We start from the raw sequence: 118,743 nt of genomic DNA, 5'->3' as shown, positions 1-118,743 counted from the left end.
TGTGAAGGAAGTTAATAATACTCCCTAGTCAAGTCTTTGATAGATATTTAGATGTTGAAAAATCCAGAAAACAAATAACTGTTCGGAACACAATATCTTTACTGTTCATAACAATGTTACATAGCTGGGCACCCCACAGCAGTTTAGCCAGTTTATATAAATCATATGTTTTATGACAATACTGAAAAGTTTAGCTAAAACTGATAACTTTTTAAACAAAGAGTATGCACGTGTCCATAATGTCACGTGTCAAGACAAATAGAGCTCTTAGCTCTTCATACACAAACGTTTTTGTCGCGATTGTGAAGTTATGTTTGTTTTAATAATTCTTTGTTTGTACGTTTTATTTTCTGAATGTAATCCGCCTCTATGAGCAGTTTCACGTGTAAAAAAGAATTACGTTGCTGTTACTCAAATATTATCATTGTCATTATCAAAGACTTACATTTTGACAGTGATTTTGACACATTGTTTGGGGGCACGGGTGGCCCAGTCGCCTTAACGCGCCGCGATTCACTGTGCAGCGTTGCATCCCTTGGGCACGCCAGAAACCTATGATTATGTTTCTAGGTTTGTCAGCACCATGCCGGTGCTCGTGGGCTTCATCGAAGTGGTAAACATCTGAGACCTGCATCACTTCGGACATTCCTACCACATTAAACTGACACGCCGTGTTAAAAGTGGCGTTAAACCCAACTCACTCACTCACTCACTGACACATTGTTTCTCTTGTATGTATATAAGCAGTATTGTTGCTGAAGGTTTCGTTTGCCTGGTGTTTTTCAGAGTTCTCTGCCAACTGACTTATTTCTCAGTCAACACTCCCATGATAAAGAGACCCTTAGAGACCCACTAATATTAGTTTAAAATCTAATGAAACAAACGGTGAAAGACACGTCGGACCAGTAGACACAATGGTTTAGACATATACGGCCATCGTATTGCTATTTTTCAATTCAGAGGAATCTGCTCCCAAGCACCCCAAATTTGACACACCAGTGTCGAAAATGATGTCCAATGCAATTCACTATTTTGACTTGTAACATATGTTCCTGTGGTTTGTGAGGTGAACAATTTAATTGCCTTTGCATGTGTTTGTGATGGGTGCCACTAGTGCTGCAGGATACGCTCACATTTTCTCTAACACCTGGTATCATCACTATTTGATAGTGATTAATAAGAGACATGCTCATGATGTAATCAGGATTTCTTATGAATATGGAAAGAATTTAGTCGCCTTTGTCTCGGTGAGGATCAGGTGGTCACAATGGACGGCCTGACTGGTCGTGAGTCATTGTTCCTCAACGAAGTGGATCGTTACTCAAGCATCACGTTATCGACTACTTCTACACTGCTGTGATACAGCCAGATGAAGACAATGCTCCGTTATTGAGACTCTCGTGAAGTTAACTAGTCCAGTTAGCAGCTGCCTTGTTGATAATCTCATTGATAATGCATTTGGAATTTTGAAAAGTGATACAGAAAGTGTTTAAATATGTTCAGGCTCATTTCTTGTGTTGCTTCTGTAAAAAAACACATCTGTAATATACACACGGACATACGGACTGTCACGTACATGTTCGGTCTTCGGGCATATTAATTAAGATTACTTACAGTTGGACATGGATGGGGCAGGGTGCTTAACACAACGAATACAGTATTAGTATTTCCCATATGCTGACATTGTAGTCTAAGGTACTGCAGTCGGCTACAGAGAGTGCAGTAGCTGCAGTCTGGAGCTGCTGATTGTGGGATGTATGGATAACGATCCTTCGTCTGCATGAATTCCAATATTGTGCTACTTTGGATTTTCCTTCAACATGAAGGGACATGCTGTAATACTACTTACACACATCATTAAGCCTGAACTCACTTACAGTATGGGCGATCAGTTAGCTTCTCCTTGATTGACCATGACTTTGGCCCATACAGATGCAGCCATGAGTTCTTTCATCACTCTGGCTGTATTTAAAGGGAATGAGTTTTGTTTAACTCGCCTTTGAATGTATTTCAGTTATGCCATGAGGTGTGAGCTTGATGTGGGAGGAAGCTGGAGGTGATGCAGGGTTTAGGCGTCTTCCACACTTTGGTACCAGGTGTGCGGAAGGTCCGGGGTTCGATCCACACCGCGTCATACCAAGAGACGTGAAAATATAGTACTTGTTGTTACCCTGCCTGGCGCACGGCATAAAGACGCTAAAACAACGACTGGTCGGCTCGGAGTCAGTATACTGTGTCTGAGTGGAGTATTCATGTTAATCTGCGGCATGGTATCTCAGTGAAATCTAGCACTATAAAATCAGCATTAGTTCTTGTTCAAGCAGCCACACACACGTGCATGGACCTGGTTATATAAGAACAATAATCCTGGATGCGACCCTTAACCCCATTTCACCTCACTTCTTCCACTTTGGTGAAAGACAGGAGCATGGGTATGGTGCAACCTAGAAACAGAATCAGGACGGCTCTAGGATTTACATCCATGATCATAGGTTTTTGTACGTCAAGGGGTGCAACTCTGCACAGCAAATATCGGCAACTGATCCCCCTCTTTTTCAAACTAGATTTAATGAGTGTACAGCATTGTATCAATGACATAAACACAGCATCCGTTTTTCAATGTTTATTTGCATAATGATGATGGTTAACTCACATCCTCTGTATATCACTACATTCTTACATTCAACTAATACAACTGGATTAGTATTGTACAATATCACCCATGACACTATCACAAGGTTTGTAAAGCTTGTATATTCTTTGGTCCATTTTGGTATCATTGTATCAGCAGGGAAGATGGAATGCCAGGGTTTCCATAGCAACACTTACTATTTTCACTCAGGCCAGACCAATAGCTTTTCTTGTTTTATGGATGAGTCTAAACTTTTGCAAAAGTCGAACTTAAGGTTGATATGCTCTACTGTGATTAAAAATATGTGTTTTTTTCGACATTTTGAACTTGCTTTTCTTTCATAGTCTTTATTTCAAAAGCTAAAACTGAAAATCCTGAAAAAGGAATTAATCTCAACATCAATTTTTTATTTCATTCTTCTTTTATGAATTATTGACTAAGACAAGAAAACGGGCTGGCCTTATTGAATAACATATACTAAGATATGTGTAATTGATGTCACAAATAGAACTTGTGACGTTATATGAGTTTGAATGGCCATTATATGATTCGCAATTTTGTACTTCATTTTGAAGTATTTGTTAAGGCAGAATAAATGCATTTTTCTTATATATGATTATATCATAATAACCTAAACAAATGTTGATTAAATATCAATGTGGCACAATATTACAAATTGTAGTTATTGATGTAGCTATTAACAATATTGGTCTCATTTGTTGTTTTTTAAATCACAATGTTAATATTTGACTTCGTGGGAAGGAAATATGTATCTTGCATCCGTGCATTCATGCATATCATTAAGGCACATGAGACATCTTGATTGTAAGTATCAAGCATACACAAAGCCATGTGTGAAAAATTGTTTCTTTTTCTTTGAAAGATTACTGTGGTCATCTTCTGCTCGAGAAATCGAACATGTCAAAATTACAAATTTGCTAATGAAATCTACAATTATATATCACAGATTTTATTGTGAAACCATTTTGTCTTGCATGACACTTGAAAATTTCTATAAAATAGCTTAGCACTCTTATCTATATGAAAACAAAGATATAAATACTTGTGAATGGGCTATCATCTCTACAAAGTACATCATATATATAACCATTGAGGCATATATATATGTCCTTGAAGTACTAAGTGGGTTTATACCACTCAAACTATAACCTACTGCAAATGAACAAGATATGTATAATTATGATATAACATACACATTCTCAAAGAACATTGCAAAGTTTATTAAAGTTTTCTATGCAAGCAAATGTGTAAGAAATATGTACAATACAGATCTTAAACTGCTATTTAGTTTTGAATAAAACTTCAACATAAAGCTGTATAGATAGCGTATACCGTATTCGACGTAATAAGCGCCCAGGGGGCTCTCAAAATTAGAAATAGGGGGCTCTTAATAGAATACTATTTTGGTGAAAAAAACAGAGTTGAAAGATACATTTCGTGGTTTAAGCTGACAGCCTGAAATGTTTATGTACGACAGATATATTTTTCCAGAATTTAATTGCCCATAATTAAGGGTGCATATAACACACAAGTGCGTATCATAAGCGAATAAATAAGTCTTGTGTACATTGATCAATCGGAAGGGGTGCTAATTGGGATTGTTCACTAGCCAATATTTTAGCAAAAGTCGCCCTGGACGCTTATTAGAGCGGGGCGCTTATTACGTTGAATACGGTATGTATAAAAGATATCACTCTAAAGAAAATTTACAGGAAAGCGTTAAACTATAAATTATCTACAATATATTAACGTAAAATTGTATAATCATGCACTAAGACTGTTAAATGGTCATATATACTGTGCGATCTCAAAATTTCAACCATTTGTTTGTTTGGTCAAAACAGAGTTTATTTTGTTGCAAGTCCTAGAAAAATGTAATTTTGACAGGTGGAAATATTTAAATTCAATATCTAGTTGACAATTATGGTGTTAATCAGTCTTGGACAGCAGTGACCACAACAACAACCTCTTGACCACAGCAGCAGTCTCTTGACCACAGCAGCAATCATTGTAGTAGCCCTGCTGACACTGGGTCATGGAATTACAGGAACTCCGTACATAAGTAATGAAATATTCAAAAAATAACATCATGTCTTAATGGCAGTGATAAACTTTTGTGGCATATTGGTGTCCATGCTTCTCAAACAGAACTTGATATCTGTTTGGGTCAATCTCGCTAAACTTGCTAGGTTAATGTCTGTTTGGTATTAAAGTACATCAGTGCTACCGGAAGGTCAAAACATAAAGAAGTAACAGATTATCTTTTTTTTTAAAACTAGTGTGGCAAAACAATTTTTATGTCTTATAAATCGTTAATATAATATTTTGGTGGCAGTCTTTTTCTTTCAAAATGGATTATTAAGTTGATCTAACAAATTCATAAATGTTCACATGCCCTGTAAGTCCCATGTTGTAGAATCTCACAGCACATGAATCTCAACATGTATTGAATAGGACTTCAACTGTACATTCTTGTCATTACTATCCTCTCTGTGCTGGGGCTTACATTCAATTTCTAGTCTATATTCTCCTTTTTCGCGTAACCTACGAGTAAAATGTAAAGAGCTAATTCCTTTCTTTTTATGCATGGAGAATATTCCCTCTTCATTTCCGTTAATAATGGTATATTCCACATTGTTCAGGAGAGCACGCATGGATGGCAGGACTTTGATGACACGTGCCTTTGGTCGAGTTTGTTTCCGCTTCAGATAAAGGACAAGAGGTCTGAACTCTGGGTTCTTGATGTCACTGGATGGGGCTGTCACATTGACAGCTTTGTGCTTGTGCTGAAACAGATTTGAATGAAAATGCTAATGAATGCTTCAATCTCTTATAGTTATCCTAGTGAGCAAAGTAGGTCCTTGGTGTCAGAACAGTCAGTTAAGCTAGGGGTCAGGTGTTGATGATACCATCATTGTAGCTTTAATATTATTAACTGAGAACAGAAATTGTATCACTTTTTGGTCATTCTACGCTTACTAATGAAAACTATATTTGTCCATTTCACAAAGCTGCAAGGTTGTTAATTTAAAAAAAAACATCATCATAATCCATGAGTGAGTGAGTAGGTATAGTTTTACGCCGCTTATAGCAATATTCCAGCAATATCACGGCGGGGGACACCAGAAATGGGCTTCACACATTGTACCCATGTCGGGAATCGAACCCGTGTCTTCGGCGTGACAAGCGAACGCTTTAACCACTGGGCTACCCGACTGCCCTCATAATCCATGAAGTCACTTGTCATCATATATATTTTTTTCTGGGGAAAACTTTAATAACAGAACTCACATGTCTGAGTTTTCTATGTTGTAAATAAATATCCCTCTTTTGCCTGCTTCTATATTTCTCCATTTCAGCCTCAGGATTCAGCTCAAACTTGTGTATGTGAGCATCCAAGTCCTCCTCCTCATCTTCAAAGTCGGGCAAACTTCTCTTGGCTCTCTTGGTCAGAGGAAGATCCCCAAATTCATGGTCACACTGGTAACACCCTTCCCCAGGAGGCAGCTTCCCACCAGTGGGGCCAGCCTCATGGGGCAGCTGCACCCCCTCAGGGTACACCCTCTCCTTTCTGCCACTGCCGCCCGGCGGGGTGATTGTTGAGATGCAGTGACTGAAACATGACGGTCATTGCTTACAGGCAGGCAGTAAGAAGCAGGGATTCTGTGTTTATTTTCATGCTGATTTTACTAAATTTTACTAAGTAGCAACTGCTACTTTATGTCATATAAGTATTTGTTTTGAGAACATTGTGTCTGTATTCCCTGTACATTCTTACCCTTGTCCTATTGGTTGGTATCCATTTGGACAGCCACAAGAGAAGCCCTGTGCAGTGGGAGAACAGCCAAACACACAGGGGTTGCCGCCACAGGCATTGGGGTCTGAAACATGGAGAGTAGTTCAGTAGTGTGTAGGTTCATAAAATATATCAGGCTAGAATATACATTTCTTTGTAGAAGTAATGGCATAAAAAAATAAAAAAGCAATGGTGCACCTTTGTCTTTCTGATTTCACCATTTATCAAGATACTTTCTTGTTAAAGAGTTGTGCGCACTGTAAGCAATGTCGAGTACAGATGGTTAATACCAAAGTTGATCATTTGCAATGAGCTGACCACTAGAGTGATTGCACAACAATTTCTTGTCTAGTTAAATTATCAATTTGCCTGTATAAAAAGATCCAGGAAAGGTTACATGTTTCCCTATTGTATGTACTCACACAATTCTGGTGTTCTGGTCTCAAATGATGATAGACATCAAATATAGAAGCTATTGACACGGGACCCAACACAAGGATCTACGTATCCACTTTTTACAGTTATCCAAGGGGTCTAGTCAACAAGTAGTTTGTGTGTATTGAGAAGCAGTCCTGTTTGATGATTGGTTATATGTATTACTCGTATATACAATTGGCTTATTTATTGTATAATATATATATTTTCTCCCATGACACATACCGACACAAGACGACATCTGCATGTCAAATGTCTGTCCACCGGAACACTGACAGTCGAAACTGCCAGGAATATTGATACAGATGGCGACACCACACAGGAACTGGTCCATACACTCATTCTCATCTACAGGGGAAACATCCACATTAATACAGCATTATTTCATGAAAACACATCATTTAATAGATTTCTTTTCATGACTGTTGTCCAAAATATAAGCATCATTCATTGCTGCACTTCTGTGTTAGACTGGTTCCTGTCTGTATTTGCGCTGCATTCATCATCTATGTGTTCATAGTCTATTTAAATGAATCGGAATAATGTTATTATCCATGGAAATCTGACCTGCACATTGAGGCAACAAGGTGCTTTGAGCATAATAAATGATCATGTTATACATACAGCAAAGCAGTTGCTGAGAATTGAATGACAGTGTGTCATAAGTTGTACTGACCATAGCACTGTCCACTGTAGTGTTGTGTGTATCCTGGTGGACACTCGCACCTGAAGCTGCCCGGAACGTTTTCGCACTCGCCCTCACACTGTCCATCCTCGCACTCATCCATGTCTGGACACAAGAAAACATGTGGTCATCACTTGTAAGGTCCATCATCAATACGACACAGTCTTGTACTCACTACATTCCTCAGGCCCGTCAACATAGATAATGTAGTATCATCAGCAATACTACATACAAGTATTTGTCAACTGATAATCTCTCTGTTAACACAGTTTACATGACCATATCCATTCAGAAATATTTCCAAGCATGGGGATGCTTTTTCATTTACTCATCACCTGAAGCTCAATTCCAATAAAATGTCTGATCATTTCTGGAAGGCAAATAGTACCAGAGCTGTAGATAAGCTTTTGGTTAATTGGTTATTTTACCAATGGGTTTGATTTTTACTGGGTATCCACAATTTTTAGTGGGTTTTCAATTTTTTAGCCACATGTTTGTTTACATTTGGGTATTTTGACTTGAAAACCTGTTTCATATATAGCAATCCCTGTAAATCATTTAAAACCAGATGAATTGTAGTACATGTATACACATGTTTTCCTGAATGTAACTGTCTGTAAATGAATTTCGCAATCTACTGATGCACAATCCTTTTATCAAACAGTTAATATATGCATATATTTCATTAGCATTTTTATAGTTTTTGTTGCGCATTTGATTTGTCTGTATATGTCAGTTTATGTAACATGTATTTAATGCACAGCTTAATATCTACAGCTCTGTAGTATCATAATTTCATCAGGAAGTATATCAAGTGTTAGGCGCAGATTTGATACACGGTAGGTCAAATGTTCTACTTGCAAACCCTTTTCTAATTTGTGTGATATCTTGTTTTGATAAGATACTGACCGATGCACTTGCTGCCATCCTTGCTGGTCTTGTAGCCACGTGGACATTCACAGCGGAAACTGCCTTGAGTGTTGCGACATGTTCCAACAGGCCCACACAGGTTGGGTGTGTCTGCACACTCGTCAATGTCTGCAAACAACAACATTGTTGCTACATTATTCACATGCTCTGTATTAGCAGGACATGTAAATCAATGACAGCCATTGATGCTGATATATTTTTATCTGCTCACACAGATGTGGACCACCAATTCTATCAATGGGTAATATTGCTGAACTAATCTTCTGTTGCTAGGTAATTTAGAACTGAATTTCACACATACTTTTTATTTTATTAGAATGTATCTATTTAAACATTTTTCCCATTGTTAGTTCTGTACAAAGACAATGTCCTAAAGCCTCAGCTGTAAGCAAAGACAGTATCCCTAAAGTCTCACCTAGAAGCAAAGACAATGTCCTTAAGCCTCACCTAGAAGCAAAGACAATGTCCTTAAGCCTCAGGTGGAAGCAAAGACAATGTCCTAAAGCCTTAGCTGGAAGCAAAGACATTGTCCTAAAGCTTCAGCTAGAAGCAAAGACAATGTCCTAAAGCCTTAGTTGGAAGCAAAGACGATGTCCTAAAGCCTCAGCTGGAAGCAAAGAGGATGTCCTAAAGCCTCAGCTAGAAGCAAAGACAATATCCTTAAGCCTCGCCTAGAAGCAAAGACAATGTCCCAAAGCCTCACCTAGAAGCAAAGACAATGTCCTAAAGCCTTAGCTGGAAGCAAAGAGGATGTCCTAAAGCTTCACCTAGAAAGAAAGACAATGTCCTAAAGCCTCAGCTGGAAGCCAAGACAATGTCCTTAAGCCTCAGCTGGAAGCAAAGACAATGTCCTTAAGCCTCAGCTGGAAGCAAACACTATCTGCACAATGTCCTACAGTTCCTGGAAGTAATGATGTTTTGCACAACGTCCTATAGTCTCAGCTGAAAGTAACGACACTGTACAATGATGCAGTCTTACCATCACATTGCCTCGTCCTCCCTTTCCTGTATCCCGGAGGACACTCACACTCGAAGCTGCCAGGAGTGTTGATACACCGATCTCGGCAGTTGTGCTGCATCATGGTGCACTCATCAAGATCTGCAATGTAAGTCAATATATAAAATAATGAACATACATGAATATTATACAAATAATTCCCGGTACTCTTGATGAGGTCAATATGCAAAAACAAGGACCCTGAGGTGGTCTGTCCGAGTCCGAGGGTGTTTGTTTTCCCATATTGACCACTTTAAAAGTAATCAATCGATTTGTTAAACCAAAATTCACTTTAAATTTGATTAATCCTTTGAGCCATCCTCTGTTTCATTCCTGTAACTTAGCAAATTTCATGAAATGTTAGTACTAGATGCCATATTGTTTTCTAGGATACGAGACAATATTAATCACTTGACAGGTCAATACTGATCATTTGACAAGTCAACATTTGAGGTCAGTCTCAGTCATATGATTTTGGGGTCAACATTCAAACATATTGCTTTGTCACATGGTACGGATTAACCAATAGAATTGCAAGATTCTCAAAATGACCATAAATGGGTACTACAACTTTCTGATCTGGATTTCAGTGAGTGAGTTGTGTTTACACCTCTTTGAATAGTATTTTAGTATTATCACAGCATGTCAACTTAAACTGGGAGGAGAGCCCCAAGTGCTGAAGTTAAAACCCATGGATCTTAACCAGCTTCAAGCACAATCATTAGATCCTGGCATGACTAAGGAACACAATTCTGAATTGTGGCACCCTAGGCCACTGCTCTCCTGTGCACAAAACCTGTTTTGCAATAAGAAATGAAAGGTATTGAAATATGTGTTTTTCTATGCACGAGTATACATGAAGATAGTTGTTGTGACTCTGTATTTGAACTTAGAAATAAAACAAAATAAATTCTGTTCTCTGACCTCTGCACGTCTTGCCATCAGCATTAAGAACATATCCACGAGGACAAGTACACAAGAAGCTCCCGTCTGTGTTCTGACATGTGAACTCACACGGCTTGGGGTCAAGCCGACACTCATCAATATCTGAAATCAAGGGAGATAACTTTGAAATTGTGTAAAACACTACACAATGATATCGTACATATTATATAAAATGGGTCAAAGAATAACCATTCCCAAGATTCCACAATTCAAATTTATCACTATTTCCATAATTCTCTAAGTAAAACTGACCAAACCTCTATTTCCTCCATGAAACTGTTTACTATATACCTACCCACACATCTCTTGCCGGAAGCATCAGTCTTGTAACCCTTGTTACAGACGCATCTGTAGGAGCCCATCGTGTTCAGACAACGGCCATTCGCACATGCGTCAGGCATATCTGCACACTCATCAATATCTGAAGTAAAGACGTGAGAATGCACAAAATAATAGTAATAGATTTTACACAAACTTCCTTGGCTATCGTGGAACATATGGCTTTGTGATCTGCCAATTTTAACAGAATTGATAGTCTTCAATGTGTATGTACAATGACAACACGATTTCAGCTAGGTAACATGGCAGCATGGTAACAGACTCCCTAAACCATCAACAGTACTCCACCACCCTGAATGGACCATGTGATATCTTCAGACTTATTCGCCGATGTAGAGCAAAATCGTACCTTGTCCATCTGGAGTGAAGCCAGGACCTTGTGGACACAGCTGCTTGTACTGGACTGGAAGCATGGAACATTTGGTACAAAAAGGGTATTGAGATACACAGATTTCAAATGATCATGCAAAGAGTCCCAAAGCAACAAAATTCAAACCCATCATCTTAAAATATTCATGGATTATCAGACTAACTTTGTTTATCACTAGGATCACATATTTGCATGGTTCAATCTTTCACAAAGCTGGGCAACATACATTTTACATACAACTGAACAGGTTGAACAAACAGAAAGGGACAATCAATATGGAGCTGAAGTGATTGTGTTTGTTTGTAATATCTTTTGTCCTTTTGATAGCGAGTTATTTTACACTTTTTCTTGGATTTATTTGTTTGTTTGTTTGTTTTTGTTGAACATCCCACTCAGCAATATTCCAGCTATATGATGGCGGTATGTAAATAATTGAGTCTGGAACAGACAATCCAGTGATTGACATCATTAGCATCGATCCACCCAAGTGGGATACAACAACATTCATCAACCAAGTCTGCCAGCCTGACCACCCAATCCCGTTAGTCACCTCTTACGACAAGCATAGTCGCTTTTTCGCATGGTTTGCTGAAGACCTATTCTACCCTGGATCTTCACGGGTCCTTTTTCTTGGAGCCGGTGTTAGTATGTCTATGATCCATGCCTTAAAGGTTTGCCTGACAGTACATTGATGACACCAGGTGTGCACACAGGTGTGAAGGTCAAAGTCTCTATGCATTCATAGTCACTAGAATTCCATCAACAGACATTATTGGTAGTATGCATGAACTATGTCGGTGTATGCCGAGGTCATGAAGTGATTCATTGACATCTTTACTGGCCCTCCCTGTAAACTGGGGGCCGTCAGGGAGCCTAGTGGTTAAAACGTTCGCTCGTCATGCCGAAGACGTTAGATTCCTGACATGGGTACAATGTGTGAAGCCCATTTCTGGTGTCCCCCGCCATGATATTGCTGGAATATTGCTAAAAGCGGCGTTAAGCCATACTCACTCACTCACTCACTCCTTGTAGAACTGCTGTGCACTAGGAAGCTGTATGCCCTGCACCCCAGCCATACCTTTACAACCATACAGTGCTGTAGCACTCTGGGAATCTGTTTGACTTACTTGTGTTGACAGGGGGGCACCTCTCACAGCCTGCACCCCAGCCATACCCTTACAACCATACAGTGCTGTAGCACTCTGGGAATCTGTTTGACTTACTTGTGTTGACAGGGGGGAACCTCTCACAGCCTGCACCCAAGCCATACCCTTACAACCATACAGTGCTGTAGCACACTGGGAATCTGTTTGACTTACTTGTGTTGACAGGGGGGCACCTCTCACAGCCTGCACCCCAGGCAGCTGCCATGGCACAGCAGCACTTAGCTTTGGTTGTCCGAGATACAGTTGGTGAACGCACACAGCGGCCAGCAGTCAAAGATGGGTAGCAAAAGTCTTGACGACGATCTGGTACAGAGGAATGTGTTTAATATTAAGTCCCAACTGAACATATGCCGTTTCATCTACTGTTAATGCTCAAAAATTTGTGTTGACTTTAGCAGAAATGTTCATTGGAACAACACAACATTTTTAGTCATATAAACTGTCACATTATCTTTTGATCCATAAATTGCTTGTATAGGAAGAAAACAAATGTTCTCACTCAACACAGATTTATAACTGTCTATAACATCTCACCAAGACAGGCTCTGCCATTGGCGCTAGGTTCGTATCCACGGTTACACATGCATCTGTATCCTCCCCTTGTGTTGATACAGCGACCATGCTGGCACAAACCACGCTGGGTGGCACACTCATTGATATCTGCAATACAATGTCATCAATTTATAGGTACATACATGTCACCATATGGCAGTTAAAGGGAAGCCTATTCTAACATAATGGAATACAGCAGCAGCATGTAACCAAAGTGCCTACAAAAGCTTGATTCAACTGAACAATTAGACATTCATCTTATCAATTAGATAGCCATCTCACCTACACACTGATTCATTAGATAACCATCTCACCTACACACTGATTCATCAGATAACCAGCTCACCTAAACACTGATTCATTAGATACCCAACTCGCCTTAACACTGATCCATTAGATACCCAACTCACCTAAACACTGATCCATTAGATAACCAACTCATCTAAACACTGATTCATTAGATAACCAACTTGCCTAAACACTGATTCATTAGATAACCATCTCGCCTTAACACTGATCCATTAGATACCCAACTCGCCTTAACACTGATCCATTAGATACCCAACTCACCTATACACTGATCCATTAGATAACCAACTCACCTAAACACTGATCCATTAGATAACCAACTCACCTAAACACTGATTCATTAGATACCCAACTCACCTAAGCACTGATCCATTAGATAACCAACTCACCTAAACACTGATCCATTAGATAACCATCTTATCTGAACATTGATACATTGGATAACCATTTTACATGAACACTGATCCATTAGATAACCAACTCACCTAAACACTGATACATTAAATAACCATCTCACCTGAGCATTGATCACCAAATCAGCTGTGCACTTATTAATCAAAACACCTGAACTAAGACTAGTCAGATAACCAACTCACCTTAACACAGATATGTCAGATAACCAACTCACCTTAACACAGATCTGTCAGATAACCAACTCACCTTAACACAGACTAGTCAGATAACCAACTCACCTTAACACAGATCTGTCAGATAACCAACTCACCTTAACACAGATCTGTCAGATAACCAACTCACCTTAACACAGACTAGTCAGATAACCAACTCACCTTAACACAAACCTGTCAGATAACCAACTCACCTGAACACAAACCTGTCAGATAACCAACTCACCTGAACACAAACCTGTCAGATAACCAACTCACCTTAACACAGACCTGTCAGATAACCAACTCACTTGAACACGGACCTGTCAGATAACCAACTCACCTTAACACAGATCTGTCAGATAACCAACTCACCTTAACACAGGTATGTCAGATAACCAACTCACCTTAACACAGATCTGTCAGATAACCAACTCACTTGAACACAGACCTGTCAGATAACCAACTCACCTGAGCACTGATCCATGCCGACCTGTTTGAATCCCTCAGGGCAGACACACAGGAATGAGCCGATGATGTTCTTACAGTCGTATTTACAGTTGTTGGCTGGGGTCACACACTCATCAACATCTGAAACAGCCATACTTCAACTCAGATACTTGTGTCAGTGCCTTTTTATAAAACATTTAAAAAGTAAAATGTAAAATGTTCCACTTATAATAGGACTTATCGTTTGTTTGTACACCTGTCCTTTCATGAAGAACTCTTCAAAGTTTGTAACTATCTCCTTCACTGAGCCTTGGTGGCCCACTCACCTTCACAATGGACCCCATCGTCAGCCACCCTGTATCCCATAGGACACACACAGCGGAAAGACCCAGGGATGTTCAAACAGCGGAAAGCACAGGCATTCATTGGGCTGTTACACTCATCCACATCTAGAAGTTGTAAAAATCATATTTTTAATTATACAGAAATTCTAAAAAGAAAAAAATATGTCTTAGATATTTAAATTAAAAATACATTTAGAATCACAGCCTGGTTTGACACAGTATGTATGACATTATATATTACAATAGTAGTTAATTCAAAACATGATTGTGCTACAGTATTGGTATCTTCTGAACATTTTGAAATTGTAAATGATATGGAAATGCTGAGGTACCTTCACATGTCTCATGGGGCCCAGGAGCAAAGCCCTGTCTACAGGAACACTGGAAGCTGCCCTCGGTGTTGGTGCAGGTACCGTTACCACACATGAACGCATCCTGACATTCGTTAGCATCTGTGGGAACAAAGCATTACCCGGTAACAAGGAACCACTTGGAATATTCTAGTTACTCAAAGATAATACGTCCATGGTATGTCCTTTCTATGAAGTGCTGTGATACTCACCGACACAATTGTGTCCTGTGTTGTCCAGAGTGTACCCAGCACGACACTCGCACCGGAATGAACCATCCGTGTTCACACAGATACCATTAACACATATACCTGGGAACTTCAAACACTCGTTCATATCTGAAAAGAAGAACATGTCTCTTTCACTTCGATTCCATGTCTGTTTATCAAACATTTTCTGTCAATGACTGTAGGAGGTTTCCAGGTACAATAGGAACAAAAGAAGTTGTTTTCTTAAACTTATTTCTTCTAAAAGTTCAACTTCAGCCTTTCATTATTCATTTTAGCCAAACTTGAGTTCTCGATTTTAATTTTGTCAATTCTAAAATCCACCAGTTTAAGGAACTTAGATTAAGGCATGATGAAATGGTTTAGCTAGTTATGATTAAGTGAAGGAAGGATTTACATTCTAGATGTTACAGATATCACCCACATTGTGTACAAAAGGTTTGATTCTGGGCCATCATTATGTTTCTCAGAAGTTTAGTCTCTGGATCCACCATTCCTGATAAACATCACTACTCACCTGTCATGAATTTCCCCGGAGTAATAACATAACCTTGACCTTGAGGACATAGGAATTTGTACCCAGCTGAAAGAAACATAGATGAAAGAAAACATTAGATACAGAATCTTACTTACAAATATGTTAGTTAATCATACTTCATATATATGTGAGGAACACAGGAGGTTCATCTCCCCCTCCGCATCCTCCTCATGTTACATAAGGTTCAATGGTAAATACTACAGATTACCTTCCCCTGTGCGAGGACAGACCTCACAGTCAGAGTACGCTCCCCATGCCTGGCCCATGGAACAGCAGCAGTCAGCCTTCGTCATATTGAGTGGCTTTGGAGCCAGACAACGACCATTGTCAAACCGAGAGAAACAGAGTCCACTTCTCACATCTGAAAAACCAATGTTTGGGAATGGTAAGACTGTTTCATAGTCCCTGGACCCTATGATTTTCCCTACCGCCCAGCCCTTACTGTGATATTGTAGCACCATAAGCAAGCCTAGACTGTCAACAGGTTCTGAATCTCCCAATGCACAGTTGCTCCTTTTCAATTTAAATTTGGTTGTTTGTTTCTATCAAAATTATATATTTTCAGAGACAAAGCATTAGTCTAGGGAACTGTTACTAGTTCTGAAATGCAAAAACTTGGTGTGAACAACAAAAAACAGATGCAAAGTAAGTACTATGTGGGGCAATCATTTGCCAACCAATAAATATTTGTTTTTTCTTCAAGTTTCAGAAGCCTGATTCTTAAAGTAGATGTCATGATTAAATCTACAACAATTGCCCTGCTGTTCATCCTACCAAAATATATGCTCCCTGAGATCTGTGGTTTCTAAGAAGATAATGCTTAAACGTTTTCAAATATTTGACTAATGTATGTTTTTTTCAAGTTCCATATCATAAAAAAAAAATAATGAACAAATTCATATTGTCCTAGATTTACATTTTTGTGGTTCTGAAATGAATATCCTCAATGATTATTTTTACAAATATCAGTTTTAGAAACCCACTAAAAGAGAAAGAGTTGAAAGTTATCATGTGAATGGATTAAAGACAGACGGATGGAGAAAAAAAGAGAGGACAATGTACCATACTATAAGCTCCCCTAGGCCCTTGGTTCCAGATACACTACTAAAATGAACATTTCCATGATAAATGATGGCTGGTTTATTTGTAAGGTTTAGGTTTCAAGCTTCATCCTACCTTGTACATATACAAAAATATCAATTCAAGTTTGAATTAATAATCAAAGGCTAGATCCAACCGGACACTATATGATTGTATTAAGTTTCACTTGTGCAATGTGATACGAAACACTTCGGGTTTAAAATTCTGTCTATGCACTAGATGACCTTACACAATCAGGTAGAACGTGTTTGTGTCCTCACCTCTGCACTTCTGTCCATCCTGGCTGAGGACAAAACCTTGAGGACAGGTACAGACGAAGCCACCAACGGTGTTGCGACAATTCCCATTGTAACAGATGTTGGGGATAGTGCGGCACTCATTCTTGTCTGGAACGGAGGGGAAAAACAATGAAGCCACCAATGGCACTATCAGATTCCCTACCATCTGTACTCACCAACACATTCACCCCACCCCCTGTACTCACCACCACATTCACCCCACCATCTGTACTCACCAACACATTCACCCCACCCCCTGTACTCACCACCACATTCACCACACCCCCTGTACTCACCACCACATTCACCACACCCCCTGTACTCACCACCACATTCACCCCACCCCCTGTACTCACCACCACATTCACCCCACCATCTGTACTCACCAACACATTCACCCCACCCCCTGTACTCACCACCACATTCACCCCACCATCTGTACTCACCACCACATTCACCCCACCCCCTGTACTCACCAACACATTCACCCCACCCCCTGTACTCACCACCACATTCACCCCACCCCCTGTACTCACCAACACATTCACCCCACCCCCTGTACTCACCACCACATTCACCCCACCCCCTGTACTCACCAACACATTCACCCCACCCCCTGTACTCACCACCACATTCACCCCACCCCCTGTACTCACCACCACATTCACCCCACCCTCTGTACTCACCAACACATTCACCCCACCCCCTGTACTCACCACCACATTCACCCCACCATCTGTACTCACCACCACATTCACCCCACCATCTGTACTCACCACCACATTCACCCCACCCCCTGTACTCACCACCACATTCACCCCACCCCCTGTACTCACCACCACATTCACCCCACCCCCTGTACTCACCAACACATTCACCCCACCCCCTGTACTCACCACCACATTCACCCCACCATCTGTACTCACCACCACATTCACCCCACCCCCTGTACTCACCACCACATTCACCCCACCATCTGTACTCACCAACACATTCACCCCACCCCCTGTACTCACCACCACATTCATCCCACCCCCTGTACTCACCACCACATTCACCCCACCATCTGTACTCACCAACACATTCACCCCACCCCCTGTACTCACCACCACATTCACCCCACCATCTGTACTCACCACCACATTCACCCCACCCCCTGTACTCACCACCACATTCACCCCACCATCTGTACTCACCAACACATTCACCCCACCCCCTGTACTCACCAACACATTCACCCCACCCCCTGTACTCACCAACACATTCACCCCCGCCCCCTGTACTCACCAACACATTCACCCCACCCCCTGTACTCACCAACACATTCACCCCACCCCCTGTACTCACCACCACATTCACCCCACCATCTGTACTCACCACCACATTCACCCCACCATCTGTACTCACCAACACATTCACCCCACCCCCTGTACTCACCACCACATTCACCCCACCCCCTGTACTCACCACCACATTCACCCCACCCCCTGTACTCACCACCACATTCACCCCACCATCTGTACTCACCAACACATTCACCCCACCCCCTGTACTCACCACCACATTCACCCCACCCCCTGTACTCACCACCACATTCACCCCACCATCTGTACTCACCACCACATTCACCCCACCCCCTGTACTCACCACCACATTCACCCCACCATCTGTACTCACCAACACATTCACCCCACCCCCTGTACTCACCACCACATTCACCCCACCCCCTGTACTCACCACCACATTCACCCCACCATCTGTACTCACCAACACATTCACCCCACCCCCTGTACTCACCAACACATTCACCCCCGCCCCCTGTACTCACCAACACATTCACCCCACCCCCTGTACTCACCACCACATTCACCCCACCCCCTGTACTCACCACCACATTCACCCCACCCCCTGTACTCACCACCACATTCACCCCACCATCTGTACTCACCACCACATTCACCCCACCCCCTGTACTCACCACCACATTCACCCCACCCCCTGTACTCACCACCACATTCACCCCACCATCTGTACTCACCAACACATTCACCCCACCCCCTGTACTCACCACCACATTCACCCCACCATCTGTACTCACCAACACATTCACCCCACCCCCTGTACTCACCAACACATTCACCCCTGTCCTGTACTCACCAACACATTCACCCCCGCCCCCTAGCTGTACTCACCAACACATTCATCCCCACTCCCTGTACTCATCAACACATTCACCCCTCCCCCTGTAATCACCAACACATTCACCCCCGTCCTGTACTCACCAACACATTCACCCCCGCCCCCCAGGTGTACTCACCAACACATTCACCCACCCCCTGTACTCATCAACACATTCACCCCACCCCCTGTACTCACCACCACATTCACCCCACCCCCTGTACTCACCACCACATTCACCCCACCATCTGTACTCACCAACACATTCACCCCACCCCCTGTACTCACCACCACATTCACCCCACCATCTGTACTCACCAACACATTCACCCCACCCCCTGTACTCACCACCACATTCACCCCACCCCCTGTACTCACCACCACATTCACCCCACCATCTGTACTCACCACCACATTCACCCCACCATCTGTACTCACCAACACATTCACCCACCCCCTGTACTCACCAACACATTCACCCACCCCCTGTACTCACCAACACATTCACCCCCGCCCCCTGTACTCACCAACACATTCACCCACCCCCTGTACTCACCAACACATTCACCCACCCCCTGTACTCACCAACACATTCACCCCCGCCCCCTAGCTGTACTCACCAACACATTCATCCCCCCTGCGGGACTTCTGGAAGCCTTCCAAACACTGACAGATGTAGGAGCCCTCAGTGTTCTGACAGGTGCCCCGCCTGCAGGTCCCACTGATCTCTGCACACTCATCAACATCTGAAGTGTACAGGCAGAGGAGCATTGATTTCTTAACTGACACATGGCAAATACATGCAGCTTGAATGATTCATGTATCATATTGTTTGTTTGTTGTTTAATGCCGCTCTCAGCAATATTTCAGCTATATGACGACAATCAGCATGTTAATCTTGATACAGTATCTTTGGCTAAAAGTTTCACCAGAACAAAACATTGCTTTCTTGAAGGCATGTGAATATTTTTCTAGAATTATTGCTTTGTAGAAGACAGATGAGAACTTAAATCTTCATTAACATAAAACAAAACGTATATGTGAATCACATTTGGTACAGTTTTTACATCTATGCAAGCAATATCTGGCCTACCTCTGCAGTTCTGTCTGTCTGATGACTCTGTGTAGCCTGTTTGACATTGACATCGGAAGCTGCCCAGTGTGTTCTGGCAGCGGCCATTTTGACAGATCCCCATCAGCATGCGACACTCATCCATATCTGGGGGGAGAAATTATGAGGTGATGTTATGTCATTAGGGTTGGTTTGAGGTAATGTTATGTAATTAGGGTTGGTTTGAGATGATGTTATCTAATTAGGGTTGGTTTGAGGTAATGTTATGTAATTAGGGTTGGTTTGAGGTAATGTTATGTAATTAGGGTTGGTTTGAGGTGATGTTATGTAATTAGGGTTGGTTTGAGGTGATGTTATGTAATTAGGGTTGGTTTGAGGTAATGTTATGTAATTAGGGTTGGTTTGAGGTGATGTTATGTAATTAGGGTTGGTTTGAGGTAATGTTATGTAATTAGGGTTGGTTTGAGGTAATGTTATGTAATTAAGGTTGGTTTGAGGTGGTGTTATGTAATTAGGGTTGGTTTGAGGTAATGTTATGTAATTAGGTTTGGTTTGAGGTAATGTTATGTAATTAGGGTTGGTTTGAGGTAATGTTATGTAATTAAGGTTGGTTTGAGGTAATGTTATGTAATTAGGGTTGGTTTGAGGTAATGTTATGTAATTAGGGTTGGTTTGAGGTAATGTTATGTAATTAGGGTTGGTTTGAGGTAATGTTATGTAATTAGGGTTGGTTTGAGGTAATGTTATCTAATTAGGGTTGGTTTGAAGTAATGTTATGTAATTCGGGTTGGTTTGAGGTAATGTTATGTAATTAGGGTTGGTTTGAAGTAATGTTATGTAATTAGGGTTGGTTTGAGGTAATATTATGTAATTAGGGTTGGTTTGAAGTAATGTTATGTAATTAGGGTTGGTTTGAGGTAATGTTATGTAATTAGGGTTGAATTGGTTTGAGGTAATGTTATGTAATTAGGGTTGGTTTGAGGTAATGGTATATAATTAGGGTTGGTTTGCAGTAACTGAATAAAAAATGAAAAGAAAGAACACACAAAATGATCTTAGCATGTTTTCAATAAAACAGCATTTCATTTATCTTACTTTTTCAAAATAAGGACAGGCTGATACTGACTGGTAAAACAAGATAATGGCCGGACCTGATGTTAAAAGTGTCAAACATATAAAAATCTGATTTCCAGTTATTTAAAACTGGATGGTACATTGTATGTTGTGAAATATTCATATATATTACCAACGCAATCTCCATTCTCTGTGAGCTGGAATCCACCATTGCAGCTGCACCTGAAGCTGCCGATTGTGTTTTGACAAGTTCCGTTCCTACAGCGGCCCGGCCAGGACTGGCACTCATCAATATCTGGAAGAAACAACATGGAGGTGAAGTTTGATACAGAAGAGAGGCAGTTGGGTTTCATGAACTACTGATGACAAAACTAACTGTTGGAATTAAGTGAATAAGACATTTCCGGATTATCATACAAGAAAACCACACATGACAATATTGATGACAGCATTTCAGTAATGCCTACTGTAATGGAAAATACCTCCAAAACTTGTTTTTGAATCTGTTTGTGCAAACCTTTTAGTTTTGCCAATGTCTGAACTAAATATATTGTAGATTTCTGACATCATCATGTATGGTTTTAATAATTTCCTCCCTTTGTCCTTTTTCTCAGTGCCCAGGGCATTTATTACACCAAATATGGTATCCTTGTGTTGTGGGTATTCGGACACATAAGAAACAGTTGTAGTTTTCTCGCTAATCACATGAACAACTGTGAAACATCTCACTCACTTATAAAAGTCACTTCTGTGTGATGCCACAGCCCTTGTTACAGCGTGAGTAATCACGATTAACATTTCTGCCCGAAAACATATGATGATCCGATGAAATATCAATATTACAGATGAATATTACCCCAATTAACAGAATATCTAACAGAATATCTAATGATGTCTGAATGTAAGCATTAGAAACAATACATGAAGTGTGTGACCAGCAGAGTTTGAAACCTGCCCGTTGTGGCCAAAACACTGTTGTTGGACCAGTAGCCCAACAGGCCAATCTTCATTGGTTAACTTCACCTGTTTTGTGGCCAGTATGCTATGCACAGGACCATATGCCACCAAGAGACAGTTGTTGTTAACAGGTGAATTGAACAGGACTTAGGGAATACATGATGTGTCAGTTGATAGAGAACTATTAACTATTTCCCACCAGATATGTGGCTGTGTATATTGTGTCTTATGAACTGCATAATGCTGACAACACATGAAAACCTTCACTTCGATGTGGCTGTGTACTTGAGGACCTACCAGAGCAGGAGTCTCTGCGTGCAGACAGTCGGAAGCCGTCGTGGCAGATGCAGCTGAAGCTGCCAGCAGTGTTGACACAGTCGCCATTGCTACACACCTCCGGATCCTCCAAACATTCATTTATGTCTGTAATAGAGAAGGGCATTTGTAAGCAAGGATTATATCCTACCTAAATATTATCCTGGGGGAATTTTTACTCAAGAGTATAGTAGAGGATAGGATTAAACAGACTGGTATGGGTTCAAATTCACTAGGGAGAATCATCCTGACAATAGAGAATTTCATTCCCGGGATAAAAAATAGGGTAGGATAATATTCACTTACACATTTTCATCTTAACACCTAATTTAAACTGTTTTGAATTTCTTTTACCTCCCCAACCTTCTTTGAACACTCTTTGGGTATTTAATGGGTTTTTTCACATAAAAAACATGTTAGATATTCAGCATATTACATGGATCCCCCTACATGTTTAAGAGAGAAAATGCAACAAGATCAGACATGAATCAAACATTATCATTATCTATCCTGCTAGGTTATGTTGTAAACATGTCCCATGAAACATCTGGTCCTGACACTGGTCCTGTACAGTAGTATTACATGAGGGGAGATGTGTGGTACATACCCTGGCAGCTCCTCCGGTCTGGCTTGAGTATGTAGCCATCGGGGCAGGAACACTCATAACTGCCCTCCATGTTCACACACACTGCATTGCCCACACATGGAGACAGAGTTCCACGACACTCATCCTCATCTGTGGAACATGGCAGTGAGTGAATGAGTCCATCGGTCAGGGAGTGAGTTCAGTTTACAGTCTTACGATTTCATGCTGTCACGTTTATTGAGAGGAAAGTGCTCCAACCAACAGATCCTGGCAGACAGCTCTGAGGTGTGACACCTTGGTTCTTGGAAACCAATGCCCTCTCTTTCACATGACTGAATGACGTGGGCTAAAGGCTATAATGTGCCAGGTTAATGTGGTGGTGCAGGTTGCAGATGTTTACCACTTGGTGAAACTCACAAGTAAAGCTATAGTGCTGACAAACCAAGGATCATTATCAGGCATATCCGAGATTTGAACCCATGGTTACTGGATCCTCGGAAGCTATGGGATACAACTCTGCACAATGAACACTTGAAAACTGATACACTTACCAGTATATATCATGATAATTAAACTCCTATATTTGATGCAATTGATAAAGCTAATTGCCTGTACATCTTTTGTCGGGGTAAACAATGTCTTACCTTCACAAACATGAGTTGTACGGTCATACTTGTAGCCAGGATAGCACTGACATCTGAAACTGCCCTCCGTGTCAATACAGCGGCCGTTCTCACACAGACTGGGGAGGATCCTACACTCGTTGATCTCTGTGACACATGACATGGTTATATAAAAAAATCACAAACTTGTATGGGAGTTTAATGAAAGAGTGACCTCATGTGAAGTAAAGATTTATCCTTACTAACTTTTTCTTACTTGACATTGTTTTATGTAAAGTGAGGTGACATTTTGAGAATGGGACCCAACCAGAATGAGTAGGGGAATGCTGTCATGGAGAATCAGGCAGGCATAAAATTTAGTCGTTTAGCCCACTTCAAGAAATATTTTGCATGCAGTATATATTTTGAAAAATGAGGGGTTAAAGAAGGATTGATCTATGTACATACACTCTTTGACTGTATCATTCTCTTGTCAATATATTTTATGTAAGATCCTAACACATGTGCAAGACATGTACACATTGCATCATTTATGGAGTTTCCATGACAACACCGTAGACTTACTGTCCATTCCTCCCATGGGGCTATCCAGACAGAGTTGTCTGTACTCTCCTGTCAACAGAAACACATCACAATGTACAACCATGTGGGGTATTGAACCTGGGTCACTTTCAGGAATAATCATGCATATGTTGGGAATCAAGCCAGGTTCTTTGGCAAGACAAGCAGACACTTAACCACTTGGCTACCCCACTGATGTTATATAACTGTTTTGTGAAGCATTACCCCCTGTATATTGCTGATGCCTTTCACTGATACTCCACATGTAAATATGTTCTTCTCAATCAAGATGATAGTTCAGCAACATATCTTTACTTTCTGATAAGATCCATGCTTCTCTAAATCAACCCACATGTATCACTATTGACATGCACATTTCTATGCAGTACCACCTACAGGTGAGCAATTGCAATACATGGTAATACATTGTACACTCTTTCAGTTCAGGTTCCAAAACATCTTAGCATTGTCAAGTTATTCATGATTAGATATGATTGCGGAAAATATTGTAAAAATTAACATTACATTTTATTATTTGTCATTTAAACATTCTGTTTTGGCCTGTTTCAGGTGCTTCAGCTGCATCAATGACTGACTATACATGGGTATGTCTTGCATATATTGAAGAGAGGTGAATTTATTCATGCTTGAATTGTATTTAAAGGTCGTTCTGAACTAGACCTGACCACCTAAAACTTCTCATTATTTGGATTTTCCTGATCAGTATTCCAAGATGCAGGAACTGAAAGGAGGTTTATTCCCTTAAAAAATATATATATAAAAAATAATAATTTACAAACAAGTTAATAAAGGAAACTTTTCAATCCAAACAGAGCATGTTTTTATGTCCAGTTGGTCCCATCTTGTGCTTGCTATTTTTGCTATTCAAATGTATACTATTCCTAGAATCAGTAATGTAGTGAAGGCTACTACTAATATCACCACTTACTTGTGTTCCTCAGGGGGCAGGGCTCGCATGGACCGTTCCAGGCAGCACCAATGGTGCAGCAGCACTGTCTCTTGGTCAGCTGTTTGGACATGGGCTTCTCACAGATTACCTGATACGGCGGGCGTGTTGTGTTCAAGTACTCCATGTAGCAGTTGCCCTTCCTCATGTCTGGAACGGATAACACAACATCTTGTCAATATTATGTAGGTAGTGTATGTATACTTCCTCATGTCTGGAACCGATAACACAACATCTTGTCAATATTATGTAGGTAGTGTATGTATACTTCCTCATGTCTGGAATATATATACACATTAATTATCATCCAAAACTGCTTTCCGCAAGAGAGTTAGCTTGGGTGAAAGCAAGCAATCCCTCCAAAGAGATATTGCTACAATAAAATTGCATCTCATGCTTTGGAGACCTAATGTGTGACATCAGTTACCATGATGTCACAATCAAAAGATATCACTAAGATCTTTGCCACTGAAGCTGGTTAGTGGAACTTTTAAACTCAGACTCTGGTTATTACTGTTTACAAGTTGAAGGAGTTGGAAGAATGATGCTGGTATTAATTAATGATGATAAATAGAATCTCACTTGAGTGTCTTTTGATATGAAATGTTTCAACACTCATTGATAAAAGTTCAACACTCCTTGGCAAGTCTCGGAGTTTTATACTTTTAGCAACTCATGTTGATATATTTGGTATCATAAGACACTGGGGTGCAATGTTTGTGGATATTATATCGGCAGTACATACATATATTATTAATACTTCATGTCTGGTGACCCATGAAGATCTGGATTATAATTGGTCTTCAGCAACCCATGCTTGCTGTAAGAGACGACTTTGCTTGTTGTCAGAGGCGACTAACGGGATAGAGTGGTCAGACTTGCTGACTTGGTTGATGCATGTCATCGTATCCCAGTTGCAGATCCAGAGGGTGGGTTCTGGAAGATTTTCCCACCTGATGTCATTTTGTATGCACATTGCCTACCATGATAACATGTTGATTTGGATACCGGTACTGAATTCGCCCCACCTGGATTGTCAGGTCCAATCTTGATTATTTACAGACCACAGTCATATACGTGGAATATTGCAGAGTGCAGCATTAAACAACATACAAACCAACAAACAAATCATGTTGTTATTCAGCCTTGGGACCAACAATGTTTACAGGTCTTTACAGTGTTGTCACTACCCCTAGTGTACAGTATACTGTATACATACACCCTGTGAACTCAAAAGAACCTACTTATCCTATGGCAGATGACCAGTTGGTTGAAACATGAATACTAACATATGTAAGCAAAGATTATATGCTACCTAAATATTATCCCGGGGGAAGTTTTATTCTAGAGTATAGTATCCTACCTAGGTGCCACACTGGTATGGGTTCAAATTCACTAGGGAGAATCATCCTGACACTAGAGAATTTCATCCCCGGGATAAAATAGGGTAGGATAATATTCACTCTTAAACATACACCTGAAACACGAGTGTGAAAATGTGTGGTGTCACCCTGGGCACCCAGCAGGGAATGGGTTCCCGATATGTGAGGTGGATGTAAAAACCTTCTGGCATGCCTAGGCAGCATGGGTTGTATACTCCCCGGGCATTTGAGAATGATAACTGGAATGCACTGGTCGGGGAACAAATAAAAAACGCATTTGAGCAGATACTAGTACCTGGATAGCTGCAGCATATAAATGAATGATAATGATAATGATAATGATAATGATAATGATAATGATGGACTGAGGTGAGTCTCTCTATGCGGAGAAAGTATTTCAATTCTTACCGAGACAGTCACGGCCCCCATCCATGGGTTCGTATCCTGCAGGACAGATGCATGTGTAGTTGCCCGGGGTGTTGACACACTCACCCCTGCCACACTTCCTCTGCCCAGTCCGACACTCATCAACATCTGCAGCATAGCAGTATAGATATATAAGTAAACAAGCATTCCCCACACTTGAAAATCAAACCTACAGTGATATGCATGGTTTACTGCAGTACAAGTGGCAACAGCTGAAAGCTAAATTTGAACAGCGTCTGTACTGATTTCTGTGGTAACAGTACCAGGTGGGGCAGTGGGGTAGGCTAGTTGTTAAAGCATTCACTCGTCCAGAGTTCGATTCCCCACATGGGTACAATATGTGAAGCCCATTTCTGGTGTCCCTCAACGTGATATTGCTTGAGTATTGCTAAAAGCTGCATAAAACTATACTCACTCACTTAGTACCATGTTGTGTTACAACAGTAGCATCTGTTATGATAACAGTAGCATGTTGTGTTACAACAGTAGCATCTGTTATGATAACAGTAGCATGTTCTGTTGTAGCAGAAGCATATTCTGTATCAACTGTAGTGTGCTCTTCACTGTCTATTTCTTCATATATACATCAATGACAAACACAATTTGAAGTACATCAGCATTCACAGCTTTTTGTGTGTGGATAATGCACCATGCATTGACAAGTAACTCTTGTTAACAATTTCAAAAATATTTTTTAAGAATGTCAGGCAAGAAATATTGTATTAATTGCTTTACAGATTTTTGTGTGAAAAATGTTGGTAGGTGGGATAAAAATTAAATAAATATGACTTTTAAAAGTTGTTTCTTTTAGTCTTCAAAATCTTATTTGAATATGTTGCTATGAGACTATTTCGTTTTTCATTAGTCTTGCAGCATACCGGTTAGTAACATATCTGGAATTTGAGTAACAAAGAGAAGACAATGGACAACTGATCGTACCCACACATCGGTGCCTGGTGCTGTCCAGTTCTAAGCCCTCCGGACACACACACACATAGCTGCCAAATGTGTTCTGACATCGGCCTCCCTTGCAGACATCGTCCACTTCAGCACACTCGTCAATATCTGCATCATCAACAACCACAGTATACAAATAAACAGAAACACCTGCTCACATGTTCTAAGAATCAGTGGTCAATTTTCAATGGACACTTCATATCATTATTAATACATGATTGGAAATCAATTCAGAAAAAATAGCAATTTATATATTTATATTTTTAAATTCTGCACTCATAATTAATGTGTATCTCATTCTCAGTGAGGCCAGTTTTTGATGATGGAACAACAGATAAGGACTGCGATGTCACGAGCCAAGCACATACCTTCTACCACCAGTGTGATGGTGTTAGGCCTGAACCCTGGCCCCCCGGGACACAGAGCGTTGTATTCACCTGCAACACACACAGGGTGCACTGTCAACGAACATGTCTGGAGGCATGCAGTACTTTCTGCTATGTGCGTCTGGTGCACACTTGCATGCATTTAAACATTTGTCTTGTTTGTTTTGTGGGATATCCTTCCCATGTGCTTCCGGCTCTGGATCAATATACGGATGTCAAAATACGGAGATCAAACTCTGCTGGTGATAATAGTAATCGCTTTTAATTTTTTGTGAGAGGGAATTCTTCAGATTGAGAAAACATGTATAAATTGAAGTGTTGTTTATTTGATTAAAATGATATAATTGTTAATTATTCAGTCAATAGCCAGTAGATGAAACATCAAGGAATTATACAAGTGAAATTTAAAAAATAAGTAGGAAATTCAAAACACCCATACCAGTACAATAAAAAGTTTATGATATATGATATCCAGACAACTTACTTGTTCCGTTCCTTGGGCAAATCTCACACAGCCCAGGGACATCCCCCCAGCCTTTCCCCACAGTACAGCAGCAGGTGGCTCGGGATATATCCACAGCGATCGAATCTGTGCACACCACCATGCGACCTCCACGGGAAAACTGGGGGACATCCATATAGCAGGAGCCCAGTCTCTTGTCTGGAGATACAAGGACATAGTGCAATACTTGTATGGAGATACAAGGACATAGTGCAATACTTGTCTGGAGATACAAGGACATGGTGCAATACTTGTCTGGAGATACAAGGACATAGTGCAATACTTGTCTGGAGATACAAGGACATGGTGCAATACTTGTCTGGAGATACAAGGGCATAGTGCAATACTTGTCTGGAGATACAAGGACATAGTGCAATTCTTGTCTGGAGATACAAGGACATAGTGCAATACTTGTCTGAAGATACAAGGGCATAGTGCAATACTTGTCTGGAGATACAAGGACATAGTGCAATACTTGTCTGGAAATACAAGGACATAGTGCAATACTTGTCTGGAGATACAAGGGCATAGTGCAATACTTGTCTGGAGATACAAGGACATAGTGCAATACTTGTCTGAAGATACAAGGGCATAGTGCAATACTTGTCTGGAGATACAAGGACATAGTGCAATACTTGTCTGAAGATACAAGGACATAGTGCAAAAGTCCAAACAAAATCTGTTTCAAGTAACAATGTTTTCAAGCACACAATGTTATTCAGAATATGTTTCATTTTTGCAGAATTTAATTCTGATTAATCCATAATCCCTGCGTAGATATTTTGTGAACAAGTCTGGAACTAGATAGAAACCCCAAGTACAGCAGAGATCCTCACCCACACATCCTGTGCCCGTGGGGTTGAGTTCGTAATCTGGGGGGCACTGACACAGGTACCCTCCCTGGGTGTTGACACAGGTGCCGTACTGACAGTTGTCTATGTTCTGACACTCATCAATGTCTGAAATGTGCAACACAAGTAGTGGTATCAGATCTTAATCGCATGAAAACACCGAAATGTATCAAAAGCTATCAAATTTAATGTTATCAAAGTAAACGAGAACTGATGCAGACATACCTGTACAGTTTCCTCCTGAGTTATCAAGCTGATAACCTTGGTTACAGACACATCGGAACATTCCAAACACATTTTCACAGCGGCCATTGACACATAAGTTGTGGAACATGTCACATTCATTGATATCTGGAACACAGACGCCATGACTACTGCAGTATGGACATTTGCTTTTGCACAGAAAATATGAAGTTCTTATAATTTTCTGACACTAGTGATTCCCTCTGACAAACAGTTTTGGAAAATTATTATTTCATGGGTGTGGGTAATACCTTTTCATCTCTGAGGGTGAGTTGTGAAGAAAGATGAATCACATCAAATCTTATCAGAACAGATTGAATCTGACTTACCGACGCAGGCCCGTTCATCCTCAGTGGGGGCAAATCCCATGTCACATTCACACCGGAATCCTCCTGGATAGTTGTAGCACTGACCGTTCTCACACAGCGTCACATCCAAGCTGCACTCATCAGCATCTAAAGGATGGAATATGCCACTTATGATGGGTACACTTTAAACTCCCTGAACTTCCAAACTTCATTACGCCTTGGGCCCCCACAATGGAATGTTCAGCACACCCAAACTCCCCTACTTTGTTACACCCCAAACTCCTTTACATTAGTACATCCCTAACTCCCCTACTTTGTTACACCCCAAACTCCCCTACTTTGTTACACCCCAAACTCCCCTACTTTGTTACACCCCAAACTCTTTTACATTAGTACACCCCAAACTCCCCTACTTTGTTACACCCCAAACTCCCCTACTTTGTTACACCCCAAACTCCTTTACATTAGTACACCCCTAACTCCCCTACTTTGTTACACCCCAAACTCCTTTACATTAGTACACCCCAAACTCCCCTACTTTGTTACACCCCAAACTCCCCTACTTTGTTACACCCCAAACTCCTTTACATTAGTACACCCCAAACTCCCCTTCTTTGTTACACCCCAAACTGCTTTACATTAGTACATCCCTAACTCCCCTACTTTGTTACACCCCAAACTCCCCACTTTTTTACATCCCAAACTCATGTACTTTGTTACACCCCAAACTCCCGTACTTTGTTACACCCCAAACTCCCCTACTTTGTTACACCCCAAACTGCTTTACATTAGTACACCCCAAACTCCCATACTTTGCTACACCCCAAACTCCTTTACATTAGTACTTCCCTAACTCCCCTACTTTGTTACACCCCAAACTCCTTTACATTAGTACACCCCAAACTCCCCTACTTTGTTACACCCCAAACTCCCCTACTTTGTTACACCCCAAACTCCTTTACATTAGTACACCCCAAACTCCCCTTCTTTGTTACACCCCAAACTGCTTTACATTAGTACATCCCTAACTCCCCTACTTTGTTACACCCCAAACTCCCCACTTTTTTACATCCCAAACTCATGTACTTTGTTACACCCCAAACTCCCGTACTTTGTTACACCCCAAACTCCTTTACATTAGTACACCCCAAACTCCTCTACTTTGTTACACCCAAAACTTCTTTACATTAGTACATCCCTAACTCCCCTACTTTGTTACACCCCAAACTCCTCTACTTTGTTACACCCCAAACTCCTTTACATTAGTACACCCCTAACTCCCCTACTTTGTTACACTATAAACTCCCCTACTTTAGTACACCCCAAACTCCTCTACTTTGTTACACCCCAAACTCCCCTACTTTGTTACACCCCAAACTCCCCTACTTTAGTACACCCTGAACTCCCCTACTTTAGTACACCTTGAACTCCCCTACTTTAGTAAACCCTGAACTCCCCTACTTGAACTCCCCTACTTTAGTAAACCCTGAACTCCCCTACTTTAGTACACCCTGAACTCCCCTACTTTAGTACACCCTGAACTCCCCTACTTTAGTACACCCCAAACTCCCCTACTTTAGTACACCCCAAACTCCCCTACTTTAGTACACCCTGAACTCCCCTACTTTAGTACACCCTGAACTCCTTTACTTAAGTACACCCCAAACTCCCCTACTTTAGTACACCCCAAACTCCCCTACTTTAGTACACCCCAAACTCCCCTACTTTAGTACACCCCAAACTCCCCTACTTTAGTAAACCCTGAACTCCCCTACTTTAGTATACCCCAAATTCCCCTACCTTAGTACACCCTGAACTCCCCTACTTTAGTACACCCTGAACTCCCCTACTTTAGTAAACCCTGAACTCCCCTACTTTAGTACACCCTGAACTCCCCTACTTTAGTACACCCCAAACTCCCCTACTTTAGTACACCTTGAACTCCCCTACTTTAGTACACCCTGAACTCCTCTACTTTAGTACACCCCAAACTCCTCTACTTTAGTACACCCTGAACTCCTCTACTTTAGTACACCCTGAACTCCTCTACTTTAGTACACCCCAAACTCCTCTACTTTAGTACACCCTGAACTCCCCTACTTTAGTACACCCTGAACTCCCCTACTTTAGTACACCCCAAACTCCTCTACTTTAGTATACCCCAAACTCCCCTACTTTAGTACACCCCAAACGCCTCTACTTTAGTACACCCCAAACTCCCCTACTTTAGTACACCCCAAACTCCTCTACTTTAGTATACCCCAAACTCCCCTACTTTAGTACACCCTGAACTCCCCTACTTTAGTACACCCTGAACTCCCCTACTTTAGTAAACCCTGAACTCCCCTACTTTAGTACACCCTGAACTCCCCTACTTTAGTACACCCCAAACTCCCCTATTTTAGTACACCCCAAACTCCCCTACTTTAGTACACCCTGAACTCCTCTACTTTAGTACACCCCAAACTCCTCTACTTTAGTACACCCTGAACTCCCCTACTTTAGTACACCCCAAACTCCCCTACTTTAGTACACCTTGAACTCCCCTACTTTAGTACACCCTGAACTCCTCTACTTTAGTACACCCCAAACTCCTCTACTTTAGTACACCCCAAACTCCCCTACTTTAGTACACCCCAAACTCCTCTACTTTAGTACACCCTGAACTCCTCTACTTTAGTACACCCCAAACTCCTCTACTTTAGTACACCCTGAACTCCCCTACTTTAGTACACCCCAAACTCCTCTACTTTAGTACACCCCAAACTCCCCTACTTTAGTACACCCTGAACTCCTCTACTTTAGTACACCCCAAACTCCTCTACTTTAGTACTCCCTGAACTCCCCTACTTTAGTACGTGTACATTCACAACATTTAGTACACTTGATTGTCTCCCTTGACAAATAATGACGTCTACTGACCGATGCACTGGAAGCCATCACCAGAAAAGCCTTCGTCACAGACACAGCGGAAACTGCCCGGCATATTGATGCAGGCAGCATCACGGTCACATCCACCGTTGGCACGGATACACTCATTAGCATCTGTTGTGAACACATATTATTGACATGAACTTGTTAAAAGGGACATTCTTATTATTGCTATTGCTACTGTTGAAAAGTTGATGATTAACAATATTTCGATAACTTGATGTATACCCCTACAATTTAACAGTTTATTCTCAAATCCGTATTTACAAATCATTAATCAGCTATTTGAAGAGTTGGCTAGATGAAAGTCTCTGTTAAAGCCATGAATCAATCTGCATGAATCATATGTATTGTCAACTAAAGCATACTTATCTTCATTATCTCATCAATTCCTGGGCAATTTATACATAATCTTAATGAAAGATACAATACAAAGTTATTTGAGTACAGAAAACCACAAGTTTGACTTCAATTCCACTAAAATGTATGCTACTTTTCCATGCTCTGCTTTATACAGCCTGGCTGAGTGGAAGCATACCTAGGGCAGGCATAGAAACCTGGAATGTCACATTTTCTTTTCTAGAGAAGGTATCATTGATGGTGTATGTATACCTCTACATGTGAATCCGTCCCCCGTGAAGCCTGGCTTGCAGTCACACTTGAAGGAGCCTCTGGTGTTGATACAGACAGCGTTGCTGTCACACACGTTACCCTCTAGACACTCGTCATCATCTGAACAACACCACCAAAATCACAACATAAATATTGGATCAGTGGCCAGAATCACAATGGCAAAATGGAAGTTCAGTTTATCCTTTTCAGCCCTGGTGACCAGTGTCTCAGACTATACCACAATATACGTTGTCACTCAGGACAGTAGGACAGTACCTGTACAGCCCTGGTGACCAGTGTATCAGACTATACCACAATATACGTTGTCACTCAGGACAGTAGGACAGTACCTGTACAGCCCTGTATGCCAGTGTCTCAGGCTATACCACAATATACGTTGTCACTCAGGACAGCAGGACAGTACCTGTACAGCCCTGGTGGCCAGTGTATCAGTCTATACCACAATATACATTGTCACTCAGGACAGTGGGACAGTACCTGTACAGCCCTGGTGGCCAGTTTATCAGACTATACCACAATATACGTTGTCACTCAGGACAGCAGGACAGTACCTGTACATCCTGGGTTGCCAGTCTCCCGCTTGACGGAGAAACCAGTGTCACACTTGCAGGAGAAGGAGCCTTGTGTGTTCTGACAGACTCCCGTCATACACAGGTTCTTGTTCAGCAGACACTCATCCACATCTAGAACACAAGAGCACATGCTGGAGAAACTCCATCACAGGAGAAATGTTATTGAAAGGAAAATGAAACCATTTAAACAGTTTATATCAATATATATGTCCTGGGTTAACCTACAACAAAGTTTAATAGAGAATTACAAGAAGTTTACTTTGACAGCCCCTTTAAGCCCTTTACGAAAATTGTGCAAAATTAGGAGCTCAGTTAAGACAAAGGTTCTTAATACACATCAAAACATATCCCTCTTGACAAAGACAGATATCCAGACATATTCACAGAGACAAAGACACATACCCAGACACAAAGACACATACCCAGATACAAAGATATATCCCAGACACAAAGACACATACCAAGACACAAAGACACATGCCCAGATACAAAGATACATCCCAGACACAAAAACACATACCCAGACACATACCCAGACACAGAGACACATACCCAGACACAAAGACACATACCTAGACACAAAGACACATACCCAGACACAAAGACACATACCTAGACACAAAGACACATACCCAGACACAAAGACACATACCTAGACACAAAGACACATACCCAGACACAAAGACACATACCTAGACACAATGACACATACCTAGACACAAAGACACATACCCAGACACAAAGACACATAACCAGACAAAAACACATACCAAGACACAAAGACACATACCCAGACACAATGACACATACCTAGACACAAAGGCACATACCCAGACACAAAGACATATACCTAGACACAAACACACATACCCAGACACTAAGACACATACCCAGACACAAAGACACATACCCAGACACAAAGACGCATACCCAGACACTAAGACACATACCCAGACACAAAGACACATAACCAGACAAAAACACATACCCAGACACTAAGACACATACCCAGATACAAAGACACATACCCAGACACTAAGACACATACCCAGACACTAAGACACATACCCAGACACAATGACACATACCTAGACACAATGACACATACCCAGACACAAAGACATATACCTAGACACAAACACACATACCCAGACACTAAGACACATACCCAGACACAAAGGCACATACCCAGACACAAAGACACATACCCAGACACTAAGACACATACCCAGACACAAAGACACATAACCAGACAAAAACACATACCCAGACACTAAGACACATACCCAGATACAAAGACACATACCCAGACACTAAGACACATACCCAGACACTAAGACACATACCCAGACACAAAGACACATACCCAGGCACAAAGACACATACCCAGACAAAAACACATACCCAGACACTAAGACACATTACCAGACAAAAACACATACCCAGACACAAAGACACATACCCAGACACTAAGACACATAACCAGACAAAAACACATACCCAGACACTAAGACACATACCCAGACACAAAGACACATACCCAGACACTCAGACACATACCCAGACACAAAGACACATACCCAGACACAAAGACACATACCCAGACACTAAGACATATACCCAGACACAAAGACACATACCAAGACACAATGACACATACCTAGACACTAAGACACATACCCAGACACAATGACACATACCTAGACACAATGACACATACCCAGACACAAAGACACATACCTAGACACAAAGACACATACCCAGACACAAAGACACATACCCAGACACAAAGACACATACCCAGACACAAAGACACATACCCAGACACTAAGACACATACCCAGACACAAAGACACATAACCAGACAAAGACACATACCCAGACACTAAGACACATAACCAGACAAAAACACATACCCAGACACAAAGACACATACCCAGACACAATGACACATACCCAGACACAAAGACACATACCCAGACACAAAGACACATACCCAGACACAATGACACATACCCAGACTCAAAGACACATACCCAGACACTAAGACACATAACCAGACACAAAGACACATACACAGACACAAAGACACATACCCAGACACAATGACATATACCTAGACACAAAGACACATACCAAGACACAAACACATACCCAGACACAAAGACACATACCCAGACACAAAGACACATACCCAGACACTAAGACACATACCCAGACACAATGACACATACCCAGACACAAAGACACATACCAAGACACAAAGACACATACCTAAACACAATGACACATACTTAAACACAAAGACACATACCCAGACACAAAGACACATACCCAGACACAATGACACATACCCAGAAACAAAGACACATACTCAGACACAAAGGCACATACCCAGACACAGAGACACATACCCAGACACAATGACACATACCCATACACAAAGACACATACCCAGACACAAAGACACATACCCAGACACAATGACTCATACCTAGACACAAAGGCACATACCCAGACACATAGGCACATACCCAGACACAAAGACACATACCTAGACACAAAGACACATACCCAGACACAAAGGCACATACCCAGACACAAAGACACATACCCAGACACAATGACACATACCTAGACACAAAGGCACATACCTAGACACAGAGACACATACCCAGACACAAAGACACATACCTAGACACAAAGACACATACCCAGACACAAAGACACATACCTAGACACAAAGACACATACCCAGACACAAAGACACATACCCAGACACAAAGACACATACCCAGACACAAAGACACATACCCAGACACAAAAGCACATACCCAGACACAAAGACACATACCTAGACACAATGACACATACCTAGACACAAAGGCACATACCAAGACACAAAGAAACATACCCAGACACAAAGACACATACCCAGACACAAAGACACATACCCAGTCACAAAGACACATACCCAGACACAAAGACACATACCCAGACACAAAGACACATACCCATACACAAAGGCACATACCCAGACACAAAGACACATACCTAGACACTGCTTCTGATCCCTAGACGAGGAGAGTCCACCTGTGCAAGTACATCTGTAGGAGCCAGGCTGGTTGATACACCGACCTCCTTGACAGATGTCGGGTGTTTCTTTACACTCATCAACATCTAGAACATTCCCAGTAAACAACATTGTCAGTAAAACATTTCATTTAATTAATTTTGACTACACCTGATTGAGTTTGATGATGTTTTCCAAAGAGATAAAATATCAGTTCTACTAACTCTTGAGCCAATCAATTTATTTACAAATTCCAATATCGAAATCAAACAAAAGGAGCATACAACATCAAATTAAACTGGGTTAACAATGATCAACTTAGAAAGATTCTGATGAAGATGTAAAGTCCCCTAGTTATAATCAATATATTGACTCAATGTTTCAGTTTGCAAGATGGAATTTTCTCAATGTTGATTTCATGTTTTTCAATAAGACTGAACAAAGAGGAATCTATTTTGTGAAGTTGCACTGGTTTTAATAAATATAACGTTTATAAAATTAGATAACACCATCATTGACTGATAACTCCATGGCACAGTATCATTCCTAGTGTACCTATGCAGGTTTTGCCATCTATCATGAGGAGGTAGCCACTTTCACAGCCGCAAGAGAAGCTTCCAGGAGTGTTGACGCATCGACCCATGCATCCTCCATTACGCACACGGCATTCATCAATGTCTGAAAGAATGCAAAAAGCATAATCATATCTCCATGTCAGAAAGATGAGATCTGATTGGTTCCGATGATCTTGATTAAATACTATGTATCCCACCTGGGACGAAATTAAATTTCTGAGCGGGAGAATAAATCCCACAATTCTGCTTCGTAGCAAAAAGTGTGCGGGTCAGTGAAAGTCACGTGACATTGCACAAGTTAACCTCAGCTCAATCATGCAGCTATTTTCTATTAATTTTGAATTTGTTTTAAAGCTTTCACAATGACATATTGAAACATGTCGGCAAGATATATTTGTTGTAGCAGTATCGTGATGAGTACATGTGGTTTTATGTGGCCCTCATTAGGTTTTATACAAATCGACTACGGCTATTGGTGTAAAACAACAATGGGAGCATAAAACCACATGAGCCGCTCATGGTATAAAACCTACCTCAGAATGTATAAAACCGCATGTACCCCTCATGATACTGCTTCAACTTCTATTGAGGTTAAGATTTTGGGGTCATATCACTGGCCACATCCTAACTTGCGAAAATAGTATTTTATACTGCAACTCTAATGTCAGCCAGTTTACTCTTCCACTCATTGATATCGCTGTGAAGAGCTGCATAATTATTGATACGTCATAAAATAATTATCACTCACTCATTGATAAATATGTTTATGGTAAAAACTGAGTGGTCAACACTTATTATCTGGGTACCCATGCCATTTCTGCCTGCCCCCAAAAGTTGTGATCCGTAACTGCATGACCCTCCTCAACTGTGTGTCATTTTTGCAGTGGACCCTCTCCAAATTTTTATTCATCATCTCACGGCACTCCACAAGGATATCAATTGCCCTAATAGTTCCTTATAAAACAATGCTCAAAACATTATTAATAAATAATTATCCTCTCCAGTGTTTTTTGTGATCATCATTGTGGCAATCACAGATAATTGCAGCCAGACCTGTGGGACAGTTACTGACCAGCACATGTAGTCTTCTGGTCATTGGTCTTGTAGCCTTCAGAGCAGATGCACTGGTAGCCCCCCATGTAGTTTTCACAGTGGCCATTGGAACAGATGGAGCTTACTGACCCACACTCATCCACATCTGAAACAAGATGACACATATATGTGTTGTACAAAGAGAGTGGCTTGTAGGTGTAAGAAAATGATGATAATATTTCTAATTAAAATTACCATGACCTTTACATGTTGAATCATCAGGTTCTAACTAGCATCAGTACTGACCTTTACAAGTTGAGTCATCAGGTCCTAACTAGCATCAGTACTGACTTTTACAAGTTGAGTCATCAGGTCCTATCTAGCATCAGTACTGACTTTTACAAGTTGAGTCATCAGGTCCTATCTAGCATCAGTACTGACCATTACAAGTTGAACCATCAGGTCCTATCTAGCATCAGTACTGACCTTTACAAGTTGAATCATCAGGTCCTATCTAGCATCAGTACTGACCTTTACAAGTTGAGCCATCAGGTCCAACTTCATGGCCATCTGGACAATCACACTCGTAGCTTCCATCGACGTTGCGACAAGACCCTCCCAGACACAAGCCTGTATTCTCCTCACACTCATTGATGTCTGGACAGATCAAAGGTGAAACATAACATGACAGAAACATAATCTTATATTCATGATCTGCTTATTCAAGTGTGATTCTGGCTTGTGTATTGTCTTACAAAAACTGGAAATTTTGCACAACATGATCACAGACATACTTTCTATTGACTAAAGGGAATACATGTGTTGGAATTTCAAGTATGATTGAAGATGTTGAACTGGTACAGATATAGATCTATGAGACACTTAGTTAAAGAAGTAAGTACTTCACTAAACCAGAAGACCTCCAATTACTGATACAAGTACCTTCTGTGTTTGACAGAAACTCACCAACACACATCTGGTTCATCATGACACCCCTGAAGCCCTCAGCACACTCACAGCGGAATGTCCCCGGCATATTGATACATTCGCCTAAACCACAGATCTCTACCGATGATATCAGGCACTCATTGATATCTGGAAACAGGAACAACAATACCATGTAAATGATATTTGTCACAATGGAGCTAGTTTCTATAAAGACATAGGGTTCACTGGCTGAAACGGACGTACTGAGGGACAGTTTCTCTAGTTGCTTTCAGCCTAATACAACTACTCTGCTTCTCACCAGTGCAGTTGAATCCTGTGTCATCCTTGGCAAACCCAGGGTTGCAGGTACAGATGAAACTTCCCATCACGTTGCGACACTTTCCATTTAAACACATACCAGGAAACATCCGGCACTCATTGATATCTGAAACACACCAACATGGCATCAACCGTAGTCAATTTAAGAATGAAAAAATTACTAAAGTAGAATCTCCTGATAGATATTTCATGACTTAACTGCATGCCTATTCCTGAATGTGACTGCAGACTGAATTCTGTTAAAGGTGATGCAATAGAGGATGAGTCACAGATCACCATTACTTGCCATGACAGTTGCTATTATTGCTGCAAATGGAAGACATGAGTTACCTGGATATATGCTTTTTCCACATCCAAATCCACATTAAGACATTTAACCCCTATATATTTACCAAAAGGGCCTACATCAGAAGGGGGCATAACAGCTCTGATGTATGATTGTGATGTGCACTTGGTACAGGAATGTAGGACGAGTAGTGTTATTGTGAGGACATGTGGTGTAATGGGGTTCCATGATTGTTTACTTTATCCTGTCGTGTGCCACTGAAAATGGGGATCTATTTTAGGTACTGACAAAACAATTTTTGTTTTGGGAAAATCTTCTGATAAACAGAACCGAATGAGCAAGCTGTGGATTCTACCTCATGGATTCTACCTCTGCCACAGAATCCACCAATACATGTGTCCGAGTGTGTACCTTGACAAGACTCTTGTTAGTGCTGAAAGTTGTCTTCATATTACCTGGCATACTGATAGTGGTGTGTGCCATCAAGTGACCTACCTACCTATTGGTTTGTCAGGGTCAGGATACATCCCTGCACCTCCATCACACAGCTCTTCATACTCATCTGCAAACAAAAATCAACTAGAACCTGCACTTCTAATATGGATTTCAAATTGTAGGATATTTCATTCTTATGAGAATGAAAAAACAATGTCATTCAAAAGCTGTTATGAATTGTAGTGTTGTGCACTGTTATGAATTGTAATGTTGTGCACTGTTTTGAATTGTAGTGTTGTGATTGCACAACCAATAAGAGCCAAGTTTTTGCATTTTTGTCATTTTGTGTGTAAAATTCGTAATTAACATCACTAATGAGAAAATGTTCCCAACACTCCACCTACGAAAGACATCACACATACCACCTGCCACTCCCCTGTTCCCCAATCTCTAACACCAAAGTCATCACACATACCACCTGCCACTCCCCTGTTCCCCACTCTCTACCCACCAAAGTCATCACACATACCACCTGCCACAACCTGTTCCCCACTCTCTACCCACCAAAGACATCACACATACCACCTGCCACAACCTGTTCCCAACTCTCTACCCACCAAAGACATCACACATACCACCTGCCACTCCCCTGTTCCCCACTCTCTACCCACCAAAGTCATCACACATTCCACCTGCCACAACCTGTTCCCCACTCTCTACCCACAAAAGACATCACACATTCCACCTGCCACAACCTGTTCCCCACTCTCTACCCACCAAAGACATCACACATACCACCTGCCACAACCTGTTCCCCACTCTACCCACCAAAGTCATCACACATACCACCTGCCACAACCTGTTCCCCACTCTCTAACACCAAAGACATCACACATACCACCTGCCACTCCCCTATTCCCCAATCTCTACCCACCAAAGACATCACACATACCACCTGCCAATCCCCTGTTCCCCACTCTCTACCCACCAAAGACATCACACATACCACCTGCCACAACCTGTTCCCCACTCTCTACCCACCAAAGACATCACACATACCACCTGCCACAACCTGTTCCCCACTCTCTACCCACCAAAGTCATCACACATTCCACCTGCCAATCCCCTGTTCCCCACTCTCTACCCCTCAAAGTCATCACACATTCCACCTGCCAATCCCCTGTTCCCCACTCTCTACCCACCAAAGACATCACACATACCACCTGCCACAACCTGTTCCCCACGAGCGCTTTGCAAAGCTTTAGCATTTGCTAAATTTTACGAGCCAAAAATGATGATCCAGTGACCAACATCACATAGTTGGTAAAACTAAAGACCTCCATGAAAGCATTGTGAGGAGCTGGACGTGGTCCAGGGTGGGGTGAGGCCGTGCTGTCTGTACTACTACGCCTGTAGCTCACCTGTTCCCTTGTTTGGGCATGATTCACATCTCTCTCCCCAAGCCTTCCCCATGGTGCAGCAGCACATGTGTTTGTTGAACAGGCCCATCATTTCACGGGCACAGAAGCCTCTGTTGTAATCCAAGTAGCACTGAGCTTTCCTGTTGTCTGAAAGTTCACAATAACACTTAAATATCAAAAATGAATGAAAGAATATTTATTTTACCTGAAACAGGCTTAAAGATATTTCATATAAGTTTATAAGATTATAAATCATAAGCTATTAAACATTCTTCTCATCCAAATATAAATCATGATACATAGAGTGAATAGATATGTACTTACAGCAGTTGAACATTGCAAATATTGATAACATCTATATTGTACTAGGTGCTGACAGCCTATACCCATCCCTCACCTACACATCTGCGTCCAGTAGTGTCCAGCTCAAGGCCAGCTGGACATGTACACTTGAAGGAACCCTGGGTATTGACACACTCGCCTCCACTCCTACAGATGTTGGGGAGGACCTCACACTCATTTACATCTGTGACAGACAGCATACACAAATCACTGGAACTACAATAAGGCAAAAACAATAAAGCTCTAAAATATCACTTTTACAGATGTTTACAACCATCAAGGACTATAATAATGTGACCGTATTACACAAACCACACTCATCCACATTCCAACAAACACAAACATAGAGAAGCCTCACACACTCAGCCTTATCGTTTGACTCTTGACTGAGCCATGAGTGAACTTTAAAAGTGTCCATATCTGTACATCTGTCACAATAAAGAATTAAACAAAGCACATAAGAATGGAATGCCACTCATAAATCACTGTTACAGTCATGGCACCAGCTGTTCACCAGCTAGCCAATACATCAGCTTAGATGATACAGTTGACTATGGTAATAACAAGCTCGAGGAGACCACTAATTTTAGTTCATGATAACTGTAGTTCATTATAAGCATATATACAGCATATATACAAAAAATGCTCGGGACTAAAAAATCAGTTCATTATATCGGTCAGTTCGTCATAAGCATGTTTGTTATAAACATAATTTACTGTATGTTTCGCTGGTTCCCAGCACCAAAACACACAGTACATCCCCACCCATCTGCCCACATGCATGCCTCCCTGCCTGCCTCCCCGCCCATCTGCCCACCCGCCCTCCTGCCTGCCCGCCCGCCTCCCCACCCATCTGCCCGCCCGCCCTCCTGCCTGCCCGCCCGCCTCCCCACCCATCTGCCCGCCCGCCCTCCTGCCTGCCCGCCCGCCTCCCCACCCATCTGAGCGCCCGCCCTCCTGCCTGCCCGCCCGCCTCCCAGCCAATCTGCCCGCCCGCCCTCCTGCCTGCTCGCCCGCCTCCCCGCCCATCTGTCCGCCCACCCTCCTGCCTGCCCGCCCACCTGCCTCCCCGCCCATCTGCCCGCACACCCTCCTGCCTGCCCGCCTGCCTCCCCGCCCATCTGCCCGCCCACCCTCCTGCCTGCCCGCCCACCTGCCTCCCCGCCAATCTGCCCGCCCACCCTCCTACCCGCCCACCCGCCTGCCTCCCCGCCCATCTGCCCGCACACCCTCCTGCATGCCCGCCCGCCTCCCCGCCCATCTGCCTGCCCGCCCGCCTCCCCGCCCATCTGTCCGCCCGCCCTCCTGCCTGCCCGCCTACCTCCCCGCCCATCTGCCCGCCCACCCTCCTGCCTGCCCGCCCACCTCCCCGCCCATCTGCCCGCCCACCCTCCTGCCTGCCCGCCCACCTGCCTCCCCGCCCATCTGCCCGCCCACCCTCCTGCCTGCCCACCTGCCTCCCCGCCCATCTGCCCGCCCACCCTCCTGCCCGCCCACCTGCCTCCCCGCCCATCTGCCCGCCCGCCCTCCTGCCTGCCCGCCTGCCTCCCCGCCCATCTGCCCGCCCTCCCTCCTGCCTGCCCGCCTGCCTCCCCGCCCATCTGCCCGCCCGCCCTCCTGCCTGCCCGCCTGCCTCCCCGCCCATCTGCCCGCCCTCCTGCCTGGTTTGAAATCATTTCAAACACTACTCTTGATCCTCAAAACATCATATTGTTGAGTTAATTTGCCTTTTTTAATTTCCTGTCCAAACTTTGATATAATCACAATCACATTGACATGGAGATTTTTACTGTTTATTTCTCTCCATATACTTAAATCAATTGTGTAACACAGATCTTCACATGCATTTTCACACTGTCAGTGATACATCAGTTTCAGGTGAGGTGAGTGTGTGCATATGATGTTTACTCACCACCACAGTTTAATCCATTTGTAAAAGCGTACCCCTTTGGACATCGCAGTCCACCTGGAAATCACAAAGTTGCATGATACAGGTCATACGTGATGGCGTTACATGTACTAGGTTGGGTGTGATTCCTAACCACCATTTCTCCATGCTTGTCATAAGTGATAGTGTGAATGGGGCTGAAGGGGTCTTTGTGGGCACAGGTACTACAGACATGTACCCCAGGTATGTTTCTGTATAAGAATTCATAACACTTCCCTAGAATGACTTCATTCCACATTTGGCAGTGTGCTTAACTGGTTCCTTGACTCTGAACATGAAAGATTTTCTTCAGTTTCTGGATTGGAATGGTCATACTGTTGTATGAGATGCATTCCGGCATGCTACATAAAAAATGAGCATACACAGTGATATATGTGCAGTACTTTTCTAGCCTGTGATGCACATCTTATGCAGCCTGCACCTATGATCAGGGGACCCGAAACTACAACCTGAACCGGGTTAGGGTTTGGGGTTGAAGAATATGGACTTGTCCACCATTTGTTGTTCCTGGTACTATTCTGTATGCTGATTTTTCCTAGGATACTTTTCTGTATGCTGAAACCTTCCTGGGGTACATATCTGTAGTAGCCGTGCTGACAACGACCCCTTCAACATTAATGGGGATCTGGTGGACACAATGTCTTCTGGGTAGGGTGCAATATGTGAATGAGGGCAGCCTTGCAAGATACATTGTCAGCGTATATATACTGACGGCAATGTTGATGTCATATTGATTACAATAAAAGATGAAGACACAGAGAACTTTACCCAGTTATCTCATACATATAGCCCCTGGAGGGATGAAATAGTAAATGGAATATATTTATATCTTCTGGTTTTTGGTTGACTGTTTCTTAAAAGATTGCCTTTCATGTCAGTTCTATAATACATAATTTTACAACCAGATTCTCAGGTAAGTCATCATTAAGGACAAACAGGGTTTGCTGGAGATGCCTTGTACCTGGAAACCATCTGCAGGTGAAATTCATACTGCACAATCATCTAGGTCAGCTTCTGTCTATACTTTATACAGTGAGTGAGTGAGTGAGTGAGTGAGTGAGTGAGTGAGTTTGGTTTAACGCCTCTTTTAACAGTATTCCAGTCATATCGCAGCGTGTCAGTTTAATGTGGGAGAAAAGCCCAAAGTGATGCAGGTCTCAGATGTTTACCAATTCGGTGAAACCCACGAGCACGGGTATGGTGCTGACAAACCTAGGTTCATAGGTTTCCGGCATGCCCAAGGGACGCAACTCTGCACAGCGAACACAGCGCCTTAGATGACTGGGCCTCACATGCACCCTTTTGCCTTATAAACAGAAAGGAAATGTTCCAATATCACAAAAATGTCCATGATGATGACATCCATTATATTTTGTAATGTAAATCTTACTGTCAGGTGGGCACTGCTCGCAGGGACTTCCCCAGGCCTTCCCAATGGTACCACAGCATTCAGACTTCAGCATCATGGTATTGATGTTCCTCTCACACACCCCATTCCTGTACTTCAGCCAACACGCTCCACGTCGGTTGTCTGTACACAGGGAACGAACATCAACAGCAAGTAAGGAACGACAAAGGGAACAAACATCAACAGCAAGTAAGGAGTGACACAGGGAACAAACATCAACAGCAAGTAAGGAACGGCACAGGGAACAAACATCAACAGCAAGTAAGGAACGACACAGGGAACAAACATCAACAACATGTAAGGAGTGACAAAGGGAACAAACATCAACAGCAAGTAAGGAACGACACAGGGAACAAACATCAACAACAAGTAAGGAGTGACAAAGGGAACAAACATCAACAGCAAGTAAAGAACGACACAGGGAACAAACATCAACAGCAAGTAAGGAGTGACACAGGGAACAAACATCAACAGCAAGTAAGGAGTGACACAGGGAACAAACATCAACAGCAAGTAAGGAGTGACACAGGGAACAAACATCAACAGCAAGTAAGGAACGGCACAGGGGAACAAACATCAACAGCAAGTAAGGAACGACACAGGGAACAAACATCAGCAACATGTAAGGAGTGACACAGGGAACAAACATCAACAGCAAGTAAGGAACGACACAGGGAACAAACATCAACAGCAAGTAAGGAACGACACAGGGAACAAACATCAGCAGCAAGTAAGGAGTGACACAGGGAACAAACATCAACAGCAAGTAAGGAGTGACACAGGGAACAAACATCAACAGCAAGTAAGGAACGACACAGGGAACAAACATCAGCAACATGTAAGGAGTGACACAGGGAACAAACATCAACAGCAAGTAAGGAGTGACACAGGGAACAAACATCAACAGCAAGTAAGGAGTGACACAGGGAACAAACATCAACAGCAAGTAAGGAACGACACAGGGAACAAACATCAACAGCAAGTAAGGAGTGACACAGGGAACAAACATCAACAGCAAGTAAGGAACGACAAAGGGAACAAACATCAACAGCAAGTAAGGAACGGCACAGGGGAACAAACATCAACAGCAAGTAAGGAACGACACAGGGAACAAACATCAACAACATGTAAGGAGTGACAAAGGGAACAAACATCAACAGCAAGTAAGGAACGACACAGGGAACAAACATCAACAACAAGTAAGGAGTGACAAAGGGAACAAACATCAACAGCAAGTAAAGAACGACACAGGGAACAAACATCAACAGCAAGTAAGGAGTGACACAGGGAACAAACATCAACAGCAAGTAAGGAGTGACACAGGGAACAAACATCAACAGCAAGTAAGGAGTGACACAGGGAACAAACATCAGCAGCAAGTAAGGAACGACACAGGGAATAAACATCAACAGCAAGTAAGGAGTGACACAGGGAACAAACATCAACAGCAAGTAAGGAGTGACACAGGGAACAAACATCAACAACATGTAAGGAGTGACACAGGGAACAAACATCAGCAGCAAGTAAGGAGTGACACAGGGAACAAACATCAGCAACATGTAAGGAGTGACACAGGGAACAAACATCAACAGCAAGTAAGGAACGACACAGGGAACAAACATCAACAACATGTAAGGAGTGACACAGGGAACAAACATCAGCAACAAGTAAGGAGTGACACAGGGAACAAACATCAACAGCAAGTAAGGAACGACACAGGGAACAAACATCAGCAACATGTAAGGAGTGACACAGGGAACAAACATCAGCAGCAAGTAAGGAGTGACACAGGGAACAAACATCAACAGCAAGTAAGGAACGACACAGGGAACAAACATCAGCAACATGTAAGGAGTGACACAGGGAACAAACATCAACAGCAAGTAAGGAGTGACACAGGGAACAAACATCAACAGCAAGTAAGGAGTGACACAGGGAACAAACATCAACAGCAAGTAAGGAGTGACACAGGGAACAAACATCAACAGCAAGTAAGGAGTGACACAGGGAACAAACATCAACAGCAAGTAAGGAACGACACAGGGAACAAACATCAACAGCAAGTAAGGAACGACACAGGGAACAAACATCAACAGCAAGTAAGGAGTGACACATGGAGCAAACATCAACAGCAAGTAAGGAGTGACACATGGAACAAACATCAACAGCAAGTAAGGAGTGACACAGGGAACAAACATCAGCAACATGTAAGGAGTGACACAGGACAGCCAGGTGCAGAGCTGCCTTATACACAGGTTCAAAAATGAATCCACATTAACACACAGTAGTTATACACTGCTCTATCTACAGTTGATTGCAACGATAACATTCAGCTTGAAGCACAGTCTACAAACTACATCTTAAATACCAGGTAGGTAACAATACACAACTATAGATCTGTCAGACTTTTTCATCAAACGTTTTAACAAATATCTGCATCAAGTTTTCATTTCCAATAGATTGCATAGACATATAAATTAACACTCCATTGCAGTTGGCAGTTTGGAGTTTTTAGCAATATTAAACTGAGCCAACGCATTTATTATTGATTTTATTTAAAATGATTCTTGGATGTCCAGAAACAACTGGAGATTTGATTTGATTTGATACATGACACCATGTTACAATTGACATAAAAGCCATCAATCTATCTCATGTGTTTCAAAGGGACACTGTATCTTTGAATCTGATCCTGTTCTTCTTTGCACAATACAAATCGATACCTATATCTATCTTGTACAGCTTGACTCACCAATACAGATTCTCTTGGTGGAGTCCAGCATAGTCCCTGGCCTTGTGCATTCACATCTGAAGCTCCCCGCTGTGTTGATACAATCACCTCCAACACAGGGTGAGGTTTCACACTCATTCATATCTGCAACATCAAGCAGTGAAAGCAACATTAAACAATAAAGAGTTTTATACAGTAGCATCTAGATATCTTTGGAGGAGTCAACAGGGAACACCTACATACACAGATATGAAAAAAATTCATTTGATTTCTTTTTTCAAGACACGTCAGTAAATGCACAAATTGTTTTAAGGTTCTATTTTTAAATAACCACTAACAATATCAGGCTCAATAAAACATTGATTCCACTATAATCTAACCAGCCTATAGATACCTGTGTACTTATCAGTACCAGTAATTTATCTGCTAATTCAATCTGTGTCTGCAATTCCCTAGTAAGATTGTGTGCTAAAATTCAATCATTCTGTAGGAATTTAAAAGCTGCTATTTTCCTCTAAAAACCTGCAATTATTTCACACAAAACAATATTTGTTTTCACTTATTTAGTCTTCATAAAACTGCTTTAAACATCAAACAAAATTTCTGTGGTTCAAAGAAATGTCGTTATATTTTGTCTAGTTTGATCAAGGTAGGCTATTAAGTATAAAACAAATTCTAACAATTCTCATTTAAACATGTGAAAACTTATAATAATGTTAAACATCAAAGAAACAGTGTCTGACAATGCTCATTAAACAATGAAATGCTTCCTGACTGACCTTCACACATTCTTGTGGCATGGTTGAAGCGAAGTCCCTCGGGACAGATGCACCTGTAGCTTCCTGGCACATTTCTACACTGCCCCCCATCACACAGCATCAAGTTGATGTCACACTCATTAATGTCTACAACACAAACAACACACAGTTGACAGCCTGCAACACCTTCACCTACAGGTCTACAACATTGAGATTTTCACTGATTCAACCTGCATGAAACAACTTGGCCTATTAATAAGATTTGAAGGGACTGATTCCAGTGAGATGTTTTCAACAGCTTGACCAATACAGAAATATTTTCAATGATTAAGCTTGATAGGATAATTTCAACAGCTTTGGCAATACATAAATATTTACAAAGATTCAAACTTGACGAATATATTCCACAGCTTGACCTTTACAAAATTATTTACAATGATTCAATATAACAGAATACATTCCACAGCTTCACCAATACAGAAATATTTACGATGATTCAATGTAACAGAATACATTCTACAGCTTCAACAATACAGAAATATTTACGATGATTCAATGTAACAAATACATTCAACAGCTTCAGCAATACAGAAATATTTACATGATTCAATGTAACAGAAAACATTCTACAGCTTCACCTATACAGAAATATTTACATGATTCAATGTAACAGAAAACATTCTACAGCTTCACCAATACAGAAATATTTACATGATTCAACCTTACATGACATAGACACCTCGTCAAAAGTATCACCACCAAGATGTTTTGATAATCAGAAAACAGATGGGTAAGGAGACTCTAGAAAGTGAAACAAAAGCAATCAAATGTCTTACTTAATGACAAATGAGATGTTAATTTTATGAATTATAGGAAAAATGAACATTTGAAAAGAAAAAACTTTATTCGCCAGTGACTACAAGGACTGTAACTGGGGATAAATAGAGGCATTATGAATGTCAGGAATGAGATGGACAGATCAACACGCACATGTCTGTGTGACCTTGTACCCATGTCACAGTTAAATGATCAACAGAGTAAGTCAATATCTGGTGTAGCCACCCTGTACACAGATCATACCCACAAGACGTCTCAACTGAGAAATGAGTTGCCATTGCTGATGCAATGCCTAGGTCAATTCTTTGAGATTCTGTACTTGAGGGTCCTTGGCTCTGACCCTACATACCAACTGCTCACAACGAAGATGGACTGGATTCAGGTCTGGGACTCAAGAAGGCCTTGGCAGAGTATCATTAGTGTTGTTCTGGAGGTGATCAGTCACAGCTCATACTAGATGGGGGTCCAGCATTGTTGTCCATGAATACAGGACGTGTGTCAAGTGCATGGTTATCAAAATGACGCACAACAAAACCTTCCAATATGGTATCTTGGTACCTTTATCCATTTAATGTCCCCTGAACTGGGACAAAATCAAGTTTACATTCATAGGAGCAACGACCCAGACCATCAATGAGCCGCCAACACCTGCCACTGTTTCCTGGATGTTGCGCTGATGAAAAGATGTTTCTCTTTGTCTCCAGACACAAGTCTAGATCAGTGTCGTACAATATAAACTGACTCTTGTAGGATCAATTAATCCTCCTCCATGACCTGAAGTTCCAGTGTGCTCAAGCCCGATAATGTGTTGGGGGGAGAGGAGTGGACATCTTATGGCCACTAATCCTGCTTCATTCACTCCAAGCCTGACTGTGCTAAGGTACACTCTGTTGTGGGTACGCCAGTGATGATGAAGAACAGTGCAAGTTATGGCAGCCATATGGCTTGGCATACAAGGACCCTGTCCTCTCTGGCATTGGTCTTCCATGGACGTCCTGATCTCGCCAAGTCCCTCATGTGTCCAGTCAATGTGTATTTTCTAATGAGTTGACTGATTCCAGTATAATAATATATAACATGGCAGTTTGGTGCATGCCATTGATTTACCATCTTTGACTTTCTGTGATAGTACGCTGAGGTATTTCAGTAACAATCATTCCAAAGACATACTTTCAAATTGTTGGAACTTTTATTACAAAATTATAGCAGTAATGACGCATGAACTTTCTGTCATCAAACAGGAATTTCTCTACAGAAACTCCTTAGGTGTGCATACAGCTCCCATAAAGGTCCCACAAGGTTGGGCAGTTGAGGGGACTATCATTCTACAGGCACATGTTGTGTCAATACACAGTGTACCATTTTAAAATCTCCACATTGAAAATGAACTCACAATTACACTGGTTGGTGTGATACTTTGGACGAAATGATTCAACCTCCCAGCTTGACCTACCTGAACATTCCCTGCCCGAGGAATCAGGTCTGTAACCATCATTACAGATGCACCTGTAGCCCCCATCCAGGTCCTCGCATGCCCCGTTCTGGCACATGTCAGGGCGTAACTTACACTCGTTGATGTCTGGCAACCAAGAACGTAAAGCTATAATGTATACTACAACAGATGGTTCAGCATATTCCACATAACAACAGACTATGGATGTCATCATTTTCTAATTCATCAGTAAAAGATTCTGGTGTACAAGTCATGACATTTTAAAATTTCAGAAAAATAGGAACAAAATACAGTAGATAACCTTAACCTTCTCTACTGCAATAGATGTATAGGTGCAGCAGAAGAGACTTAGTTGATATTTATGCAAGAATATACAAACATTCACAACGACCACCGAACCATTTTGTGTCATTGTTCTGTGACTCACTCTTCCCATCGTGATCTCTGCCCTTCCCATGTGTACACAGTTTGATGAAACCAGGGTCCATCATTGTTGGACATCTCTCACAGTTTTGTCCCCAGGCCAGGGAGCCGGCAAGGCCACAGCAACACATGGACTTGGTGACCAGCACAGAGTAGGGGTTCAGGCAGCGGCCATTCCGCACCTCGGGGTAACACATGTTCCTTCTTGTGTCTGAACAAATACCACTTACACAAGTCACACAATCAATATATCACCCACATGAAATAAGGGACCTTATGCAGCAAAATTCACATTTTGACTTTTCATTTTAGTTCAAAACTACAGTAAGTTAGCAAATACATTTCACAAGCAACAATCTTTGGTACTGCAGAGAAACATGGCATCAAAAACATTTGGACTAATTTTCTGCAAAATCCCATTTTCAGTCTTGAAATAACTGTTGTTGTAATAATAATTCAGACATACTGACTGATTAATTTAAAAGTGAATATCTATGCTAAAATGTTTAGAAATAATGTATTTTTTACTTTGCGAGCCAACAAGAGAAAAATAAGACATTTTTGTAAGTTCTTATACATAGTTAGTTTTACATCTGTCTTTATGATGTCACAGCACAACTGTATCCTAACACCCACAATGTCCCTTATCTCCTGGCGGGTCACATATGTAGCTATGTACACGAGTTGGTTAGACAATGTCTCAAGGGTTTTGTGGTGCCTATTAAAATTAAATACTAAACTTCTGTCTTTAGAGCAATACCAATATTCTTTATATGGAATAGACCTCTTCTTATGTTTACTTGGCTTACGGATTATTTTCTTCAAAGAAGGGTAAGTGGTGGAAATGAAACTTACAAAAGCTTTAATTGTCTTGAGTTATTCTATAGAGCTATAGCTATAGTGACAAATCATATGGTCATAACCCATTGTTACTGGCAAACTTTACAATTTTATTTATTTATTCGGTAGGTCAGTTGTTCAGGACCCTACCACGTCATACGGAAAGACCTAAGAAGAAGGGGTTAAAACAGGGACGGGTTGGATCGGAGTCAGTATAATGTGTCTAAGTGGGCTATCCATGTGAAACTGCAGCATGGTATTTGAGTGTCACCACTGTAGAATCAGCATAAGTGTGGACTACTACAAGTATAAAGGAAGCAAATTAATATCAGATAATCTTGAATCTGACATGAAACCCAATGTCTCCTCACTTCACCATATTTCTTTACTGAAAAAGTAAAACAAGACCTTTTTGAAAAGATTATAATAAACTTGATTAACATTTCAGTCAAACACATCAATTAAAGTTTTTAACGTTTGCAAAAGTTGCTGAGTAGTTGTCAGACCACATGTGATTTGGTCAGTCGAGATAGAGCAGCTTATCACTTCAACTTGGAACACTGGCATACAAAACCTGGGGTGTGGAGAAAGCAATAGAAGTAGATATAGATACCTCGGCATGTCCTCCTGTCCTCGCCCAGGGTGAATCCCTGGGGGCACTCGCAGCGGAAGCTGCCCTGGTTGTTGACACACTGACCATTCACACACTGGTCTGGACCAAGTGAGCACTCGTTCACATCTGGGGACCAAGTAAAATACACAGGTCAAAGCATTATACTGGAGGTGGCAATTTTTTCTACTTTTGAAATGTAGGAAACAAATACTGGTACATCTCCATATATCCCATATTTACTTATACAGCACTTCCCTAGTGTAACCTATAGTCCCAGAAATATAGCTATGTATGAGGTTAAATGAAACAAATTCTATAAAGGAACCTCAAGCCTCTAAGACTTGATGAGAGTGGCACTGGGGGGAATGTTTTGTTAGATGCATGCTCTGGGGTCTTAAGAGACTAAGCCATCCCTGGCCTGTTACACACTTGGGTCAAGGATGTAGCCTGCATTAGACACACTTACCAATACACACCTATACAGACCTCCCTGCTGGGATCTAAGATATAGCCGTGGTAGCGCACACTCACCTATACAGACCTCCCTGCTGGGACCTAAGATATAGCCTGGGTAGTGCACACTCACCTATACAGACCTCCCTACTGGGATCTAAGATATAGCCTGGGTAGTGCACACTCACCTATACAGACCTCCCTGCTGGGACCTAAGATATAGCCTGGGTAGTGCACATTCACCTATACAGACCTCCCTACTGGGATCTAAGATATAGCCTGGGTTGTACACACTCACCTATACAGACCTCCCTACTGGGATCTAAGATATAGCCTGGGTAGTGCACATTCACTGATACAGACCTCCCTACTGGGACCTAAGATATAGCCTGGGTAGTACACACTCACCTATACAGACATCCTACTGGGACCTAAGATATAGCCTGGGTAGTACACACTCACCTATACAGACCTCCCTACTGGGATCTAAGATATAGCCTGGGTAGTGCACATTCACTGATACAGACCTCCCTACTGGGACCTAAGATATAGCCTGGGTAGTACACACTCACCTATACAGACATCCTACTGGGATCTAAGATATAGCCTGGGTAGTGCACACTCACCTATACAGACCTCCCTGATGGGATCTAAGATATAGCCTGGGTAGCGCACACTCAACTATACAGACCTCGCTGATGGGATCTAAGATATAGCCTGGGTTGTGCACACTCACCTATACAGACCTCCCTACTGGGATCTAAGATATAGCCTGGGTTGTGCACACTCACCTATACAGACCTCCCTACTGGGACCTAAGATATAGCTTGGGTTGTGCACACTCACCTATACAGAACTCCCTACTGGGATCTAAGATATAGCCTGGGTTGTGCACACTCACCTATACAGACCTCCCTACTGGGATCTAAGATATAGCCTGGGTTGTGCACACTCACCTATACAGACCTCCCTACTGGGACCTAAGATATAGCCTGTGTTGCAGACACACTTGAAACTGCCATCCATGTTTATACAGTTGCCATTGGTGCACATTCCTGTTGTCTTACATTCATCATAATCTGCAAAGAAAAGAACACAATGAAAGGGATGACACAAGTTATGAATTCCCTAAGCCTAATCATAGAAAGTACATACATGGACAAGTTCTCAAGCAGGTCTGTGTGCATATCCTCATGTGTAAACATGGATGAAACACGATCCTGACTGGCTCTGAAGTGTCTTTCAGAATGAGGAGAAGAGCGATGATGTACATGGAGAATTATTGATTAAATTGAATAAATTGGTCAAACTAATATGAGATCCTTTCGAATCTACTGAAGTGAGTGAGTAAAGATATACTTTAGCTATTTCCAGCCATGTCATAACATATTTATCGTGAACTCAAATGGTCTTCATATTCAACTCAGATGTCAGCAAAATTGATACCTCTGACCCTCTAAACTTACCTAGACAGAAAGCACCATCTGGTGACAATTGATACCCAGGGGTACATTCACAACGATAGCTTCCATCGGTATTCATACAGCGACCATTCTTGCATAGTCGACCATTCTCTGTACATTCGTTAATGTCTGTAAAACAAAGAATTTTCTTCAAAAACAGTTAACAGTTGCAGAGTCTTAAAAATTAGAGGAAAATCAATACTCTTATCCTTCTACCCTGATTATAAATAATTTGACAAATTTGACAAACGACAACTTTTTTCTACTTAAGATTCTATTTTAAGATATTAAGTTTAATTCTCAACTGGTGTAGATATATATTTCTGTGAAGTGTAGTAGTACAATGTCAGCATACCACCAAACCTATACGGTATCCTAGTGCACATCCCAGTTGGGCAACTCCCAGACTTCACTGTTGTTGCACTGTGATCGCTTTGTGGAACAGAGCTATGATCTCAGCATATGACTAGGCCTATTATTGCATAAATAACAGTAATAATGATGCTTTAACTTTGTTAAAAAAACCTCTTAAAGTTCATGTGCTAAAGACATGTACCATAGCAGACTTGTTGGTTTGGTGACTGTTTAAATCCTGCATTACATCGACACTTGTACGACCCATCCATGTTGAAGCACACCCCATTGGGGCACATGCCTTCCTCAGCACATTCATTCATGTCTGAAACACAGAAGGATATAAATGTTTACTGACCAAAGCGTGTTTGGCAAGGTTTTGGTGTAATCAGAATACCAAGAATGTATTATGCCAAAGGTATGATAATTATGATACAAAAACATAATAAACTCTGTTTATCAAATATATAAGTTAACAGAATAGGAAGGATGAATACCCCTTTTCGTAAAGGATAATTTCATAACTTAAACTTATGTGTTGGTATGAACATTATCAAATAAGTTCAAATGGCAGACAACTATCTGTTTTCTTTCTTACACTTGCCAGTTTGGGACTTTGGCATGATCAAGTACATATGAAGGGCTAAAATGAGCCAAAAATGCCAGTTATTCCAGCTTGAAAATCTAACTATGAGAAAGTCTGTGGCCCAAGCTGATATTATTACCATTGTGAGTACATCTCCAAAATAAATTAGCTTGGGTCAAGTACTTGCTCATGTTCAAGTTTTGCAAAAAGCTTCCCGACAAACTCTCTGATCAGCCTATTAACCTTACACATGCATCTTATGTTGTTGTAAGTTTCAAACACCCAAGTATTGAAATGCGAAAAACTACCAGGTATTTCTCATTCATTTGAACACATCTGGTAATTGTTTTAGTTGTGCTCATTTCTTACAAGGGCCCTGACGGTACCACTGCCTTTACCTTAACATGATCAATGAGTTTGAATTCTACAAGCGTAAAAAGCCAAAGCTCTAGATTCCAGAAAATGTCATTCTGGGAATGAAAAATGAATATAAACCCCAAAATTTCACACTATCATTGGAGGCATGTCAGTCCTTCTGATCACCAGTGCTGGATACAAGTGGAAAGGGACTTGTTACCCCTTGGTATTTTGTCAGCTGTATAATGGGGTGAGCAAGTCCATTCTGTTTCTTAACACAGTCAGCAATATTAAAGCCTGAACAAGGACCCATCTGGGTTACAATGTCACACAAGCAACCAAGTCACACCTTCTGAACATCCAATCATCATTGACAATCTGCTCTTATGTCAGGTGACGTGAAATGGGGTTTAACGTCATGTTCTAGAATACCACACTTATACAGTGATCATGCACATGTGTTTATGTGCCTGCTTGTATTATACCAGACTGGTTTTGTACTGCTAGCCCACTGAAACACCATGCAGCAGTTTATCCTGGATAGCCTACTCAGACACAGTATTCCATGTTGACCAGTCCTTGTTTTACACCCTTGATGCCAAGCGCCAGGCAGGGTAACATTAAGTGCCATCTTTTAAAATCTTTTCTGCTGTCTGGTACTCCTATGACTATCACAGGGTAGTGGGTTTGTGCTCTCCATGAATCTGCATGGGGTGTAATAGAGCTTTAGAGTAGAATGCGTGCATAATTTGCTTACCTGTGCAGTATGTGCCTGTCTTTGAGAGAACAAACCCTGGACTACATTCACAGGTGTAGCTTCCCTGTGTGTTGACGCAGCGGCCATTGCGACAGATTCCCTGCTGCTCACATTCATCAATATCTGTAGAATATGGGAGACATTCATCAATATCTGTAGAAATGGGGAGACATTCATCAATATCAGTAGAAATGGGGAGACATTAATCAATATCTGTAGAAATGGAGAGACATTCATCAATATCTGTAGAATATGGGAGACATTAATCAATATCAGTAGAAATGGAGAGACATTCATCAATATCTGTAGAAATGGGGAGACATTCATCAATATCTGTAGAAATGGAGAGACATTCATCAATATCTGTAGAAATGGGGAGACATTCATCAATATCTGTTGAATATGGGAGTCATTAATCAATATCTGTAGAAAAGGGGAGACATTCATCAATATCTGTAGAAATGGAGAGACATTCATCAATATCTGTAGAAATGGAGAGACATACATCAATATCTGTAGAAATGGAGAGACATACATCAATATCTGTAGAAATGGGGAGACATTCATCAATATCTGTAGAAATGGAGAGACATACATCAATATCAGTAGAAATGGAGAGACATACATCAATATCTGTAGAAATGGGGAGACATTCATCAATATCTGTAGAAATGGAGAGACATACATCAATATCTGTAGAAATGGAAAGACTTACATCAATATCTGTAGAAATGGGGAGACATTAATCAATATCTGTAGAAATGGAGAGACATACATCAATATCTGTAGAAATGGAGAGACATTCATCAATATCTGTAGAAATGGAGAGACATACATCAATATCAGTAGAAATGGAGAGACATACATCAATATCTGTAGAAATGGGGAGACATTCATCAATATCTGTAGAAATGGGGAGACATTCATCAATATCAGTAGAAATGGGGAGACATACATCAATATCTGTAGAAATGGAGAGACATTCATCAATATCTGTAGAAATGGGGAGACATACATCAATATCAGTAGAAATGGAGAGACATACATCAATATCTGTAGAAATTTACACAAGACTTATTTATGTGTGTATGATATGCACTTGTGTGTTATATGCACCCTTAAATATAGGAATTAAATCCTGAAAAAAATATATCTGTCATATATAAACATTTCAGGCTGTCAGCATAAACCACAAAATTTACGATCATTCAACTCTGTTTTTTTTCACCAAAACAATATTCTAACAAGAGCCCCCTATTTCTAATTTTGAAAGCACCCTCGGCGCTTATTACGTCAAATATGGTATTTAGAGATAGGGGGAGACAGTGGACATTTCTGCATACGTTGACTACATATCTGAGTATACCCGGTATATGCTTGTCAAACATATTCTGTAAATCACTTGCTTGATGACCGCGTAAGAACCTACACTGAAACATTGCTCTTATATTGTAGGTAGCCTAGTGGTTAAAGCGTTCGCTTGTCACGCCGAAGACCCGGGTTCGATTCCCAACATGGGTACAATGTGTGAAGCCCATTTCTGGTGTCCCCCGCCGTGATATTGCTGGAATATTGCTAAAAGCGGCGTGAAACCATACTCACTCACTCTTATATTGCAATTAAGAAGTTTGTTCATCTACATTTCTTATCCCTACTTGGAACTTCAACTTCGCCTCTCCAAGATATTTTAGCGCAGATGTTGAATGATTACTTTTATTACTATCGTTGGCAGCCTAAAATGTTTAGAAGTCATTATCTTTAGTTTTGTTTTGGAGACTGATTGAGGAGAAAGATAATACTAATGTATCATTAATTCCATAACAAGTATTGAATGGAGATAAGTCATCTGACTCCCCCAGACATCAAATCATAAAAAAAAAAATACTGATTCCTTGGGATGTAAGATTATCTTCATGTTAAATAATATTGAATCAGACAATTTTGATCCATTTAGCATTGATAAACTTTAAATGATCTTGTTTTTGCCAGAATTCTTGAATTTCAAATGATACAAATCTCCATAAATAGGCTTGAAAAATTGCAGACAATAAGATATTTGTTCAACACTTGGAAACAAACATTTAAGAAGTCACATGAAGAGACCTGTTGAGATTTTGATTACTTCTGACTTCTGAAGTCTGATATGTCTAGAATTATACAAGAAAGGTATTTGAGACAAGTGTAGGACAGTTACAGGTCAGCCATAACATGTATCCCTCTCTTGTAATCGTCATCTTGACATAAAGCTATTGCTATAGATATACTTTGAAAAAGAAACTTAATTGTCTTAGGAATTGGCGTGGAAACTAAACTTTCCCCAGTTAAACTGATGTTGATACAGAGGACAAACTACAACACTCCTCTAAAAATAATATCTGTGTGTTGTGTCACCGCAGACTTGAGTCCATTGCAAAGTGTGTACCCCCATACATGGAACATATACACTTCTTCCTTATTTCATCTTATCAACAATTATCAAAAAACTAGGATAAACTGAAACATGTGGGAAGTGTATTTTCTATGTGTTTCCTGTGTTACAGCAGTGAGGTCAATGGCGATGAACCAATTAATATTCATCCTTAAAAACAGTATGCATATACTTAATGAAACGTGTATGTATGCACACTACTTACTGTAGAACACAAAGATATTGCACATGAAATGTCTCATATATATAAATTATGTACATTAAACACATTGAAGATTAAAACATAAGTGTTTTGGTAATATAAGATGCAGAGATGAAGGAAATGGTTAGGTACAGTTGGAAAACTGAATGCCAGATCTTAAATGAAAGCTTGTTAGTCTGGAGACCCCGTCCTCCAGAAGACTAGTGATGGGAACATCTTTTTGTAGTCACATCACCATGCATCCAGAATTCCTTAATCTTGGCTTTGCACAGGAAAAAGCACATCCAGATTACAACTATACAGAATACCACTAGATTACCACTGTACAGAATACCACCAGATTACCACCGTATTCAATACCACTAGATTACAACTGTATAGAATACCACTAGATTACCACACTACAGAATACCACCAGATTACCACTGTATTCAATACCACTAGATTACAACTGTATAGAATACCACTAGATTACCACTGTATGGAATACCACCAGATTACCATTGTATGGAATACATCCAGAATACCACTGTATGGAATACTACCAGATTACCACTGTATAGAATACATCCAGAATACCACTGTATGGAATACCACCAGATTACCACTGTATGGAATACTACTAGGTTACAAGTGTACAGAATACACCAAGAATACTACTGTATAGAATACATCTAGATTAACACTGAATAAAATACCACCAGATAACCACTGAATGGAATACCACAAGATTACAATTGTATAGAATACATCAAGAATACTTCTGAATAGAATACAGCTAGAATACAACTGTAAAGAATGCATCCAGAATACCATATTGCACAGAATACCACTGTATAGAATACAACATGATCACCACTGAATAGAATACATCCAGAATACTAATGTATAGAATAAGACCAGATTACCACTGTATAGAATACAACCAGAATACCACTGTATAGAATACCACCAGAATACTAATGTATAGAATACAACCAGATTACCACTGTCAAGAATACCAATGTGTATGTAATAGCAAGAGAGAATTTGTCCTTGTCTAAAGAGTAAATTGAGCCACATCACAGCTATGTGGGGACGGTTTCTACGTGTAAAACAGCAAGTATGTGCAACAAAAGCTGCTCTGGGGAAACAGGTGGTTGTGTGGTATACTGCACAATGGTGCTGTCTAGACAGGCCCTGAATTACAGGTGTTATGCAAGGACAGGCACATGGGAGCACTGACTGCCAGCCACACTTGATAAATGATGATCTGTCTCTCTACAGAAAGCTCAGTCCATAATTAAAACCTCCACAATGGCAGCAACAAAAAAATGGCAAACTTTAAAAAGCTGTTTGAAGACTGGATTTCCCCTACTCACTGAGACTAGGATTACTTCCCACCAGGAGCATGCCCTTTGCTAAGTATCAGTGTATATGGTTACCATTTAATGAATAGAACTGTTCCTGTCAACAAGGTGTCTCTCATTGCACTGGAATAATGACTTGCATGGAATGCACAGAGTATCCGAAAATATGAAACGTAAATAATTTGAACAATGATTTTAAATTGATGCATACAAAAGACAAGCATTCTCCTAAAAGTGAGTGTGTGAGTGAGTGAGTGAGTGAGTGAGTGAGTGAGTGAGCAATTCAACAGGATTGATGGACTCAGCAACAGACCAAAATCCGTAGTGTGGTGAACAGAATTCCAAGCTTGTATTTCTGTGCATGAAAATGACCGACTTTTCTCTCACATGAATGAGCACGTGACATTCTACATGTCGAAAAGGTGACATTCCAGTGCAGGCTGGATGAAACCTTTGACATATTTTGAAGACAAACACAACCTTATACAGAAACCTTTGGCTTAAATGGTTTCTGAATAGGTAAATAATTTACATCCTCAACAATTGAACTTTGCTATAAACAGTGTTTCCTTTTTGAAAACTTAGTACATGCACATCATTTGAAGTACACTAAGCATTATATGTTCCCTCTAAGGAGAACCTATTCAACTGGGTGGAGCAGTTTGGCAATGAAAGTATATTTGGATTAACATAGGATAAAATAAACAACAAAATAAATTTTACAGAAAGAATATTCAAACAATCTCGCCAGAGAGGTGAAGTTTTCTGATGCGTGTAATTTCCTATCCGCCCATCTTACTGCTTTCACGTTTCACGAGAGGCAATAACAGATCATCAAATTTGTTACATTTTGAGGATAATAAAAAAGAATCTTTTATTACTTGAAACCCTACTAATGTTAGGCCTACTACATCATCAGCTCACAGAGGACAGTTTTTCCGTTAGCCCTCACTATATATAGCTGTCAGACATCATTGTTGTAGCTGAGACAAAAAATAATTAAGATATAAAAAAAGGTATTGATGGGATAGTAATTGTGCTCAAAGGGGACTGTGTTAGACTAATCATAAACATCTGGATCCCTTTTCCTGTACAGGTCTAGATTTTGTAACTAGCGCCATGTGTGAAATATAGACATGAACCTCTGCATAATTAATTTATGGATAAACTGCTTGACTGACATACGTAATAAAATTGGGTTAGCAGACAAAGAATGTGGTATATATAAATTGTCAATGCATGAGAATAACCAGTCTTGATTATCTGCCATGAAACGGCAGCCTGAAAACAAAACAGATAATCAAGTGATCGATGAACCAGAAAATCCAGTGACACAACAGTTAATTTTGACTTATGTCTGCTTCATGCACATGTGGAGATTCTGCTGCTTAAAAGTAAAGAAAAATATTAAAGAAATTACGACGTTTGTTTTGCATCACAGTAGGGGGCAGTTTTAATGTCTCGGCTGAAACATATCTTTTGTAGTTGACTCAGCATAATTGAGACATGCTACTGAGCTTATGATGAAACTCGGGGACTTCAGTCCACCCGCAGAAACATCGGCCCCAACATTTCTTTTGTAGTTGACTCAGCATAGATAAGTGCCTCTGAGTTTATGATGAAACTTGGGGCGTGTCAGTACACCAGCAGAAACATTCCTTCCAGTTCAAGTAAATACTAATTGTCCATGCAAGAGAATAACACCAAACAGATTCAATCTGCTTAAAGGGCAAAATAGCTATGAAAGTTATTTGAATGGACTAATGAAAATCAGTGATGACACCAGGTGTGTAAGAACGACTTGAATCAAGTTTGCTAGGCTTTCCTGTAAACAGGCCCCCCTGAACCTACCAAGGCAGTTATCATTGGACTCCCTGTATCCCGGGTTGCATTCACAGCGGAAGGAACTTGGGGTATCCACACAGCGGCCATTATTACACAGCATGGTGAACTTGGCACAGAATTGGTCAGTGATTGGTAGACCTTTTCGGCACAGTCGGTCGTAGGAATCTGAAGAGGAAGAATACTGGTTACAATAATATGTAAAATCAATATGCCACAGCACATGATCAAAAGGATGAAACATAATTGTCAGATTACCAATATGCACATCAGCAAGATTCAACAAATGTAAAATTAATCCTCTTTGAGAAATGTTAATACAAAATCAAACAGAAACATGCATATTTATACATGTACAGGTAAACGTATCTTCAATCAAACATGTCTGGGCTTTTTGACTAAAGACTTACTTGTCATTGTTATTTTCACAAAAAACACTGATGGAAATTGATTTTCCCATACCAGTAAGTGAGTTAGTTGGGTTTAACACCGCTTTTAACAGTATTCCAGTTACATTGTGGCATGTCAGCTTAATGTGGGAGGAAAGCCCAAAGTGATGCAGGTCTTAGACGTTTCCCACTTCGGTGAAACCCATGAGCACGGGTATGGTGCTGACAAACCTAGAAACATAATTGGGCGAACTGGGATTCGAACCCACGATCATAAGTTTATGGCGTACCCAAGGGACGCAACTCTGCACAGCAAATCAAGGTACCTTAGACATCTGGGCAACCCATGTCCCCTTTCCCATCCCAACAGGAATGCTTCTTATGTTGGCTAATATCTGCACACCAGAAAGACATTAGATGTGACTAACTCACAAGCTGTAAACATTCATGTATTATGCTGCTTTATGTTTTTGAAATAATAGCTCAATGCACAGGAAGTCAACACCTGGCTGATTGCTGATTTGTCCCACAGCTGATAATTCTTTCTTTTAGGTCTGAAGGGTCAACAATTATGTTTCTTTATCAACTTGTTCCTTTTCATCCCCTTCTGGTCCGGAAGCTGAATTTCCGGATGAAGAAAGCAGTTGGTTGTGTAAATAACTAATTGTTTTCGAGATGAGGGTTCAGTCTAACAAGCTATAGGAACTAATAAGCTCATGTCTTCTATAAAGTCTCTCCTATAGGCTCCTTCTTCTTTGATCATTTCATGGAATTTTAAAAAAGTGAGTTTTGAACACCACCATGTGAACAAGTAGAATACCAATGTGATGAGAGGAAAGATGCCCCAGTTAAAATATACTGGTAGATGAATTTACAAGGAAATTCTTCTGGGAAGAAAGGTTTAAAATCACAATTTTGTTCACAAAACTAAAATAAACTAAAAACAAACTATGACTTGATGATGACCTTGACATATCAATGTACCCAACAATTTTTTCAGAATTGTTTAGGAGAATACATGACATGAAATCCCTGAAATACCCAAGTACTGTATGTTTTCAAAAACAAAGTGTGGTGCCAGTGGAGGTCAAATACAGGCAAACCCTTCAGCTATCCCCATTTACATTGCTGCTTTAATATACAATACACATTAGAATATATTTTGAAAATATCTGTAAATCAATACAATATATCTTGTGTACTTAGAACACATGAACTCTTATGAAGTTTGATTACTTCTCTTCCAACAGTAATAGAGGCAAGTTGGGAGTCCTTGCTGATATGTGAAGGATAAATGTTCCCACTCTGAACTGGGTTTCCAAGGTGGCACAGTGCTTTTGTCATGTGGCAGACATGAAGCAACTCCACATTTTGACTCACACTTGTACAAAATATAACATCATATCCGCCAATACACTCATGCACATGTTGAGGCCGGTGATACCTCACTGGCCACCTTGTTCCTGACCAGGATACTAACTTCAATCTGCAGCCTCCGACTTGGGAAGTTTATTGCTTTTTCTGGATCAGATAATGGTAAATTAAAAATTTAATTGAAAGATACAAGATCAGCATAAGCAAAAACAGCCAATAACCAGTCCATATTAGAAGGGCTTACAAGGCCACTGGTTGGGATACCATCTAGGGTGGGGACATTTCACGCTACTGCCACACAGACCACTGGTTGGGATACCATCTAGGGTGGGGAGATTTCACGCTACTGCCACACAGGCCACTGGTAAGGATGTTATTTAGGGTGGAGACATTTCACAGTACTGCCACACAGGTCACTGGTAAGGATGTTATCTAGGGTGGAGACATTTCACGCTACTGCCACACAGGCCACTGGTAAGGATGTTATCTAGGGTGGAGACATTTCACGCTACTGCCACACAGGCAACTGGCTGGGATACCATCTAGGGTGGGGACATTTCACGCTACTGCCACACAGGCTACTTGTAAGGATGTTATCTGGGGTGGAGACATTTCACGGTATTGCCACACAGGTCACTGGTAAGGATGTTATCTAGGGTGGAGACATTTCACGCTACTGCCACACAGGCCACTGGTAAGGATGTTATCTAGGGTGGAGACATTTCACGCTACTGCCACACAGGCAACTGGTAAGGATGTTATCTAGGGTGGGGACATTTCACGGTACTGCCACACAGGCCACTGGTAAGGATGTTATCTAGGGTGGGGACATTTCACGGTATTGCCACACAGGTCACTGGTAAGGATGTTATCTAGGGTGGAGACATTTCACGCTACTGCCACACAGGCCACTGGTAAGGATGTTATCTGGGGTGGGGACATTTATGAAGATATTTAAAGAGTGAAATACACTGTTTCCCTCTGATCAACCACACAGCCTGTTTAATACTAACTGTAATGATGATCACTTTGTCCATCAATCCAACAAAATGAAGTTAAAACAAATACCTTGACACCTGAAACAGAAACCTCCAAAACATTCTGGCAAGTGGAGGCAGGGAGTGTGTTTTGGTGCACGCATGGTAGTAGAGTGGTTGCCATATTTTGACTTCAAACCAGAATAAATATAATCTTGAGTAAATAGACACAACAATTAGAAAAACAGGACTTTAACCTTATATCTTCTTGTGCTGTTGTAATGTCTCTCAGCTCATTTATAATGCTCTAACTAAATTCATCAACTAAAATATATTTTCAAGACTCTTTTTCTATTTCATATTTATCCCATTGAAACATTGTTGTTCAGGTGAAATAAGTCAAGCAGGTTACTTCTTTTCCTATACTGACCTACTTTGAACTGTTAACATTATTGGACATATTTTAAATTTGTGAAATTTTGATTCAAATTATTGAAACAAAAGCCTGATGAAATTGTGGGGGAAAAATTGGTTAAATTGATTTAGTCTTTAGTAGAGAAAGTAAGATTAACTAAGGTGAATTTTTAATTGTTTTTGTTTACAAAAGTGATATCTCAAATTTGGAGATGTATTGACATTGTAAAATACTTAAGTTTCTGAAGTCCTCTTTCTCTATCTCTATGTAAACTCTAAATGTTGTGTGACAGACAGGACAGTGGAATGCTATGAACTCATCATGGATGAGTCATGATATAATATATGATGTCACATGCTTCCGTCACAACCGAGCTTGTCTGGTGAGCAAAGATGTTTTCATAAATATTGATCAAAACTGATATTAATGTGTTATCCATTTTGTCAAAGGCTAATGGCACATATTTCCAAATTTGGGATTGAGAAAAACAAGATACTTATCAAGAAAGGTATTCATGTACAGAATAAATAGTCTAGGAGATATCCAAAGCCCCACCCTCTCCTCCCCTACCACCTGCACCAAACTAATTCCTTCAACAAAATGAAACACACACAAACATTACAAACCAGAAAAGATAAAACTAAGGGAGATAATGTCAATCCATTGCTCCCAAAAATGATCTCCCTTGATCAACTCTTCCAAGAAAAGGTCTTTCTTTCAAAGATGACCACCAGCAAGGTAGCAGAAGACAAATAAAAGAAATATAAATGGATTGCAACAGGTAATGTTTTTGCAATTTCACCTTGAATGAAACAGATAGACTACACAGTGTGGGCCTGTCTGATAAGGTAACTGATGCTTTAATTAATTTGTGTTGCTACATTGGCACTATACAGACAATGCTAAATGACTCCACCTGCAGAAATGTCACATAGATCAACTCTATTTCAACCTGTAGGAAACCAATACTAAAATAATAATTCACTGCCACAGACACATTTACATTTATCAAGATTACCATGGTTAAAATGGACAGTGAAATGGAAGATAATTCCATTTTAAACATTTACTGGATCACTCAGTTTATATTCAGCATAATATTAATGAATTGAAGCTCTATGTAGGTCATTTGTATCTATGCACTTACAGAATAAATAAGATTATTATCAATCAATATATTGATATATCATGATACTTTTCAGTTGATATATCAATGCTAAATTATTCCATCATTGACACCCAGATTTACTATTCTGCAGGCCATCTGAAAGCTTTCTCACTTCATAACCATACATTAAATTACTAATTCACAAATTAGAAATGGGATTTTGTACATTAACATTTATTTAGGGAATCCTTATCATATGTTAAATATATATATCAAACATCCAATCAATTGTTTCAATAGTTTCAATTAGTCATAAATAAAACACAAATTATGTCAATTTCAAACCTGCTTGTGTGTCGGTTAGCAAGGATTACAACTACTTCAGATTAGTGTTACTTCCCTTTGTGTTGAGTTTGCCACAGGGAGGAAAATGACGGACTTTGAAATTGTCAGCAATACTTTATTCATTTCTATTACAATGAATAATATGAATATCAAGCCTTAAAGTTGGGTAACTACTTTTACAATACTATTGCAATAGTTGACAATAATCACAATACTATTGCAATAGTTGACAATAATCACAATACTATTGCAAATTTGCAATAGTTGACAATAATCACAATACTATTGCAATAGTTAACAATAATGACAATACTATTGCCATAGTTGACAATAATCACAATACTATTGCAATAGTGTCGGCTAGTATTGCAATACAACAGTTAAAAAAGTTAAAGTAGCCCCATTAGTTACCCCTAGTCTTCATACTTCATGGAGGTGTGTTGGGGTGGGTGGTTGATGGTGGGGGGAAGGGGGGGTCACAAGTCAGTAGTCAGTAAGATTTGGGACATTACATTTTTGGCCTACTCAGCAAAAATGTTTGCGAATCAGAATCTAAAATGCAAAACCAAAGAGACAAATGTAATAGAGAAAGTATGAAAGGCCTTATTGAGAGAGTGAAAAACTTGAGTGATTATAACCACAGAAATGCCAGTAACCTATAATACATACTTAACCATATGACAATAATCACAATACTATTGCAATAGTGTGGGCTACTATGGAGGTGTGTGGGGTGGGTGGTTGGTGGTGGGGGGAAGGGGGGAAGGGCGTGAAGGGGGGTCACAAGTCAGTAGTCAGTAAGATTACATACTTAACCATATGGTCTCAAAATCCATGCACAAACCTTTAGAACAAAGTCTGAGAGTGATTTTTACAGACAAAATAGTGAGCATTTGTATTCACCATTTCAATTCAACATAGAATATGGTGTAAACTATAAAAGAAAAGTAAGGATAAGAATTTATGGATGAACAACTTCTTTATTACAATTAAGAGCGACATTTCGGTGTAGGTTCTAACACTGTTATCAAGCAAGTGATAAACAAAGTTGCTCTTAATTGTAATAAAGAAGTTGTCCATCCATGAATTCTTATCCTTACTTAGTACTCAACTTCTAAACGCCTATCAAAGAAGTTATAAAAGAAAAGGAATTAAATTCTTTCTTTTTCTTTCTGAAAGAGTATAACGTATAACACATCTAATTCTGCAACCCAATAAAGACATTTGAAGGGTACAGATTTTTCAACAGAAATGCACAAGATAGCTCTCGGTTTGTCAGACACCTTGTGCCTGTTTTTCTAAGAACAAAAAACTTATCAATGAGGTATGAATACACAAATACATTCAATCATTAGACATGAGACATTTGTGGACATTGATTGAGACTGAGGGTTATCTCCCATGTGTTAGACAGCCAGTTGTTTGACAGTGGAGTAGAAGGTTAATTAGGGCAATACCCACAGCTATTATGGAACAGTCCTACTCAGTGGAGTAATTAGCCTTATCTCTATGATTAATAGGATTACAGTTTTGTGTGTGTTCTGTGTGTGTTACAGTATGGTAATGCTGTATGAAATTTGTTAGATCTTCCTGACAGCTTTTGCATACTGAAGACTTGCCTTTGTCGTATTTGTTGTGTCACTGGATATCTTCTCTTTTAGTATGTTAATCCTATATGAAGTTTTTTGTGGATAATGAAAAGAACCAAACAATGTTTATTTCTCAGAAATCACTCATTGATGTAGAGAACATATATTTGACAGATTATCAAATACAAATAAGGCTGAATTAAACAATGGTCTCGGTTCTCAGGCACCGCCCACATCATCATAAAGTTCATTGCACGTTTCGTTTTTGTTTCCATTTTCCATTATTTTTGTGCATTGTGTTTAAGTATTATATTATGTATTGTATTACGCTTTTTTCGATTTTTTTGAATTTGGAAATAAAAACAAAATGTGCGGCAGACTTTATGATGATGCGGGTGGTGCCTGAGAACCAAGACTATTATTTTTTTAGCCTAATAAATTCACAGTGAAATAAATATAATACTGAAGGTATATGTTGCGCACACAACCGGAACTTTTGTGAGTTTTTTCAGCAGCCAGCAGCCTATAGCTTTCCCTCATGAAACGGAGTTTGTTAATATGTACATCGATGCGCGGTATACTTACATACATGTGGAAGCAAATATTTACATTTCTACTGGAACACATTCATATAATAATGAACACCTCCCTTAATCAAGTTTTTTCACAAGATTGCTTACCCAGATGCACGTTTCTTATTCTAATATTACCATTATTATGATGGTGGTTAAATATTGATATGAGAAGAACTCTTATTAATTATATAGGATTTCTAATATTTATATTCTGTACATTTTGTAGTGCTATGGAGGGTATTAACATTGTCTAATGAGATGAGATGAGACCTTTCAAATATAAAGAATATTTAACACAATTTCATTATGGTAAATACAACATATGAACAACTGTCACAACCTCAGCTGTTTCAGCTATAACAATATTGCAAGCTCAGTGCTAACAGGGTAATGTAGGAAATGTGGAGAGGGTTTTGTGAATGCAAGCACAGTCAATTCTACATGTAAACATGTCAAGTTATATCTTAAACACAGATGGTTCAGGGCACTTTGAGGGAAAATGGGTGCCAAGGGTCAATGGAACACTGGGCACAGATGTCGTGCTGTTGCAGAAAACTTGTTAGTTGTCGAATGTCATTCACATCACACGCTGTGACTGCAGTGTTGGGCATATTGCTGTGGCCAAATAGTAAAATTATTTCCACATCTCCGAATTTGATTGTTGAATACACTTACTCCCAGTTCCCCACATGTATGAAGATCTAGGGCTATGAGGCACACATGTTGCGCATACATGGCGGTTGAATTGACATGAAAGCTGAATGCTGTATCATGCACTCAGAGCCTGGGGTTTATTGAAGTAGTCAGGACCTACCCTGGCCACTTACATTATACTTTGTGTGACATTTCACTAATTAGGAAACACCTTTTCTTCATTGAATACTTTATTGTGTCTTGTGTGAGTACAATTGCAATGTTTTCAAAAACAGAAGAACAATTGTTATGCTGTAGTCAAATGATGAAACATAACGACACTATTACTAACTATTTAACCATATCTGATTCCTGCAACAGTTACAAACTGTTGCAAGAATGAGTGATGGTTATATTGACATAATCAAATTTAATACATTCCTTATTAAAAGTAATCTGTGGCTGGGTCATTTTGTGTAAAAATAAATTGGTTCAATGAAGGCTGCCCCTCAGTTTACTATTACATTATTCCACACTTCCTCATTGGATAATGCTATTACTTTATTCCACACTTCCTCATTGGATAATGCTATTACTTTATTCCACACTTCCTCACTGGATTATGCTATTACTCTATTCCACACTTCCTCACTGGATAATGCTATTACCTTATGCCCAAGAATTTCACTGGATAATGAAATTACTTTATTCCACCCTACCTCACTGGATAATGCTATTACTTTATTCCTCAGTATCTCACTGGATAATGCTATTACTTTATTCCACCCTACCTCACTGGATAATGCTATTACTTTATTCCTCAGTATCTCACTGGATAATGCTATTACTTTATTCCACACTTCCTCACTGGATAATGCTATTACTTTATTCCACCCTACCTCACTGGATAATGCTATCACTTTATTCCTTAGTATCTCACTGGATAATGCTATTACTTTATTCCACACTTCCTCACTGGATAATGCTATTACTTTATTCCAACCTACCTCACTTGATAATGCTATTACTTTATTTCACACTTCCTCACTGGATAATGCTATTACTTTATTCCACCCTACCTCACTGGATAATGCTATTACTTTATTCCACCCTACCTCACTGGATAATGCTATTACTTTATTCCACCCTACCTCACTGGATAATGCTATTATTTTATGCCTTAGTACTTCACTGGATAATGCTATTACTTTATTCCCCACCTCACCTTATTCCTTATAATGTGATTCGTAACTCTGCAAAAAGAATATGGAAAACACTATGACTATTGGTAAAGTATTGGTTCTCTTTTCCCCAATGGTACTACTTATTCCCATGCCTTTGTCACACTATTGTTCCTGGGCCACTATGATATTGTTCTTGAACTACAATGGATACACTGTTTCAGTTTACCCTATTTCCTCCATTAGATGCCTGGGCGTATATTATTTTCAAGCAAGCCCGGCATCTTTTAGATGCTCAGCGTCTATTCTGTTAAATGCTGGCACCAGTAGCAACTCATAACCTTACTGAATACCAACTGTTACAGTCACACTTTGTGGGTACATTTGCAGGAAACGAAGATAACTAATCACCAACATAGCACAGTATTAGAGACCCGGGATCTGGCTTCTGTTTATTTGACAGAGCATATGACCCAGCAGCAATTAGAGGATGCCCAGTAGCAATTAGAGGATGACCGGCATCTAAAACAGGAAATAGTGTACACTATTCTTACTTGTGTCTTTGAGTGGACAGGGTTGGCAGTATTGCTCCCCTGTTCCCCAGCCTTTTCCCAGCATACAGCAACAGTCCTGGAATGATGTTTTTTCTGAGATTCGACTCTGACAGTTCAAGTTGATGACACTTGTGTAGCAATAGCCCTGTTTCACGTCTGGAAAAATAGAAGTTTTGAGTAACAATTACAGATGACACAATACCATAACAATGGCACTCCTATTATTACTACCACCATAAGTAAGTGAGCTTTGAACAGTATTTTCAGTTACATCACAGCAGGTCATATTGGTGTGGGAGGAAGGCCTAATGTGATGCAGGCCTTAGATGTTTTCCATTAAGTTTCTGGCATCCTAAAGGGATGCAGGTCTACACAGCAACTTGCGGTGGCTTAGATGACTGGATCCACCCTTGTATCCTCGGTTATTAGTTACTGATACTATTTAAAGAATAACAGCAATAAACATATCACTATTATCATTATATATTTATAGTGTCCAAAAGTCATAAATGAATAGTAAATAATAAATAAATAAATAGAAACTAACTTGGTAACCCTGTACAAGTGAGTTACTTGTCAGAACACAGGCTTTATATAATTTCACTGACTAGATACTCTATCACTGAATATACAACGCCATTCAGAAAGAGGTCAGATATAACAAATGCTATATTTAGGATAAGACTTTCTTAGTAAAGTACAGATTCTAGTACTTTTGGGATTGAGCCCCCATCTGAGATTCGAACCCATACTCCCAGAGTGTTGTGTATTGTGTATTAATAGCAGTCTGGCAAGGACTACCGGACTAGTGCCAATTTCCAACACTGTTTATCAGATATCAGTGATAACAGGCAACAGATAGAGGACTCTATTTGTGTATGAGCCTGAACATAGCAAGGCACCAAGGCACACTTGATCATGAGTTACAATCCAAATTAGCTAAATTAGCTATTAAGTAATGGTTGTATGGCTGTATAATAGGGTTTGTTTGATATGAGGAACAGTAATTTATCAATGCAATATAATTTTTAAGTGGTAAACTTTGTGAAACATTATCGAGGTATACATCAGTTTCTGTTGTGTAAGATATTTCTAATTTTGCAACACTGTCACAACAACCAAAGATGAGTTCAGATGATGTTCCCCAGAGTACACCGTTATCATCTACACATAATTCCAGCTCAGTCACTGGGTACACCGTTATCATCTACACACAGTTCCAGCTCAGTCACTGGGTGTCTCAGAAATTTGATTTCCTATTAATGTTAAGCAAAGAAAAGATTAATTCTCAACATAGCTACCATGATCAATAATAATACCAAAAACATCAGCTCACTAATTGAGAAGATGATGCTGAAACATTGTCAACAATTCATAAATATTTTATCCGCACTCTTAGTCTTTTCTTTTAATTTTTTAAAATTTTATTTTACTGGCATGAAAATATTTGAAATCGATTTTGTTGCTATGATCAGATAAATGTCTCAGATACGTAGACTTAGTGTTTTCTTAGAATAAGATTTTTACTGATATTACATATAGAGTAAAAATTTGTAAGAGAATGTCACAAACATTCCCATCCAACATTGGGATGAGACAAGATTGTATCCTGATGCACACTCTTGTCAATATGATCTTCAACAAGAACTCAATTCCAAGCAAATATGTAATGATCTACATCATCTCAACATTTGTCACTTATCATTTGCAGATGATTTAGTATTATTTGCAGTCAGACCCCACAAACCTCCAATACCCACATGATAACATTAATGTCTTCTGCATTAATAACAAATTAAAAATAAATGGAGACAAAACTAAGGTTACTAGATTTAACAAATCAAGTAAATTAAATACACAACCGTCACGGAATATCAACAGTGAAGCACTGTTTTTTGAAGATGAAGATGTCCTGTTCCAATATATTTCTTCAATAATGATATCACTTCAATCACTACCATTTGTTTCCATATTTGAACCCATACATCATGATACAGCAACCTTTCCATCCTCTGAAATATTGTATTCATGAATTTATTGTTTTTGTGCTTTCTCCTGATGTGAGCACTTGTTTGTGTAAATGTGGTCTACTGTGCTGCTGTACCTTAATGGAATGAATTGCAATATGTATTACCTCTCTTATCTTACACATTCAGGCTAAAGTTAAAGTTACACAATGATGGAATATGAAAACTTATTCCTTCAAAACATATTCTAGATTGTCAATACCCAAATCCTACAAGACACCCTGACCCACCCACCATGATGTACTCATTATCAGTTTTGAACATTTAACAATTAAGCATGAACAATTAACAATTCAGCATGATGCATGGCAATACACCAATGCACCTTGCATTTGTGTGTTTCAAACTGAGGAAAGGATCACTGCAGTGTATGTGGAATGTCCCTCAAGCTGACATGACTGATAGTCCAGGTCTAACACATACCCATGTGTACTGGTCATGTCAACAGCACAATGAATGAATGAAATGAATACCAAACAGCATTAATTCATTCCAACAGTTCTCATGTTGTGAATCTTCTCATTGCTAGACATATCTATGGTATACGTGACAAAGTTAACATTACATTAACATTCCAGTAAAGAAATATTTTTTTGAAAAACAAAAGGAATTTCAAATTGTTCACATGGAGAAAGAAAGGAGGTTAAGAATGTACCTTAACATTGCAGGCTTCAAGTTACAATGTACAACTACTTGGTGAGGCGTGAAAGCTGGGGTTTTGTCATGTGTAAAAGCAGATAAAGTAACTGCTGCTTCATATGAAGTGGTGTAAATGTTGTGTTATTGAGAATATATCTGGTCAATTGTCTGATCAATGGTTCATTATATATGTAACAAATTTATACTTGGTAACAGGAGACAGAGAGACACACCCCAAAAGAAAGATGGAGTAAGAACTCAATTAACATTGTCATTATCGGGTATGACCACCACATCAACACCAATTTGTGCATCGACAAAATAATGCATTAAGACCATTTCTATGGTAGATGTGTGACCTAAGACCCGAAGAACATCACCAAACTGTGACCACTTTTGAGCAAGACAGTGGCATCAACAGTCACTTTAACATTGCAAAATCCTTTTCATGGTAACATTGTCCAAGAAAAATACTACAAATCCTCAATATGATTGTAACATGATTTATAATCTTGAATTACTAATATCACAACTCTATTTAATTTTAGTTTTAAATGGGATATCTATTCATCCTACATATTCATAGGAAAGTTTTACTTTAAGAAAATACATGATATAAAGCAAACATATGCACTCAGTTAACAATATACGTCTTACAAACAATTGTTATCCTACATGCAATAAATTATAACTGTTTTAAGCTGTTTATGAAAGAATAGGATACATTGTTTATTTTGCCATTGTTGCAAGATGCATTGTTTAAAAATGAAACATTGTCTTATTTGTTTAATAAATGGAAAAGTGTGGGTGAACATAAAAGTGCTTGGCCTAGTGTGACCCATTGGTTTAACTTACGCTTTATAATACATGCCTATTTCCTATTTAAGTGGGTGGGATTGAGAAACAAAAGCGCATTCATATCTGGAGTTTATACTAAAGAGCCAAGGTTGCAGTTATGTTTTTAATGGCATGTTAGGAATTGAAAATCAAGAGAGACGTAAATGGAATGTTTTGAAACCCAAATTTTCATGTCAATGCAGGTCAAACACAATAAGAAATATGGCGACAATAATAACCTAGGGATGTTTTCAGTCTTGAAAACCAAGTCCTACACAGCAATGTCACAAACAGGCAATAGCTTTCACGTAACTATGCCAAAGGATATGACAGAACACTTGTGAACAATCTGAACATGAATTTCTACAGCAATGCTCAATTGAATCAACGTCAAGCTTCACTGCAATATCAGGAAACTCCACCCCTGATAGGTTTTGTGCCACACTTGGTAAATATGACACAGGAAAATAGTATGAAATGGGAGGCTGAATTGCTGCCATATGCTTCATCAGTGTATCCAGTCCAGGGCTACAAAGCATACACAATATCAAAGCTCTCCCAGTGGAGCAAATATGGAGGTTAGAAGGTCACAACACTAGGTCCGTAGTACTCAGAAATGTCACCTTACATGGGCCAACCCTTATAATGGTTTCTGTATTAAAACACAAAGGAAGGGCAAATTGCAAAGATTTTGGCCAATATCAGCAAAGAGCCTCTACTAGCCTCTACTCAAAAGAGGAAACTGTCCTAATTTCATGGTGCCTGTATAGACTATTTAGCCTTTAGGATACCTTCAATATTAGACAAACTGACTGGGGCTGGTGGGCATTTCTAGTCAACACAAAGTTCATATAATAAAAATTCAAAGTGGTTTACACTCAGAGAATAGGGATTATTCTAGGGTGGGGCCTTGTGCTTTTAGCCCCTAAATTTGAAAAAAGGCCCAACTACATTTTCAAAGACAATGGGGCATTTTAGCATTGTTCTGGATGGGCAAGTGTGGGTGTACCTCTGCAATATCTAAAATTTTCAGATGAAGGTCCCATGTCAGAAAATTCCTGGAGTGAACCCTTCAATATATATATAGTAAATATTTCCAAACATGAAATCGGTTTTCCATGGAGCCATGCTGTACATGCCACAACGTAGGCTTGGTGGATGATGAGGTTTTTGTGACTTTGTCTCAATGTTTAATATTGGATGTATCAGACTTGAATTTTTATCATATGAACTTTGTGTTGACTAGAAATGTCCACCAGCCCCAGTCAGTTTGTCTAATATTGAAGGTATCCTGAAGGCTAAATAGTCTATACAGGCACCATGAACTTAGGACAGTTTCCTCTTTTGAGTGGAGGCTCTTTTGCTGATATTGGCCAAAATCTTTGCAATTTGCCCTTCCTTTGTGTTTTAATACAGAAACCATTATAAGGGTTGGCCCATGTAAGGTGACATTTCAGAGTACTAGTGTTGTGACCTTCTAACCTCCATATTTGCTCCACTGGGAGAGCTTTGATATCGTGTATGCTTTGTAGCCCTGGACCGGATACACTGATGAAGCATATGGCATATGACAGGACACTTTGTCAGTGATATTTCATATCCTGCAGTACTCTTCATTCAGCATGCTTCTGGGATTAATACACACCTGGTCACAGGATGATATTCAGTCCCATGGGAGCAGAAAATATCAGTAAAAATTCCCAAATGAGAATTTATAATTTCCCAATTCTAACTCATGTAATGACTTGGTGACTTGTATTTCACTGATAACAGGAGCAGTGAGGAGGAAGAGGTTTTCAAGGTTAGTTATACATCATTGTATTGAACACAATGGGAAAACACAATCTTAAAATACTTAGGTAATTCAGAAAATAAGAACATTGAAAAAATCCAACTTTTGAACAAAATAACAATTTTACCCATTATACCTGCTAAAGACACTTAGTTTGGAATCCTAGATAAATGACTGTTCCTAGTTTCTTTAATCTTTATGAAAGCAGAAGATGAGATTTTAGTGATTGTTTTTGAAAATTTAGTCTCTGTCCTTACCAAATAGGTACAGGGACGTAATGAAGTACATAGACTGGATACAAACACTGAGAATTGAGATTTATCTGTGATAAAAATATGAAACTTGACATTTTGTAGTCAGTCAATATGGTTTTACGCCGCTTTTAGCAATATTCCAGCAATATATACCAGGCTACCTGACCGCCCTACATTTGTCACATACAATCAACAAGAAGAATACTGTTTAGATACTGAAAATTGAGCCATTTATTCTAGCTGTATAGTGTGAATGATTGGTAGAGAAAAACGTTTGAATCCTGACTACTTAGTAACTCTTCCACAAATGTATTAACATAAAGTTTCTTGCATATGCACTCACATAAAATCTTAACATAACCTTTTCTAATATGATGTAAACCGAACTGCTTATAATCTATATTTTCCCATTTCAATATATACTGCCTTTCTATCAAACATTAGAAGGTCTAAAACCCTATCGACATATAGTTTACTGATACTTGTGGCTAAAAGATGTCTTTTTTAAGGTCACATGTTGCACATGACAGCCTTATTTCTTATCTTCAGAACTCTTGTCATAGATGTAGAAATGTCAATGTTCTCTTCGTATAACATACTGTTTGCTTACAGCATGCCTCCTTCATATAGGAAAACTGTAAAATAACAATTACAAATAGGAGACTAACAATCTAAGAATTGCAAGTGTACATCCACAACACAGGAACTTGTTATTGGTGAGTGAGAATATGTACCCCAAAATATGTACCCCCTATGTGTGAAAAAAAGAAAGTTTGTTCTGCTGTGTCTACTTTCATCCAATCTGACCAGGTTTGGCGGAGCTACACAAGAGCATGTGTGAGCCATCTACGGCTGAAATGGGTTTCCTAATTACATTTGACCTCTGACCTGGATGTGTCACATCCCTCCATTGTAAAGAGCTTCCCCTAAGAGCCTGTGCTTTAACTCTTTAAAACCACATTAACACATTTTCAATGTAACACCAAAATCACAAGACCCATGGGGTTAATGTTGTTTTTACAATCCATGTGTTTCCAGTACAGGAAGTGAAAGAAATGAAAACAGCATGCACAATTGCATGTAGCATGTATCCGCAGGTGGAACTGCCATGTGCACATTGCCACAGAAAACGCCATTAAAATATCTGAAATAGTTCCCCTGACTCTTACTGCCCACACTTCATGTACTTTTTATAAGAAGGGGAAATAACCAATTTTTTAATACTGGTAATTCACCTGAAAAGAATTATAGAGGGCTACACAGGCAAGGAATAAATGGAACGTGGCAGTCCTTTAGTGAAAGTTTGCAGCTACTTATCCAGTCCACATTTCAAAGTCCAAACATGAAGAAAAAATCAGGAAAAAGTTACATGCTGGTCAGAATTCACCATACACAAGCAAGACATATAGTTATATACAAAACAATGGACTAAAGACAATCAGATCATGAAAGTCTGATGTAAATTAGTGGTTATCAAAGTTAAGATAACATGAAAAATTGATCTAAGACAAATTTCAACAGAATGAATGAAATTAGACTTACCAATACAAGAAGAGCGGTCAGGACTGGGTTCGTATCCACGGTTACAGGTACAGAAATAGCTCCCTTCTGTGTTTGTACACTGTCCGTTTTCACAAATACGTGGAATGATCTCGCACTCATTTATATCTGAAAATGATATCACAGCTTTATGCTTATGTTTCTTATTTCACAGCACATTTAATACTCTGAGATTCCCACTAACCGTTACAGATTATAAGGCCCTGATGACCATAGCATCAGTTTAACACTTACCGGTACACCAATGCATATGGTCATCTTGTCAGATATGTTTTGTACATGTAGAGGTCTAGGATAAGTTAATGTACACACATGTGTCGGGGAATCTGGTGGATCAAGAAGTAGTTGTCTAATTTTTCATTTAATGTTTAGAATGATATTCAGGAGAATCATATTGCATCCAGATGTAATTTTGTAACATGGTAATTAATTGCAAAGACTTTTTGTGTTCCATAGTCAACAGGGGATTCAATTGTCACCTGCTAATTTCAATTTCATATTTATGTTTCAGAGTTTTTAAATAATCTAAATCTAATGTAACATCTTCAGTTACAACTTCCAAAGAATGTTTTCTCAGATGTTATAACAAATCTTATATAAAAATTATATTAAATTTCGAAGTTAAATAATTGCAATTGAATAATAATAATACAACACAACTTCATATATATTTTTTTAAATGAAAAGAATTATGCCAATTTTCAGCATCATTATGCCATTTCTCTGTTTGCTCTGAGACAAATAGTTAGCAGATGTGTTGCTACAGCAGCCAGCAACTTAAAAAGACAGTGGTGACAGTGATTGAAGGCCCTGAGGAACTTTTACATTCAGCTCTGTTATCATTTCTGGATTGTTTATGAGAGAAACCTAGTCACCTGTGTAGATTGGTGAAGATTGATACCTATTGCTATTTCGAGATGAAGGAATACCAGTTGAGGGTCTCTAAAGGGGGATATGGATACATTTGATGGATACATTTATTAGCAGTCTACTTAGCACAGTTCACAAATACATATATAAACCAGCTGAACTGAAGTAAAAAGGATGGAGAAAATAACATAACATTACATCATTTAGCAGTGAAATAGTTACATTTGTATAGTTTGAAAGAAATCTCCATATATGATAAATTATAGTGTACATTTGCTGTGATGTCTCTGTGAGGAAAACCCCCATCTATTTAAGTCATCAATTATACCAAAAACAATATTATAACCATCCATCCTTTGACATTGTGGTAAGCCTTTTATTGCAATTCATTTGTGACACTTAATATTTTGAGGTCAATGTCTTGTGCATGCACTTGTTTAACTGGAAATAAATGTCATATTTCACATTTGTTTTTCTATCTCAGGTGGTATCATTTTGAGAAACCCTAACCTATGACCTTTAAGTCAGCTTTATCTTGCAAATTGTATCATATCAGGTATTACTTGTAGTAGGTTCTCCTTTCATATATAAATTACACAGAAATGCAAACACTTGTTGAATGGTAATTTCATACAGTGTCTCTTCATATGGAGGATCGGTTACACAATGTTACGCAATTAATCAACAATGGGGAACCACACAAGAGACAAAATAGGCAGGATTACCCCTAAGCTCTGAAGTCTCCCTCATGGTTTAAAACGCAGATCGCATAGTATCATCTACATATTGCTTAACAAGAATAGAACACTCCACAAATAAATGTCAGCTGGACGTCTGGAGTACTGTTTTATTTGAAGGTGTCCTTTAATTCTGTACTGGTGTGTAACAAGGGAATAATGTGTTTCAGTTGTACACGAGAGCTGGGATATTGTACATTCATTTCAGTCTAAGACTGACATATACCGGTACTGTACATTCATTTCAGTCTAAGACTGACATATACCTGTACTGTACATTCCTTTCAGTCTAAGACTGACATATACCGGTACTGTACTTTCATTTCAGTCTAAGACTGACATATACCAGTACTGTACATTCATTTCAGTCTAAGACTGACATATACCGGTACTGTACATTCATGTCAGTCTAAGACTGACATATACCGGTACTGTACATTCATGTCAGTCTAAGACTGACATATACCAGTACTGTACATTCATTTCAATCTAAGACTGACAGATACCGGTACTGTACATTCATGTCAGTCTAAGACTGACATATACCTGTACTGTACATTCATGTCAGTCTAAGACTGACATATACCTGCACTGTACATTCATGTCAGTCTAAGACTGACATATACCGGTACTGTACATTCATGTCAGTCTAAGACTGACATATACCAGTACTGTACATTCATGTCAGTCCAAGACTGGGGTATAACGGTACTGTACATTCATGTCAGTCTAAGACTGACATATACCGGTACTGTACATTCATGTCAGTCTAAGACTGACATATACTGGTACTGTACATTCATGTCAGTCTAAGACTGACATATACCGGTACTGTACATTCATGTCAGTCTAAGACTGACATATACCGGTACTGTACATTCATGTCAGTCTAAGACTGACATATACCGGTACTGTACATTCATGTCAGTCTAAGACTGACATATACTGGTACTGTACATTCATGTCAGTCTAAGACTGACATATACCTGCACTGTACATTCATTTCAGTCTAAGACTGACATATACCTGTACTGTACATTCATTTCAGTCTAAGACTGACATATACCGGTACTGTACTTTCATTTCAGTCTAAGACTGACATATACCAGTACTGTACATTCATTTCAGTCTAAGACTGACATATACCGGTACTGTACATTCATGTCAGTCTAAGACTGACATATACCGGTACTGTACATTCATGTCAGTCTAAGACTGACATATACCAGTACTGTACATTCATTTCAATCTAAGACTGACAGATACCGGTACTGTACATTCATGTCAGTCTAAGACTGACATATACCTGTACTGTACATTCATGTCAGTCTAAGACTGACATATACCTGCACTGTACATTCATGTCAGTCTAAGACTGACATATACCAGTACTGTACATTCATGTCAGTCCAAGACTGGGGTATACCGGTACTGTACATTCATGTCAGTCTAAGACTGACATATACCTGCACTGTACATTCATGTCAGTCTAAGACTGACATATACCGGTACTGTACATTCATGTCAGTCCAAGACTGGGGTATACCGGTACTGTACATTCATGTCAGTCTAAGACTGACATATACCTGCACTGTACATTCATGTCAGTCTAAGACTGACATATACCGGTACTGTACATTCATGTCAGTCTAAGACTGACATATACCAGTACTGTACATTCATGTCAGTCCAAGACTGGGGTATAACGGTACTGTACATTCATGTCAGTCTAAGACTGACATATACCGGTACTGTACATTCATGTCAGTCTAAGACTGACATATACCAGTACTGTACATTCATGTCAGTCCAAGACTGGGGTATACCGGTACTTTACATTCATGTCAGTCTAAGACTGACATATACCTGCACTGTACATTCATGTCAGTCTAAGACTGACATACCGGTACTGTACATTCATTTCAGTCTAAGACTGACATATACCAGTACTGTACATTCATGTCAGTCTAAGACTACCATATACCGGTACTGTACATTCATTTCAGTCTAAGACTGACATATACCGGTACTGTACATTCATGTCAGTCTAAGACTGACATACCGGTACTGTACATTCATGTCAGTCTAAGACTGACATATACCAGTACTGTACATTCATGTCAGTCTAAGACTGACATATACCGGTACTGTACATTCATGTCAGTCTAAGACTGACATATACCTGCACTGTACATTCATGTTAGTCTAAGACTGACATATACCGGTACTGTACATTCATGTCAGTCTAAGACTGACATATACTGGTACTGTACATTCATTTCAGTCTAAGACTGACATATACCGTTACTGTACATTCATGTCAGTCTAAGACTGACATATACCGGTACTGTACATTCATGTCAGTCTAAGACTGACATATACCGGTACTGTACATTCATGTCAGTCTAAGACTGACATATACTAGTACTGTACATTCATTTCAGTCTAAGACTGACATATACCGGTACTGTACATTCATGTCAGTCTAAGACTGACATATACCGGTACTGTACATTCATGTCAGTCCAAGACTGACATATACCGGTACTATACATTCATGTCAGTCTAAGACTGACGTATACCTGCACTGTACATTCATGTCAGTCTAAGACTGACATATACCGGTACTGTACATTCATGTCAGTCTAAGACTGACATACCGGTACTGTACATTCATTTCAGTCTAAGACTGACATATACCAGTACTGTACATTCATGTCAGTCTAAGACTGACATATACCAGTACTGTACATTCATGTCAGTATAAGACTGACATAAACCGGTACTGTACATTCACTGTACATTATTCTTTCAACAGTACAAATGTTGAGTTCAGCGACAGTTGCTTATAGCTTTTCAATGGTTATAAATCCATAAATGAAATATTGTGATTATAATTGTGATATACGGATCTTTGATATGTATACTGAGTTCATAGTGTTAACGGCCACATTTACACAATAACTTCTGATGTGGGGTATTGAACACAAGCTCTATGTGTCTAATGAACATCTGCAATAACCACTGTGTTATATTTTGTAAATAGTGAGTGAGTATGGTTTTACGCCGTTTTTAGCAATGTTCCAGCAATATCACGGCGGGGGTCACCAGAAATGGGCTTCACACATTGTACCCATGTCGGGAATCGAACCCGGGTTTTTGGCTTGACGAGCGAACGCTTTAACCACTAGGCTACCCGACCGCCCCATTTTGTAAATACAATGTAAATCTGTGCCACAATTTTTGGTGTAAAAAGCAATTGTCTCTCCTTACCTTCACAAACTTTGGTTATGGGATTCTGTGTCTGTCCCTCTCGACATTCACAGCGATAAGACCCCAGGGTGTTGACACAGTTGCCGCCCACACACAGACCGGGGATAGCCTGGCATTCATCAACATCTGCAACAATATGAAGACTCCTTCAATTTTGCTCCAGGATAGTGAAACTAATAACTTTCATTCTGCTCAAAACCTCCCCCCCCCCCCCCCCACACACACACAGAAACAATAATGTCATTTTAAAAACATATTACATGAAGCCTATCATTACTTTTTCAATTGGATGTAAATCACTTTTGTTTCATAATCCAAGTTGTACTATTACTGGCATTTGTTGAATAACCTGACAAAAAGTAGACAAATAAATAACTAATGAATGGGTCATGTAATAACATGTTCTTTCAATGAGAATCAACTTTGGTCATGGTTCTTTTCACTGAAGTTAGGCATAAAATGGTTTTAGATTTTACTTAACCACCATAGAAAAGCAATGTCCAAAATGATTCTAAGGTCAATAACAGTTGCAAATGAATGTCAGTTGAAACAAAATATGTCTCTTACTTGATCAACATTATAAAGAATATAAACATAATCTATTCATGAAAACATTATATATAAAGCTTTCATGTTAAATATGATGTAATAATTTAATGATAATGAAATTATTTTCAAAACTTGAAACCAAACAAATGATGGTTTTAAAGCATGTACAAATAGGATTCTTATCCTCAAATGAATTACAGTCTTTCGCTGCTCTCCCCAAGAGCTTGTCCATGGAGATCATCACCCTTCAAAATACCCCCATTTGTGTGTACTCACCTATACAAGTGTTGCCCTGGGGGTTGGGGATGTACCCTCTCCGACAGGGGTGAGTTGATGTTGGGCACTGTTCGCATGGCCTTCCCCAAGCCTTACCAATTGTTGAACAACATAGCATCTTTGTGCAAACAACACCAGTTAACTGCCCCCGACACATGTTGTCTGATATCTGGGTGAAACAGGGCCCTGTTCGATAATCTACAATGCAAAAGTAAAACAAATGGAACACTTACTGGTTCATATGAAATATGAAAGTCTCAAATCTTTATTAGCACTTCACAATTGCTAGTTGTAAGAACCTGATGCTTTCTATTATATGTTTTAAACCTCCTACCATGGTACTGTAGCTCATCTGTTAAAATGTTGAAAAAACAAAGCCAGCCACTATTAAGGAAAAGTTGCTGTCAGCATTTATCTTCATATGTTTTCTCAGTTAATACTAACATCTTACTCTGATCTAATGAAGTGAACAATTTATGATGTCCTCATAAGGAGACAAAAATGCATTTTGGGAAAACTTATGAGTATGGTTAAAACAAGGTCAAAATGAATAAAAACCAGTAACTTAGTAAATACTAAACTTCATTACAGGTTGTGAAGGAAATGGAAGTAATGGCCATAATTAGGTTTCTCAATATATTCTAATCCCCATTGTATGTCTTGATGCCAAATAGTAACTACTCAAATACCAAATTTCATGACATTTTGAAACAAAATGGCACAGTTAAGAGTAGAAGAGGTTTCAGTTTTCAGAATGGTGCAAAGGTCATATCACCATCAAAATTCAACATGTATGTTGAGCCCGACTACTAACTAGACATGTACCAATATTGTACAAGCTGTTCACTGTCTCGATTTAATGTGTTTTATTGTTTTTAATTCCATGTAAAATTAATGTAAATAGTTTGTAAAAATATTATTTCATAAATAAAGTGGATGTGCTCTTCAAATATATCTATGTTCAACACTGAGTGAGTGAGCTTTCACTTTTACACCACATAGAGGTGACAATCATTCTTTAAAGATTGACAGAACACTATTTGTAGTATTCATTCTGATCGCAAGATAACCTTTTGAGCAATTGAGTTTTTACTCAAGGGTTTCTATTTTAACTGGGTTATTAAATTTTTCATTGGGTAACGAATATTGTTTTACACATCTGTTCATCACTCTCTTGGGTTTTTCCCAATATTAGTTAACATTTTAAGATTTAAAAAAAATGAAATAATGTCTTAGATGTATATAACTGTTCTAAATATATAGGCTTGACTGGGAAAGTAAATTAGCTTGTTATTGTGTTTCAGAAATTAGTTCCTTTGTATGCATTATGAAAAAGCATCATTGGGTATTTACGTGAGCTGTTTTTATACATTTGAGTTATTCATTGAATGCATGCGTTTCTGTATGCAAGTTAATTGAAAGTAACTTTGAATATTTTTGTTGGGTATTTTACGCAAATACGCTGCTTATCTGTAGCTCCGTTCATTGATAGCTGAAAAATAGAGGCCCTAAAATGGTTATGAATTGTTCACTTCAAAATATTTAATATTACCAGATAACCAACTTTAAGTTGAGATAATAAAGGGCTTATTACAAATGCAGTTTATACAGCCAGAATATGAAATAGATTTACAAAATGTACTTTGTCAGCAGTAAATAGCTCAAAATAGCAAACAGTCTGGTTTTAATGGGTTCTCAACTGGTGTATATTGCCCAGTAAGGTCCACCCTCTTTTAAACACAGATTTGCACAAATATGCCATAATGTGTCAAACAATTGCAGTGAAACGCTTTATACATTTAATGTACTTAAGGAAATTAGAGCTATGCCCACATTACATGCGCCAGAAATAAAACCATGTTTAAAAGACACAATGCTCCATCAGAACATTTTTCATACACCCACTCGTAATGGAAGAGCACAGGTGAAAATATAACTTTAGGATAAGTTACTTGAAACATGTTGCAAAAACTGTCAAACTGTAAAGTTTGTGAAAAATAAGTGCAAAACGTGCAAGAGTTGTTGTAAAGAAATTCTTTTGTTAATTCTATAAAACGCAAGAGGCAAACAATTCAGCAGGTTTTGAAGGCTTCTTGCTGGAATTTCATATTGAAAATTTATGTAAGTAACATACTTGATGGTAAATGGTAAGCTAACCTTGTTGGCATTGCTTCCCAGTGAAGCCATATGGACAGGAACACCGGTCTTGTCCAATGCACCGTCCTCCATTCACACAAGGCTGATTACAGGCTGTAAGGAAAACATGTTTATGTATTCTTATAGAAAGTTCTTGTAGCACTCAGTAATTAATGTGGTGGTTTAAGATCTTGTGTTGATCATTTGTGATCAAGAATCACATTGTCAAGTGTAGTTCAATACATAGTGTGTTTTTCTCACTGTAAAGTAGAGCTCAATGATTCAACTATCAAATTGGCAACACTTATTAATATGGAACTGAAAATTGAAAAGATGAGAATGTGTCAATAATCATGTAATATATCATTGAAAGTTACGCACACATAAACAGAAAACATATGAAACATTTTAAGGTTATGCCGGTTTGGGGAATTTAGGAATTTTCCAACATCAACAAAGAAGAAAATCCACATTGATATATCACACCATGACACTATTATTTCATACAGCTGAAGGTATGGTGATCTTACGTGAACAGGAAGGTCCGATTTGTCTGTTTTGACACAAGCATACATTTGGCCGCATACAACGACCACCAGGTCCACAGCTGGATATGCAGATAGCTGCAAAACAACACCAATTAAACCTTCATTGTGTGTCAAAAAGCTGTATTTATGTGAATATTGTCTTTCTTAGGTATATAATTTTAGAAAATTCATATTTTATGTCTTATACAGGGTCAGTGTTCTGCAATATGTTGCCTTCATCCAGTCGAGGACTAGATATAGAGAGTTACCATTAACTGCTGCAACGATGACCATAATAAAAGTAGAAGTTTTAGACACAGAAAAAGGGTCTAGTGGAATATGTAGATTCATGAATTAAAGCATGACATTTTATGAAACTCTTAGCCAAATAATGCTGCAAAAGATCAATCATTCTTTATACTAAAGAATCCAACAAAAGCAAGTAAACACAACACATTTCCCATCATATTCCTCCTAACTGACATTAGATGATAGTAATACTATACAGTTAGTTGTATGTATGTACGTATGTTGTAAGTCGGTGAAAGTTCCACTGGTATGATGAATGTGATTGGTGTAAACATTATATTTTGTGTACTTAGTGACCGAGTAAAGATAGCTCCTATTAAATGTCATAGGTGTGTTGTCTTGGACTCTGGTAACATGTATTTTAAGCAGTGTGTCAATTGTGGCAAATGAAAATTTTAACATGAACTATATAGGGAGTACAAGCACTGTGATTTGTGTAAATTCGTTTGGATTTATAAGTATATACTGGAGATCAGTGGTCCCGTTAAGGTAAGGATGTATAAGGTCATTACATTCTTTATGAAGAACCAATTTATCCTGGATAAGGATTGTTTATCATCCAAAACTGGCTCCCACAGGAGATATCGCTTGGGTGAGATCAAGCGATATCTACACTGTAGATATCGCTGCAATGAAATTACATTTCAATGCTTTGCAGACCATTGTGACGTCACAGGTAACCCTGACGTCACAATCAAATGACTTCACTAATGGCTCTGCTACTGAAGTTGTTTGCAGTACTTTTTACACTGAAGACACTGCTAATTACTGTCTACAAATTGAAAAAGTTGAAAGAATGATGTTGGATGATAAATAAAATCTCACCCTCGTGTCATTTGATATCAAATATATCAACACTCAGTGATAAAAGTGTCAAAAATCCTCGGCAAGCCTCGGAATTTTTCCACTTTTATCAACTCGTGTTGATATATTTGATATCAAAAGACACTCGGGTGAGATTCTCTATTTACCAGTAACAAATTACAAATCCAGTCTCATATTTGGACTTACAGGAGGTTCTGCCAAAGTTCAGTTGGAAAATGACACTGTCATTATAACTGAAAAATAATGCCTAATGTTTTGCCGGGTGTGTGATCACTCTTCCTTTTGGATGAAACTTGATTAACTGTGTTGACTTATATGTTTAATTTTGTTTAAAGACATATTTTTTTTCAGCATTGCCCGCTTGAGTTTAATGAGGCATCGGCAAAACTATTCCAGCATACATAGCATAATAATGGAACCAACAAATACCATTTCTCTATAAAAAGCAGTCCATTGTACAATTCAGACAGTATTATAGGCATGTGTTTATGAATCACTATCAAATAGTGATGATACCATGTATCACGAAAATGTAACTGCATCCTGCCCCATAGGTGGCTCCCATCACAAACACATGCAACGACAAGTCAGTTGTTTAACTGAAAAAATCATGGGAATATGTGGTACAAGTCAAATCTGGGAATTGCTTAGGACATCAATTCTGTCACCGATGCATCAAAATTGGACATGATCTCCACATGTTACCGAAAAATGTTTGGAAACTTTACTGAGGTTTTGAATGTTGTAACCCTGATAAACAACTTCTGAGCAAGACTCGTATGACCCTCTTTGAAATCTTGGTAGAAAGAGTATGCACAATTGTTCCTCAAAAGTTGTGAAATGTCGACACCAAAGGCGGGGGCTGGTGGAATATTTCTTGTCATAAAGGGAAAGTTGACAAATGGAAATTTGAAGTCATCTCTGTTGTCAAACATTCTTGTCACTTGGATTCTTTAAGCATAGATCTTAATATGAATCAGACCACTGGTGTCACTGGTCTACCTTATTTCTAGTTTAGGTGGGTAAATCAGTGGAAGTGAATTTGCTACTTGACTGTTATATAGTGAGTGAGTGAGTGTGGTTTTATGCCGTTTTAAGCAATATTCCAGCAATACAGGACACACCAGAAATGGGCTTCACACATTGTACCCATGTGGGCAATAAAACCCAGGCCTTTGGTGTCACAAGTGAATGCTTTAACCACAAGACTACCTCATCATCACTTGACACTTATTGAACAGTATCAGATCATGTATATACCTGAAGCTTCAGTTAAATGTCTGGCCAAATATACTTGTTTTTAATTTTGCCAATCTGAGCAGAAATTCCGATTCATATGCATGAAGAAACAGGTCAACAGGAAGGGGAGCACAATTTGTGCCCGTGGGAATGCATACTTCTTGCCTTGTCGTTTTATCCCATAAATGAAAAGTAGATGTTTTCAATGAAGAGTTCAGTATTTCACATATTGTTTTCTAAGTAAACTGTCAGTTTTAACACATTGTCTTAAACCTTTGAAGATAGAGACGTAACTGTATCTATATTCACCACGTCTTGTGACAAATGCTCTTTCTTAACGTTGTCGGGAGGTGTAGTGGTGCTCAAAGCTGAACAGTGAAAGCTAAACATTAGTGAACTTGGTTCTTTTCTGAGATTGCAAACATTAAAGCACATCCTTTGAGTTTTTTTTAGAATCAACATGGTTTTAAATCCAATTGTCTCAAATTCTTTGAATATAAAGAAAGTCTTCCCTTGATTGTATTAAGGATTGTCGTTAAACAGGGAGTTGGTGGAAGGTACATTTGCTTGAACCAGCATTATTTCTCTCTTTGTACAGACTTTTAAGGATCTTTAGGGAAAAAAGGGAAAAAGAACAACGTACATGTCTTCAGGTATGAGTTAAGTCCAAAGTTGATAGTACTGGTGCATGGTTTGGACAGATGTCTTCCTCAGTTAACATACTGACCTTGTCTGTTATTTGATATTTCAATGATTCGAAGTTATTTGATCAAACATTTAACATGAACAGTAAAAGCATCATGTTTCAAACTTGGACGATTTCATGGAAGGTTAAGGATTCTTCTTCGTCTTGTCAATAGTCATTTGTACAGAGGCTCTAAAAAGTGAAGTTCATTAAAATCATTAATATTAATTCTATGTGGAGGTCCGGGTCAGAACAGGTCACTTATACCTTCTATGTGTATAGTCGACTAAAATGGCGGTCGGGAGGTTAGACTATTTGACTTGTCTGCTTGCACCAAAAATCATAGCTGATGGCTTGAACTCTTGCTCATACTTCAAGTTACAGCTTTGATTGATACACACTTGATTATTTACAGTCCGCGGTGACGACAGCGTTAAACAGCATTCACTCACTAAAGCTTTGACAGTGATAGAACTAACCTCTTCCCTTGACTTTCAGTCGTCACAATTCATCTCAAGTTCTTGTTTTACCGTATTATACATAGTTTAAGAAGATGTAATCTTTAGGTGGGTATTTGACAGTTTCGATTAGAACTTGACAAACATGTGAAAAAGAGAATGTTCATGAGGTGCAGTTGATTTTCGAAACCAATAAATTTGAATGGAAAATGCATTTTTATTGCTTCACGTTTGATATGATCTATGTTTCCAACACAGTTAATATTTGTTTAGTGTGTTTTGCAGAAATGAGAAAAAAGTCTTCTCATTATCCTGTTTTATAAGATACTTTCACGAAGTTCTAACAAACTACACACGATGACAATCGGTGCTTCAGAGGGCAGTGGCCAGAGGGTATGTAGTTAGTGCCTTCAGCATTCCAAGCCAGGAATGTGGACTTCACAATAGCTTACAGAGGGAAAATGTGTGTCATGATAATATTGATGTTATGACTGATAAACATGTGTACTCACGGACAATGCATCTCCGACTACTGTTGGGCTGGGACCACCCCGGGCAGCACCTCCTCTTGTGTCGACTAGGACCTGGACACGTGTTCCGTCTGAAATTACAATAACCTGAATGGAAAGACTTATAAACAAGACATTGTTCCTTTAAAATGGTCATGCCAAATTCGAACGCAAATATAAAGTTTTATGCTCAGAAAGATTGGGTTGACATGCTGTTACAAGTGTGAAATGATTGTACATACTCAAATTGAAACGAAAGTCTATTGGATTGCCAATTCATGATTTATAGTTTGACTGAAGACGCTTATACTTTTAACCTAATACATGCAGACAGTATCAGTGACACCGAGTAGGTTAGCTGCACGAGAGTGTTTAGGCTTCTAGATATTCTCCAAGAATCTTATGGAAAGGAAGCACAGTAGGAACCATGAGCATTATTCTGCAGAACAAGCTTCTGGATTTGTAACACTAAAATTAATCATGCATTCCTCACATTTCAAACTGGTTATTAATAAAATGTAAACAGTTTCAAAACATCCAACACTTAATCAATCAATAGATCACATAGTAAATCAACGTGGTTAAATACTGATATGAACGCCATTGGTTAATATTCTAGTGACGCCTGGATCATTAGTAAAATATTCATTGTTGCGAAGGGTTTTCTTTTAATCTAGTATTATTACCGGTAGAATGGGCTCGTAACGATGAATGGACATTACACGTTTCCCAAGAAACTATTGAAAACGAATTTATTTAATGTATCCTTGTAAACGATATTGATCACAAGACACGGACAGTTGAAGTGTGCGAATTCAGTGTATCCTTGTATAGATCACATCATATCGAGATAAACATCATATCGTGATGTTAGAATTACCCAAGCCATGGACGAAAAGGATAATGTTTCCGTAACTATTCCTAGCTGCAACACCCCCCACCCCCCACCCCCCCCCCCCCTTACAAATGGATACGACATATTTAATTTAAACACATAATTGGCTAAGAATATATGGTTAAACTTCAGTGAGATATATTCGTAAAATTCTGCTTTTGGTGTGCTTGTATTTATATACCTATTTCCTAGTATGTATGGAAAGCATTTTTGTGTCCTAATTGGAATGTAACAATAGTCAGTGTCAGGACAAAGAAGAATGCTTCCTTCTACATGTCACGTTAGTTTGTGTTCGTAAATCAGTTCGGTGAACATTTTCACTGTGTGTATTTGGCGACATTTTCAGTAAAAAAGGAGTAGCGTTTGCCTGAAATGGATTAAATCTTAGATGTAGGGTTCAGTAATAAAGCGTGGCCATTCGTGAGATGTCATTAATTTAAATCAGTCTGCGTAGTCGAGAGTTCTGGAAGCAGGTGCTCAACAATTTGCCGTAATTCGAGCTCGAAAACATCATATATTGCCATACAAACAGAATTAATTACAACATAACTGTTTTTCCTAAAGTATTTTATCGAAATTGTGTATTTACATCAGTATGATACCGTGCCCCAAATAGCGTTATGCGTTAATGGGAATGCTAGCGAACAGCTGTCGAATCAATGCAACTTAAATTGAATGAAACGTTACTGTCAAGTTTGTTTTAAAAGTGTTTAATTTATTGCATGCCAAGCGAGTCAAAAACAGTTATGCGGAAATGTCATGGTAGATATTAGCGCCACTTTCCCGGGGTTTTGCGGCCTTCGGTATCAATAGACACGTTACAAATTACGTTCATAATGGTAGCCGTCGGGTTATATCGAACAAAAGGGAACATGAACAATTCGATATTTGATTTTCTTTACACACATGACATATTTACATGTCCAAGTCAATATTAAGCACTATTAAAGAATTATCAATATGAAAATATGGCAATCGTGTAATTAATATGTGTAATTAAATAACACGATTTGTAACTTTTTCCAACCATTTTCAACTTCATTACAGCAACAGAAAAAAATACCAGATATTATCATGGCCGCTATGCAGCCACATTTCTTCTATTTCCTGGGCTAGCGTTCTTACACCGGAAAATACTTGAAAACAGCAGTTTACCACATAATGTATGCCGTTCAAATAGTCATGCTGACATTTTGTTTATCAGGCTATGATATACGGAGGTTTAACATACGTATTTATGAACAGAAGGGTGGATTTGTATATATGTACTGGATCTGTTCAGGCAAAACGACAGACAAACATTTGGCGCCCAATGATTAGGCATATTGCATTACATTGCAAGAAACCATTTCACAAACATATAACGTATTGTCTGAATGTGGAATTACGTTATAACAGAACCGAAGAAAACAAACGCCCTGTTATTTGATGTTCAAAATGTCAATTAACGCCAGTGATAATGAACAGGATGTTGGTTAATAAATGGTATCATTCGTTATTTCAAGACGATAACACAACCACCACTTGTAAATAGCTAGACCCGCCTTTGCACACTAGGCATAGCCATTCTTCTTGATCCTTTAATATATAAATGATGCTACATTGTAAAGGCTGTTAGCTGTTTTTCTTCAGAAACAAGTCTCATCTGTGGAGCCTATACTGGGCAAGAAAAAACAAACATTGAGAAGCGAATTCCGTACCATCCCATATCTCATCGAACAGCTCCAGATACGTCTAAAATAATATCTTTCTGTCTATGCAGTGTCATGCTATTAGATATTCGCATATAAAGAACGAGTGGATGGATTGGTTATAAATGAACGTTCAAGCTATTTCACGATGGTCTTCAGGTTACCGAGGCCAGGTAAACGGTGGCCAGTGGTTGATAACATGGGCAACAATCCACGCCATCAGAATACGGTGGCACACAATCGGTCTTGTCACACACTAAACTTTCAGATCGCCATTTAGGTCAGTTCTCCCGACAAGCTCGAGATTCATGAAGCCTTTTTTTCTCCTGTAATTCCTATATAGACAGCTTATAATCACAATAGATGAAAGTGTTTATCTTCATGCAGTTGAACATTTGAAGATCTATTAGATATTTGTAGCTTCAATAAATCAAAATCTTACACACATTAAATAAATTTATGTAATGTCGTTAGTAATAATGACTTCAAAGAATAGGGTGATAGTGCTACCTCCTCAGTCATATTAAGTTGTCTAGAATAAACACCAGAAACAGACCAATACATTACTAACAAGTGTACCATTTTCAGAGTGTGAAAACACGTTTTAAGGAAAAATCTAACCAGGTGCAAGATGTCACAGTGACCTTTGGACGTAATAAAGTGAACCACATTCTGACCTACTTCACTAACTTATTTGGAAATCGTTTTCACATTTTTCCACGTTCATCCTTAGAACAATGTCCGATTCCAAAATTTGTTTGAGGATCTGCCCCTCCCACCTCCCCGTATGTTCCTTTGTGAGAAAAAATGTTTAATGTCAAGTTAGTAATAATTGCTCTGAAAAGAAGTATTCTGCACACGGAAATAGATTTTGTGTCTAGAGACACGCCTTTGATATCGGAATAAGACTGTTTTAGTTTCTAATGAAACACGATACACATTTGAAACGGACACCACGATATCACCCCGATATATCTTTGAACAATAACGCTTAAACAGAAAACGTGGGAAACGTCCATAGTATCAGCCAGTCATCTTGATCATGTTATGATTCATATTCCAACTGTGCCCTTTAATAGAATAAGAGCTCATACGTAGAACGGAAATTTCGGCGTGAGAAGATTGATCGTTAACCGAAAAAAAACTAGTGATAAGAATGGTAATGCCAAGAGTCGTTCATCAGCGTCAGATTGCACTGATGTACAATCAATGCCTAGCTCTTCGAAGATGTATATCGCGCTTACACTTAATACCAGAACTGGATGACACTCTAGTATATTGGAATAAAACATCACTATATATTCTTGGACACAATGGATAATAATAACATGATGTCACTAAAAACGTTTTAGAAAGTCGGTGCCTGATTTTATTATATTGTCAGTCATTATGTCTATAAATATTGGCCTGACATGGCGTCGTGTCGCCGTCACCCATAGCCCTTGCGCGCACACACTCCTTTCAAACGTGCCAACATAACTGACAGTGCTATTAATATTTCAGTTGGATGCTAATTTCAAATATGTTCATTACCAAACCGAATGCGTTACTTTGGCTACATCATTTAAACTTTTATTACCATAATGATCCAAAATCATTTCAAAGATGAGAAACACGCAAATGATATGGTTCACACCAGTTGTGACTGACAATGCTATTTGAGCTCCGCGAGTTCTGCATTTTCCCACATCGCGCCTGACTTTTCAATTGTCTCTATCGCCAGCAGGGTTTGGGGAGGCGACGTATTTCGTTGTCATGAGGTTGGCACCTGTTCAGTATCGTGGAATAGTTGGTCAGTGTTTACATCTTGGTATTTCGTATGAGGAATCTTGGTGTCTTGTAACGGGCGATGAACACAGGATCGGATCTAGTAGTAGTAGTAGTAGTAGTAGTAGTAGTAGTAGTAGTAGTAGTAACAATTCGTACCGGGACGACATGCATGGTTAGCTTCGGACAAGTGTGTACCATGATTCAACCAGGGCATAACATATGGCATATGACAATATTGTGATATGGCATTCCATCATTATACTTTTTTTACCCTTTATATTTAACTATGGTCCTTTCGCCCTTCCACACTGTACCTTGTAGGAATTAAGATATGGTTAAAACTTCAATGTGAACTTAATTCTGTAATCTATCTAACTGATAAGGAAATTGTCAGGCGAAAAGTAACAGGCTCAGCCGAAACAGACGCTACCAAGTTATACGAGGGCTGGCAAAACAATATGAGCCAAACAAACAATACCAACAATGGTGAAAGTGTTTTTTTATTTATTCTTCAACGTTATCTCCCTGTTTTCTAATACACTTCTCATGTCGATACAGGGATAGTGAAGCTTTTCAATTCCAGTCAGGAAGAAGTTTTCTAAAGCCACCCTGAAAATCCCATTCACAGCAGCTTTGAGGTCATAGTTGTCGTCAGAGAGGTTTCCACGAAGGTGTTCTTTCAGTTCAGGATACAGGTGAAAATCAGTTGGTGTCAGGTTTGGCGAGTATGGAGGGTCAGGAAGCCCATCGAACCCACCCGCAAGTCGAGAGGTGTGAGAGTGAGTGGGTTGGGTTTAACACCGCTTTTAACAGTATTACAGTTATATCGCGGCGTGTCAGCTTAATGTGCGAGGAAAGCCCGAAGTGATGCGGGTCTCGGACGTTTACCACTTTGGTGAAACCCACGAGCACGGGTATGGTGCAGACAAACCTAGAAACATAATCGGGGAGAACCAGGATTCGAACCCCCGCAATAATAGGTTTCTGGCTTGCCAAAGGGACGCAACTCTGCGCCTTAGACGACTTAGACGACTGGGCCACCCGTGCCCCCTGAGAGGTGTGAGAAGAGGCATTGTCATGAAGTAGTAGAACTCCAGCAGTCAGCATTCCTCGCCGCTTTTCTTTGAAAGAATCTCTCAGGCGATGAAGTATATCAGCATAGTAGGCACCGGTAATCGTCTTCTGACTTTCTGAGTAATCAACAAGGATCACCCCCTTTGCATCCAAGAATAAAACTTGAATTGTTTTGGTGCCGGAGAAGTGGAATGGTGCCATTCCATGGTTTGAAGTTTTGACTCGGGATCATCGTGGTAGACCCGTTACTAATCTCTTTTTCAATTTGACAAAATCCTCCTCAATTAGCTCTATGTTTTTCAGTTCATTTTTCCTAAGATCAGAATTTAGAAACTTTGACACCCAACGAGCAGATATTTTATTCATCTGTAAATGTTCATGAATAATAGTTTCAATGGTCATGCGGTCATGAATTTCCTTGGAAAAAACTTGATGACTGTTCGGTACTCGTTCTTTTCCATTTCTGTGTCTCTTTTGAACCATATCACACGTTCAACTGGCTGACACCAATATGCAAACGGCCTCAACAGACCAAAAACACTTGCAATGAACTACATAAACAATGTACGACACTGACTATTCACTTTCTTATGGCCCATTGTTGAAAAGTAGTCAGAACGTTTGGACCAGCCCTCGAAACGCATGTGTCATAGGGTTCTTTCTTATCAGACCTTGTTTTGACACAGAAACAACATTCCATGCATTTTGAAGTTCACATAACTTCAAACAAATCACAGGTCTCCGTGTGCGAAATACGCTACAGTCGGAAAGCGCACGTTAAATCTTCTATATCAGTCAGTCAGTCAGGTCCCCAAAAAGACCATAAATCTAAACTTTAATCTCGCTGCAGATGATTTATCCGTAAGTTGGCAACTCAGAAATCTGAACCTGCTGCAGGGGAATCACCCATTTGTAGTTCCAACAGAGTTAAGTTATTTCCATCCAAAAAATGGACAGATAGTTGAAGAAATGTTTCTTTCATTGAAGCACTTTATAGAAAATTGGAACCAGAGCTGTGTTATCTTTGCAACGGGCTAAATGTAAATATTTATGATAACATCTTTCAGTTTCTGGATATGTTCTATGTGTATTTTTTTATATCCTAACTGCGTTGCACACGGTGTACCAAATAGGCCGCGGTGTTGAAACACAAACTCATGCGACAATAACGTCGACCATAGGAATTACATACATAATTACAAAGTTATTTTCCCTTTCGTTTACAAACGAAAGATTCCCATACACTTCTTCTAAAAATGTAAACTGATTTATAACGGAAGTTCCCGACACTAAAATGTTTCATATCTATGAGATACACCGGCACCTGTCACTGTAAACATCCACTCTTGTTAGTCACTCAGTTTGGCACTGGATAAAAAATCTTAGAGGGCAGAGCAATCCATCACTGATCATGCAATGACAAAAAGAATGGAAAATTCTGAGATAGATTCTGCTGAAGTCTGAAAAAGTCTTTCCCACCGTTCCACTTTTATTAAAACCGAAAAAACCCTTTCCATCTCTTCAGAAATATCTGCCCCAAAACAGAGTCGAATGTACGTTTTCGACTATATCACGAGTATGTGTGATATGAATCACTATCAAACAGTGATGATACCAAGTGTTCGCGGAAAGCTGAGCGTATCCTGCCCCGCCCGTGGCACCCGTCACAAAGACATGCATGGGCAAGTCAATTGCTCAGCTGAAAAACACACGGGAACAAATGACAGAAGTCAAAACAGGGAACTGCATAGGATATCATGTTTGTCACTGATGGGGCAAACTTGGAAATATCCTCTACATGTTTACCATCAAACTTTTTGAAAACTTTACTTAGGTCTTGAATATTGTAACATTGATCAAACAACTTCTGAGCAGGAGTCGTACGATGGTCTATCAAATCTTGGTAGCAAGGGCATGCTCGATTGTACCTTAAAAGTTGTGAAATGTGGGCCAATGCTGTTCACGATATCCTTTTCAAATATTTGATGTCATTTTTGTACGTTCTAGAGCTCCCATCAGGAAGAGGGTAAATGTTTCTTTTATCCCTATGTATATAAGTTTGGACCAGTTTTAAATCCAGAAAAAATAAAATCGACTGAAAAAAATTAGCGTGCATACGAAAGTCATAAAACTCATTCAAACATAAAAATCACTTCCATATGATACGTATTCTAAAACAAACGAGATATATGTGTGAGAAATTACAACATGCTAGTATCCGCTACATCAGGTAAAAAGACCTAGCGAAAATCATATGCTGTCTTGTTTAGCGACGTTTTCTGTACATGCTGAGTCAGCTTGAATACTACAACTGGAAAAGTTAAGGCTATGGAAATATATACATTTACCTCTCTTTAACGTAAAACAACACCGTGGTGTGAAGCCCCGTCAAAACTAAGAAAATGAATGAACGAGGAGGGTCCTTAAACACTATGACGAGTTCATATGACAGCGTCATATGGTGTGTTGTTATAAATACAACTATAAACTACAACGTGAAACATGCCACAATCAATCAATTTATATGTTTCATGTCTGATGGTCATGGTTAAAAATCCCTCCAGAACTTTCTAAAGGAATAATATACATTCCGAGTTTGGGATGCTTCGATGCTCTGTAAGAAGATCACAGCTTGGGGATATATATGCACACCAAATCTGGTATAGATTTATGAAACACAATTTGTAATGCTATATAGTGGACAGAAAGCTCCCCGAATATAAGAGAAGGCCCCGGTAATTTATTATTAACAGAAACGGATTTACGTTTAATGTTTTTAAACATTTTATGATTACATTGCTCTGTATATGAAGGAGGTATGCCCTGTATCATGTCTTCATATTGATGCTTACCCGGAAGGGCCATCGTTCTGAATCTGGCTTCTTCTTTGCGGCCTTGATTTTCTGCCTTCAACTTGCAGCAGCACCAGCAGCACCAGCAGCACCACGAACATCGTCACACCTTCCTGCAACTTCATCATGTTTCACACAGATGTCATACACCAAGCTCCAAAATGAACATCGGCGAAGTTCCAAACCTCATAGACTGTCACCGTCACTCATGTGGGGGTCAGTGTAGCTAGCCAACAAGTGTTTGGGGGATATACCCTAACGACACCTGCTTGCACTAGAATATAGACCTAAGTAGACTGTCTGAAGACCCGAAACGCCCCTCTACAGCCAAACTGCCTTGCAGACCGCTGGTTAAAGAAGGAAGCAAGAATCCCAGAAGAAGTAAACCAAGCGTTCAGTCCACCGCAAATTGCCCCACCGACGATAAGATGAAATTCCCCCACTTGGGATAAGCAAACTTCTCTGCTGGAGGCCTGGTTGTTATCAAGGAAACTTTCAGCGAGGTGGCATGCACGCAGTTAAGCTGTCTTCGAAGAAACTTGTCGGAGTTAGACCCCTCACTGCACGCTCGCTAGCCGAACAAATTTGAGAATGGCTGCGCCCTCAAAATTCGCTGAGGCCTGTTTCTTACTCTTACCCCCATGCCCTGAATAGCCGAGTCGACTGGCTTTCCACATGGAGTAGATTAGCTGATAAATTACTCGTGGGGTACAGCGCATAATGTCAACATAAGGCTGGTCCCTCGTTCCCATTTAGGAATGTGAGGAGGGGGATTTGCAAGGGGAAACTTTTAAGAACAAATGCCGGGTAAATTAAATTGGTTGACATGTTATTGAAGATAACTACTATGAATTTGGTTAAGAATGTTGACCATGGGAAACCCGTACATATAATCTACGACACACAAGCCGATAAGGTCTGTGTATTCTTAAAGTATCAATCTACCTTGGTAATTTTGACAATGTCACATTTACTGTTGGCGAGCCTAGATCAGGGAGTCAAAGTGAAGGCTTGTAATGCGGTTCCATAAGTCAATTCTCATCTGTTTGAAATAAACTTATTATTTTGAAATAGGTGAGGTTCTCAACTTAACATTAAACCACCTTGGTAAAAACTTAGATATTGTCATTCTTATGTAGGCGCTGTCCCGTCGATTTACAAGTGAACCAGGTAGAAACACATAGTTCCCATTGAGGAAAGGGAACAGGTACAAAGGGATGTATTTACAACAGGGAAACACACTATATAGCGCCAGTCAAACGGCGTTTATTTATAACGCGTTGTATTTTCTCAAATATTTAATTTTTCCACTCAGCGTTGCCCTATTACATTCATTATTGAGTTCAATTTAAAAAGCGGCGAGATGTTAACATGGGTAAAATATTGGTGTGTATTTTCATAGATGCATCGAGGGCCTTCAACTTAACTTAACAAAAGTTCTTCAAATAAGACGGGCCTAGGTTTTCAAAGATTTGGTAAAAAGTCAGTTGGTGCTTTAGGCTAGTAGTTCAGCTACCAATTCCAGCCTCGTTACAAAAGATAGACTGCTGAACCGTAACTGAAGTCCACAATGTTCAGTAGAATATTTACATGTTTATAAGAATGGTAGAATTCCCACCACAAACAAACCCTGCTACCTCAGAAACAGTACAATATATTGCAATATAACATGGCTGACTCTGGGCACTTTCTTTACGAGAGAAAGAATTTATCACATCATTATTTATTTTCACGCTCGTTTAAAATTACAGTTTGTCCGTGGTCTCCTCTGCCAGATTCCGTAAAAAATATCAAAAATAAATGCATGATAACTGACGATGTAGAGGTAACAGGCGCCGAAATTGGCTGGGTAGAGTTGCGTTACAATTGACAGATCATATGATGGAGTCTCAGGTTCGATCCGGAACTGATCTTTGTTGGCACATTTCCCCCGCTAGTCGATTTCAACAAAATGATAAACGTTAACAGCCTGCGTGACATCCCCTCCCCCCACCCTCCCCAATCCCTACCCACACACCCACACACCCACACAGTAACTGAAAAACTGTTCAAGGCGGTTTTAAACATCAATCACTCACTCACACAAGCACGTACAGCCGCTCATTCACGCACCTGCACACTCATATGCCATTAGGTCTCTCAACCATGCACTGTGATGCTGTTCTCGTTACTTCATACGTACAGTGCATCAGGTTTACAGCTGGTGCTGGTTTCTCGTGATTTAACAGACCATTTTAGTAACGAGGTTATAAATTAAGTAGCTTTACACCGAATCACTCACACTCACACAGGGTTAGACAAACGAACAATATTTATATCATTTCTGCAAACAAGAGAAGAGACAGGTTTCTACAGTTTTAAATGAATGATTATGGATCAGATCGGCTACACGTGTTATGCACGTGCAATAATTTTATAATGTACATGAGATTCGTACATGCATATTATACTGATTTATATGCGAAAGGTGAGGTGAAACGGGGTTTAACGTCGCGTCCAAGATTATTGCACTTATATAGCGACGTGCATGTACGTGTGTGTGTTTGTGTTGCTGCTTGTACTAGTCCGGACTGATGCTGATTTATAGAGCTAGCCCACTGAGATACCATGCCGCAGTTTAACATGAATACCCCACTCAGACACAGTACACTGACTCCGAGCCGACCAGTCCTAGTTTTAGCCCCTTAATGCCGAGCGCCAGCCAGGGTAACAACAAGTACCATCTTTTGACGTCTTTTGATAATACGCGGCCGGGGATCGAACCCCAAACCTTCCGCTCTCCGGGCGGACGCTCTACCACTAGACCACGGAGGCGGTCTTATATGCGAAAACAATGTTTATATGTCTAATCTTTTAAGGCTTAGTGGAGGGAAATGGTACACATAGGACATGAGTTTTAATGCAAGACTGTGTATCCATACGTGCCTGTGAATGGTTTTATTTGTTTGTTGCTTTACACCGCACTCCGCAATATTCCAGCTTTATGACGTCGGTTTGTAAATAAGCGAGTCTGGACCATAAAATCACGAGCATCAATCAACGCAATTTGGATAGATGACATTCATCAAACAAGTCAGCGAGCCTGACTACCCGAACCCGTAAGTCGCCTCGGGACAAGCATAGTCGGTTGTAGAATGACATACATGTAACGTTGGGCGTTCAAATCCCCCCCCCCCCCCCCCCCCTCCACCCTCAGCAGACATAATTCAATTCAAAATTAACATGTCTGTTATAATTTCAACAAGATCTGTAACTGCGCTATCGCAGCGTGGCGTCATTAGAGTTTGACGAGGCAATAACAACCTTAAAATATTAGGTGTTACCAGATGTCTTCTCAGCATTTATTCCGTGACGACTGATCATATAGAGCTGAAACGGTGATCAGCACCAGTGGTTCCAAGAAGTATAGTTACTTCTCATTAGACGAAGAAGGCAGTGTTTGACAGCGACAAGAAACCGCGACGTTAATTATTTTCAGGCCGCTTCATTTAGATGAAAAACAGATGAGTTGATAATAATTATACACATATTTAGTGCATGAAATATTGTGTAGACAGACATTATGTTTGACAGATTCAATATTCATATACATACATGAAAGATATTAGCACACAAACGATACGTGAAACAGGAATATGATGTCATTTGGCACCAAATTAATAATATCGTTGTATAGGAATCCTCGAAAGCAACGACCAAATACATACGGGTTTTCGGTTGCGAAAGCGTTGACTACCGCTAAGCCATAGGCTACGAAGACTTTAAAGACTTTAAACTTTTAAAGTCTTCAGAAAAACAAATTACACCAATTTTAGTTATTATATTTTACAAAATCTTTGAGAGTGGTAACTTTCCAGATGTGTGGGGAAAAAGTATCATCTGTCCTCTGTTCAAGTCTGGTGATATGAATGATGCCAACAATTATAGAGGCATATCACTCATTGATACCATATGCAAAGTGTTTACATCTATTCTTAATGCTAGACTACAGAGGTGGTGTGATGATGTGACAATATCATTAACGAATCTCAAGCTGGATTTAGACCCAACTATTCCACGACAGATCATATATTTTCACTACAGGCCATTATCCAAAAGTATGCATGTAAAAAGAAAGGAAGGTTCTACTGCTTATTTGTAGATTTCTCAAAAGCTTTTGATAATGTTGATCACAATATGTTGTTACAGAGTTTGGCTGATATTGGTGTCTGCGGAAGGTTTTTGTCTATTATTACATCAATGTACGATACACTGTGTGCCTGTGTTAGAAAACCTGCTGGGTTATCCAAATGCTTTAAGTGTAATATAGGTACCCGTAAAGGATGCATCCTCAGCCCTCAGATGTTTTAAATATTTATAAATAAACTTGTAAATTTTATGGAAAATTATGGAGGACAAATCGTCTTTATTACTAAAGACTGCCCAGCAATATATGCACTTATGTTTGCTGATGACGTGTCATCTATTGCTGATACACCTTTTAATTTACAAAAAAGATCAATGCCTTGGGACATTTTTGCAATACCACAGGCATGAAGGTAAACTTGAAGAAAACTTAGGTTATGGTATTCAGAAATGGCGGACCCCTTAGACATTATGAAAAATGGAAATTTAATAGTGTATATATTGAAACTGTGTCGTTTTATAGATATGTGGGTATTGTGTTCACGCCCAAACTTGTTTGGACTAAGGCACTAAATACTCTTGCTGCCCAGAGTAACAAGTCCATTATGACATTATATAGATATCAAAAGAAAGTTGGTAATGTACCCTGTCAAGATTTATTTAAGATATTTGATGCTATGATTGTGCCTATTGTCTGTTACTGCGCAGAAATATGGGGCTTCTCATATTGTAAAATTATTGAAGATGTACAGAATAAAATGATTTCTAAGTACAGGTAAAACAACAAACAATGCAATGGTTTTAGGAGAGTGCGGAAGAGCCCCTCTCCAACTTGTGTATACCACAAGGGCCATCAAGTATTGGTGCAGGCTACTGCGTTTGGACGAGCACCGACTGCCTCGCCAATGTTCTTTAATGCTCAAATCACTGGACCATTCTGGTTGTACCACAAGAATATTTTGTTTAAATTAGGTCTTGGATATGTATGGTTAACACAAGATGTTGGCAATGTGAAGATATTTATTCATCTTTTTAAGCAAAGATTATTTGATAACCTCTAACAATTATGGTGTAGTTATAACAATAGTATATCTGATACCTTTTATTATAAACATTTTAAATCCCTGTTAAATGTAGAAAAATATCTTACACTCCCCATACCAGTACACCTGAGAATATGTATGACTCGTTTCAGATGTAGCAAGTCCAAACTTGCAGTTGACTTGGGGAGATACACAAATGTCCCATACACTGAACGATCATGTAAATATTGTATAGAAAATGGTATTTCTTTTATTGAAGATGAATTTCATGTTTTACTTGTATGTGAGCATTATTCAGCCCTAAGAAATATGTATCGTAAACAGTATATCAAGTTTCAAACTGTAACATCTTTCACTGAAATTATTTTATCAGAAAACTTTGACGTTGTATATAACACATGTTTATATCTATATCAAGTCCAACGGCTAAGAGAAACTTAAATCGACTACTTCTTTGGCATGCGTAGTTCATGCAATCAACCATTGTCTGTATTATGGGCCTATGGCCTTCTTACTGAATAAAATGTCTGTCCGTCTGTCTGTCCATATGCTACGACTAATTTTAACTAAAGCAAAAAGGAACTACGTCATCGGGTGACTGTAAGTAGGAGAATCGAATTTGGCTGAAGACGGGGTTGAATGGGTGTCGGCCAGAAATGTTTGTTTGTTTGTTGTTTAACGCCGCTTTGTTAAATTTCCACTTAGTAAAAGGGGAGCTAATCTAGTGACAGTTTCACGAAAAGTCGGGAAATAATCACTAAACCACATACCTCATCATGGACTGACCATGAAAAGTAGTTCAAAAGAGAAGGACATGGTATAGATAAGTCTATTGCAGAGTAAGTACTAGTTGCTGGATGTAGATATGATTTTGGAGCATTAGTTGAACTCCATAATAGATTTTGACCCCAAGTCCCCCACAAGTAATAAAGGCTTGGGGAACAGATCAGCAAGATTTTAGAGATCCTTGACTTGAAGAGCTGAGGAAGGAGGTATGTATAATGAACATAAAGTAAGAGCAACATGTAGAGTTAAGCGCACTGTCACCGACTGAAGGATCGTATTTAACGAAATAGGACTGTGTATTGTTCTGTGTTTAACAGAACTTGATGAGCGACCAGATGCCTTACCATTAAATGCTCTAGCATATTGATTTTACACATGATATAGACGAAAAGGCAAATTATCACTTTGTTTCAAATATGTTTCTCGAAAGCTGAAAGCTACTGGATTATAGGTACTTGCTAGAAGCTTAATCTCATCAGAATTTTCCCTTAAACCTCCACAATTTCCCTGTATTAATGAGTTTGTGTGTTACTCATTTAAGGAGTAGTTGGTGACAACGTTCGACCATATTTTTTGGGTGAGTGATCACTGGAATGGCCACTAGTGCGCACATGATTGGTTGGTTTGTTGTTAACGCCGCACTCAGCAATATTCCAGCTATATGACGGCGATTTGTAAATAATCGAGTGATTGACATCATGAGCATCGATCCACGCAATTGGGATCGATGACATGCATCAACCAAGTCAGCGAGCCTGACCGCCCGATCCCGTTAGCCGCCTCTTACGACAAGCATAGTCATACGTTACCTTTTACGGCGAGCATGGGTTGCTGAAGACCTATTCCACCCCGCATCTTCACGGGTCCATATGTGGACAGGCCGATTTTAGGTAGTGCTGAACCGAAGACAAACACAGAAATACATGGAGTATCGCAGTACTAGTGCAGAATGATTAAGACTACCAACGCTTAACAGTGTTAATAACCGCTCCAATCAGTACAGTCACATACTTTACAAGACCTACCAGAAGTGTGCGGAGTCTTATGACAGATAAACAACTTGCTTCACAGTGTTGAAAACAATGAACAAAATCTCTAAGAGGCCTTTTGTAGTCACCTCGCTTGCTCTGCAGGAACTCCAGCTAGAAAACTATTAGAGAAGTCAAGTCTTGACGGAACAAGGGATCTCATCAGAGCTGTTACAGAGAAGGTTTCTTATGCTGCTGATGCTTATCAGATGTGTCTCTGACGGGAACGTCCATGGTTAGTGAGACAGTGAGAGTGAGTGAGTGATTGAGTTAGGTTTAACGCCGCTTTTAACAGTTTTACAGTTATAACGCGGCGTGTCAGCTTAATTTGGGAGGAAAGCCCTAAGTGATGCAGGTCTCAGACGTTTACCACTTCGGTGAAACCCACGAGCACGGGTATGGTGCTGACAAACCTAGAAACATATTTGGGTCAAACCGGGATTCGAACCCACAATTATAGGTTTCTGGCGTGCCCAAGGGAGGCAACTCTGCACAGTGAATCGCGGCGCATTAGACGTTTTATTGACGTTAAACACCAATCTGTTGTCTATTACCAACTGCCTGATGTGTCAGATGTGTTGAAAATTTTAATGTATTGCACTTAAAACACTGTCTTGTGAAGGTGTTCAGGTGAAGCACGTTCTGCTGGATCACTTAACACGTTTTATGTTACTATAGTGGTGTCAGAACATATGCCTTCCTATTTAGTGTGTTTGTTGTTTATCGCCGCATTCAGCAATATTCCATCTATATGACGGCGGTCTGTAACTAATCAAGTCTGGCCCAAACAGTCCAGTGATTGATTGCATCAATCTACGCAATTTGTTTTTTTTTTTGTAGTTACACGCCGCCCCCGGCAATAATCCATATGACGGCGCCCTACGCAATTTGGATACAATGGCATGCATCAGCCAAGTCAGAGAGCCTGAACACCCGATTCAACGGTGGCCCATACCCGTCACTGGTGAGATCATTTTTCACTGTAAACCTCTATATTTTATCTCACCAGTGGAAGTATCTGGCGGCCGCCTGATAAACTATAGAGGCATACAGTGAAAAATGATCTCACCAGTGGCGGGTATGGGCCACCTACGATTCTGATAGTCGCCTCTTACGACAAGCATAGTCGCCTATAAGAATCTCAACAGGGGTCTGCACGGGTCGCCTAACATCTTAACAAAATAAAAATATTTCATTAAATTATACCAGTTACATCAGTGAGTGGAAGAAGAAAAAGTCAAAACAATGTCAATATCAGTGAGTGAGTGAGGTGGGTTTAACGCCGCTTTTAACAGTATTCCAGTTATATCACGGCGTGTCAGCTTGATGTGGGAGGAAAGCCCAAAGTGATGCAGGTCTCAGACGTTTACCACTTCGGTGAAACCCACGAGCACAGGTATGGTGCTGACAAACCTAGAAACATAACTGGGGCAAACTGGGATTCGAACCCACAATCATACTACGTTTCTTGCGTGCCCATGTCAACATGAAAAAGAATATTATGAAAGAGGCACGATGTGCACTGGGCCCACTACTAACAATACCAAATGGCTGAATAATGGGGTTCCGAAGGGCTTCTGGACCATAATCGTTATAATATTTATTTGGGGGCACGGGTGGCCATGGCCCAGTCACCTAAGACGCCGCGATTCGCTGTGCATAGTTGCGTCCCTTGGGCACGCCAAAAACCTATGATGTTTCTAAATTTGTCAGCACCATGCCCGTGCTCGTGGGTTTCACCGAAGTTCTAAACGTCCGGGACCTGCATTATTTCGGGCTTTCCTCTACATTAAGCTGACACGCCGCGATATAACTGGAAAAATGTTAAAAGCGGCGTTAAACCCAACTCAATCACTCACTCAAGTAACTCTTCAACAAAACAACGTGAATGTCATCCCCTGGCCGTCTCGCTCCCCTGATCTCTCACCAATCGAGCACATGTGGGATGAGATGGATCGGCGCCTTCAACGTCAACCGCGTGTTCCACAGACGCTCCAGGAACTTCGAAACATGCTTCAACAGATATGGACAGATATCCCACAGGACTTTGTGCGACGCCTGGTCCATTCCATGAGACGAAGATGTGTTGCTTGCATCGCAACCAGAGGTGGACACGCCTTATTGATTTGTAAATTGACATTTTGGCATGTTCATGGTTTTGTTTATGAAATCACGCATTTTCTGAAGTCAGTATGGCAAATTAATCCATTTGAGTGAGTGAGTGAGTTAATAGTTAACGTCACATCGGCAATATTGCAGCCATATCGTAATACATTTGAACACTTACAGGAGGCTTTTATCTGTTGCAAACCGAAATTGTTTCAAATTTGTTTGGTAAAAAACATAACTTTGCATTAAATCTTATTCAATGTCACGGGAACTTTTGTTGTTCAATATAGTTCTATACTAGTTTTATATGTATATCTGTGATGTTCTAGTTGTTTTACTGTTCTTTGTTTGACAGGTGTTCATACAGTCAAATTGTACTTATTATCAATGTACTAATTGGTCTCGTCACGATATATGCCTGAAATATTGCCGATGTGACATTTTACCTCACTCACTCACTTCTTTCAGGTCCATGTACATCGAGGCAAATTAATTAGTCACCTGTGTCATTAATCACCAGTCCCTCAGCCCACCAACATCAAAACACACCTGATTTAATGTGTGAATCATGTCTAAAGATGTAGATATCTAAAACTGGCCCATCACTACATGTGAAAAACCTCTATCAAATCAGTATTAGCAATGAAAATGGTTTCCTTTATACCAAGAAGGATAAGTATTCTCAACATGGTCTCATTTTTGGCTTATCAGCAATCTGAATGAGATGCTGTAGAGCTACAACTGCCACGTCACGACAGTCGGCTTGATCAACAATCTAGACCGTGTGAAACCAACTACCATCAACTCCTAGTTTTTACTTCCATTTCTTAGAATATGTTCAGCAAATAACTGTTATACATTGATCCAAATCCTAAACTAGTGTAATAAACCTAAAATTAACACGAAAGTACGCGAGTGTGAATCAAAATAAGGTTGTTTTCACGCTGAAAAGCACCTATTTTTCGACTCGTTAAAATTAAGGATAAATATATCTTACATATACTGTTGTTTATAAATACTGTATATTTAGTCCGAAAGCTCTTAGGTGCAAGACATAACTTAGATTTAGCTCAAAATATTAATCAAAAGGGTTCAAATCTTCCGTAAATATTGCTCGGGCGGAATCACATTTTGTACTGTCCAGCGAGAAAATACATACAAACATGGCACATTAATTCTAGGGCCTGTTACTTATTATTGTTCTGTAACCCATAGCATTCACCTTTTCATTGTAAACCTAAATTCGTGTGTTTGAATATAATTTGTTTGTTATTCACTGATCTTTTCATTAATCGATTTCGCGATTAAGTTCTATATGTACCGATTCCTGGGTTTACCTTTTTGTTTCAATTTGGGTTTCACCTCGTAACATTATCATTAATGTTATTACTTATTTCCCCAAATACGCTTATAATTCTCGTCCCAGTATTGGATGCTTACATTAAGGAAAGATAAAGAGATACATTCTTAGCCGTAGATATTGTGTCATTGGCTGGGCATTAATTGTTCTTTGCACTGATGCCATCAGTAATGCTTTATAAGAAGTTAAAAGTTGTGACACGTTCATAGAAGGTTTCTTTTTGTTGCATGACAATACGATCCTTCTTATCAATGTATGTCTGGCGGCTCGATCTGTCATTTTAACTACTTGTCTACAGGACAATAGTGATGAAATGAAAACTGCGTGTCAGTAAAAGCTACAGGCAAATATATCATCAATCCCCAGGTGACCCCAAGCTGACAGGAAGCTATTCCAGTTAAGGCCTGGCAAGTGGACAGACCATGTAACTTGATATAAATGTACGATACCAGATTGTCGTGGTGTAATTATAGATCACTGCAATGTCGTGATATATTTTAAGAGACTTACTTTTTTTGTAGAGGCCAAAGAGGAAGACAACTTAACAAACATTTCAAGTTAAATTATTAAATAAAAACATGTATCTGTGATACGTATTAAACGCAAAGTTCATGTGTTAAATCAATTTGAGTTCATGAACACCAATAATTTAATAGAAGCTTTTCACTTGATATTAGCGGTACCCGATTGGGTCATTCCGACATTGGGAGAAATTCGCCATCTTTTAACAGATGTCAATGGTCATTTAATATCTGAACACGCCCTTAACTCCACTCTTTTACCATTGAACTGTTCTAAAACCAACACGTATATTTAACAAAATATATTTTATATTTTACTATTTCTGACAAGGTCAGCTGTGTCTGCTTTGACACAATGCCATGGTGGATGTAATGCGTCATGTATTGAGATATTTTAAGCGTGTGAGTTGTGGTGCTTTGAATGTGTATTAGATAACTGTATTTACAAATGAATACTGTGCAGGTATATTGGTGATAGAGCTTTGTGCCTTGTGCATTATATGATAACACTCCAGTCATTTTAGACTTTAGTCACTGCAGGGTTACTCATGAAAGTAATCAATGCTATTGATGGTGATTGAAACCGTCTATAACAATAATCCTTCGACGTTAGATTTGTAATACACATTTAAGTATTAAGACTTTGATCTTTTGATCAAGTTACTGTCAGGCCTCTATGTGGGCAATGAGCTGTTGGGAGCTAGCCTTGTAACAAGAGAGGTGTAAGGTTCTGAAATTGATTCATGGCAGGGTGTAGACACATCATTTCTTTTTCATAGTAGACACATCATTTCATATATCATAATGAAATACAATGATAATACTAGTGACCTTATACAGTTTCAATCTAAGTCTTGGAATTAATTGTACGGTAAATGCACAAAGAGTCATTATACAAAGGATACTAATTACTAGAGTAATAACGGTGATGACAAACGGCATTAGTGTACAGATAAATTGAGTAATCATGTACGGTACAACCTGCATGACAATTTATGTCTGGGATGTCGCGCCTATTTGGATAACTACAGTAAGAATTTATGACTATCGTTACCACTAATTTGATAGAATGAAAAATATATACAAAGGGCATATACGGTAAACTCCACAGAGTGTCTGGATGAGGGACATGGCATTTACTTCGAAAGAGGCGGTAAACATTCATATGTGTAGGTTTAGTAATAACTTTCCTAACATAATGATATTATGAACGAACAGAACATGTGTGCTGGGCATTGCTATGCAACTGTGGTTTCTATTGCTTTTTGTTGTTCATCAGCTGTGTCCTTTACGGCTGGAAGGCGAAGAAAATGATAAACAGCCCCAAGAAAGGTCATGTCGATTGTGGACCCATCTTTACCCCATCGATCAGACCATCTGCCACAAGAACCATTTGCCCCGAAGGTTGGCCCCAACGCTTATGCCGCTAAGGCATCTGTATATAGCTGGTGGTGCGAGTTGTCTACCTGCACCATTAAAGTTGAGAAATGCTAGTCACATATGAAAATCCTGTTTTACCCAGTCTGTGATTCGAATACGTTGGAACAGTTGCTTACTTGTGCAGAGGAGCTCAATGAGTCTGTGGCAAAACGCTAAACACATTATCAAAATTCTGCTTTCTAATGATAGACTGTTATTCTTTCTTTTATACCTTTGAAATGGATGCAGTTGTGGGCTGTGACAAAAAACAGTCTTCTAAGGGTAGTACTATAACTAGAATACCTAGACTTATTTAAACCTACTTTGAGAGAATGAAAAATTAAACTATTCTCTTCAAAAAAAGAAACTTGACACAGATGTAAAACCACTTTTTGCCAAATATCTAAAATAATTACATTAAATGAGAACTAAATAAGTCAAACAGAAAGATGATGTGTCTATAGTTCGCGAAAAACACATGCAAAGCACATAAACGTAGCGTTTGGGGATCATTCTTACAGCTTCATCCAAACGCAACCACCTGTAAAAAAACGTACAGCACAGGATCCTGCATTTAGAAATGCAGGCCTCCCTGCTTAATGGGTATAAAAATCCACATCAACGGCTGTTCATACAGTCCTTATAACGGCAGTAGAGGCGGTGACAGAATGCCAAGACTGATTGCAGCTCAACGGAACAACGCCATTGGGAGATTACAAGCTGGAGCAACTCAGCAAGATGTGGCCAGGCACTGTGGCGTATCCAGACAGACAATCTACGCACTGTGGACCTGATACAACAACAACAACAACAACAGAGTTGACGACAGACCAAGATCAGGAAGACCAAGCACAAGATCGATACATCCGGCTGCGACACCTCCGAGACCGCACTACCGCAGCCACGTCTACAACCTCACAGATCCCTGGGGTACGCAGAACATCAGATCAAACGGTACGCAACAGACTGAGGGAGGCTGGACTTTTTGTACGAAGACCTGTTCGTCTGGCGGACCGTCTGCTTTGGTGCCAACAGAGGGTTAGATGGGCACGTGCAAGGTGGAGAAATGTACTGTTTACTGACGAGTCCCGTTTCCTACTCACACGTGCTGATGCGCGCGCACGTGTCTACAGACGTCGGGGTGAACGTTACGCCCCCAACTGTGTGCAGCAGGTTGTCTTATTTTGCGGCGGGAGTGTCATGGTATGGGCCGGAATTCATCACGGTGGTAGGACGCCTCTCGTGCAGGTGGCAGGTGCATTTACAGGTGTGCGTTACAGAGACTTGATCCTACAGCCTTACGTTTTTCCTCACGTCAATGTTCATGGCGGACAGTTCCAGCAGGACAACGCTCGACCGCATGTTTGTCAGGACTTCTTACAGCACAACAACATCCAGACATTACCTTGGCCAGCCCGGTCACCAGATTTGTCCCCGATTGAGCATCTGTGGGACGAGTTTGATCGACGCGTTCGCAGAAGGAATCCATCCCCCAAACACTTCCGGCGCTTCTTGATGCACTTCAGCATGAATGGCAGCACATCCAACAGCGTGTTATTGACAACTTGATTGCATCTATGGGTCGTCGGTGTCAAGCGGTGATTGATGCACGTGGTGGGCACAACCGATACTGACATTTTCTGTACCCCTGTGACATTAACTGCATCGTGTACGTGTGTCTGTCTAGGGGACACGATTAATGTTTTCAGCATTGTGTACATTGATCTTCAAACTGTTTCAATTATGGTTTCTGTGTCCTATTTTGAAACAATCGCATTATATTACATTTTGAAAGTCAGTGTCAAGTTTCTTTTTTTGAAGAGTATATTATTAAACAACACAATATACCTTTGCTATCTGCATGGACCCCAGCAGGATTGACATCACCCCCTCGGGTGTTTGCGATTATTGGCAAATTTAGCCAAACATTAAAACATAAATCTACTTTGAATGTCGTGGTCTTACATATCCCGTCAGGGAGGCAATAATTCTACACTACTTCAACCCCCTTTGAGGATACAGCCACTTACCATCAAATTTACAAATTAAACATTGCTAATATTATAATAAGATAACTATCTACACAATTCAAAATTTATCAATAAATTGTATTTCTTTTTTGAAACCCCCGGACATAAATAAGAACTAATATTTTTTTAAAGATCCTCAAGAGATGATGATTTGAAATATTGATTCCTTGTGATGGAAAAATCAACTGCGTCAAGCATGGCATGCTTGACAGTTTAGATAATGTAAGATCCACTGATGGCTTTACTTGGCTTATCATACAGTTTAATGTCATTCACATATTCTAAAATCAAGTGGTAAGAAACGGTTCAGAATAGTTTGAACAGTACAAAAACGTTGACGAATTTGTGCATAATCCACACATTCCAACAAAATGTGCTTCAAAGTTAAAGGACAATGGCAAGGAATCATTGTGGAGGATGCTCTCCTTCAATAAAAATGAATGAGGAAAATGACATAGTCCAATGCAACCTTCGGATCACAACTTCATCCAGACGATTTAATACAGTAAGGTCATGAGACCCAATCAAGAGTTTTATGGCATGAAGCTTGTTTCATACTTGCTAATTCCACCTTTGTTACCACATATTTCCAACATATTAGCAAATAGCAGGTTTTAGGTCAGGATATGGAAAAGAACCTCTTGATACCGATTTCCAAAGAACAGTTTTAGCTGCAGATTCTGCTTGAGAATTTCCTTTGATGCTAACAAGATTGGGAGGCCAACGCAAGATGATGTCATTTTTAGCCACAGACAAATTCAAATACCATTTCAAAATTTCAACTAAAAATGAATGATTTGTTTTACAGTTGATGAATACCTGTAAGCAGGATACGCTATCAGAAAAATGGATTTAACTTTTCTCTTTCAAACGTTCAATTAGTTGCAAGGCTAAGAAAATAACTGAAGCCTCCGCTGTAAAATTGGAACTTTCGTCAGTCAAACCTAATGACAGAGTACCATCATGTGTAACAACTGCAGCTGACACCAGTGTATCGGTGTATAATGCATTTATGCCCTGTATATTGATTTTTTGCCCCTGTTTCATTTCCAGGAAGGCTTATTGATATGATAAGGCATTAGTGTCTGCCTTTTTCAATTTTGTTAAATCCAAATTGACGTCAAACAGTATTGACTGCCATGGTGGCACTTCAGGCAGTTTAAAATCCGCAATTGAAAACATATTTAGATCAGCATCTGTCATATGTTGTTGGATACGAATACCAATTGGAGGAATTGAGCTAGGTTTTTTAGAATACAAAGTCTAATAAGAAGGATTAGAAACGGTGCTAAATGCTGGATACGAAGGATTGGAATGGAATTTAGTAATGTATTGCAGTGCCAGTTTTATCCTTTTGATATCAAGACAAGGCTCATTAGCTCCAACATTGAACAGGGGAAGTTCGAGATGCACCTAGGCACAATCTAAGACCTTGATAGTGAATGATGTTAAGCTCTTCAATGTACAATTAACAGACTGAACCTTATATGAAACAGCTGTAATCACAAGTTTAGAGCGAATCAATGTTCTGTAGAGATGCAGCAGTCTTTTGGTCTCCACCCTATTTAGTATATGAAACTACCTTAAGTATATCAAGAGCTTTACATTTTTAGCACTTAACTTTAAGCTTTTTATTATGAGGAATAAAAGACAATTAATTGTCAAAGGTTATTTCTAAAAAATGGTCTCTCTGACCACTTTGATTAGAGTTTTGTATAAGAATAAAACTGGTTCATGATGTATTTTGCGTTTATTACAAAAATGAACAGTACATGTTTCCACTGACTACTTGTGAATCTTCTTAAGGCAAAGTTTCAATCGTGTTCATCTTTGTACCACAGCATGAAATCATCAACAAAGAATGACCGATCAATATTGTCAGTAAAGACCTTTGCAGGGCTATTTATTTTAACACTAAAAAGAGTAATTGATAAAATACTACCTTGAGGGACTCCCATTTCCTGATCAAATACATCAGACAATTTTAAACTTCCTACCTTAAAAAAATCGTGCAATGAAATCAGGCATGTGGCCACGAAGGCCCATATTGTGCAGATCTTTCATAATCCCATACTTCCATGTCGTATCAAAGGTTTAATAATTCCATTGCGGCCAAATGATTCAGATCTCACGAGATGATCAATAGTCCTCCTCTGATGTCTAAAACCAGATTTAATATCTGTTATCAGATTATTTGATTCTAGATATTAGACAAAAGGCGCCTATTGATCATTCTTCCATAGTTTTGCAGAAACAGCTAGTTAATGCTATTGGGCGATAATTAGAAGGGTTTATGTGATCCTTACCTGATTTGGGGATAGGAAGAAAGTAGCTTCGTGCCAGGAAGGAGGAAAATTACCTGTTTCCCAAATATTATTAAATATATACTCACCCGCAAAAGAAACGCAAGTGGTTTTAGGCAAATAGGTAACAAACACGGAACCATAAATTGATAAGTTTTAGCATGTAGTGAAGCCTGATGGTGCTATCAATATTTTTGGTTACATTTTGGAAGCTCCGAGTAAAAACGCAACATAAAAACGAATCGCCAAAACGCACCAATTCAATGGATATGTGGGTATCATGCACTTATTTCTCGCGAAATCGAAAATGCACGAACTGTCACGAACTGTAGTGGGTATAAAACTGTGGCCGATTCTTGGACCTACCACTCCTTGGCCAACAATGCCACGCCTAATTCAAATTCAGAGAAACCAGGTTATCGGACGTTTGGAAGCTGGAAAGTCTGTCCTAGATGTTGCCCGTCTTTTCAACGTTAACTTAACCACAATTTACAGTCTCCTGCATCAATACAATGCTACACAGACCACAGATGACCTTCCTCGGAGCGGTCGTCCTAGGGTCACCACACCTCGACAAGGTCGACCGATTACCCGTCAACACCAGCGACATCCGTTCCTTACTGCACGTGAAAGTGCTCGACAGACCTTAGGAACACATAATCGACACATTAGCCCGGACACTGTGATCCGACGTCTCCGTACCAACAACCTCAGATGTCGCCGACAAGGACTTCGACCTGTTCTCCAACCACGGCATCGACAAGCACGACTTCAGTGGGCACAGGGTCATTACAATTGGCGTCATCGTGAGTGGAGGCGTGTCATCTTCTCTGATGAAAGTCGCTTTAGTGTCTCCCATGCAGACGGAAGAGTCAGAATTTGGCGGCGTCGAGGTGATCGTTTCGCTGACAGAAACGTTGTGGAAAGGGATCCATGGGGTGGACCTAGCGTCATGATATGGGCAGGGATTGGACTTAATGCGAGACTTGGACCCATGTGCTTTCTGAATGTTGGTTAAGGTCGGGGACACGGCGTCACTGCTCAGCGGTATTTCGACAACATCAACAACACATTTTACAGCAGGACAACGCTCGTCCCCATGTTGCCAGAGCTAACATGGCCTTTCTACAACAATACAACATCCGTGTTCTACCGTAGCCAGCCCTCAGCCCTGATCTGACTTATGGGATGAGGTTAAAAGGCGTCTGCACAATGTGCGCCCAGTCCCTACAACTGCCGATGAACTTCGCACAGCTGCTCTGGGTGTGT

The 118,743-nt window shown here is 39.7% G+C and overlaps 1 protein-coding gene across 1 annotated transcript; it reads right to left on the bottom strand.

Annotated features, from left to right (window-relative positions):
• Window positions 1-2,615: 2,615 nt before the first annotated feature.
• Window positions 2,616-101,310, bottom strand: LOC139477313 (fibrillin-2-like). Its single transcript, XM_071259869.1, has 66 exons — window positions 100,751-101,310; window positions 92,472-92,560; window positions 88,447-88,539; window positions 87,938-88,030; window positions 85,781-85,978; window positions 84,956-85,081; window positions 80,058-80,183; window positions 72,967-73,122; window positions 63,836-63,994; window positions 58,006-58,128; window positions 56,508-56,630; window positions 55,955-56,080; window positions 55,445-55,567; window positions 54,036-54,161; window positions 52,587-52,793; window positions 52,160-52,285; window positions 49,891-50,016; window positions 49,133-49,255; window positions 46,363-46,503; window positions 44,937-44,990; window positions 43,080-43,208; window positions 42,683-42,829; window positions 41,326-41,388; window positions 40,521-40,646; window positions 40,241-40,369; window positions 39,806-39,931; window positions 39,315-39,440; window positions 38,223-38,345; window positions 37,649-37,774; window positions 34,574-34,705; window positions 34,002-34,121; window positions 33,381-33,503; window positions 30,480-30,605; window positions 30,133-30,258; window positions 29,893-30,015; window positions 29,039-29,215; window positions 28,537-28,605; window positions 28,151-28,276; window positions 27,194-27,319; window positions 25,386-25,553; window positions 24,440-24,487; window positions 23,897-24,022; window positions 23,274-23,402; window positions 22,649-22,774; window positions 21,567-21,689; window positions 20,342-20,467; window positions 19,869-19,994; window positions 17,053-17,178; window positions 15,900-16,052; window positions 15,671-15,736; window positions 15,139-15,264; window positions 14,909-15,028; window positions 14,559-14,681; window positions 14,254-14,373; window positions 12,851-12,976; window positions 12,470-12,619; window positions 11,130-11,183; window positions 10,737-10,862; window positions 10,421-10,543; window positions 9,479-9,598; window positions 8,479-8,607; window positions 7,561-7,674; window positions 7,110-7,232; window positions 6,432-6,534; window positions 5,945-6,266; window positions 2,616-5,439 (listed from the first exon to the last, which is right to left on the bottom strand). The coding sequence occupies exons 1-66, from the start codon at window positions 100,876-100,878 to the stop codon at window positions 5,074-5,076; spliced, it is 8,571 nt and encodes a 2,856-aa protein (XP_071115970.1). The 5' UTR covers window positions 100,879-101,310; the 3' UTR covers window positions 2,616-5,073.
• Window positions 101,311-118,743: the final 17,433 nt, after the last annotated feature.

Source organism: Haliotis cracherodii, unplaced genomic scaffold, assembly GCF_022045235.1.
Source record: "Haliotis cracherodii isolate W230 unplaced genomic scaffold, xgHalCrac1.p SCAF_1, whole genome shotgun sequence".
NCBI lineage: Eukaryota > Metazoa > Mollusca > Gastropoda > Lepetellida > Haliotidae > Haliotis > Haliotis cracherodii.
The sequence above is the reverse complement of the archived record's forward strand: the minus strand, read 5'-3'. Positions and strand labels throughout refer to the sequence as shown.

Excerpts from the sequence above, each read along its gene's own strand:
- LOC139477313 (XM_071259869.1), bottom strand. The coding sequence starts at position 100,878 with ATGATGAAGTTGCAGGAAGGTGTGACGATGTTCGTGGTGCTGCTGGTG. Across the intron at positions 30,016-30,132 it reads CTCAGGAGGAAACTGTACAG|ACATTGATGAGTGTCAGAAC; the intron begins GTATGTCTGCAT and ends TGCACATTTCAG. Across the intron at positions 8,608-9,478 it reads GAGGACGAGGCAATGTGATG|ACATTGACGAGTGTGCAGAC; the intron begins GTAAGACTGCAT and ends TGTTGTTTGCAG.